We start from the raw sequence: 144,179 nt of genomic DNA on the forward strand, positions 1-144,179 counted from the left end.
CGCTTGGTATGCCACGGCCCTTCCGGGCTGTTGCGCCATGGAGTTTGGTTTTATTGATACCTTTTACATTTTGTTTGAGGGGACCCGGATTTAAATTTTTGCACGCTTGCCCGTATAACATTCGTTTCGCCCCTGATCACACGATTTATTTTAAGACATGTTCCAACAATAAACATTCGTTACTCAATAATGTATTAACTGCAATATTTGCTTTACGTCGCACCAACACAGTCTTATGGCGATGTCCTTTGGGTAGGAGAATACAGCCTCTCCTTCCGGTCAGCTCGCGGTGTACGCCTCGCTTGAGTGGCGGTTACTGAACAACACTGAGACCTCAGCAGTAGTGGCGACAATAGTGACGTCTAGGCTCTAATTTACGCATACATAGAGGTGTCTCGATACTTTTAATCAGAGAGTATATGTCGTCTAAGATATAATATTTTCCGCAAATACGCGAATAGGAACAAAAATACGACTGTTGTAGCAGTAATTAGCTCATTTCAGTCCAAAGAGATTTTTTTAAAAATTATTAAATCGAGTATGGTATAATGCATCTGTACCTTACCCATCGAATGCAAATGGCGTACAATGGTTGACTGATCACATGTAAAAACTTGCGCTGTTTCCCGCGTTGTTTGACGAGGATTCTCATGAAGCAACTCATACAAGCGATTTTCGTCAAAATCCGAAGGTCTTCCAGAACGTGGATCATCATGCTGCGTCTTAACGAAACAAAGTAAGTAAATAAAGAAATAATTACGCATCGATAGCTCGACTCTGTTACCGCCGAGCTGAGCAAAGCATCCAAATATTGATACTTGTCCAGAACTACTGGACCGGGCGAGTTGGCCGTGCGCGTAGAGGCGCGCGGCTGTGATCTTGCATCCGGAGATAGTAGGTTCGAATCCCACTATCAGCAGCCCTGAAAATGGTTTTCCGTGGTTTCCCATTTTCACACCAGGCAAATGCTGGGGCTGTACCTTAATTAAGGCCACGGCCGCTTCCTTCCAACTCCTAGGCCTTTCCTATCCCATCGTCGCCATAAGACCTCTCTGTGTCGGTGCGACGTAAAGCCCCTAGCAAAAAAAAAAAGAACTACTGGATGTTCTGCGGTCATAGAGAAACCACAAGAACAGACAGTGACACTACAATGAGGCGTACTAGGCAGATGATGATGATGATGATGATTATTATTATTATTATTATTATTATTATTATTATTATTATTATTATTATTATTATTATTATTATTATTATTATTATTATAATACGCCCTTGTTCCCCTTGCCGCAGAGTCGGTTGTTTTACACGCCTATCGCCACTTCTGTCGATCAAGGGCGTTGGTTTGATTGTATGTTTTCTTTTAGACGACCCACCGAACCACCGCTTCTTAGGTTTCCCATTGTGCTAGTGTCCATCTAGGTTGAGGTGCAGGGTCGTTCACTACGCAAGACGTGTCCGTACCAGCGCAAACGAGCCTCCCTTAATTTCTTAGTTATGGGGGCAACTCTCATTATCGTTCTGACATCACTGGTCTTGATGTTATCAAGTTCGTTCTAGAAAGAAAATAAAGCCTTGCTCACTTGACTAGCATTGGCACTGAGTTCGGACGAACCACTCAGGCTTGGCGGGAGCTCTGTCAGGCTATTTGTCCGCCTCCATAGCTGAATGGTCAGCGTAGTAACCTGCGGTTCAGATGGTTCTTGGTTCGATTCCCAGAGATTTTAGACACATATTGTTAATTTCTCTGACTCAAGAACTGGGGTGCTTTCTCAAGGGTGATCGCCAATGTCTGGGGGACTGGATATGGCACTTGAAAAAATGGCATGAAGAAGAACTGGGTACTTTAGTTGTCTTAATACCTATAGCTTCATATACTCACAACACACTGCTCTACTAAACACCATAGAAACACGCGATAGTGTGTACATCCCTCCACACATGATTGACATCGAGAAGGGCATTCTAGTCTTTGAACTAGACCAATTCCATGATATGTGCGACACAGACCGTACCGGCGAACCCCCAAGGGTTAGAAAGCGGCAAAGGAAGTAGTTTAAATCCAAAAACTGGGCACACTCAATGTGGCTTCAGCTGCAGAGAGAGGAATGGTCCTTCACAAAGGTGGTAGCGCCCCCTAGGTCAAACTGATGTCTTTCGATAATGATAATTAGAATGGGATAAGCTAGGATTCAGTGTCTGGCCAGGTTTCTTCGCCATGGTAACGGAGTAGACCATGAAGCCAGCAACGCCGCACCGAATGCCAGGTGATGATTCATTAACCTGGTATCCCTGGGGGCACCAACGGCTTCGGATGGAGAAGCAGCCCCCAAGGAGGGTGATGGCCCACACTTGAGGAAACGCCACTGAAACCCAGCTTGTTGGAGGGTTGCAGATTCAACAGAACTGGTTTGAGGCCAAAGAGGACTGCAGTTGCGAAAGGGTTCAGGACTAGATAGTCACGTGCGGAGCTGGACCAGTTGTCGTGTTGGAATACGGAGTACTGTGTTTGTACTACCGTAGACTGTAGACCGCCGTGGAGTCAAACAGCTGGCGTGAGTAGAATTGGAGCTGTGTTAATTGTAGTTTTGTCGTTGTGAGAAGATTGTAGTGCTGGCTGGCACTGTTGAGTTGCTGCTGTTGTGTGACCGCTGTTTAGTTGTCAGTGTTAAGTAGTTCACTGTGTGGAGCGACCACGTAAAGTGACTGTGTTGACTGTATGAGTGGCGGACTTTCTTTAGAATCGAGCCAAGGAACAGACGTGAGTTATCTACACTGACTGACAGTGACAATGCAACACCAAGAAGGAGTGGTTCGAAAGGGATGAAAGTTGGGGAAAAAACAGAGACGGCACGGATGAATAATTGATGTTTATTTCAAACCGATATGCAGGTTACACAATGCGCACGGCATCGACTCAGTAGGATGTAGGACCACCGCGAGCGGCGATGCACGCAGAAACACGTCGAGGTACAGAGTCAATAAGAGTGCGGATGGTGTCCTGAGGGATGGTTCTCCATTCTCTGTCAACCATTTGCCACAGTTGGTCGTCCGTACGAGGCTGGGGCAGAGTTTGCAAACGGCGTCCAATGAGATCCCACACGTGTTCGATTGGTGAGAGATCCGGAGAGTACGCTGGCCACGGAAGCATCTGTACACCTCGTAGAGCCTGTTGGGAGATGCGAGCAGTGTGTGGGCGGGCATTATCCTGCTGAAACAGAGCATTGGGCAGCCCCTGAAGGTACGGGAGTGCCACCGGCCGCAGCACATGCTGCACGTAGCGGTGGGCATTTAACGTGCCTTGAATACGCACTAGAGGTGACGTGGAATCATACGCAATAGCGCCCCAAACCATGATGCCGCGTTGTCTAGCGGTAGGGCGCTCCACAGTTACTGCCGGATTTGACCTTTCTCCACGCCGACGCCACACTCGTCTGCGGTGACTATCACTGACAGAACAGAAGCGTGACTCATCGGAGAACACGACGTTCCGCCATTCCCTCATCCAAGTCGCTCTAGCCCGGCACCATGCCAGGCGTGCACGTCTATGCTGTGGAGTCAATGGTAGTCTTCTGAGCGGACACCGGGAGTGCAGGCCTCCTTCAACCAATCGACGGGAAATTGTTCTGGTCGATATTGGAACAGCCAGGGTGTCTTTCACATGCTGAAGAATGGCGGTTGACGTGGCGTGCGGGGCTGCCACCGCTTGGCGGCGGATGCGCCGATCCTCGCGTGCTGACGTCACTCGGGCTGCGCCTGGACCCCTCGCACGTGCCACATGTCCCTGCGCCAACTATCTTCGCCACAGGCGCTGCACCGTGGGCACATCCCTATGGGTATCGGCTGCGATTTGACGAAGCGACCAAGCTGCCCTTCTCAGCCCGATCACCATACCCCTCGTAAAGTCGTCTGTCTGCTGGAAATGCCTCCGTTGACGGCGGCCTGGCATTCTTAGCTATACACGTGTCCTGTGGCACACGACAACACGTTCTACAATGACTGTCGGCTGAGAAATCACGGTACGAAGTGGGCCATTCGCCAACGCCGTGTCCCATTTATCGTTCGCTACGTGCGCAGCACAGCGGCGCATTTCACATCATGAGCATACCTCAGTGACGTCAGTCTACCCTACAATTGGCATAAAGTTCTGACCACTCCTTCTTGGTGTTGCATTTGCTCTGTCAGTCAGTGTATTTCCGTGCAGCTGTTGAGCGAGGCGACTGAGATTACCACCTTCCAGGTAATATCAGAGAGTCGGACTATCTACTATGAGGAGGACAGAGACTTTTTAAATAGACAGCATTTAGTGGAGTGTAGTCATTCATAGTTGAATATAAGCGTGCGTGCGTGCGTGCGCACCAACTGCATCATCCTAAATTAAAGTAGATCGATAAAAGTGTTTTATTCATAACAATACGTACCTCGAGGCGGCGGTGGTGACCACAAAACAATCTTGGCTGCATTTCTGGATGCTAATAGTTTAAAGTCAAAGAAATATTAATGTTTATTTATTCCACCTATTCAATACATAAAAAGTGATTTTAATTAAGAATTAAAATCTGTGAATAAAATTGTAGGGACATGTTTCGCCCTCTATTTAAGGGCATCTTCAGCCTTAATCTCAATCTGAAAGATAACAAATCAGGATCCTGATTGTTCTTAATTGTGGTTGATTAAAAAAAAAAATTACAAATGAATGTGAGGATGAAGTAGGAAATATGCTCCAAAAGGTGAATGAGATGGTTGGGGTTTATAATAACATATAAAGTGGTTAGATTGTTGTAAATCTCGTGTAAAGAGATAAATCTGTAGTCTTCTTAAAGCACGAGTGAAGAAGAGTGCTTAGAATATTGTTAGAATATTAGAATATTGTAAGAATATTTAACACAGCTGCGTACCATTGATAATAATAATTTATACGTCCAACCTTTGCCCGGTTTCTCTATGAGGTCGGATATGAAGAGAGATGACTCTTTTAGCAAGTTTTTACAACGTGATGCCCTTCCTGACGTTAACCTCATCAGAGGAGTTAATAAGATGAAATGCATGACGTGATATAATGATAGTGCCGGCACGTTGCCTACTTCTGCCGAATAGCACAAAGTTTAACGTATCCATCCGACGGACGAATCACCCTCAACAGTAGTAGGGCTAGGCTGATTCTAAGCCAATTTCAAGGTCATCCGGTCTCCCGAGCCAATGAGAGGCCCCGGAGTGGGTCACGTGACTGCTCTTAGCGAAAGGGAGAGCAGCGCAGCAGGGAATGCTGAGGATGGGGCGTGGTTTGGTGTTTCCCGCTATGCCGGAGAATGGGGGGGGGTAGGGCGTTGGCTCCCGCCAAGACGCCATCTTGAGTCAAAGCTATGGTTGGACGTTGGTTTCCCGCCAAGACGCTATCTTGAGCTAAAGCTATGGTTGGGTGTTGACTGTCCGTTCCCGCCAAAACGCCATCTTGAGCTAAAGCTATGGTTGGGCGTTGACTGTCCGTTCCCGCCAAAACGCCATCTTGAGCTAAAGCTATGGTTGGGCGTTGGTTTCCCGCCAAGAATCCCATCTTGAGTCGAAGCTATAGTTGGGCGTTGACTGTTGGTTTCCTGCTAAGGCACTATCTTACTCCGGAACTATGTATGGGCGTTGGCTCCTACTAAGACGCTATCTTAAACTGAAGGGCGTTGGCTGTTCGTTCCTTAACAGGCTACTATAGAATAAAAACTATTAAAGTACATCTTCTTTATTGATCCAGGAATTGAAAGTGTTATTGAAACCGAGCCATTTAACGTACAGTTTATTACCACGTCTCCGAAGAACACGTTCTACTAAATAATGATTAGGGTATTTGGTTTTCTGTAACTCTTCAGCATAGAATCCTCCCTCGATGGGTTGTCCAGTAAGATCATGGAGTAAATAGGTGACTGGGTTGGTGAGTTTGATCTTGTTGACTTGAAAAATTTCTGTGCTCCAGTTAGGGGTGTATCCTTTAGCGAAGACGGATTTGTGTTTGCTGATGCGGACAAAATCACCTTTATGAAAGCGATGACGCCGTGGGTCGGCTATTTTGATTACACGATGAATAGCATCTAAGCGGGGTGTATTCTTGATAACAAGGCGAGGCTTTATGCTGATGGTACGATGAGGTGTATCGTTGTACCTGGACATTAGCTTAGGTAGGAGTTCGATCCAACGATAGGTGCCCTGAGCAGTAAATTCTTGCCACATGAGTGTTTTGAGTGTGCGATTGAATCGTTCTACTACACTTGCTTTGAGGTTGCTGTTGGTTGAATAATGGTGAATGCTAAGTGTCTTGAGATAAGAAGAAAACGTCTTGTTGTAAAACTCCTTACCTTGATCCGTTTGAAGAAGACGTGGGCAACGCTTTGACCGTTGAATGATACGCTGGAAAGCCTCTGTAACTAGTGAACCTGTCTTTGCGCGAACGGGTTCTGCAAAGGCGAATTTAGAGTACACATCAATAACAGTGAGCAGATACTTGTAGCCGTTATTGTTGCGGGCGTAAGGAATCATTTCAACAAGATCGGCTTGCCATAGATCATCTTTTCCGCGTGTGATAACACGTCTACGACGATAGGTGCGACGAGCTAGTTTATGTAACTCGCGAGCGATGCTAACCTTTATAGGTGAGATCTTGCTTCGAGGAGCCATTACTCGATAATACCTGCGTGACGTAATTCCTCTTCTATTACTAGAATCTCTGCATCGTGTCCCGTATGACCAGCCTGTTGAGAGGCTTTTAATAGTTGTAAACGTTCTACAAGTCGGTTAGGATCGTTCCAGTACGTTACGTCTACGTATTGTGACAGGGGTTTGTAGGTATAACGGAGACCTCGTGCAGAAAGGTGTCGTGTAGGAAACAGTTTGGAAATAATTTCTCGATACTTGTAGCTTTTGTTAGCATTGACAGCTTCTGAACGCTCGTAATTACGTCGAAACGCTTCTGTAGCAAGAAGAATAGATTTATATTTCTGAAGATCGGCGTCAGAAATGATATCGGGGTCAGGTAGTCGTGAAAACAGAAGTTCGAGGAGACCTTTGGTAGGTTTGTAGGTTACATTCTTTACGACGAGACTGTTATCATCAATCTTGATTTCAGCATTACCGATACGAAAACGATCCTCCTCATAGCGAATACCATAGGTGGTGTCGGTTTTTTTTGTAAATAGTTTTTCTAAGTAGGGAGCGGTAAGTGGACCGTAGGTGCTTTGAAGAAATTGCTTTAACTGACTATGGTATTCTGGTGTAGACAAGACGTCAGACAAGGTTATCTCTTGTTGTTTGGTAGGTGTTTCTGCAATAACGTCTGTAGGTATAAACTCAACCTGCTTAACCTTTTTTGGCGGTGAAAAGACATCGTCTTCTTCTTTATCCTGCACCTCCTCGAATTGAGATGTTTGTGTAGTAACAGAACTTGTGGATGCTTTTGGTGAAGATGTAGATTTTAACAGTTCTTGCAACGGTGTACCGAGTTGTGTTTTGAAAAATAAATCAGTGTCTGCTTGAAGACGTTTAAGTTCTTTAAATTTATGCCGAATATTGTTCCGTGCACGGATAATACGTTGCTTAACCGCTTTGTTGGATGTTGACATGATGTCGGATGCAGGTCGAGTGCGGTCTGCAGAACATACACGCATCCTTAAATACGTATAAAATGGTCGAACCCCTTGCGATACCGACCATGATCAACTTCGCTTTCTTTGTCGATAACTAAAAACCCGTAACGCTGTGATGACCAACATGTAGCGCACAGGCGTTTAAAATCGTTAAAAGTCATATCTGTATTAACATGATCGTCATACACGTGACGCATATTAAGTTCATCTTGACGGAAAAGCACAATCATATTAGCGTTGTCACGTATCAACTGCTTGGGTATACGGGAATAGGTTTGGCATAAATAAAAACAGTCTACATTTTTGTGTCGTCCCATACTAAAGTACGCTCGAATGACGTCGTGCTGTTCAGTAGCTACATCGTCAAAAATCATAAGAGAATCGGGAAGTACATCATCTGGTGACACGACTTGCTCACGTGCATGGAACGGAAAATAGCTCATACCTGCAAGATCCTGCATAACAAGTTGTAAAAAGACATACAGTGGTTGATAGAGTGACTTTGCAAAAATGTAAATATTTTGAAATCGTACCCCGTTAAGGGAGGTAATGAGGGTGAGTAGGAGGTTGGTCTTTCCACAGCCTGATGGCCCAGCGATAATGCATCGGATGGTAGAAGGAAACAATTTTCCATGACGACGTAGCGAGGTTGTATCAGAGCTAGGTAGGAGATGAGACAGTACGTTGCTTACAGGCAATGTGTCTTGTTGCTTAATAATCTTCATGTTGACTGATTAAAGAGGTAAAGAGGTAAATAATATATAGCCACGGACGAGTCACTGGTTTAGCAGTAACAGCATGGATGCGTTTGGAAGAACACGGTCTGCGAAAAGAAAACGTGTGTTACAGGCCGTTGAGGATCTTAAGCAAGACACTGATCCGGTGAACAAACGCTATGTTGATGCAGTTGCATTACCACGCACTACAGACCTAGATTACGATTTTAAAGGAAAGCGTTTAACTAATATACAAGATCCTACACACCCTTCAGATGCGTGTTCAAAGAAATATGTAGACTATTACCGTTTAAGACGAATAAAAGGAGAGTATGAAGCCCAAAAGAAACGAATCACGAACGTGGCTGATCCTGTAAATCCTCAAGATGTATGCACGAAAGCCTACCTGGAAGCAAATGCTGTAGTAACAACAAAAGACAATAACTATGACATGAAAGAGCGTCGAGTAATACGATTGGCTCCCCCAACAAACGACACGGACGCAGCTAGAAAGGATTATGTAGATAATAGAGTGAATAATTTACATCGATTAGTGCTAACTCTAACTGAGCAAGGCTATTCAGCAAACAATAAACGGCTGATACAAGTTGCTGATCCTGTTAATGAACAAGACGTATGTACAAAACATTACCTAGCTTTTGAATTGAGTAAACTCGGAACAATTCAATATGGTATAATATATATGAACAAGCTGAGACTAACTGACGCAGCTGATCCTAAAAATCCTTTAGATGTCGTTACTAAACAATACTTGGATAAAAGGCTTGCACTGCACGTGGAAAAAAGGGATGTAAGCGATTCCGGCCGCATTGAATTCAAACCAAAAAAACCTTAGAGTATTCAGCAGTAACAGGATAGATAAACGAATGAATAAAGAGGTAAGTATCAGTTGGTTAATGAGTGTTGACGAGTAAAGGTGTGCAAGATGGTGAAACAAAGTTATCCTAACGTCATGAAGAGGAAAACAAAGGCAGTAGGGTGGAAAGCAGCAGTAAAAGCAGCGCGGCAAGCCTATCGAGGAGAAACCAATCCACGGTTAGCTATTACCAAGGCACTACGAGCGGCAAAAGCAAGAGTTAGCCCTAGGAGCAAAACAGTGTTTCACAAGCGTGCACGAGTTATTCCTATACCGAAACGTGGAGGATTTTTACCAGCACTGTTTGCTGGACTAGCTGCATTAGGTTCTCTCCTTGGTGGAGCTAGTGCTGTAGCTAGGACTGTTAAAGCCGTCGAAGAAGCAAAACAGCAGTTGAAGGAGAGCGAACGTCACAATAGGACTATGGAGGCGATTGCATTACGAGGTAAAGGAGTACACATGAAGCTGGCCCCATACAAGAAAGGGTTGGGTATCTACATGTCACCAAAAAACGCCTACTGAAAGCACTGCCACGTCGAGCTCTAACCCATGAGGAAGTTGCTACGTTTGCTAAACAATTAAAAATTCCCTATTTTCGTGGCGTGTTTATGCGAGACCAGTTACCGACACACCCACGTAACTGTGAGAGTGCCGTGATTAATTTGGATGACAGTGATGGTTTGGGAACGCATTACGTAGCTTACGTTAAACGCGGAACTAAAGTGTGGTATTTCGACAGCTATGGAAATTTACCTCCACCGGTGGAGCTCGTTGAATACTTCGGAAGCAGTGCTGTTATCGTTTACAATACAAACCGTACACAAAAATGGAATACGCGCATGTGTGGTCGACTATGCTTAAGGTTCCTATATGAATGGCAAACAGAAGAGGAGAGTTATCAGTGTTAGAGTGATGTCCGGTGTTGCAAGAACGTTTACTATACGTGGAGAAGGGCCTGAAACTACTGTGTACTTCAACCCGCCGATTGAACTTGGACATCGGCTACACGGACTTGGACTAGTTTCCTTTGAAGGCTACAATAAAATCTATAACGTGCGAGAGGGGTCGAACAAGTTTTATTACGACGATCACGTGCTAACCCTACCTCCAGGCACATACTCAGTAGATGATATTCGTGAACATATTGAAAATATTTTGATTCAACAGTTTGGTTTCGAGAGCTTTATTACTAAGAAGCGCAAGTTCTCTCTTACAGCAAGCAACGTTACACACAAGTGTGTTATCGAATCCTCGTTTAAGATCGACTTTAAATCACAACCCGACTCGATTGGGCCGTTGCTTGGATTTACCTCAAGAGAACTAGCACCGAACGTACGCTACGAGTCTGACCAACCGACGACACTGTTGGATGATCATCACGTGACTATTACCTGTAACATTATTACGGACGTGTACAGCAATCAACGACTTTCACACGCCCTGCATGACTTTGTTATTACAGAAGAAGGTGGCTACACTATACGGGAGAAGCCAGCTGTGGTGCTCTATCATCCCGTGACGGTAACACGCATCAGTGACATTACCCTTCGCCTTGTAAATAAACGCAATCAGCTTATTAATTTAGATCCACACACGCACGTCACCTATAAACTTCACCTCAAACCAGTATGAAGCAAATCTACAAAACACGGTGTGCATCGATGAAGCGCAGCACTTGTTTCCGTGGAGCCATCAAGTTAACACGTGTGCATAAAAAGATTCTCCTAGACTTAGGCTATACCCTACGAAAACAACATGGAAGATATGCTAGACATCATGAGCTCAGCAGTAACCCAGGAAGGCGTAGTGCGAAGTGAGCTTCATTCCTATCAGCCTTTTACGTTTGGACTTAATAACAATGATGAAATTCGCACGGTTATCAACCAGCAGGATGTATACACTTTACCGCATGAAAGTTACCTCTACATCGAAGGTCGCATAGAAAAGGCAGATGGAAGTGGTGCAAGCACTTCAAAACTAAATAACAACGCTCTTGCTTTTCTCTTTTCGGAGGCACGCTTTGAAGTGAATAATGTCGAAGTAGATAATACAAAGAATGTTGGCATTACAAGTGCAATGAAATCCTACCCTTCATTTGGCAGTGAAGAAATTAAACCGTTACGTACGGCAGGCTGGTGCCCTAATGCTACTAACGACTGGATGATTAATGCGGATGGTACGTTTGCAGGAATTTTACTATTAAAACACATTCTAGGCTTCGCCGAAGATTATAAACGTATCATCATCAATGCAAAACAGGAACTGATTTTAATCCGTGATCGGAGTGATTACAATGCTCTTAAAGCAGCAGCCGCACCTCTAGATTCAAAAATTACACTACATCGTATTCTGTGGAGGATTCCTCAAGTAACATTATCCGATCGAGAAAAACTTCGACTGCTTAAAATTGTAGAAAATGATACTCCAATACCTATACGCTTTCGAAGTTGGGAACTGCATGAGTATCCTGTGCTACCGACAACAGACAAACACAGTTGGGCTGTAAAAACATCACGCTTCACAGAAAAACCTCTCTACATTATTTTTGGATTTCAGACAGATCGTAAGTTTAAACATGCAAAGGATTCTTCTCAGTTTGATCACTGCAAACTAAGAAACTTTCGACTTTACCTTAACGGAGTTACCTATCCCTACGAAAACATAGACATTAATTTTGATAAAAATAACTTTGGTGTGCTATACGACATGTTTTGTAAATTCCAATCATCCTACTACCAAAAAGAAGACTGTCCTCTATTTCAGCCTGAGGATTTCAAAAATCAAGCACCACTTGTTGTGATGGATTGTTCATACCAGGAAGAGGCTATAAAAGAATCACCCGTTGATATTCGTCTAGAATTTGAAACGAGCGAAAATATTCCAGCTAACACAACAGCCTATTGTCTCATTATTCACGAGTCTGCTGTAACTTACCGCCCTCTATCAAATATCGTTACACGATTATAAATAAGAATGTAACTGATCTGTTGACATCAGTGTTTGTTTAAACATTGTAGAAGAGTACTGCTGAGAACATTAGATGCTATGGTAGATGAAAGTGCAAGATTAAGGTTAGAAGCGGAGCGTTTGAAGACATTTGAGAAGTGGCCTGTAAAATTCATTGCTCCTTCAAAATTAGCAGCAGCTGGTTTCTATTTTATTGGCACTAAAGACATTGTACGATGCTATTTTTGTGGAGTAGAATTAGGACATTGGGAAGAAGGTGATGATCCATTTCATGAGCACGAACGCTGGTCTCCGTCGTGTTCTTATGTTAAATCTGCAAACAAACAGGTAAAACAAAAGTGTAAATCCTGCTTACCTAACACCGAGTTCGATGCTATACTTGTTATTTACCTTTCGGTGGTGAGTGAAGCTATTGCAGCCTATTATAAACGTAAAAGCTTGCGTCATATGCCACAGCATCTAATTGCGTATTTACCTACTGGATTTTTGTCAACGTATGCCGCTTCTGATGTTAACGATGATTGGGATCTACTACCTACTCACAGTAAGATGACATCGGATGTAGCAGCATGCAGACGCTGTCAACGACACTTCAAGCACCGGGGTGAAAGTGGAGACGATTGGGATGGACCAAATCCAATGATAAAAGACTGTACACAATGTAAGAATGAATTTTTAAATGTATTTAAAAATTGTAAATAAATCAATTTGATGTATCTTATTTTAAGTTTTAAGATGAATTTTAGAAAAAACCCTGTTTTACCCCTCAAACCTTTTTCTTACCTTTTCATCTCAAAACATCCTAAAACATTATTTAAGATAAAAATCATAATTTTAATGTATATGCTTATGTTTTGACGTATTTTTTCGATTTAAGCAGTTTTTCTCACACTCCTTCTCCCGAGCACTCCCGGGACACTTCCGGGCACTCCCGGGACACTCCCAGGACATTTCCGGGCACTTCTAGGACATTCCTAGGCACCTTGAGTTTAACGAGCTGCTGCTTGTTTATACAACGTTTTGCTAAACGGGCATAACTGCATACTACAAGTGCACAAAACTGATGACTATCCTGTCCTAAACGTTTACTGTGTTAATACACAGCTTCATTTAAACCGAGAAGGGCAGTCAGGCGTAAAACCTTTATTCATCTACCTCAAAACCCTAGTACAAGAGAAGAGCAGAGGAATGAGTTTAAAAACATAAAGTGTGATCCGCGCTGTACCTCTATCTTGGTAGTCTAGCAGCTAGTGTAACGTTACCTGACACAAAAAAAGGCTTAACTTCATGGGTTTGCTTGATTAAACGATAAGCTATGCTAATCTCGGCTAGAGGTCTGTAGTCGCCGATGAATGAGATGATCAACAAGCTTTTTATCATAATATCTAATAGATGTGTTTAAAGCATACATTTTCGTACACTATGTAATAAAGGTAATAAATTTGCTTGTTAATGATAGCATGTATGTGTGATGATTATATAGAGGTTAGCTATCTATGACATTTTGTACAAGTGCACTCATGCAGTTGAAGATATCCGTCAGGTGCACTCGTGCGTACAAGTGCACTTATGCAGTTGAAGATGTACGTTAGATTTTGTACAGGTGCACTCGTGCGTACAAGTGCACTCATGCAGTTGAAGATATCCGTCAGGTGCACTCGTGCGTACAAGTGCACTCATGCAGTTGAAGATGTCCGTGAGATTTTGTACTCATGCAGTTGAAGATGTCCGTGAGATTTTGTACAGGTGCACTTGTGCGTACAAGTGCACTCATGCAGTTGCGTGTAGAGCTAACCGTGAATGTGTAATTATTAGAAAGTAGATGGTCTGCAGTATATATAAAGCGAAGCTATAGCTGATTTACTAGTGTCCACAATCACTCTAAACGGAAGCACTTCTTTGGTAAGTAAAATCTGTTGATTTCCTATTCTAAAATAAATTATTAATGACTAAAACGGTTACACAGAAAGAGATATTGCAAAAGTAACATTAATATAAAATGTTTACAAGTTTATTTGCATAACAAATTACATACTGTATAAGAAGTATAATATGATGATGTTCTCTCAAGATATCTTACAAACTGTCTAATTGATGGATTAATTCATCCAGTTCACATTTCTCTATGTCTATAAGTGATGGAGTTGCCTGTATACACATATAGTCGAAGCTAGGAAAGTCAGTTTTTTCATCATAACAAGCAGGAAATGTTACATTTTTATGTGCTCCCACTTACAATACCATAATGCCTTTAAGCACACTGTGCACCAGTATTCACTTTTATAATTATATACTCTCTCTATAACCATACAGAATGGTAACACTAATGTTTCTGTAATAGGAACATAGTCATTCAAATTAAAAAGTGTACTAGCACACGACAAACAATAATACATATCATCTAGAATACAATTTAAATAAAATTTCGTTACTAATTCTGTGTTTTGCTTTGCTGTATCAGGTAACTGTGGATAAATAACATCATGGTTGTCTGAATCAATCACCTGTTTAAATAAATTATATGTAATATTATCACACAAAATCACACGTTTCACACCGGGATTTCCACAATGTTTTTTCACCTGTAGTGAATTATGATAAAAAGCTTGTTGATCATCTCATTCATCGGCGACTACAGACCTCTAGCCGAGATTAGCATAGCTTATCGTTTAATCAAGCAAACCCATGAAGTTAAGCCTTTTTTTGTGTCAGGTAACGTTACACTAGCTGCTAGACTACCAAGATAGAGGTACAGCGCGGATCACACTTTATGTTTTTAAACTCATTCCTCTGCTCTTCTCTTGTACTAGGGTTTTGAGGTAGATGAATAAAGGTTTTACGCCTGACTGCCCTTCTCGGTTTAAATGAAGCTGTGTATTAACACAGTAAACGTTTAGGACAGGATAGTCATCAGTTTTGTGCACTTGTAGTATGCAGTTATGCCCGTTTAGCAAAACGTTGTATAAACAAGCAGCAGCTCGTTAAACTCAAGGTGCCTAGGAATGTCCTAGAAGTGCCCGTAAATGTCCTGGGAGTGTCCCGGGAGTGCCCGGAAGTGTCCCGGGAGTGCCCGGAAGTGTCCCGGGAGTGCTCGGAAGTGTCCCGGGAGTGCCCGGAAGTGTCCCGGGAGTGCTCGGGAGAAGGAGTGTGAGAAAAACTGCTTAAATCGAAAAAATACGTCAAAACATAAGCATATACATTAAAATTATGATTTTTATCTTAAATAATGTTTTAGGATGTTTTGAGATGAAAAGGTAAGAAAAAGGTTTGAGGGGTAAAACAGGGTTTTTTCTAAAATTCATCTTAAAACTTAAAATAAGATACATCAAATTGATTTATTTACAATTTTTAAATACATTTAAAAATTCATTCTTACATTGTGTACAGTCTTTTATCATTGGATTTGGTCCATCCCAATCGTCTCCACTTTCACCCCGGTGCTTGAAGTGTCGTTGACAGCGTCTGCATGCTGCTACATCCGATGTCATCTTACTGTGAGTAGGTAGTAGATCCCAATCATCGTTAACATCAGAAGCGGCATACGTTGACAAAAATCCAGTAGGTAAATACGCAATTAGATGCTGTGGCATATGACGCAAGCTTTTACGTTTATAATAGGCTGCAATAGCTTCACTCACCACCGAAAGGTAAATAACAAGTATAGCATCGAACTCGGTGTTAGGTAAGCAGGATTTACACTTTTGTTTTACCTGTTTGTTTGCAGATTTAACATAAGAACACGACGGAGACCAGCGTTCGTGCTCATGAAATGGATCATCACCTTCTTCCCAATGTCCTAATTCTACTCCACAAAAATAGCATCGTACAATGTCTTTAGTGCCAATAAAATAGAAACCAGCTGCTGCTAATTTTGAAGGAGCAATGAATTTTACAGGCCACTTCTCAAATGTCTTCAAACGCTCCGCTTCTAACCTTAATCTTGCACTTTCATCTACCATAGCATCTAATGTTCTCAGCAGTACTCTTCTACAATGTTTAAACAAACACTGATGTCAACAGATCAGTTACATTCTTATTTATAATCGTGTAACGATATTTGATAGAGGGCGGTAAGTTACAGCAGACTCGTGAATAATGAGACAATAGGCTGTTGTGTTAGCTGGAATATTTTCGCTCGTTTCAAATTCTAGACGAATATCAACGGGTGATTCTTTTATAGCCTCTTCCTGGTATGAACAATCCATCACAACAAGTGGTGCTTGATTTTTGAAATCCTCAGGCTGAAATAGAGGACAGTCTTCTTTTTGGTAGTAGGATGATTGGAATTTACAAAACATGTCGTATAGCACACCAAAGTTATTTTTATCAAAATTAATGTCTATGTTTTCGTAGGGATAGGTAACTCCGTTAAGGTAAAGTCGAAAGTTTCTTAGTTTGCAGTGATCAAACTGAGAAGAATCCTTTGCATGTTTAAACTTACGATCTGTCTGAAATCCAAAAATAATGTAGAGAGGTTTTTCTGTGAAGCGTGATGTTTTTACAGCCCAACTGTGTTTGTCTGTTGTCGGTAGCACAGGATACTCATGCAGTTCCCAACTTCGAAAGCGTATAGGTATTGGAGTATCATTTTCTACAATTTTAAGCAGTCGAAGTTTTTCTCGATCGGATAATGTTACTTGAGGAATCCTCCACAGAATACGATGTAGTGTAATTTTTGAATCTAGAGGTGCGGCTGCTGCTTTAAGAGCATTGTAATCACTCCGATCACGGATTAAAATCAGTTCCTGTTTTGCATTGATGATGATACGTTTATAATCTTCGGCGAAGCCTAGAATGTGTTTTAATAGTAAAATTCCTGCAAACGTACCATCCGCATTAATCATCCAGTCGTTAGTAGCATTAGGGCACCAGCCTGCCGTACGTAACGGTTTAATTTCTTCACTGCCAAATGAAGGGTAGGATTTCATTGCACTTGTAATGCCAACATTCTTTGTATTATCTACTTCGACATTATTCACTTCAAAGCGTGCCTCCGAAAAGAGAAAAGCAAGAGCGTTGTTATTTAGTTTTGAAGTGCTTGCACCACTTCCATCTGCCTTTTCTATGCGACTTTCGATGTAGAGGTAACTTTCATGCGGTAAAGTGTATACATCCTGCTGGTTGATAACCGTGCGAATTTCATCATTGTTATTAAGTCCAAACGTAAAAGGCTGATAGGAATGAAGCTCACTTCGCACTACGCCTTCCTGGGTTACTGCTGAGCTCATGATGTCTAGCATATCTTCCATGTTGTTTTCGTAGGGTATAGCCTAAGTCTAGGAGAATCTTTTTATGCACACGTGTTAACTTGATGGCTCCACGGAAACAAGTGCTGCGCTTCATCGATGCACACCGTGTTTTGTAGATTTGCTTCATACTGGTTTGAGGTGAAGTTTATAGGTGACGTGCGTGTGTGGATCTAAATTAATAAGCTGATTGCGTTTATTTACAAGGCGAAGGGTAATGTCACTGATGCGTGTTACCGTCACGGGATGATAGAGCACCACAGCTGGCTTCTCCCGTATAGTGTAGCCACCTTCTTCTGTAATAACAAAGTCATGCAGGGCGTGTGAAAGTCGTTGATTGCTGTACACGTCCGTAATAATGTTACAGGTAATAGTCACGTGATGATCATCCAACAGTGTCGTCGGTTGGTCAGACTCGTAGCGTACGTTCGGTGCTAGTTCTCTTGAGGTAAATCCAAGCAACGGCCCAATCGAGTCGGGTTGTGATTTAAAGTCGATCTTAAACGAGGATTCGATAACACACTTGTGTGTAACGTTGCTTGCTGTAAGAGAGAACTTGCGCTTCTTAGTAATAAAGCTCTCGAAACCAAACTGTTGAATCAAAATATTTTCAATATGTTCACGAATATCATCTACTGAGTATGTGCCTGGAGGTAGGGTTAGCACGTGATCGTCGTAATAAAACTTGTTCGACCCCTCTCGCACGTTATAGATTTTATTGTAGCCTTCAAAGGAAACTAGTCCAAGTCCGTGTAGCCGATGTCCAAGTTCAATCGGCGGGTTGAAGTACACAGTAGTTTCAGGCCCTTCTCCACGTATAGTAAACGTTCTTGCAACACCGGACATCACTCTAACACTGATAACTCTCCTCTTCTGTTTGCCATTCATATAGGAACCTTAAGCATAGTCGACCACACATGCGCGTATTCCATTTTTGTGTACGGTTTGTATTGTAAACGATAACAGCACTGCTTCCGAAGTATTCAACGAGCTCCACCGGTGGAGGTAAATTTCCATAGCTGTCGAAATACCACACTTTAGTTCCGCGTTTAACGTAAGCTACGTAATGCGTTCCCAAACCATCACTGTCATCCAAATTAATCACGGCACTCTCACAGTTACGTGGGTGTGTCGGTAACTGGTCTCGCATAAACACGCCACGAAAATAGGGAATTTTTAATTGTTTAGCAAACGTAGCAACTTCCTCATGGGTTAGAGCTCGACGTGGCAGTGCTTTCAGTAGGCGTTTTTTGGTGACATGTAGATACCCAACCCTTTCTTGTATGGGGCCAGCTTCATGTGTACTCCTTTACCTCGTAATGCAATCGCCTCCATAGTCCTATTGTGACGTTCGCTCTCCTTCAACTGCTGTTTTGCTTCTTCGACGGCTTTAACAGTCCTAGCTACAGCACTAGCTCCACCAAGGAGAGAACCTAATGCAGCTAGTCCAGCAAACAGTGCTGGTAAAAATCCTCCACGTTTCGGTATAGGAATAACTCGTGCACGCTTGTGAAACACTGTTTTGCTCCTAGGGCTAACTCTTGCTTTTGCCGCTCGTAGTGCCTTGGTAATAGCTAACCGTGGATTGGTTTCTCCTCGATAGGCTTGCCGCGCTGCTTTTACTGCTGCTTTCCACCCTACTGCCTTTGTTTTCCTCTTCATGACGTTAGGATAACTTTGTTTCACCATCTTGCACACCTTTACTCGTCAACACTCATTAACCAACTGATACTTACCTCTTTATTCATTCGTTTATCTATCCTGTTACTGCTGAATACTCTAAGGTTTTTTTGGTTTGAATTCAATGCGGCCGGAATCGCTTACATCCCTTTTTTCCACGTGCAGTGCAAGCCTTTTATCCAAGTATTGTTTAGTAACGACATCTAAAGGATTTTTAGGATCAGCTGCGTCAGTTAGTCTCAGCTTGTTCATATATATTATACCATATTGAATTGTTCCGAGTTTACTCAATTCAAAAGCTAGGTAATGTTTTGTACATACGTCTTGTTCATTAACAGGATCAGCAACTTGTATCAGCCGTTTATTGTTTGCTGAATAGCCTTGCTCAGTTAGAGTTAGCACTAATCGATGTAAATTATTCACTCTATTATCTACATAATCCTTTCTAGCTGCGTCCGTGTCGTTTGTTGGGGGAGCCAATCGTATTACTCGACGCTCTTTCATGTCATAGTTATTGTCTTTTGTTGTTACTACAGCATTTGCTTCCAGGTAGGCTTTCGTGCATACATCTTGAGGATTTACAGGATCAGCCACGTTCGTGATTCGTTTCTTTTGGGCTTCATACTCTCCTTTTATTCGTCTTAAACGGTAATAGTCTACATATTTCTTTGAACACGCATCTGAAGGGTGTGTAGGATCTTGTATATTAGTTAAACGCTTTCCTTTAAAATCGTAATCTAGGTCTGTAGTGCGTGGTAATGCAACTGCATCAACATAGCGTTTGTTCACCGGATCAGTGTCTTGCTTAGGATCCTCAACGGCCTGTAACACACGTTTTCTTTTCGCAGACCGTGTTCTTCCAAACGCATCCATGCTGTTACTGCTAAACCAGTGACTCGTCCGTGGCTATATATTATTTACCTCTTTACCTCTTTAATCAGTCAACATGAAGATTATTAAGCAACAAGACACATTGCCTGTAAGCAACGTACTGTCTCATCTCCTACCTAGCTCTGATACAACCTCGCTACGTCGTCATGGAAAATTGTTTCCTTCTACCATCCGATGCATTATCGCTGGGCCATCAGGCTGTGGAAAGACCAACCTCCTACTCACCCTCATTACCTCCCTTAACGGGGTACGATTTCAAAATATTTACATTTTTGCAAAGTCACTCTATCAACCACTGTATGTCTTTTTACAACTTGTTATGCAGGATCTTGCAGGTATGAGCTATTTTCCGTTCCATGCACGTGAGCAAGTCGTGTCACCAGATGATGTACTTCCCGATTCTCTTATGATTTTTGACGATGTAGCTACTGAACAGCACGACGTCATTCGAGCGTACTTTAGTATGGGACGACACAAAAATGTAGACTGTTTTTATTTATGCCAAACCTATTCCCGTATACCCAAGCAGTTGATACGTGACAACGCTAATATGATTGTGCTTTTCCGTCAAGATGAACTTAATATGCGTCACGTGTATGACGATCATGTTAATACAGATATGACTTTTAACGATTTTAAACGCCTGTGCGCTACATGTTGGTCATCACAGCGTTACGGGTTTTTAGTTATCGACAAAGAAAGCGAAGTTGATCATGGTCGGTATCGCAAGGGGTTCGACCATTTTATACGTATTTAAGGATGCGTGTATGTTCTGCAGACCGCACTCGACCTGCATCCGACATCATGTCAACATCCAACAAAGCGGTTAAGCAACGTATTATCCGTGCACGGAACAATATTCGGCATAAATTTAAAGAACTTAAACGTCTTCAAGCAGACACTGATTTATTTTTCAAAACACAACTCGGTACACCGTTGCAAGAACTGTTAAAATCTACATCTTCACCAAAAGCATCCACAAGTTCTGTTACTACACAAACATCTCAATTCGAGGAGGTGCAGGATAAAGAAGAAGACGATGTCTTTACACCGCCAAAAAAGGTTAAGCAGGTTGAGTTTATACCTACAGACGTTATTGCAGAAACACCTACCAAACAACAAGAGATAACCTTGTCTGACGTCTTGTCTACACCAGAATACCATAGTCAGTTAAAGCAATTTCTTCAAAGCACCTACGGTCCACTTACCGCTCCCTACTTAGAAAAACTATTTACAAAAAAAACCGACACCACCTATGGTATTCGCTATGAGGAGGATCGTTTTCGTATCGGTAATGCTGAAATCAAGATTGATGATAACAGTCTCGTCGTAAAGAATGTAACCTACAAACCTACCAAAGGTCTCCTCGAACTTCTGTTTTCACGACTACCTGACCCCGATATCATTTCTGACGCCGATCTTCAGAAATATAAATCTATTCTTCTTGCTACAGAAGCGTTTCGACGTAATTACGAGCGTTCAGAAGCTGTCAATGCTAACAAAAGCTACAAGTATCGAGAAATTATTTCCAAACTGTTTCCTACACGACACCTTTCTGCACGAGGTCTCCGTTATACCTACAAACCCCTGTCACAATACGTAGACGTAACGTACTGGAACGATCCTAACCGACTTGTAGAACGTTTACAACTATTAAAAGCCTCTCAACAGGCCGGTCATACGGGACAAGATGCAGAGATTCTAGAAATAGAAGAGGAATTACGTCACGCAGGTATTATCGAGTAATGGCTCCTCGAAGCAAGATCTCACCTATAAAGGTTAGCATCGCTCGCGAGTTACATAAACTAGCTCGTCGCACCTATCGTCGTAGACGTGTTATCACACGCGGAAAAGATGATCTATGGCAAGCCGATCTTGTTGAAATGATTCCTTACGCCCGCAACAATAACGGCTACAAGTATCTGCTCACTGTTATTGATGTGTACTCTAAATTCGCCTTTGCAGAACCCGTTCGCGCAAAGACAGGTTCACTAGTTACAGAGGCTTTCCAGCGTATCATTCAACGGTCAAAGCGTTGCCCACGTCTTCTTCAAACGGATCAAGGTAAGGAGTTTTACAACAAGACGTTTTCTTCTTATCTCAAGACACTTAGCATTCACCATTATTCAACCTACAGCAACCTCAAAGCAAGTGTAGTAGAACGATTCAATCGCACACTCAAAACACTCATGTGGCAAGAATTTACTGCTCAGGGCACCTATCGTTGGATCGAACTCCTACCTAAGCTAATGTCCAGGTACAACGATACACCTCATCGTACCATCAGCATAAAGCCTCGCCTTGTTATCAAGAATACACCCCGCTTAGATGCTATTCATCGTGTAATCAAAATAGCCGACCCACGGCGTCATCGCTTTCAAAAAGGTGATTTTGTCCGCATCAGCAAACACAAATCCGTCTTCGCTAAAGGATACACCCCTAACTGGAGCACAGAAATTTTTCAAGTCAACAAGATCAAACTCACCAACCCAGTCACCTATTTACTCCATGATCTTACTGGACAACCCATCGAGGGAGGATTCTATGCTGAAGAGTTACAGAAAACCAAATACCCTAATCATTATTTAGTAGAACGTGTTCTTCGGAGACGTGGTAATAAACTGTACGTTAAATGGCTCGGTTTCAATAACACTTTCAATTCCTGGATCAATAAAGAAGATGTACTTTAATAGTTTTTATTCTATAGTAGCCTGTTAAGGAACGAACAGCCAACGCCCTTCAGTTTAAGATAGCGTCTTAGTAGGAGCCAACGCCCATACATAGTTCCGGAGTAAGATAGTGCCTTAGCAGGAAACCAACAGTCAACGCCCAACTATAGCTTCGACTCAAGATGGGATTCTTGGCGGGAAACCAACGCCCAACCATAGCTTTAGCTCAAGATGGCGTTTTGGCAGGAACGGACAGTCAACGCCCAACCATAGCTTTAGCTCAAGATGGCGTTTTGGCGGGAACGGACAGTCAACACCCAACCATAGCTTTAGCTCAAGATAGCGTCTTGGCGGGAAACCAACGTCCAACCATAGCTTTGACTCAAGATGGCGTCTTGGCGGGAGCCAACGCCCTACCCCCCCACCCATTCTCCGGCATAGCGGGAAACACCAAACCACGCCCCATCCTCAGCATTCCCTGCTGCGCTGCTCTCCCATTCGCTAAGAGCAGTCACGTGACCCACTCCGGGGCCTCTCATTGGCTCAGGAGACCGGATGACCTTGAAATTGGCTTAGAATCAGCCTAGCCCTAGTTTTTACAACGTGATGCCCTTCCTGACGTTAACCTCATCAGAGGAGTTAATAAGATGAAATGCATGACGTGATATAATGATAGTGCCGGCACGTTGCCTACTTCTGCCGAATAGCACAAAGTTTAACGTATCCATCCGACGGACGAATCACCCTCAACAGAACCATATGCCCTCATTCTACATCTAGTCCGACTCGTTGGCTGAATGGTCAGCGTACTGGCCTTCGGTTCAGAGGGTCCCGGGTTAGATTCCCGGCCGGGTCGGGGATTTTAACCTTCATCGGTTAATTCCAGTGGCCCGGGAGCTGGATGTTTGTGTTGTCCCCAACATCCCTGCAACTCACACACCACACATAACACTATCCTCCACCACAATAACACGCAGTTACCTACATATGGCAGATGCCGCCCACCCTCATCGGAGGGTCTGCCTTACAAGGGCTGCACTCGGCTAGAAATAGCCACACGAAATTATTATTATCATTATTATTATTATTATTATTATTATTATTATTATTATTATTATTATTATTATTATTATTATTATTATTATACATCTATTCTACCGGTCTACATGCTGACGATGAAAAGTTTTTCGACCAACGGACTGGAACTGGCTAACTACGTTATCAGATCATACATGCTTGGCGCCTTAACGATCAGGACCACCGGGCGGAATAATAATAATAATAATAATAATAATAATAATAATAATAATAATAATAATAATAATAATAATAATAATAATAATTGTACCACGAGGGTACACCGACCCCATGCATTCAAATCAAGCGCCTTGCGAACTTACATCTTACTTCTAAAACTGGAAACAACTAGCGCAAGACGTTAGGACGTTGGTCAACAGATGTCTCTACTAAGGTGATAAAGTAATGTGTTACTTTAAGGTTTTCTAAACTGACTTGATTTGTTTTTGTGTTTTGTGTATCACAGTTGTCAACACTTCAATCTCTTTCCGCCAACTTTAAAAACTAAAAAAAAAAAAAAAACAGAAATTTTGGGTATTTAATTTTCAACCAATCGTGGTTTTCTTGTACATATTTAATTAGCCAGTAAAATCTGGACGGGTGTCGAGCATTATTCCAGATCCCTCTCGAATCTTCCTCTCGGGTATAAAAGCTGGCAATTTTTCGAGCTACCTTGTCTTGTTGATCGTCGAGTGTACTGCATTTTTTTGCCATTCATCGAGCAGTTCAGCGCAATAAGGTAATGGCAGCCATGTTCTAACTAAGCAATAGCCTCTGAAAGTTAACCCGAGGGGAAGTTTTCCTATTTTTAAGAATGTAACTTCAATAATGTAAACTTTTTCTTCAAATGTAAAACTCAAACTAGCCTAAAACTTAGCCGAAATTCGGGAATAGGGAGCGTGACACCCCCTCGAATTCCCTATCAACTCCTATTTGAGGTGGCTTTTTTGTAACCGTTTTCTATTTGTAGTCTTGTAACTTAAGTTTTATCCATCTAGTCACCTCAATTGAATGGGATTAGCCCCCGTAACTTCGGGCCAGGAGCCTAAATAGGGGTTTTATCTTGCGTGCAAATTTCAAGGAGTGCAAATGTCTTCCTCCGCATTGTTTTGATTTTTGGGCCAGTAACTTTAACCTGTGTTTTCTTCTTCCCTCCAAAGCCCGGTAGAATGAGTATTCGATACTCCTGTTATATCTGTTAAGTGAGAGTTTAAGACAGTGAATTCTGTTCGTATTGTAAAATGGATGTTGTACCTTGAGAGGCCTGAACGTATAAATTTTCGTGAGCGAAGATGCTCTGGTAGTTGAAGGTTGCCTTGATAAGGCAGTAATGGTATTAAGTTCGGAGCTCAGTCTCCTAGACAATTTATAGAGCATAGATGCAAGAGCATCCTTGTAAATATTCTATGTAAAGGAAATTGGGAGACCTGTCTCCTTAACTTTTGGGTGTATGGAGCAATAGTGCTCAAATAACACTTGTAAAATTGTATTCAACTACTGTACCTGAAATCTTGTACTGTCGCTGAGCGACTGGTTTTGTTAATATCTTTCATTTTTTTTAAAGAAAAAAGGAGAAAAGAAATATAACTTTGATCTTTAAAGCTTTTAATTACTCTTATGATTGTAGTAGATAGACCCATTCATGCCCACACCTTCTTTCACCTCTGACAACCACGGAAACTCCGTAACAATAATAATACCGAGCAGAGTGGCCGAGCGTGATTACGCGCTACGGCTGTGGAGCCAATCTCTGCATTCGGGAGATCCGTGGGTTGGAGCTCCAGGGCCAGCTGTCCTGAGAAGGGTTTTCTTTGGTTTCACATTTTAATTTCCAGGCAACTGCTGGGAGATTTCCTATTCTTGGCCACAGCAGTTTCCTTCCCCTTCCTTACCCCGTTTCATTCATCGTCATTCATTTCAACTTCATTAGCTCCTCAACTGAAATTGGCGTCAGGAAGGGCATCCGGCCATAAAAACATGCCATAAATTCATCTCACCTCATCCCCAACCCCTATCAAGGCATGGGACCAAGGGATAGATTTAAATGTAATAATACCGAGCTCGATAGCTGCAGTCGCTTAAGTGCGGCCAGTATCCAGTATTCGGGAGATAGTAGGTTCGAACCCCACTGTCGGCAGCCCTGAAGATGGTTTTTCGTGGTTTCCCATTTTCACACCAGGCAAATGCTGGGGCTGTACCTTAATTAAGGCCGCTTCCTTCCCACTCCCAGTTCTTCCCTGTTGCCTAGTTGTACTTCCTCTTAAAACAATAATCACCACCACCACCTGTCCCATCGTCGCCTTAAGACCTATCTGTGTCGGTGCGACGTACAGCAACTAGCAAAAAATGTAATAATAATAATAATAATAATAATAATAATAATAATAATAATAATAATAATAATATTAATAATAGTCCGGCTCTGTGGTGTAGTGGTTAGTGTGATTAGCTGCCAGCCCCGGAGGCCCGGGTTCGATTCCCGGCTCTGCCACGAAATTTGAAAAGTAGTACGAGGGCTGGAACGGGGTCCACTCAGCCTCGGGAGGTCTTCCCATCTCCCAGCAAGGCCCCTGTTTAGCATAGCAGGTGGGGCAGCCTGAGTGAGGTACTGGTCTTCCTCCCCAGTTGTATCCGCCGCCCCAAAGTCTCACGTTCCAGGAACTGCCGTTTAGGCGGTAGAGGTGGATCCCCCGCTGAGTCCGAGGGACAAACCAACCTTGGACGGTAAGCGGATTAAGAAAAGAAAGAAAGAAAGAAAGAAAGAAAGAAAGAAAGAAAATAATAATAATAATAATAATAATAATAATAATAATAATAATAATAATAATAATAATATAGCCTCAGCTATCGTTTTTCGGTACCATATGGCAAAGTAAAATGTATCTTTCCTGGCGATCTATGGTTGAATTTGCATCAGTTTTGTCGGGTAAACATTAAATGAGACACCAAAAATCTTTTACGTGCCGACATCATACGACATGGAGTGTCGAATGGATTTTGTTCTTTATTCCGCCTTTCAGAAATCTGACTACCTCTGGCGGGTTTGATCTCGTCAGCCATAGATCGCCCATCAGATATCCATTTTCTCTGTCATCTGTTAGAGTAAAATGGAACGTCGAAACTGATTCGCATGCAGCCTAATAGGCGTCGCATTAAACGATCGCATTCAGTAGCTGAGGCTATACGAGATTCTTCTTCTTCTTCTTCTTCTTCTTTATGCCCGTCTTATTTAGCTGATGTCGTTGCCTTTCTCTTCTCCCAACATCTCTTCTTCTCGCTGTGGCTTCTCCTTATGAGATGTGCATTGCGATCACGGGGCTCGACCTGAGTACAGTATTATTATTATTTTTTTTTTTCGTTGCGTGTATCATACTTTTATTTTCCATTGTTCCTGTCCGACAACCCTTCTTTGTGAGAACAATAGTATTAGGTCAGAGAGTGCCATGGCCTTTCCCTTTCTTTCGTTGATACTCTTCTCACCCGAAAAGTCAGACTTCTCCCTTTTTTCATCCAACGAATATTGTTGATTTTCTTTTCTTTCTTTTTTTCTTTCTTTTTTTTTTTTTGCTATGTGCTTTACGTTGCACCGACACAGATAGGTCTTATGGCGACAAGGTGATAGGAAAGGCCTAGGAATGTGAAGGAAGCGGCCGTGGCCTTAATTAAGGTACAGACCCAGCATTTGTCTGGTGTGAAAATGGGAAACCACGGAAAACCATCTTCAGAGCTGCCGACAGTGGGGTTCGAACCCAATAACTCCCGATTACTGGATACTGGCCGCACTTCAGTGACTGCAGCTATCGAGGTCGGTGAATATTGTTGAAAGGGACTGATGATCGCGCTACTTTGTTCCTGTAAGCAACATTAATCACTAAGCACTGTAAGTTCAGTTAGCGGAACAATGCGGCACACCGCTGACGTTACTAGCGCTCTCAAGACAAGTGATAATGAAGACCAGTTGCGTCATACAAGATAACAACACTGGCGGTCAAGTGTCTGTGATTCATTGTTCGAACCCGTTCAAGGTACGAACTACGAGGCTAGAGACAGACTCATTATACACCTGTAAGCCTGCACGTACCATACCTGGATTAAACCATTAACTCTTACTCTATCAAGATACTGAATTTCTTGTTTTCGCGACAGCTATATTGCTGTGGTACTAGGTTGCTTACGACCTATCAGGAAACATCTGATGATTATACACACTTTCTGTAGCGAACATGATTGCTTTAAAATATACACACAAATCTACCATAAAGACGATTTTTTTTTTTTTTTTTTTTGGCAAAGTGCAATCTGCGTCTTAGTATTGTGTTACTCCACCCCATTGTTGGCGCATGCTTTGATCATTCGTGGCATGCTACCCAACTGACGGTTGGGGCTGTCCTGCTCCACCCTGTCCCACTCTTCGACAGCAGCCCACCGAAGGTCATCCAGGATGAGAGATGGGTTCCTATGCACCTCTGTGCCTGCTTCAGTTGGTCCAGACATGTTTAATCGAATTCATGCCAGCAAACACCGCAGACCATTCTATCCGACTGATGTGGGCCTCCCTGACGCAGACTTCAACAAGACGAGAGCTCTGCACCCGTGCACTGCCGTCCTGCAGAACGACCTACTGTATCTCCGCTATGTTGTCGGTATGATCAAACAATAGGTTGGAGGATGCAATCCCGCTATTGTATACTTGTCATAGGGTTCATAACAATGAACGCCACCAACGTCCGTATATAACTCGGGCTCAAAACACGATGAATCCGTCTCCACGCTGGATCCGTCGTATGGTGCATGTCTATGATTCGTCTGGCTTTACTTGACTGTCACTAGTCGGTGCATGAGAATTTATTTACCTCTTGAAGATTTCAGTCAGTCGAGTAGTCGATGCATGCGTGGGGATCGACGTTGTTTCCAAATGGATTTGCAACGTTCCAAGTGGCTCCCGAATAGAACATGTGGTAAACAAATGACAAACCGTAGTTGTAATCGTGCAAGCGAAAAGGTGATGAAGATGATGTTTGTTGTTTAAAGGGGCCTAACAAAAAGCGAGCGGAAAGGAAGTTTGTGCATTGAGTGAGTGCTGACATGCGTATTTCGATTCAACAGTACCGGGCGGCGATAGGTCGTTGGCACGGTGGAGGAAGGCCCGCGAGGCGTACTACTATGGAATACAACGCCGGACAGCAAGGGGGGCTTACTTTAATTTTGATGGCAGTGTTATTAGTCATTGGAGGGGTGGAAATGAACACTGGATCAATCAATCAATCAATCAATCAATACTGATCTGCATTTAGGGCAGTCGCCCAGGTAGCAGATTCCCTATCTGTTGCTTTCCTAGCTTTTTCCGAAATGATTTCAAAGAAATTGGAAATTTATTGAACATCTCCCTTGGTAAGTTATTCCAATCCCTAACTCCCCTTCCTATAAATGAATATTTGCCCCAGTTTGTCCTCTTGAATTCCAACTTTATCTTCATATTGTGATCTTTCCTACTTTTATAGACGCCATTCAAACCTATTCGTCTATTAATGTCATTCCACGCCATCTCTCCGCTGACAGCTCGGAACATACCACTTAGTCGAGCAGCTCTTCTTCTTTCTCTCAATTCTTCCCAACCCAAACATTGCAACATTTTTGTAACGCTACTCTTTTGTCGGAAATCACCCAGAACAAATCGAGCTGCTTTTCTTTGGATTTTTTCCAGTTCTTGAATCAGGTAATCCTGGTGAGGGTCCCATACACTGGAACCATACTCTAGTTGGGGTCTTACCAGAGACTTATATGCACTCTCCTTTACATCCTGCTGGTACAGTTGGATAGGAAGAGATGGAGAAGATAAGAGGAATTGTTGAGGAGGCTTGCCAAGCAAAATAAAGAAGAGAGCTCCTACGGGAACAAGCCAGAGAATTGAGAGAAATAAAGGGTTGTATGAAAAAGGAGCGCAAAGAAATAAGAGATAGTGACCCAAAGCAATAAGCAAATAGCAAGTTTCAGGAATAAGGTGAAGAGAATGGAAGAGGAGATAAAATAATTGAGATGGCAAGAGAAAAAGCTACAGCAGGAAACTCGTAAGAAGAAAACCCTGAGAAATAACCGAAATGGTTCCCGAATCGAACATTTAAGAACTGTGCCAATTTTTCTAGTGGCTATCGTGCAAAGCATTATTAAGTAGGTTGGCAGGCCTAGTCTTTCTCTTTCTATTTTGATCTTCGAGCCTAACTCATCGTTATTCAGCTGGATTCCGTCCGATCCGTTGGCTAAATGGTCAGCGTACTGGCTTTCGGTTCAAAGGGTTCCGAGTTCGATTCCCGGCCGGCTCGAGGATTTTAACCTTCATTGATTAATTCAAATGGCTAGGGGGCTGGGTGTTTGTGCTGTCCTCAACATCCCTGCAACTTACAATCACACATAACACTACCCTCCACCACAATAACACGCAATTACTTACACATGGCAGATGCCGCCCACCCTCATGGGAGGGTCTGCCTTACAAGGGCTGCACCCGGCTAGAAATAGCCACACGAATTTAAAAAAGCTGGATTCCTGCCGGAGAGTTACTACTCTGAAACGTAATCTTTGTCACCACTGACCACTTATAATTATGTAGGCTACATTGTTGGATTGATTCTTTGCTGATCGGCACCAAATAGTATTGGCACAGACACCTTTTCGCATATAATACATTTGTATAAATACTAGGATCATTATATGTATACCATTAACCCTTACTCAATAAAAAGAAATAATTTGTATTTTAATCTATTTTCCCAACACAACAGATACACATGTAATCATTAAATTAGGGTTTTCTTCTGCTCAAAAAAATATTGGTAGACTGTACAACGTTTGTTATCGAGCTTTAGTGACCACCGTGCGTACCAGATTTGTGCAATCGGAGTTGACAAACAGTTCAGTCTACTATGTGACTGACTGGTTCAGAAAAGAAGTACCTACCGTAATGAAAGTCTACTTTTGTTACTATCAATAGTCTTCGGCGGAGAGGGCCTCAAGCACATGGCCATTAATACAGTTATTTCGTAGGACATTACTGAATGAAAGGCTTTTAGCGGTCAAAACATGTGCTACCCAGGAGAGCAAGGATGTGTTATGTGGAGATGAGAGACCTCCTGCTGTTCCCACCTCATCTCTTTCTTGACGTCCTTGACGATACCTTGACTTTGGTCGCGGAATATCTCGCGATTGTTATTATGAGTGCAGTAACTGTGTTAACGCAAAATCCTAAGGAAGGCTTGGGAAAAGTGGCGTAAGGTTTTAATGGACTTTCGCTCTTATATTATATATGGAGCAAAGAATTGTTAATGTTTCCCGTGGCTTAACTAAACCAGACACAATCCGATATATAATGCCGAATTTGTTGGTTTCCACTGTCGATTACAGAAGAGTTTTAACTAAATGTCGTTTACGATCATTTGAACAAATGTTAGGGATTTCATCACTTGGTTGGCAGTGCTTCACAACTTATGAATTATGTAAGATGGCGCTTGTAAATTGGTTAGTGAGGGGAGTGGTGAACGATTATGACATTAATCACGCTAAAAAGTATTGCATGTGTTTAGTGACAATGTCGTAAATGTAGAGTACGGCCTGTATGGAACTATCTGAAATATCTTATAATGGATTCCAATTTTTCTAAGCTCTGTTTATCATTAAACTTGGAGACTTGTTTAATTCCTTTTCGAGTATTATGATTCATTAACTGCGACGTAAATTTGCCTAATTTAAGTTTTGGAATTATAATGGATATTCATTTGTGATTTTTAAGTGTAAAACTTTAAATGACGTAGACGGTCTCCTCTGCAGACGCTGAGGAACTATTTTTGTATCTCTCCTTTGAAGTTGTCAAGTCGTTGCAGGTGTCATAGGTACTCATGGAGACTGAAGAAAAATCTCAATCTCCTGATGTGTCCGCAACAAAAGGAGAATCAAAGATCTGTGGTGTGTGCGGAGATAGAGCATTGGGCTACAACTTCAATGCAGTTACATGTGAATCTTGCAAGGCTTTCTTCAGGAGAAATGCACTTAAAAACAAAGTGAGTAGCAATAACTATCAGTATACAGTTTAATAGAATTTTACACCAGACACTTCTAAAGGTAAACAAAAAGGTATGTCTTAGAATTTACATACCATATATTTAACATACATTATATATTCCTACACCTGTCGGCAGTAAGTTCTTCAAGTGCCCATGTAGCCTATGTAGTAGAATTAAGCAGCTCGTGTCTTCCATTGGTAACTTAGCTGGTACTGAGGCTTCCGTTACTTTTTTGCTTCCTTATGAAAAATGGTTCATGTTTGTGGATTACTGTAGTCACGTCCTAGTTCGTGAACCATGGGCAACGGCTGAGTGGCCTAGTAAGTGGTCCTGAGAGTCAGGATACCAGTTGCTATGGGGCAGGGATGAAATGGCTTCATAGAGTAGTAAAATTAGCATGGAGTGTTGGTAAGGTACCTTCAGATTGGCCAAAAGCAGTAATCGCACCTATCTATAAGCAAGAGAACAGGAAGGATTGCAACAACTATCGGGGTATCTCACTGATTAGTATACCAGGCAAAGTATTCACTGGCATCCTGGAAGGGAGGGTGCGATCAGTCGTTGAGAGTAAGTTGGATGAAAACCAGTGTGGTTTCAGACCACAGAGAGGCTGTCAGGATCAGATTTTTAGTATGCGCCAGGTAATTGAAAAATGCTACGAGAGGAATAGGCAGTTGTGTTTATGTTTCGTAGATCTAGAGAAAGCATATGGCAGGGTACCGAAGGAAAAGATGTTCTCCATACTGGGGGACTATGGAATTAAAGGCAGATTATTAAAAGCAATCAAAGGCATTTATGTTGACAATTGGGCTTCAGTGAGAATTGATGGTAGAATGAGTTCTTGGTTCAGGGTACTTACAGGTGTTAGACAAGGCTGTAATCTTTCACCTTTGCTGTTTGTAGTTTACATGGATCATCTGCTGAAAGATATAAAATGGCAGGGAGAGATTCAGTTAGGTGGAAATGTAGTAAGCAGTCTGGCCTATGCTGACGACTTGGTCTTAATGGCAGATTGTGCCGAAAGCCTGCAGTCTAATATCGTGGAACTTGAAAATAGGTGCAATGAGTATGGTATGAAAATTAGCCTCTCGAAGACTAAATTGATGTCAGTAGGTAAGAAATTCAACAGAATTGAATGTCAGATTGGTGATACAAAGCTAGAACAGGTCAATAATTTCAAGTATTTAGGTTGTGTGTTCTCCCAGGATGGTAATATAGTAAGTGAGATTGAATCAAGGTGTAGTAAAGCTAATGCAGTGAACTCGCAGCTGCGATCAACAGTATTCTGTAAGAAGGAAGTCAGCTCCCAGACGAAACTATCTTTACATCGGTCTGTTTTCAGACCAACTTTGCTTTACGGGAGCGAAAGCTGGGTGGACTCAGGATATCTTATTCATAAGTTAGAAGTAACAGACATGAAAGTAGCAAGAATGATTGCTGGTACAAACATGTGGGAACAATGGCAGGAGGGTACTCGGAATGAGGAGATAAAGGCTAATTTAGGAATGAACTCGATGGATGAAGCTGTACGCATAAACCGGCTTCGGTGCTGGGGTCATGTGAGGCGAATGGAGGAGGATAGGTTACCTAGGAGAATAATGGACTCTGCTATGGAGGGTAAGAGAAGTAGAGGGAGACCAAGACGACGATGGCTAGACTTGGTTTCTAACGATTTAAAGATAAGAGGTATAGAACTAAATGAGGCCACAACACTAGTTGCAAATCGAGGATTGTGGCGACGTTTAGTAAATTCACAGAGGCTTGCAGACTGAATGCTGAAAGGCATAACAGTCTATAATGATAATGTATGTATGTAATGTTCCTTATGAATAAAAATAGCCATGTCTACTGAGCTTATGCTTCCATACACAAAAGTTCACCTAAAACCTGAGTGATTGAAGGATTAGGCCCCTTTAATAATCTTTGAAATAATTTTTTTTTTTTGATGGCCAGTCTTGAAACTGTGAACTTTCCATTCTAGCTTTAGGCTATGATTCCATCACTTTTTTTATAATAATGATAGGCCTAATAATAATAATAATAATAATAATAATAATAATAATAATAATAAAATAATAATGCATTGCAACAGTTATAAAACCAACAGTCCTTTACACAAGTGAAACACTGGACCTCAACAGGAAACAAGAACTTGAAGAAATCAAAAAACAAGAGAGGAAGATAGTTAGGAAAATGTTAGGAGCAAGATACACCCAAGATGGTTACAGGTTACAATCAATCAAAACAACAGAAAAGTTCTCAAACATCAAAATTGACGTTAGGAAAAGACGAATGAATTTCTTCAGTAATTTCATTAGATTACCAGAAGATCGATTGACAAAAAGGATAAGAACTTAACATCCTGGCTTAACAACCTTCGGAAGAACTTCAAAAATGCAAATATATGTTCAGCAGACATTCTAGAAAGAGACATCTGCAGACACAATGCAAACAATTGGGAAGCTACATCAGAGCAACCACAACAAAAACAGTACAGACCAGAGTGGTCGGAAGAACATAACAAGTCTTCTTGGAAGGAATGAAAGCCTATTGGAACAATAACAAGAACCCAGAAAACAATTGACAGTTATTTTCTTAATACCTTCCAGTATTGGGAGAATTTGCTAGACTACTACTACGGTACTACTACTACTACTACTACTACTACTACTACTACTAATATGGTTCGTGGTGTGGGTTACTGTAGTCATGTCCTAGTTTGTGAATCGTGGGCAACGGCTGAGTGGCCTAATAAGTGGTCCTGAGAGTCGGGATACCAGTTGCTACGGAATGGGAGTGGGCATCTCGGACATATTCCGATTCATGGCCCTCCTTGTGCTCAGGCGGCTAGGACTATAAAATCCACTGGTGGTCCCTAACCCATTAGAGAAGATATCCTCACTTGGACTATGTGTAAGTAGGGTAACATCCTGCTTCACAGAATTTATCGAGCTCAGAACATTTTAAGCAAGCTTTGGACCTGTGGGAGTAACTTGAGTCCCACTCCCATTTGATAGGCGAGGGACTCCTTGGAAACAACTTGGCGAATGAAATGGAATTCGCTGGGGAGCTATCAATATTAATGGGGCTTAAGGATGAAAGAAAGTAGGGCAAAAGTTCAGTAAGACTTACCATCTTCCAGCGCACGCATCTAGGCGCGATTGCACTGTCATTTGTTTCTCTCTCGCTCACCTCTCGCAATGGTCGTGATTGTACGGTGGACAGGGCTGCCAACTGTTCATCTAAAGAACTAGTCCTAATGCAGCGGCGCTACTTACGAATCTCGTACAATGACAAAGCTATTGGTCTGGATAGTTTAGGGTAGATTAGTGACAAAGCCATTGGTCTGGATTGGTTAGGGTAGGATAGTGACATAGCCATTGGTCTGGATCAAGCAAAGGAGGTCTGGGGGTGTAAGCCCCCAGGTTAGAAGCCGCGAAGCGGCCCTAGGCCTCTATTATCTCACGTGACACCTCCATTGGTCTGAGTATGTTATGGTAGGTAAGTGACAAAGTTTTGTATTTCTTTTGCGCAGGGTGGTAATGGAATCATTTTACTTCATTGCTGGGAGTGACGTCATATCCCATTGGGTCTCACCCAATGGAAATGCTGGTATGTAGTTAGGCGATGGACAGTGGCGCGTGATAAATTGCATTAGGTTATAAAAGCAAAATTACTTCTGGGGGACGGTGGGTGGGTTCTTGGCTGTTGCAGTGAACACATCTCTCCTCTACAAGTATTCAACTTAAGATTTCTAATATATTACATCCTTATCATGCTTTAAGAGTATGGTAAGTCATACTGAATTTTTACTGAAAGTAGAAATGGCTGAGTCAGCGAAGAGGATGTAGCTGGATGGGCTAGGAGTAAATGATGTACAGATAAGGGGAGATAACGAGGAAGAGGTAGGAGATTATAAACTGTACTGATGGGTGTTAAAAAGGGAAGGGTAAAGTGTGGGGTAGGGCTGTTCATCAGAATACTATTGCACGCTTACATAGTTTCTGTTAGGCACGTAAATGAGCGCATGATGTGGGTAGATTTGGCAGTTGTAGGAATTAGGACGAGAATTCTCTCAGTGTATTTACCATGTGAGGGTGCAGATGAGGATGAAGTTGACAAGTTTTATGAATCATTGAGTGACATCGTAGTCAGGGTCAGCAGCAGGATAAGATAGTGCTAATGGGCAATTTCAATGCAAGAGTTGGAAATAGAACTGAAGGATACGAAAGTCAATGGGAAGCATTTGCTGGACTTCTGTGTTTTGTTTTTTTTCATTTAATTTACCACTAATCTGCATTTAGGGCTGTAACCTAGGTGGCAGATTCTCTATCAATTTTACCTAGCCTTTTCTTAAATAATAAGCAAATTATAATCGGGGATGAATGATACCACAGTATGTGTAATGGCTAGGCCTAACCAGATTTTTGGATATCCATACCTTGTAAATCGGTACCTAGTTATACTCAATTACTCAAATCTTGACATCAGCCCAGATATCTACCATAAACACACCTATAGTAATTGCCACGTAAGGAAATACCCCAGAAAGTAAATATCGCCGCCCGATGCTCTTCTTTTCTCTTTTTTGTAATGGCTGATCACTGCTGCCAGCCTGCCTGGTTACATATTAAAATCATCAGACATAACCATAACAAACTAACCTCAATGTAAACACCGATAATGAATGTTTCCCTACCCTAGTAAATGATAAAAGATAAGATGAAATAAATCAAGATAATTATGAATATCTCCTCAATGAGGAATTAAGGAAATAAACACACTTTCTCACTTAAATTATCTATCTTTATTTTGATGTACAGTAGGCGTACTATAACCATATTCTTGAAAAGAGGGGCGTGTTAAACGATGCAATTTATTTAATAAGTCTTTGCAGTGTGATTTTCGAAAATTCCAGACATCCAATGACTTCCCTTTCTTTTGCGCGAATATTTCCTTCTCTCTTCAATACCGGTAACCAGTAAGGAGAGAGATTATTGGGCATATTTTCAGCCTGCAGGCGGGTTATATCTTCAAGCTTATCAGGAAACATATAGGAATACTAATGTGCCAAACTCCGTGAACGGAATTTAGGTCAGCTTTCAAGTTCACTGCGGATTTGAAAATAATAATGTTATAAGTTCTACTGCCAAAATTTCGTCCCGCAAGAGTTATTTCATGTACCGGTAGATCTAGACATGAGACTGACATATTTGAGCACTTTCATCATTTCACACAAACTATGTTATTAAATGCATTATCCGAACATGCCACAATCCTACTTACCTGGTATTAGCCAAATAGATTTACAATCCCACAGAAAAAGAAAATATGCTTCAAATATTCTCGCAAATGTATCACTAGTGACTTTAACGGCGATGCGGTGGCAACACGCACTTCACGCTAGAACAGTGACTGAACGTTGCCAACGTGCCAGATTAACGGTAAATGTAAGACGTCGTATCGGCAAGTGGGGTCCCTAAACTGTATGGTTACCGACACTGAAAAAGACCCAACAGCAAGAAAAGTAACCATAAATCAATATCTTAATATTACAGGGGAGAAAGGGTAAGGTTGCACCCTTAGGGTACGTCCTTACACGGAGAGGACTATAGAGTAAGTCCAGAAAGTGCAGAAGTGTTTCAATGCAAGGCACCCAAACCCAAGAGTCACCTCCCAGCTCAAGAGGAAGGCCATGAAGACTAAACCAGTATGAAAGCATCATCATTCTCCCAGTAGACAAAGGGAACGCCACTGCGGTCATGTACACAGACGACTATACTGCCAAGAATTTGGAGCTACTGGACCCTGCGATCTACTAGAAATTACCAAGAGACCCTACCACCCATATTCTTTCAGAATCCAACAACAGTATTAAGGTCTTCTTGCAGTCACATAATATGAAGAAGGTGACATGCCAGAGCAAAGCCCTCACACGTAAGTTATATGATCTACTAAAAATACACAAGGACAACGTTTCTTTGAGACATATTGTGAGCGCCATCAGATCACCCACCTACAGCATTACAAAGCATTTATCTACACTACTACTACCTCATATTGGTAGCACTATGTCATAGTCAGAGACATGTATCACTTCATAGAAAAACTGAGATATCCACATGGAAGCTGAAGACCATCTAGTCCGTTTTGCTGTAGTCTCTCCCTTCCACTTAATTTTGATTAATTTACCACTGATATGCATTCAGGGCTGTTGCCCAGGTGGCAAATTCTCCATCAGTTTTTTACATAATCCTTCCTTTAATAATTTCAATGAAGTTGGAAATTTATAGAACTTTTTCCTTGGTAAATTATTCCAAATCCTAATTCCTCTTCCTATGAGTGAATACTTGTCCTCCTGAATTCCAATTTTATGGATGATTTGTCCTCTGTCATTCCATGCTGTCTCTCCACTGAGAGCCCAGAACATACCACTTAGTCAGTCAGCTCCTCTCCTTACTCCCAAATCATCCCCACCCAAAGACTAACATTTTCATAACACTAACAATTTGTCTGAAATCACACAGAAAAAATTGTGCTGCTTTCCAGTTCTGGAATCAGGTAACCCTTTTGAGAGTCCCATACAATGAAACCATACTCAACTTTGGATCTTACTGATGACTTACATGTCCTCTTCTTTGCATCCTTATTACAACCTCAACCATATGAAATGATATACATATCATTAATTTTGATTAATTTACCACTGATATGCATTTAGGGCTGTCGCCCAGGTGGCAGATTCTCCATCCTCACATGCAACCTTATTAATATGATTACCTAGGTACTTACAGCAGTCCCCATGAGGTACATTCACTCCATCAACACAGTAATTAAAACTGAGGGGACTTTTCCTTGGGTGAAAAATAAAACCTGACATGTCACCTCATTGGAGGTCTTTCTGGTCTTGTTTACAATCCTGTAAGTCATTGAATATTCTATACAGTGTAACATCATCTGCAAAAACATGTCTAATATAATCAGAAAGAACTTTCCCAGAGCTTATATGCAACATATGATGGGCTTTATGTTTATCAATCTTTCCTATGTACATTGGAGCTACTGTAGCAACTCTCCATTCATTTGGTATAGCTCCTTCATGCAAACAATAATGAAGTACTTCAGATATGGTACTACGATGGCAAATCAAAAAGTAAGTTACACTAGCTTGCCGCGAGAGCACACTGTGTGATATAGATGTTGATTCCCGTAGGGAACCTGAAATATTTATCCTGAATGAGTAAATTTATAATACCAATATAAATGGTCCGTTATTGGACATTATAAATTTTCCAGCTAACTCATTCCTGGTTGCCAGCGTTTTGCCCCTGTGTGCTAAGTTGGGTTCATCAGTTGGTAAATAGCACACCCACCAAGATGCATGGCCAGTGCACACCATGGTGGCCACTGCATAGGCTACATGGAGCCACCGGCAGTGCCAGTGCACTATGAGAGACTTCGTCTCATTACAAAAATTGATGCCTGCCTGGCATCAGATGATATAGATGTTGATTCCCATAGGGAACCTGAAATATTTGTCCTGAATGAGTAAATTTATAATACCAATAAATGGTCCGTTATTGGCCCCCATTTGAAAAACGCTGGCAACCAGGAATGAGTTAGCTGGAAAATTTATAACGTCCAATAATGGACCATTTATATTGGTATTATAGCACACTGTGTGTCGTGACTGTTACCAATGCGGAGCAAGCTGCAATAACTGCTGACACGTCCGATAGGAAGGTAGGTTTGATATTCCGTCGTGTTGTGTGTACAGAGTGGGCTAGGCTCAACGACGTGTCAACTGGATGTTCACTCCAAATTGGAGACTAAATGGCTGAATTGCATGGACATTAATTTTACTTTACTTGTAATGGACATTCATCGTAAAATCAACTGCTGTATATGGTCAGCATGCTATTTCTTGTCCAGGTACTGTAAAGTGATGTAAGCAATTTGACGTGGACACACTGATCTCACAGACGAATATCGCGAAGGCAGGCCCGCAACGTTCAGTAACGTTGCAAATGTTGACCTTGTGGATGGGATCATTAGAGAGAATCGGCGCATAACACTGCAGGAAATTGCCAGCATGTTGTACATTTTGTATGGCAGTGTGTTCTCCATTGTTCACCAGCACCTTGGATTTCTTGAACTATGTCAAAGATGGGTGTCTGCTCACCGATGTTCACAAGGGACGTTTCCAATCGTCACTGTCATTTTTGCAACTGTATTATGTGGAGGGCGACGAGTTTCTGCGGCGAATCATCACAGGGGATGACACATGGGTCCACCATTTCACCCCCGAAACAAAGAGAATATCGATGGGATGGGTGCACACCACATCACCACCATGAAAGAGGACCATGGTCCAACCTTCAGCAGGAAAGGTAATGGCGACAGTGTTCTTCAACATGGGGGGGTGTGGTGTATGTGGAATTTATGCTGAAAGGCATGACAATCAACTCGGCTTCGTATTGTCAAACGTTGAACTGATAACTTAGGGCAATTAAAGAAAAGTAGCGGGGAAAATCGAGCGCCGGTGTGATTTTGTTACGCAACACCTCACATGGCCCGCCAAACGTCTGAACTGCTGCAGCGATTCTAGTGGGAGGTATGGCAACATCCTCCATACAGTCCAGACTTAGCGCCATGCGATTATCATGTGATCGGTAAGCTGAAAAAGGATCTCGTGGACGACGATTCTGAAACGGTGAGGAGGTGAAAGCAGCTGTCTAGAGGTGGTTATATAGCACTGGAGGTGATTTCTAAGCATCCAGAATCGAAAAGTTGGTTGACTATTCCAAGAAATGTTTATAGTCTCTTGGGGACTTTGTGAAAAAGTGAACTTACACTGGGTTTAGCAGTTACGAATACATTCTTCAAGCATAAGGCTATTCACCGCTATACATGGGAGAGTAGGGGTACTAGTTCCATAATAGACTACAGTATATCTTAACCCACTTTGAATTCGGGAAATCTGTTAAGAATGCTTGGGTTTTCCGGGGATAATTGTCAATGCCCTGCAAGCATCCCCTGTTGCCAACCAGTGTGTGGTTGTTAATTTGTTAAGGAGCAACTTCATATCGCAGTCGTTATGTTTTATGTTATTTTGAAGTTTCAGCTAATGTGACGGAGACCGACTAAGAAATACGTATACTTTTCAAAGAAAAATGAAAAAGTTTGTTGCCTGAAGACAACAACTGGCTACTCCTTTCTATACCTATAAGGTTTTAGTGTGTGCTGAACATGTTACGAACTAGGCTAGTGGATTGCGAGATTTTTCGATGATTACAGACCACTATTTGATCTGTAGTGAACTGAGTATCTCTAGGCGTAGGATGGAGAAAGTGAAATCTGTCTGCAAACGAATAAGGATAGAAAATCTCCAGGATGAGGAAATTAGACAGAAGTACGTGGATATGATGAGTGAGAAGTTCCGAACAGTGGACAGTAAGCAGGTTCAGGATATGGAATGGGTGGCATACAGGGATGCTGTAGTAGAAACAGCAAGGGAATGTCTAGGAACGACTGTGTGTAAAGATGGCAAAAAGCAAACAATGCGGTCGTGAAAATTCAATATTCATCATGGTGGAATAATGAAGTGAGAGCAGATTGTAAACGTAAAAGAAGGCTTATCAGAAATGGCTCCAAATAAGGGCTGATGGAGACAGGCAATTGTGTACATAGATGATAGAAACAGAGAAAAATCCAAAAAGAAGTCGTGGGAAGATTTTGGTAATAACCTAGAAAGGCTAGGTCAAGTAGCAGGGAAACCTTTCTGGACAGTAATAAAGAAACTTAGGAAGGGAGAGAAAAAGGAAATGAACAGTGTTTTGAGTAATTCAGGTGAACTCATAATAGATCCCAGGAAATTACTCGACAGGTGGAGCGAATATTTTGAAAATCTTGTTAGCGTAAAAGGAAATCTTCCTGGTGGTGTTGCGAACAACCAAGTTCATTGGGAGGAGGAAAATAATGTTGGTGAAGTTACGCTTGAGGAAGTAGAAAAGATGGTAAATAAACTCCATTGTCATAAAGCAGCAGGAACAGATTAAATTAGACCTGAAATGGTGAAGTGTAGTGGGAAGGCAGGGATGAAATGGCTTCATAGAGTAGTAAGATTAGCATGGAGTGTTGGTAAGATACCTTCAGATTGGACAAAAGCAGTAAATGCACCTATCTATAAAGAAGGGAACAGGAAGGATTGCAACAGCTATCGAGGTATCTCATTGATTAGTATACCAGACAAAGTATTAATTGGCATCTTGGAAGGGAGGGTGCGATCAGTGGTTGAGAGGGAGTTGGATGAAAACCAATGTGGTTTCAGACCTCAGAGAGGCTGTCAGGATCAGATTTTCACTATGCGTCAGGTAACTGAAAACCTCTATGAGAGGAATAGATATAGATCTAGAGAAAGCATATGTCAGGGTAACTTACCGTGGGAAAAGATGTTCACCATACTGGGGGACTATGGGATTAAGGGTAGATGTTTAAAATGAACCAAAGGCATTTATGTTGACAGTTGTGCTGCAGTGAGAATTGATGGTAGAATGAGTTCTTGGTTCAGGGTACTAACAGGTGTTAGGCAAGGCTGTAATCTTTCACCTTTGTTGTTCGTAGTTTACATGGGTCATCTACTGAAAGGTATAAAGTGGCAGGGAGGGATTCAGTTAGGTGGAAATGTAGTAAGCAGTCTGGCCTATGCTGACGACTTGGTCTTAATGGCAGATTGTGCCGGAAGCCTGCAGTCTAATATCTTTTGGAACTTGAAAATAGGCGCAATGAGTATGGTATGAAAATTAGCCTTTCAAAGACTAAATTGATGTCTGTAGGTAAGAAATTCAAGAGAATTGAATGGGAGATTGGCGATGCAAAGCTAGAACAGGTAGATAATTTCAAGTAGGCCTATTTAGGATGTATGTTAGCCCAGGATGGTAGTATAGTAAGTGAGATTGAATCAAGCTGCAGTAAAGCTAATGCAGTGGGCTTGCAGTTGTGATCAACAGTATTCTGTAAGAAGGAAGTCAGCTCCCGAACAAAACTGTCTTTACATCAGTGTGTTTTCAGACCAACTTTTCTTTATGGGAGTGAAAGCTGGGTGGACTCAGGATATCTTATTGATAAGTTAGAAGTAACAGACATGAAAGTAGATTGCTGGTACAAACAGGGAACATTGGAAGGAGGGTACTTGGAATGAGGAGATAGAGGCTAAGTTAGGAATATGAACTCGATGGATGAAGCTGTACGCATAAACCAGCTTCGGTGGTGAGGTCATGTGAGGCGATTGGAGGAGGATGGGTTACGTAGAAGAATAATGGACTCTGTTATAGAGGGTAAGAGAATTAGAGGGAGGCTAAGACGACGATGGTTAGACTGAGTTTCTAAAGATTTAAAGATAAGAGGTATAGAACTAAATGAGGCCACAGCGCTAGTTACAAATAGAGGATTGTGGCAATTTTTAGTAAATTCACGGAGCCTTGCAGACTGAACGCTGAAAGATGTAATGTTCTATAATGATGTATGTAATAATAATCATAATAATAATGACCATTATCATCATAGTCACCATCATCAACATTGTTAAGATCCTTCTCCATATGCATCCAGATAAATGTTTATAAAAGCAGTTTTTTCTGATTTCATTAACCATTTCCATATTTCTCTCCAGTTTTGAAATGCGTGTGTAGGATGTTTCTCAAGTAACAAGAACTTCTCTTTCAAAGATATCAACTTTGAGACTTCAGTATATCAGAGTTAGGCTACTAAGTTAGGTACATTTGAAAATACACTGCCAAATAATCCCACTACCATTTATTGTGACTTTGTATTTAAAATATCCTGAGGAATATCAACAGTTTTCAAGGGCATATCAATAGAATCCAAAATGATTTGATGAAAAATTGGAAACCTGTTACTGGAAGAAATAAAACCTAGCATGAAATGCGATAATCTTATGTTCCATTTTAAAAGAGCACACTAAAAATGTATCCAGTGCGGCTCAACTTTCCATTGCCATGTGGTACTTAGGAGTTAAAAGCTAAGCTAGGAATGAACTCGATTGATGAAGTTGTACACTCAAACTGGTTTTGGTGGTGGGGTTTAGTGAGGCATACGGAGAGTGATGCAGGGTAGGAGAAGTAGAGAAAGACCAAAACGATGATGGTTAGACTCAATTTCTAATTATTTAATGATATGAGGTGTGGAACTAAATGAGACCACAGAGGTAGTTACAAATATAGGATTTTGGAGGCATTTAGTCAATATGCAGAGGCTTACAGACTGAACGCTGAAAGGCATAACAGTCTATAATGAAGATGTATGTAGTAAAAAAAAGTATGATTCACTGGAATGAAATAGTTCCTGGTGAGGAATATTTTACTGCAAAATATTTGACAGTGTTGGCAGGACTGTTTTCAAGAATGTTCATATAGGATTTGTGTCCATGGTGAAAGTAAAAGAACACTTGTATCAACATTTTCTCAGACTTAATTATCTGGCCTTCAGAATTTCTGTAGTCCCTAATTTGGATTAAGAAATGAGCTCGTGTTCTATAGTCTTGAAAAGTAATTGCAAACTGTTATATTAGAGTTTACAATGTCAGTGGAAAGAAATAATCTCAGTTATGGAGTCTGTCATTATCCTTCTGTTCCTAAGATTATGGGTTCAATCCTAGACAAGATCAGTGGCATTTGGGGAAGACTGTCATTGGCTACTGATACATTCAAGAACTGTGGAACAAAATTTTAACATTCTGAAGCAGTTGAAGAAACGTCACATATTATCTGTATATATAAAACTCTAATGTGTATGTTTCACAAAACTCAAGCTCTTAAACCAGTGGGAGTCAAAAGATGCGGTAGTACCAAAATCTTCCAAATCGTCTCAATAGTACAGGAAAAATCTTGCATTCCTTGAAAAGTCAATGGAAATATATTTATTTTTAAGATCAAATCATTAAATGATCACTCCAATAATTGCAGGTGAAGCAATACATTCTGTACTCAAGAGGTTGGTAAGCGACTAACACTTTTATTAATATTCTGATACGATTTTCTTCCTTAGTAATGTCATTGCATGCAGCCATGTTTGAGTACTACCTGTCAAGCCACAGAGTATACACTTCCTCTGATGATGGAAGAATACTATTCTCTGCTAGATACTATTTGATTCTCAGGCTTTTCCCAGCTTCTGAATATACTCAACACAGAATGTTCCTAATAAGTTACATGCTCCTAAGAGAAAACAGTCGATGTCTTCTGTAGCCTTCTGTATGACCGTTAATAAAACGCAGCGACAAACTCTTGAAAAAGTGGGTGTCTACTTACCCGAACCAGTATTCAGTCACGGCTAATTGCATGTTGCACTATCTTGGATAAGATCGTTTGAAAATGTTAAGATCCAGATGTGGCCAAGTGGTCGAAGCACAGATAATATTGCATAGAAAGAAGTGTTATAAAATAAATTACGAATGAATCAGTTATTATGTATCGGTATTAAATGTTCATAAAACTATTGAAAAGGGCAGGCAAAACAATATGACTATGACAGTCATATCTAGAAGAGTTATCTGACCTATTTATAAAGAATGCTGCGAGGCAGCACATTTCACTAGTTATTATATAATTGGTCAGTCATTCACCACTGATGTGCATTTAGGGCTGTTGCTCAGGTGATAGATTCCCTATGATTTGTTTACCTAGTTTTTTTCTTTTTTGTTGAATGATTTAAAAGAATTTGTGTCCATCGTGTTGGACATTTCCCCAACATCTCCTTTGGTAAATTATTCCAAACCCAAATTCCTCTTCCTATAAATGAATATTTGAAATATTTGTCTCAATTTGTCCTCTTAAATTCCAACTTATCACAATATTATGATCTTTCCTGCTTTTTTTAAAACTCAGATAAAATGTGTTAGTCTTGTAATGTCATTCCACACCATCTCTCCCCTGACAGCATGGGACATACTGTTTAGTCAAGCAGCTTGTCTCCTTAATCTCAAGTCCACAATTTGCAACACTTTTGAAACACTACTATTTTGTTGGAAATCACCCAGAATAAATTGTGCTGCTTTCCATTATATCTTTTCTAGTTCTCAAATCAAGTAATCCTTGTGACGGTCCCATACACTGGAACAATACTGTAATTGGGGTTTTATCAGTGACTTTTATGGCCTCTCCTGTACATTCTTACCAAACCCAAACCCCATGGCGCAACAGCGTCGAAGGGCTATGGCCGACCAAGCGACCGCTGCTTAGCTCAAAGGCCTTGCAGATTACGGCGTGTCGTGTGGTAGGCACAACGAATCCTTTCGGCTATTATTCTTGGCTTTCTAGACCGGGGCCACCACCTCATCGTCAGATGGCTCCTCAATTGTAATCGTTTAGGTTAAGTGGACCTCGAACCAGCACTCAGTATTCCGCTAATAACAATCTCTGCTTTCTTAAACTTCACCCGTGCTGCATTTACCAGATCCCACACATCTCCAACTATGTTGGTACTTATGAGTAAAGGAGTGGAATCGGAGGTAAGGCTTTTTTGCGGATGATGTTATTCTGTATAGAGTAATAAATAATTTACAAGATTCTGAGCAACTGCAACGTGACCTCGATAATGTTGTGAGATGGACAGCAGGCAATGGTATGTTGATAAACGGGGTTAAAAGTCAGGTTGTGAGTTTCACAAATAGATAAAGTCCTCTCAGTTTTAATTACTGCATTGATGGGGTGAAAGTTCCTGTTGGGGATCATTGTAAGTAACTGGGTGTTAATATAAGGAAAGACCTTCATTGGGGTAATCACATAAATGGGATTGTAAATAAAGAGTACAGATCTCTGCACATGGTTATGAGGGTGTTTAGGGGTTGTAGTAAGGATGTAAAGGAGAGGCCATATAAGTTTCTGGTAAGACCCCAACTAGAGTATGGTTCCAGTGTATGGGACCCTCACCAGGATTACCTGATTCAAGAATTGGAAAAAATCCAAAGAAAAGCAGCTCGATTTGTTCTGGGTGATTTCCGACAAAAGAGTAGCGTTACAAAAATGTTGCAAAGTTTGGGTTGGGAAGAATTGAGAGAAAGAAGAAGAGCTGCTCGATTAAGTGGGATGTTATATTAACATGTTACATGTAAGTGGGATGCTCCGAGCTGTCAGCGGAGAGATGGCGTGGAATGACATTAGTAGACGAATAAGTTTGAGTGGCGTTTATAAAAGTAGGAAAGATCACAATATGAAGATAAAGTTGGAATTCAAGAGGACAAACTGGGGCAAATATTCATTTATAGGAAGGGGAGTTAGGGATTGGAATAACTTACCAAGGGAAACGTTCAATCAGTTTCCAATTTCTTTGAAATCATTTAGGAAAAGGCTAGGAAAACAACAGATAGGGAATTTGCCTCTGGGCGACTGCCCTAAATGCAGATCAGTATTGATTGATTGATTGATTGATTGATTGAAGGAGCCTCCGGGTAAGAGGCAGGCACGCTACCCATACACCTTGGGGCCAGCTGTTCATCCTTACTTAAACCCCTAAATACCCTCGTAACCACGTGAAGAGATCCGTTACCTTTTATTTACAACCTTATTATTGAGATTACCCCAATGAATATTATAATAATTTTGCGTGGCTATCGCTAGCCTGGTGCTGCCCCTGTAAGGCAGACCCTCCAATGGGGGTAGTTGGCATCTGCAATGTGTAGCAAACTATGTGTTGTTATGGTACAGGTTAGTGTTGTCTTTGGTTTACAAGTTACAAGAATGTTGGACAGTTCAAACATCCAGTTTTTGAGAAAAGGGAATTAATTATTTAAGATTAAAATTCCAGAACTGGCCATGGAATTTGACCTGGGGACTCTGATACGAAGGCTGACCATTCAGCCAAGGTGCTGGACTTACCTTATATTAACACCTTGGTACTTAGTGATCACCATGAGGTACTTTCACTCCATCAACACAATAATTAAAGGACTTTTTGTCTTGTAGCAACTTACAGTCTGACTTTTCATCCCCCCAGTTATCATCATACCATTATCTTCTGTCCAGCTCGCTACTTTGTCGGGTTCTTTATCCAGTCACTCGTAATCATGGGCGCCCACAAGGGGGGGCAAGGGGGGGGCACTTGCCCCCCCTGGAATTCTAAAGATGTTGATGTTCAATTGTTTAATATCATACCAGATTATTTCATAAACTGAAATTACTGACAGTCATCTAGCATATGTTATAACTGGAAGTTTCTGTAAACAATTTAATGTTGCTGACGTTATATTGGCTTTTATATTCAAGAAAATTGTTAATGTGCCCCCCCCCCCCCCTGGAAAAGATCCTGCGGGCGCCCATGCTCGTAATCTTATAACTGAGGACTGAACCTACACACATACACATAGTGTAATATCATCTATTTCTTTACTCATGTCATATATATAAATAAATAAATAAATAAATAAATAAATAAGAAAACATAATTGGTCCAATAATACTGTCTTACGGAACCTAATCATTACAGGATCAGATAATATCAAATCAAATCAAAATCTCTTTATTTGCAAATGAGGTGTCTACCTCGGTGGCAAATGGTACACTAAAATACATTATTGTCAAGCACTAAATTTTAAATTAACAGGAGACGAAGAAAATTTTCCTGGAATACAATATTATACAATTTACGCTAATAATTTTTTCTATTAAACACACACATCATCCTTAATAAATTTATATTGTTTACAAAATTCTACTTATAATATCTTACAAACATAGTCAACTCATATACAGTACGGTATGTGAAATTACTTCTAATAATACTATACAACTGGTATAAGATTAAAATTAACACTGAATTTATTTACATATTTATATTTTACCCATTTTGGAACCTAAGTAGCATAACGACCTGCTGCGTCTTAACCAGAGCCCCTTTTGCCACCACTTTTCAGAGTTCCTGAAGGGCCTTCACAGCTACCGTAGCGGTCCCAGGGCCCTCGAAGTCCCCACTGTACTTCACCCCTACAGGCAGTCCCCTACTTGGGCTGTCCAAACTCCTTAGACCAGGGGATGGAATTAATTTAATCACACACATTTATTATTTACAATATCCTGCACTGGTCGAATGCCCTCTAACATTTCATTTATTATCTCTGTTGTTTATTCTCTTCTTGAATATCTGTACAGATTTTGGAAAAGGATCAAACACTACCCCTGGTAAACTGTTCCACTCCTTCACACCCTTCCCAATGAAAGAAAATTTACCCCAATCGCTTCTGCTAAAATTCCTTCTAATTTTGTACTTGTGGTCAGTTCTACCAATATAATTATTTTCCAACCGAAGCCTCTCACGGATATCTCCCCATGCTTCTTCTCCTGTATAGGCTCTATATAATCCTATAAGTCTAGTTTTCTCCCTTCTCTTACTTAAAGTTTCCCACCCAAGTTCCTTTAACATTTCTGATACACTACTCTTTCTCCTGAAATCCCCTGTTACAAACCTTGCTGCTTTCCTCTGCACACCATCTAGTTCTTTTATTAGGTATTCTTGGTGAGGATCCCAAACACTGTTTGCATATTCCAATAATGGATAATATTTCGCCTACTCTAATTCTGTGAGTTCTTTTTTCTAGAAATGTAGCCACCCCTTCAATCACTTTGTCTAGTCCAGTAGCCCATAATTATGTCTGTAGTCCTCCATGATCTACCCTATTAAAAGCCTTGGATAAATCATTAGTGACCTGAATTTAAAATATTTGCTATATCTTGCTAGAATCCTGCAAGTTGAACCTCACTGGAATAACCTTTCCTAAAACAGAACTGCCTTCTATCATACCAACTAGTAATTTTGCAAACTTTTCTAATGTAATCTTGCAAACTTTTCTAACGTAATCAAAGAATGCGTAATATTTATTATTATTATTATTATTATTATTATTATTATTATTATTATTATTATTATTATTATTATTATTATTATTACAGTCAAAAGGTCTTTACTGGCATTCAAAAACGAAGGTTTGTCGTGAAATATATGAGAAGACTGAGTGTAAAGCTTGTGTTACTCTACTGAAGCAGCATTGCTTAATGTCATTTGGCATAAAGGTACATTCTTCAAAAGAATTGCAACCTACTTTACTACACAAGTGAAGAGGAATAAATTCACTTGCTGTTTAACTTTAGGCATACTACTCTTTAGCATTTCCTAAAGAACCACAGTTGTATAGTGCAATGATATGAGTAGGCATTATTAAAGTATTTTTGTTGTTTATTTCAATTTGAAGCAGAGTGTGTTGACTGTACAGTTATGTCTGTGTAGCAGTAAATTTGCATCAAGGAATGGTGAGTTAACACTCCATCATTGGCAGCCCTAAAGATAGTTTTCCATGGTTTCCCCATTTTCACACTATTCAAATAGTAGGACTGTGCCTTAATTAAATCTATGGCTGCTTCCTTGCTAGTCCCTGCCCTTTCATATCCCATCATTGCCAAAAATCAATTTTAGCCAGTCCAGTGTGAAACTGATAGCAAAATGAAATCAATTTACTGTATATGTGGTAAGCCTACTTAGTTTATTAATTTTGCTTCATTATCTATTACAGTTGCAAACTGTTAAATGTATTTTTTGTGAAATTAGGTTTTTATGGTAGACGAGAATTTTAGAATGCTTTTCTGTTGCTGAGTTTACTGTAAAGAAAAGAACACTCCCCAATTGTATATATCATAAACACCTCCCTTCTAAGTATCACTTACAGTATTTGTTCTTTTCCATTACTAATTTTCCATTTTAGTTTAATTGCTGTAGAATGAAAACACAAGGATTCCAAAAGAGGAGTGCATAGAAAAGGTCCAAGGTATAGAATATGAACAGTTAGCCATCTTTATCACCACTTATATTCTTCGAATGAGCACCGTAACTGCACTGACCTTAGTGATGAAATCGGTTGACGTGTTGTTGATAAGGATAGGTTCATTATCAGTTGAAGTTGGTGAAATTTACAGGTATTAAAATGCGATGGACTCCTTGTGATTAGCTTTCAGTGCATTAAAGAACTTTCTGTTGGCAAAAGTTCTAACATTCTGGCATCTACTTTTAATTTCTCAATTTCTTGGTGCAGACTGAATATCTTATGACAATTCCTTTATGACATAAAACAGCAGTGGTTTGCATGTATTTTATTTTCTGACAATGAGTATATTTTCTTTTGCACATATTGCCTAGTAATTTGGAAAATGATGAAGTAATAAGTTGATAGTTATGATACTTTGTTCCCTTGCTTGTGAAAGTGGTGTGATTACTGCTTTTTTTCTAATCGGAAAAAATAAGATTGATAATTTTTGATATTTCATTTCAGGACTTCAGATGCCCATTCAGTGGAAACTGTGATATCACAGTAGTCACACGGCGATTTTGCCAGCATTGCCGATTAATTAAGTGTTTGACTATTGGAATGCGCAAAGATTTTATTATGTCAGAAGAGGACAAGGTAATGAAGCGTCAAAAGATTGAACAAAATCGTGCAAAGAAGAGACCGTCTGATTCACGTGGGATTAGTTCAAAAGTGAAACGAGAACCTAGTGAAATTGTTTCGGACCAAGCATCTTCAAGCCCTAGTGCTACAGTAAGTGAGGATGAAGTACCTTTGAGACGTCCTCGATTGTGGCCAGATAACGTGAGTGAAGAACCTGATGCAATCAGAACTGTTAGTCCTCGAGCATCAAGTACTGTGGACCCTAGCCATTTACAAATGGCGGAAGCATACCCATCTCCTACCTCTGCAGCTAGCATGCCAAGTCCGTCACCACCCCCTGATAGTGCTACTGTTGCAGGTTCAAAGACTTTAGAGATGCTGTCTGAGCCAAACAACAACCAAGTAGGTATTGTAAGTGTTATAACTACCCCCAGTGCATCTTCCCCCGGCCCCAGTCTGAGATCAGAACAAGAGCCACCTGGGAGTAGGGACTTACCCCTCTTGTCATCACTTATCATAAACAATCAGAAGCCTGAGGAGAGATACAGACCACAGCAGAAGGAAATACATGCACCTCCAGATCTTAGTGATTGGATGGGGAGACGACAAGAGGAGCATTGTTGGAGTGGTAGTGGACCATCAAGAGAGTTTTATTCACGTCATGATGCAGCACGAGAAATATTGCAAGATGTGCAAAGGTTAGTTTACCATTTTTTGGTTTATGTGTAGGTTAGCCTATTTTATTCATGAAAAATGTTAAAAACGCGTTTCTAACAACAGGTCTTAATGTCATCCTATCCTGTTACACAAGCAAGTGATGGAAAAGATCACAAACATGCACTTAGCTTAAAGATACATTCCTGTTTGTTTAACTTTGCATTGACTTCTATAGGTTTTCACCTACAATTGATTAGGAAATGATTAGGACATGGAAGGTAGTGAGTAACCTTTGGCTTAATTAAGGTATAGTCCTAATGTTTACGTGATGTGAAAATCGGAAATCATGGAAGACAACTTTAAAGGCCACCAACAGTAGGAATCAAACCCTCTATCTTCTGTCTGTAACGTGGGAGCTACACATTTTGTACTGCACAGCCAACTGACTGGCCAAACTTGTATTGATTATAAACATGGGATCTCACGCATATAACATGCTGTACTTACTTGCATTCGGTGTGGTGCACAAAAGGTCCTAAATCAACAAGTGGGCTTGTGCAGAGTTCGAAATGTCTGTCACTTCAAAGGATTGTGCAGAGGGACTTTGAGTCAATGGCACATGATACCCTTAGATGTTTTCAGGCTACAGACCTTAACGGGTTGCAGTCGCTTTTCCTTCTCCAACACACAATCATTAGTTTCAAACTGACCGGGCAAGTTGGCCGTGCGGTATGAAAAAACCTCTGTTTTTTTTTTTTTTTGCTAGGGGTTTTACGTCGCACCGACACAGATAGGTCTTATGGCGACGTTGGGATAGGAAAGGCCTAGGAGTTGGAAGGAAGCGGCCGTGGCCTTAATTAAGGTACAGCCCCAGCATTTGCCTGGTGTGAAAATGGAAAACCACGGAAAACCATTTTCAGGGCTGCCGATAGTGGGATTCGAACCTACTATCTCCCGGATGCAAGCTCGCCTCTGGGTTTTAACATCACTCTTTGTTTCATCAAAAAAAGCAATACACTTTTCACCTTGTATTGAACAGTCAATCATGTGTTGTCTGCCATTCATAAACTGATGTTTGTGCTTGTAGCTATGGTTACATCTGAATTCTGATGCTACCTATCAGATTTTTCATGGCCTTCAGCAAGCACTAGCACAGTTAGAAACATCAATAATTATTACAATATTCATACCCATGAAATAGTATGATATTTTGTGCACCATGCTGTACATTATGTCAACATTAAAGCTCTTGTAGTTATTTTCCAATTATTTCACCACCAACAAATCTGTTGTGTATTCACAAGTAACAAGGTATAGGTATTATTTGTAATTCCTGTACGTAATAATTTGTAGGCATGATTACATTTTGCAAATAATATTTTGGGTGACTTGCTCTGTGACTAATTTTGAAGTATTTGTGATATAGTTTGATGAAGTATGTCGAGTAGCCTGGTGGTTGTTTTTTTTTTTTCCACTTTCTGAACTGTAATCTCGGAAAATGTTGTTTCAGAATTCCAATTGCTCCAAACTCTATTGAATCTATTTTAAGTGAAGCCATCAAATTGGAGTTTGAAGCCTACAGTTCTTTGGCCAAGTCCCACCAGAACTCTCGTGAGTTGAACGATGCAGAGCGAGCCAAGCTAAATGAATTGATTGTTGCTAACAAAGCTCTGTATGAGCCTCTGGATGATGACATATCAGCTCTAGTGGGTGTGGACAGCAGTTTTAAGGTAAGTGCTAAATCATTTCTTTCTCCCTCCCATATTTCAATTTGGAAATATACTAGTGTATGGGAGTAAATATTGGATTCTCAATATTTTCTTCCTTACTGCCAGTAACAGACTTATAAATAGGAAGAGTAATTGTTCAAACAGGGTGCATCATATATATATATTTTACACTTTCTGCCCAGCTGTGTGTCTGTCCAAGGACATTTACTGATTTCCCGATGACCTGAGCTAGGAAGTTCAAACTTTGCACATGTATTCTCTCTACATTGTAGTTTTGCTCCAAAGTCTCAAACCTTCTGAATGTTTGAAAGGAATTCTTTAAATAATGAAGAAAGGTTTGCATATATCACTGTCTCTCATTTAACTCTAATTCGATCTGGATTGCACGCAATTGTATTCCCTGACACTAAAACTAATGCAGGCACTTTTCCTGTCAGATGGCCCTGTGTCTAGCTGATGTACGCAGCGAGTTAGCCCATAACACTGAAGTTCAGTGATCTTTCATAACTCGGAAAGGTTATTTTGCACCATCTCGGATAACAGTTCAAGGAAGTCTCATCGTGTATATTCTGTGGCTCGCTTGATAAGCCTCCTCCATTCCCTTGAGGACCAGTTGCTGATGAATAATATTGTTGGTGTTGTTTAAGTGTAGTTTTAAAAGCTAGCTTGTTCCATTCCACTTTGCAAATCTGGCCATATGAAAGGAAATAACAACTTGCTTATCTACATTTAAAGAAATTAAAAATGAATGTAACAAATAGAAAATCACAAGTCAATCTTAAGTGATAGTGTGAGCACTTGTACAGTTGGGAAATAGGTGAATTCAAATCCTATCATATCCTTCTGACGATTTTGTTTCAAAACTTCATAACATAACTTATTCTAGAAGATGCTCAGATAGTCTGCAAAATTGCATTTAAGTAAAAAAACAAAGCAGGCCAACTGCAAACATGTGAAGTGAAGTTTCTTAGGTGTGCTGTCCAACAGGATGTATCTAAACATTTGTAACAAACATTCAGAGGGGGAGGGGAGTAATTCCTGGAATTTAAAAAAAAATTAAAGAACAAATGTCCCTGTGAACATAATGTCCTACAGTGTGTTTGTATGGAGGTTCAGGTGTTGCTTATAGCCACTATCATATTGTCGTTTTTGTCATCCGCTATCAGTTTTGTTCACTGAGCCCACATTTGGAAGAGATGGCAGTATAAACTTGCATTAAAACACACACACACTGACGGTTAAAAATCCCCATGGTACAGTTGTCGCTAATCATCAACAGGTCTTTGGACACAATGTGTTGTGGTATTGTTCGTGATCAACTGATTGGCCCATACATAGTTGGACCAGCATGTCTGATCTTGAGGGACACGCTGTCTGTACCACTGTAATATGTGCCCCTAGCAGTTCACCGCACCATGTGGTTCATGCTTGATGCGGCTCCAGCACAATTCACTTTCCAAGTACGTGAGTTTTTAACACGTTGAAGACCGAGCCTGAGTGTGTATCGAGGTGGGGTAACAGCGCAGACTGACCGCGCCCGAGGCTAATTCGGGCCCGTGTATTTATTACATTGTCAACACAGCCAGAACGAGAATCAAGCGGAAACTATATGTACGACTTTGTAGAACTTTTATAACAGCTATACCGTGCACTTGTGTCCTCTGTCATAGTTTTCTCAAACTTATCACGGTTTATTTTTGCATGTGTTCACTTCTACACTCCATGCTTCCAGCTGCTCAAGGCGTGCGCTTTCAGAGTTTTGTTTACATTGTGCAAAGTGTTTAGACTGTGATTTTTTTCTGCTATCATGAGTGGATCATTGAATGAAAGTGGAATTGTAGAGATGTTAGAAGAGATTTTTGATGACAGTGGTTCAGAAGAAGAGGTAGATGATTCATATTGAGACCCTGATTTCGAATTTCATGTTAGTGATTAAGGTATTTACAACCTATTCTATCATATTCTACCCAGGTTTGATTTTACACTTTGTAGTTTATTTAGCTAATGTTTCATGATCTTCATATGGCTAGAGATTTGTTCAGAAATAAATTAGTAATGCAGTTTTCTTTATTTTAGAAGAAAGTGACTCAAGCGATGATAATTGAAAGGCTAGGAATGATTCACATTCACTGGGTACTTCTGGTGATTTGGATGCAGTTCTTGACATTGTGCCAGCTCCAAAAAGGTGTAAACTTTGTGCTTATGGTACCAACACTTGTAGGAAGCCTACAGATATGGGATTAGGTTGGACTTCCACTGATTCTTTGCCTCAAGAGCCTATTTTTCAAGAACAATAGGGTGTGTCCACTCCACTGGATGCAACATCGACTGCGCTAGATTGCTTTTCAATTTTTGTTCCTGAAACAATGGTGAAAATCTTCAAATCTGAGACTAACAGGTATGCTGCCTCTGTCACTGAAAAACTAAGACGAACATTGAAATTGAAACTGAAAAGTTTGTGGAGCTTATGGCGGCCAGTCAATTTATGTGAGATCTACACATTTCTCGCAGTTGTCATTCATATGTGCCTAGTAAAGAAACCAAAACTGAGTGACAATTGGTCAAAAAGTGCATTTCTTTTAACTCCATTTCCGTCATCTATTATGAGCAGAAACCGTTTCAAGACGATTCTTTCAAACTTTAATTTGAATGATAATGCAACATACGTTCCTCGTGGGCAGCCAAACCATGATCCATTACATAAAATCTTACCTTTCTTTGACAGTCTCGTTCATATATTTTGCTCTTCTTACATTCCCAACTCGAAACTAACAATTGATGAAGGAATGTGTGGTTTTCGTGGTCGAATTCAGTTCAAAGTATACATGAAAAACAAGCCGGAAAAATATGGTATAAAGTTATTTGTTGTTTGCGATGTTTTTTCAGAGTATGTTTTGAAAATGGAAGTCAATTCTGGGAAAGGTGCTGCAGATACTAGTATTATTCCACTTACTAGACTGCTAGCAAATTACCTTTTATGGGAAGGGAAGACAAGCTGTAGGAACTTGTATGCCCAACAGAAAAGAGTTGCCTCAGAATAACATTGTTCAGATGAAGATACAGAGAGGCGAATTAGTATTTATACGCAGAAATCATCTTTTTTGTTTGAAGTGGAAGGAGACGAGGGAGGTCTTGCTTTTGTCAGTTTGTCACAAGGTGACCTTGTCTGATGTTGTTCGCACAAGAGAGGGTCTCAAAATTAAATCTAAACTAGATGCTATCGTTGATTCCAGTGTGAATAAAACGGGTAAACAGGAGTGATCAGATGATAGCATATTATCCTTTTGGAAGAAAGCAACTGAAATGGTGGAAAAAGTTGTTCTTCCATATGTTTGTTATGGCAATCACAAATGCATTTGTGTTATACCGGGAAACCTGGGATGTGGTAACGGAAAAAATTGCCACCTACAACAATTCATGGTTGAGTTAGGTGAAGCTCTTTTAGCAAAATCTGGAACATATGTCCACCAGCAACCAGGATCAATTACACCTTCAAACAGATTGCTAGGACGGCATTTTGTTGAGAGGATTCCTCCAATAGAAAAGAAAGCACAACCGTTGCGCACTTGTAAAGTCTGTGCAGATAAAGGAAAAGCAGAAAATGGGAAAGTAACTAGAAGAGAGACATGCTGGTGTGTCCATTGTGTTCCGTAGCACTTTGTGTCCCTGAATGCTTCAAACTATTCCACACTCAAGCTCATTATGTGTAAGACTTTGTTGTCAGATTTTTTGTTGTTGTTGTAAAAGGCATACTGTTGGAAAATATGTCATGTGAAAAGTATTCAATAGATCTTAATTCAACTTTTTAATCTGTACAATAGACACTTTCAATTTTTTGATGATATGAATATGTTACAATTGCAACCTTCTTCTTCTTCTTCTTCTTCTTCTTCTTCTTCTTAAGACGCCGTCTCCGAGCGGAGGTAAGCGATCCACGTAACTAGCTCTGATCTTGACAGCACAGAATGGAATGCCACTTCTGAAGTACAGCAGTGCCATCTTCGAAGGTCTTTCAGCCATGAATTTCTTCTTCTCCCAACAGATCTCTTCCCCTGTATCTTTCCTTCGATAATAAGCTGTAATAACTGATACCTCTCACTTCTCATGATATGTCCTAGGTATTGTGTTTTCCTCTGTTTTATGGTGAGCAGTAGTTCTTTTTGCTTTTTCATCCGACGAAGGACCTCAGCATTGGGGATTTTCATTACCCAGGATATCCGCAAGAGACGGCGATACAGGAATATTTCGAAGGCATCAATACATTTTTCTATGATTGGATCCAGAGTCCAGCTTTCGCATCCATATAGGAGAACAGAAAATATATAGCAGCGGATCATACGAATTCGAAGTTGGAGACTGAGATTTGACCTCACAAAGAATTTCTTCATGGTAATGTATTGTTTCCTGGCCTGCTCAATTCTAGATATTATCTCCTGTTTGGAGTTACATTGGTCATCCAAGATGGTACCCAGATATTTCAGAGAAGACACTTGCTCAACTATTTTATCTTTAATTCTGAGATTTGTCCGAATTGTCTTCTTTGAGAACACCATCAGTTTCGTCTTTGGGAGGTTAACATATAATCCAAACTCTTCACTGTGCTGAACTAAGGAGTTTATCATGCACTGAAGGGCAGGCATGTCATCAGCTATGACAACAGTATCATCTGCATATCTGATGTTGTTGATGATTTTCCTGTTAATTTTGATCCCAGCATAGTCTGCCAATATTTCTTTAAAGATTGCCTCTGAGTAAATGTTAAACAACAGAGGTGACAGTACACAACCCTGGCGGACACCCTTGCTGATCGAAGCAGTTTGTGATGTTCCTTGATCAGTTTTGACATTTGCAAACTGATTCCAGTACAGGTTACTGATTATACGTAAGTCACCGGAGTCAATACCTGTTGATCTCAGAATCTCTATCAGCTTATTGCAACCTACATACTGTTTTCTACAATTTCTTAAAAACCTTCAAAATATGGCAGTCTGCCTGCCCATATGCCACCTTAAGACATGGTCTCCAATGTGTTAAACACTATCCTTCCACGCCGGTCTTCTGTACTTTTATTGGTGGTAACACGTGAAAAGTGTGGTGTACACTACTCCAGTTAATGACCCTGGGATGAATAATGCCTGTGCAGCAGTTCGACATCTTTGCCAGTCCATGTTGAGCGGCTGTATGGCAGATGTACGTTCTGTAACTCTGTCGCATGCAACTCGGTAACAACGCCTTGTAGGACATATGTTAATAGGGACTTTTATTATCCCAGGAATCATCCCCCTGATATTTGTTACAAGTCTTTTGATACAGTCTGTATAAGGAGAGGTCTGCAGGTGAAAATGACCATTGAAGAAAGGCCTAGTTTCACAAAGCTAGATCTAGCCATATAAATCAGATGTATGTATGTATTGTACGATATGTATGTCAAGTTATAAGCTATAAATTTCATTTTTATTCTGTATTGAAGCCACTTAGTCCCAAGACTGATGTAATGTTATTTACTTGATATATTGTATTGAAATGGTGGACCCTCTTGTCAATTTATTTCCTATGTATGTCAAGTCCGCAGCCCTAAGGCTGATTGGATCTCCAATAGCTCCGCCATCAGCCGTTATAAATAGTCTAGATGTCACTGAAGAGGTGTACTACGGAAATAACAAGAGAGAGAGTTTCTGATTGTTTTCCTCTGTGAGCTGGAAGATAGCCTAATCAAATTCCACAGTAATGCATGGACCTGGAACTTACCAGAGCAGAGACCAGTTGGACATCCTAGAAGAAGGTGGCTAGACCAGATTAAAGCTGAAAGAAGATAGACAAGAATTGGGATGCTGTAGTAAGAGAAGAAACATACCAAGTAAACGAAGGGATACCGTAGTATTAACTGTAATTTCTTTACTATCCAAAATTTCTCTACAGTCATTGTCCATAAAAGTACATGCATTGACATAGACAACAAAAATGTCGTCTCTTTTATTAAACATATAAAATTAATCATCATCATCGTCATCTGTTTTCCTTGTCCAGCTCCCGCTGGGAGTGTTGAGTCATCATATTGGTAGTTTGTCCATTACTATCACATGCAATGTGCTTAGCCAGCGTATCATACTCCCACAGATGTCTTTGGCGTTGTGAGTAGTCAGCATAAAGATGGTTGCTACGTACAGAGCTCATTTTTTGAAATAGAGGGCTGGTATTTTAACATTCTCTGTCTGCTGACCTCTACCTTATGAAAAATAGTCTTATGAGAAACGTAGCTTCTTCATTTTCTGTTTCTTGAAATCTGCTTTACTCAGATCACATTTCTCACCGTGATGTGAGTACTGATCAATAGTGTTGTATACCTCGTTCTTATCGTGTTGGTAATGGGCCTTGTACACTTCTGCATTTTCTTTTTATAAACTGTAAGTTCAAAAGTAGCAACTGGTAATCTTTAGTTATTTATTTTTCTGCTTTATGTTCCATTCTTCCTTAATATCATGTAATGTATTTTTGTTGTTAGGGTCTCTTGTCTAGTGTTTAACATTTTCTTGCATCTTGTAATATATAAAATTTAGAATATAATGGGAGTGAAAAGAATGAAAGAATGTGGAACACTGCTTTGTACTGACAAATAGTCCAAGATGAGAAATATTAGATCAGAAACCTTTTGCTCTACAATTTCTTCAGTCACTTAGATGTTTGATGTAACCTGAATTGAAAATTTTAAAAAGTCTTCCTATTTTAGTTTTACGATGGTGGTCATTATTGTTTTAAGAGGAAGTACAACTAAGCAGCCATCCTTTTACAACTCTTCATGAGAAAAGAATTACGATATTAGTAAGTGAAGGGCCGTGAAGGGTGTGAAATTGAAAGAATCCCTGGGGCCTCTCAAACCTTAATATCATTGGAGTCAGAAAAGAAAAAAATGTTGTCCAAGGGATGTTGGATAGAAAAGATGAATGTTAAGGTTTCTGGAACAATGCCAAACTGAGCTAGGGGCACCTTGGTCGTTAAGCCATGATCCCCAGATTGAGAGCTCCGGGGTTGTCTCTCCTGTTTAGTCACCTCTTACGACAGGCAGGACATACCATGGATGTATTCTGTATTCATGTATTCATTTGGCTTACAGAATTTAATAGAAAAAAAAAAGGTTTGTATGTTGGTTCTGTAGCGTACGTGAGCCACAGGTAAGGCTTTTTGCGGATGATGTTATTCTCTATAGAGTGATAAATAAGTTACAAGATTGTGAGCAACTGCAACGTGACCTCGAAAATGTTGTGAGATGGACAGCAGGCAATGGTATGTTGATAAACGGGGTTAAAAGTCAGGTTGTGAGGTTCACAAATAGGAAAAGTCCTCTCAGTTTTAATTACTGCGTTGATGGGGTGAAAGTTCCTTTTGGGGATCATTGTAAGTATCTAGGTGTTAATATAAGAAAAGATCTTCATTGGGGTAATCACATAAATGGGATTGTAAATAAAGGGTACAGATCTCTGCACATGGTTATGAGGGTGTTTAGGGGTTGTAGTAAGGATGTAAAGGAGAGTGCATATAAGTCTCTGGTAAGACCCCAACTAGAGTATGGTTTCAGTGTATGGGACCCTCACCAGGATTACCTGATTCAAGAACTGGAAAAAATCCAAAGAAAAGCAGCTCGATTTGTTCTGGGTGATTTCCGACAATAGAGTAGCGTTACAAAAATTGTTGCAATGTTTGGGTTGGGAAGAATTGAGAGAAAGAAGAAGAGCTGCTCGACTAAGTGGTATGTTACATGTAACTAATCTCATTATTAGACCCGTATAGAACTATGCTATGATATACTAACAATTTGTTGGTTATTTTGATCCACATTTTCAATACAAATTACAGTTTGTGTTGCTAAGTTGTAATGTTACAACACTAATTTACTGGGACATGTTTCGCTTTTATTCACAAGCATCATCAGCCTATACAATTGCCTCAAGGTTTGTCATATTTAGATTGTTGTTACAAATTTCATTACATTGAATGTAAATCTAATTTCAGTGATAACAATATTTAAAACACAAGAATAATATACACATTAAAAATTATGACAATATGATTTGCAATGTTAAAATGGAGTAACTCTTAATTCTAAAACACATTGACGTCCAAAACACAGGTTTTACAATTTGAAAATTTGGCTAAAAATTGTTTGCAATGTTAAAATTGATTCAACTATAATTTGGCATTAAAATTTGAGTCATAAATATAAATATTGGATGTTAATATATAGGAGCCATAGTTTCTGAAGTGCATTGGTTTCTAGAATACAGTAACATTTCAGTATTGAGAATTTTAGTCAAGAATTGTGCTCTCTAAATAATGTTATTTAAAAAGACTGTAATTTTGCATTATGCGTGATTAGTCATGATGATAATCTAGAATTGAAGTCTTGGGTTCGTTGGAAAATGGCTTCTAGATTTAATGAGGCTTGCTGCTGCAGTTTGGCAATTTGATCAGAGGAAGTATTGACATATTTAATTCTTGTTTGTAGCGACCAGACTCTCCGTTGGAAGTTGATTGTTTTGATGTAAGTTATGGTTAAAAGGGGCTTCAATCCAAATTTTGAGTATCTGATTATGTTTCTTTCGATTTATAGAATGGAAGAAGCATCCCTTTGTCTGCTGCTACAGAATCTTGTGGACCTTACTGCGTTACTGTGACTATTGTCTGTTGTGGCTCTACTCTACTCTACTGTTGTGTTAATATAAGGAAAGATCTTCATTGGGGTAATCACATAAATGGGATTGTAAATAAAGGGTATAGATCTCTGCACATGGTTATGAGGGTGTTTAGGGGTTGTAGTAAGGATGTAAAGGAGAGTGCATATAAGTCTCTGGTAAGACCCCAAGTAGAGTATGGTTTCAGTGTATGGGACCCTCACCAGGATTACCTGATTCAAGAACTGGAAAAAATCCAAAGAAAAGCAGCTCGATTTGTTCTGGGTGATTTCCGACAAAAGAGTAGCGTTACAAAAATGTTGCAATGTTTGGGTTTTGAAGAATTGAGAGAAAGAAGAAGAGCTGCTCGACTAAGTGGTATGTTACATGTAACTAATCTCATTATCTCTACTCTACTCTACTGTTGAGGAGTAGAGCCACAACAGACAATAGTCACAGTAACGCAATAAGGTCCACAAGATTCTGTAGCAGCAGACAAAGGGATGCTTCTTCCATTCTATAAATCGAAAGAAACATAATCAGATACTCAAAATTTGGATTGAAGCCCCTTTTAACCATAACTTACATCAAAACAATCAACTTCCAACGGAGAGTCTGGTCGCTACAAACAAGAATTAAATATGTCAATACTTCCTCTGATCAAATTGCCAAACTGCAGCAGCAAGCCTCATTAAATCTAGAAGCCATTTTCCAACGAACCCAAGACTTCAATTCTAGATTATCATCATGACTAATCACGCATAATGCAAAATTACAGTCTTTTTAAATAACATTATTTAGAGAGCACAATTCTTAACTAAAATTCTCAATACTGAAATGTTACTGTATTCTAGAAACCAATGCACTTCAGAAACTATGGCTCCTATATATTAACATCCAATATTTATATTTATGACTCAAATTTTAATGCCAAATTATAGTTGAATCAATTTTATTTTAACATTGCAAACAATTTTTAGCCAAATTTTCAAATTGTAAAAACTGTGTTTTGGACGTCAATGTGTTTTAGAATTAAGAGTTACTCCATTTTAACATTGCAAATCATATTGTCATAATTTTTAATGTGTATATTATTCTTGTGTTTTAAATATTGTTATCACTGAAATTAGATTTACATTCAATGTAATGAAATTTGTAACAACAATCTAAATATGACAAACCTTGAGGCAATTGTATAGGCTGATGATGCTTGTGAATAAAAGCGAAACATGTCCCGGTAAATTATTGTTGTAACATTACAACTTAGCAACACAAACTGTAATTTGTATTGAAAATGTGGATGAAAATAACCAACAAATTGTTAGTATATCATAAGTGGTATGTTCCGAGCTCTCAGCGGAGAGATGGCGTGGAATGACATTAGTAGACGAATAAGTTTGAATGGCGTTTATAAAAGTAGGAAAGATCACAATATGAAGATAAAGTTGGAATTCAAGAGGACAAACTGGGGCAAATATTATTTTATAGGAAGGGGAGTTAGGGATTGGAATAACTTACTAAGGGAGATATTCAATAAATTTCCAATTTCTTTGAAATCATTTAGGAAAAGGCTAGGAAAGCAACAGATAGGGAATCTGCCACCTGGGCGACTACCCTAAATGCAGATCAGTATTGATTGTTTGATTGATTTCAGTCCTGGTTCTCTGTTGTGCTGATCCAGCAGCATTCAATCCAAGATGACCATTTACAAATTAGCAATGTATTATGGTGTATTGTAATAAATCTGCTTTAGGTCTAAGTAGTTATATTTCTTTTTCAGAACAACACTGGTCAGTCCCCGGTGCTGCTAGATGTAATCAATCTGACAGCTATTGCTATTCGCCGACTCATCAAGACATCAAAAAAGATCAATGCCTTCAAGAATATGTGCCAAGAAGATCAGGTGGCTTTACTAAAAGGAGGGTGTACTGAGATGCTCATCCTGCGTAGTGCGATGTCCTATGACCCTGATAACCAATCATGGAAGGTATTAGCTTGTTTAGTGAAAGCTGATCTCTAAAAGTGAGATCACATTTAGACCATTTCAACTTGTATACCGAGGGAAAGAACCAACTTCACAGTTAGTTACAAATCCACGAACCTTGATGTATCCACAAAGACGCACACAAAATGCTGTCAGTTGATACACTTATTTATTTCACCTTAACTTCACATAAACATACACATAACCTAATCAACTGCTGTCACAAACAAGATACACACATCAACAAACCGGCATCTTTAACAAATGCCTATCACTAAGCCACATGGAGATCACAACCTTAAAACAATTGACTGCTTACCAGCATGTCATAACACGTGGTCACAACTATAACTCGTGTTAAACCATGACTCTTACTAAACAATAACTCGTCTCTACCATCAAGACCACCTCTTTATATATGTGCCGGGCCAGGCTTCTAGAAAGATAGGGTCCGGTACACAATCCAGCTATCTCCAATTCACATCTCAGAATTTTTTAAACCTAAAGGGCTTCTACCATGTCCAAAAAAGGAACTTAGATGCGAAAATTAAGAGTTTTTGCAATTTGTACGTAATTATTAAAGGCCAATATTTGCCAAGTGCTACGACTCTCTTGCCAGGGTAGCCATTTTTATGACGTCATAGTTCATCCCGTCAACCTGTGGAAGGTCACCATGATGAAACTATGACGTCACGAGGCAACATCTGACATTTAAATGTGCATACAAACACAAACTACGCATCCCATGGGTAACAGAAGAAAATGAGCACAGCACATCACATAATGCATACTTATGACATAAATTCGCCATAGAAAGCACAATGAACCATTCAAATACTGGAAATTATAAACACAGGTAGAAAACATCAGAGATCACTTCGATACCGCCTGAGCGCAGGATCCTATGGAGCAGTTTACGGTTCCCAAGTTACGAACGCGCGTGCATGTTTAGGTATCAGAAAAGCATGTACGAACGATATGAAACGAAACGTGAAGCAGCAATGAGGAGCGATACTACCTTTATGCTTGCCAGTGACCTACCGACCCACCCAAAAAACATGTTATTACTCCCACATCAAACGTAAAACGGAGGCTATATTACATTGCAAGTGCACATAGTGACAAGAATAAGAAGTAGTGTCTTCAAATGGTACTCACTGAGTAATACAGAAGGTAAAGTAAAGTAAAGTAAAGTAATATAGAAGGTTATTTAGGTATCCATTGCACGCACTGCCGGCATACTTAAAGTTGAAAGCAGTCCCAAGTTTAGTTTCATCGCATTTTGAACAACGCACATAAATACACACGGAATGTATGAATCATTCGTTACGGAGTTAATCACATAATACGGCACAATGTTTATATAGAACCATTAATTAAATCAATATTCGAAACGTGAATTGACAGTAATGGCACATGTATCACGACCACGTGGTAATGGCGACTGGAGCTCCATCTAATCACCGCCCCTCCTTCTTCGATCAACACATGCGCACTTGACATACCACCCTAACGAACGTAACCACTTGGCGATAGAGGACATCTCACGGATGATGGAACGGCGGCGTTTCAATAGCATGGGCGCAGAATGCAATAAATTCACACACTATAATAAGCAGCTTACTCACCTTATTGAGAGTACTGCTCTGCGATGAGGCGCAAAACCCCTAACAGCACTACTTACCTGTTTAATGGCGAAGAGTGACCCCTTTCATTCCGCGAGGAAGGGTTGGCGGGCCTGGCTGACGTCATATTCAGCGGTGTACCATGTCTTGTTTATGGAGGTATAGAGGGTGGTGTGACGTCATACTTATGACGTCACGATCATTTTTTGTCCACGGTGAAATGTTAAATAATTAAATTGGTGGCGCATGCGCAGTAGCAAAAATTCTGACTTAGTTTTCGGATATTAATTCCCTGTCTCTCTCTGACGTCATCACCCCTCCGTCACCAAGTAAACATGGTTGCCATGTGCTCTGTCAGTCCTACATAGTGTCCTCTTCAGTGCTCTATATGGCAGGTAATAATACAAAAACCTAGTATTTTCGCATCTCTACTCCTTCCTTGTACCCAAAAGGAATATATTTAATAGAATATGACGGCGCCTACGAGTAAACTGGGGATAGCCGACTTGTGTACCGTAACCGAAAAATACATTTCTCGTAAATTCTAGAGTGCTTAAGACCCAGATATAATGTACAGAATATTCTGCAGAGTTCTCGTCTACCCAGTACTGTTCTAGATGTTACAGTGTGTTTCACAATTCTGTAGTGGATTACAAATCTATACTATATATATATAAAGGAACATGTCCTGACTGACTGGCTGACTGAATCATTCATCATTGCCGAGCCAAAACTACTGGACATAAAGAAATGAAATTTTGAGGATACATTTATTTTACAATGTAGGTGCTCATTAAGGGAGGATTTTTGGATATTCTGTCACTAAGGGGGTGAAAAGGGGGGTGAATTTTTAAAATGAGTGTATCTATATCTCAAAACTCTAAAAGTTTACAGATGTAAAAGTTGGTATTTAGAACCTCCTTTAAAAATAAAGAAAAACATATTTTTTTGTTTTTGGAAAATCCCACTAGGAGGGGTGAAAAAAGAGTTGAATGCCTTTAATGAGGATACTTATATCTCAGAAACTGAAGATATTACAGCCCTACAAATTGGTATTTGGAATCTCCTTTAAAAATAAAGGAACATGTATTTTTTTGTTTTTGGAAAATCCATTTAATGGGGGTTGGAGAAAACGAGGAATAGCCAGAGAGGGTTTCCAAGTTTTTTGGGAAATGAGAAATTGAGGGATCAGCAGTCATAACATTTATTAGAATTTCGAGAAATAACAATAAATAATTTGCATGATTTTGAACATTAACATTAACTAAGCTTTAAGATCAAACAGTGTCCACATATCCATGAGCCGAAAGCGGCCACCGGCTGTGCACAGGATAATAAATATGAATAAGACTGTTGTCTTATGAAAGCGGACAAAACTTCAGAATATCTGAAATAGTTATGTCTATTAAGTTTGAAGGCTAGTCCAAGCAAGTCCGATATTAACTTAAATAGTCATGACTAGATATTAAAGCTATCAAAAATTGTGAAAAAGTGGTCTCCAAGACCAATAAATTTACAAGGATTCTAAATTTAAACAAGACTTTACAGCACCAAGTTATCCACCAGGAAATAATAATTAAAATAAATTGTTTCCAAATATGAGACCAGCAATTAAAGAGTCCCGCACTGCAGTGCTATTGGAAATCTTGAAAGGCAAACTAGCTGCGTAAAATAGACGTCTTTCAGAATTAGATATGGATGGCCAAAACGTAGTATAATTCATGAGTTTGGATCACAGCTTTGTGCAAAATACAAGTCCAAGCTATGATAAATATAATTCCATAGAAAACTAAAAACGCCGGCCATGCCAGCTTCAGGAGTGCAGAAATAGCGCTCGTCTTAACATGCCGCAGATCGAATAAGCAAGCAAGGCCCGGGGTCAATGGACTCTAGCAAGGTGAAGTGAGACACATGTCAACAAGCTGCTGGCTTCAGTGTGTGTGGCAAAGTTCAGCCTGGACGAAAAGGGAACATTCAAACTGCCACGGAGCAGCGCTTACGGTGAAATCTTGTTGAGAGTGAGGGCTGCATCCTTGTAGAACTGGATTGAGGTAGCCCTTAAATAGCACTGTAGAAGGTTCCAGATAGGACATAATATAGTGCTGTAAGACTAACAGAAATAATTACACAACAGTACATGAAAATCTTAACAAAAATTACAAAATAGTGAGGGAAATGGAGTCCAGAAAGAATATGAAAAATTTCCAATTCATTAATTAATTAATATAACAAAGGCTAAAGACAAATAACAGAAATGACCAACGAAAAAATAGAAAAGCGCGGAAGAATATATTCTCGGTACCAATTAGAAATGAAGTTGCCGGTGACGCAAACAGTCATGTCAAGGTGATGCAACCAATCAACAAGCAAGAATATGTAAGGCAGCGAAGAAGAGAATCTCCTGTAAAAGTAAAGAAACATAGGTGATTTTTTTTGGAAACTCCACTTAAGGGGAACTAGAAAGGGGATGAAATTTTAAAATGAGCATGTCTACAGTATATCTCAAAAACTTAACATGTTACAGAAGTGAAAAATGGTATTTTTAATCTCTATTAAAAATAAAGAAACATGTATTTTTTTGTTTTCGGGGTTGAATTCTTTTTACTAGGATACTGATATCTGAAAAACTGAAGATGTTGAGACGTGAAAATTGGTATTTGGAATCTGCTTTAAAAGTAAAGAAACACATATTTCTTTAATTTAGGAAAATCCAATTGGGGGGGGGGGTGAAAGATTTGAAAAATAAATTGAATTAATTGTATGAGGATACTTCAATCTAATAAAATCTAAAGTTGTTACAGACGTGAAAATTAGTGTTTGAATCTCCTTTAAAAACAAAGAAAAACACATTTTTGGGGGGAAAATCATCTTGGGGGACAGGGGTGAAAAGGAGTTGAATTCCTTTTATGAGGACACATATCTCAAAAACTGAAGATGTTACAGTCGTGATAATTGGTATTTAGAAGAAGATCCTTTACTAATAAAGAAACAAGTGTTTTTTTTTTCTTTTCAGAAAATTCACTTAATGGGAGAGAGAGAGAGAGAGAGAGAGAGAGTGAGTGTGTGTGTGCGTGTGCGTGTGCGTGTGCGTGTTAAAGGAAGTGAAAAGTGAATTCGTTTTATGGGGATACTTATACCTCAAAACTGAGGGTAACAGACGTAAACATTGGTGTTTGGAATGTCCTTTAAACATAAAGAAACACTCCTTTAATTTTTTTTGGGGGGTGGGGTGAAAAGGAGTTGGGACCAATTGATTTTACTGTTCATAATGTACTTGATTCTGATCATAAATTGATCTTTCCTGGGTTCGTTTCCAAGAGCCATCTTTTCCTTTGGCCAGTAATCGGGAGATAGTGGGTTCGAGCCTCACTGTCGGCAGCCCTGAAGATGGTCTTCCATGGTTTCCCCTTTTCACAGCTGGGGCTATACCTTAATTAAGGCCACGGCCATTTCCTTCCAATTCCTAGGCCTTTCCTATCCCATCGTTGCCATAAGACCTATCTGTGTCGGTGTGACGTAAAGCAAATAGCTTTTCCTTTGGAGAACTTACAGTTAGATTACAGTAGATTCTCCTGGCATATAAATAAAAATTTAAACACATTTGAAATAAACGATAGGAATGATATTGACTGTGGAATTGTTCACCTCTAAAATACGGTCAGTAATGCACGGAAGTATATCATTCGTACTACCAGAAATCCTGCGTACTTGCCTACGCGCGACAACGGTGCTAGTCACATTGTTAGCATTGACAATGGCGGCAGATGTACGTAGGTGGATCAGAAGGTTAGTTGCACTAACGCGCCGCAGCAGCGCGCTGTGTGTCACAAACGTGGGCACGTCGGAGAAAGGGACAGACACTGCCCACACGTCTGTTAGGCAGGTTGCTGTGGTGTCTCGTCTAGTATTATGTGAATAGCGGCCAAATGCAATGGCGCGTCAACTGGACATTCACTCCAGATGTGAAGTGCGTGCGACATTCCGATTCCTATGGGCCAAAAGGAAGAATTGCACGGACATTCATCATGAAATTAGTGCTGTGTATGGGGAGCAGGCCATTTCCCGGCAAGGTATCGTAAAGTGGTGTCAGCAATTCGAAGCCGGACACACTGATATCACGGACAACCATCGCGAAGGCAGGCCGCAACGTCCAGGACCCGTGCAGAGGTCAACAGTGTGAATGCGATCATTAGACAGAACTGAGAGAAATCGCGCCGCAGCTGAACATGTCGTATGGCAGTGTATTCACCATTGTTCAAAAGGACCTTGGATATCATAAGCTGTGTCAAAGATGGGTCCCACGTCTTCCCACTGATGAGCACAAGGGACAACGTTTTCAATCCTCCCTGGCATCTTTGCAATGCTATGCCGCAACGGGTTTCTGCGGCGAATCGTCACAGGCGAAGAAACGTGGGCCCACCACTTCGCCCCCGAAACGAAGCAAACATTAATGAAATGGGTGCACCCCTCATCACAACGAAAGAAGGCCAAGGTTCAACCTTCAGCCGGTAAGGTTATGGCGACAGTGTTTGCTGCACGTGGAATTCATGCCGAAAGGAACGACGATCAACGCGGCGTTGTATTGTCAAATGTTGCACCAGTGTGATTTTGTTGCACGATAACGCAACACCTCACAAGGCCTGCCAAATGAGAGAACTGCTGGAGTGTTTCAAGTGGGAGGTCTGGCAACATCCACCCCACAGTCCCGATCTAGCGCCATGTGACTTTCATCTGTTCAGTAAGCTCAAAACGGAGCTCGATGGTAGACGTTTCCAGACCGATGAGGAGTTGAAGGCCGCTGTCTCCGAGTGGTTGCAGAACGCTGGAGGAAATTTCTATGCATCCGGCATCGACAAGTTGGTTGTGCGTTCGCAGAAATGTTTGGAGTCTCTTGGAAACTATGTGCAAAAGTGACGTTACAGTGTATGTCGTTATAGTCGTGTTGCTGTTGTATAGGTGGTGTAATAAATGGCCATAACTGGGAAGTGCAACTTATTTTCTGATCTGCCCTCGTAATTTACCGCCAAGTAGCGGTCTTGTATCTTGCTGCGGGGTCCAAAACATCAATAATAATAATAATAATAATAATAATAATAATAATAATGATAATAATAATAATAATAACAACCCAAGTTCACCCAGTATCACCCACCCTAATATTATTATTATTAATAATAATAATGATGTTCTGGACCGTTGACAAAATGTGCTGGGAACTGGTCCTGGCTAGGTAATGACTACGAATGCAGTCCAGCCCGGGGTTCAGTATCGCCAAGGCACCCAAGACGACACCACGCCGGATCTCCTCAAGGATTTGATCCATATTAAAAATGCTTATAGGAAGAGATTACAAAGATTTAGGGCCCAGCTAACTGGGCGGAATACTTTGACCTAGCCTGGGAAGTATGAAATCGATTGCTGGAAAGAAAGATTGAAAAATGGGAGGAACTTTGCCGTAATCTCTCAGAAAACGAGTCAGATCACAGATTTTGGCGGATTCCCTCAGAAAATTAGTCAGATCGTGAATTTTGGCAGATTATATTTAAGACATTAAGCATTCAATTATAAATTTCTGTATAATATAGTAATCGCCACGTAACGAAATACCCCAGAAAGTAAATATCGCCGCCCGATGCTCTTCTTTTCTCTTTTTTGTAATGGCTGATCACTGCTGCCAACCTGCCTGGTTACATATTAAAATCACCAGACATAACCAAACAAACTAACCTCAATGTAAACACCGATAATAAATGTTTCCCTACCCTAGTAAATGATAAAAGTTAAGATGAAATAAATCAAGATATTCATAATTAAGTCGGTTTCCACGCTCAATGAGAAATTTAGGAAATAAACACCCTTTCTCACTCAAATTAATGTTACATATATCTGTCTTTATTTTGATATGCAGTAGGCGTACTATAACCATATTCTTGAAAATAGGGGCGTGTTAAACGATGCAATTTGTTTAATAAGTCTTTGCAGTGTGATTTTCGAAAGTCCAATGACTTCCCTTTCTTTTGTGCGAACATTTCCTTCTCTCTTCAATACCGGTAACCCGTAGCCTAAGGAGAGAGATTGGGCATATTTTCAGCCTGCAGGCTGGTTATATCTTCACGGTTATCAGGAAACATATAGGAATACTAATGTGCCAAGCTACGTGAACGGAAATTAGGTCAGCTTCAAGCTCACTGCAGAATTGAATATTAGTTCTACTATCTACTTCTATCGTTTTCACATACACCGAGGTGCCAGTATTTCGTCCCGCAAGAGTTCTTTATGTACCAGTAGATCTAGACATGAGGCTGGAGTATTTGAGCACTTTCAAATACCGCCGAACTCGAATCCGCCAACCTGAGCTAGTCATACATTCTCTCCTTCACTCGCTTAAAATAATGTTAAACATTTCCTGCCTTTATTCTGATTCTGATGTATGCATTACTATAACTGCATTCTTAAAGAAAGGGGGGAGGGAATATAGATTGAATAATTCATTGCGATTTCTGCAAGTTCAAGGACTTACCACATAAGACATATGTCCTTCCTTTTAATAATAATGCTAACAGCTTTACATCCCACTAAGAACTTTTACGGTTTTCGGCATTTGGCATTTTAAACATATTTTCAGCTTACAAGTTGGTGTATCTCAAGCTTTCAACATTACGGAAACCAATGTACAGGAGCACTATGAGTCAAACAACATTACCAGATTTTTACATATATATTGGCTTAAATCACATGAAGACAGGTTGTGATGCAAGAATTGGATAGGAAAGAGGGCTAGGATTTAAGATGTAAATAAGCGTACAGACACAGCACTAGCCTGAAATGAAAATGACGGGCAAAAAAAAACTTCAGACCTGCCAACTGTGGGGTTCGAATACATCACCATCTCCTGAAACCAAGCTAACAGCAATGTGATCAAACTGCACAGCCAGTTCACTCAGTTTCCTATGACGCGTAATAGGCCTACCACATGGGCGACCCACTTACCTGTATATGGATCTTCAATTCTTCAATTATACATGTATGCAAAAACATTATGCACCTTAGTAAGAGGTAGTTCCCTAGTTGGTTCTCTGATTGGTGCACGTATAACAAATATGTTTGGGAAGAAATACTTTTATTTTATATTTATTTATATCATAAAGAAGTCATGTTGTCATAGCAAAACGAATATGCAACGAAGAAATGAATCCGAAGAGATAAGCATTATTTACTGCATTAAATATTAGTTTATTTACATGTTAAGCGATATGTAGTAGTAATAACAATAACAACAACAAACGTGTGCAATAAGGAAAAAGGAAATAAATACAAGTAAATATAAATATAATTTACAACATTTAGAGCCATTCCATGGTCACTGAATTACAAAGCAGGGGTATGAATAAACAAACATAATAAACATGAATACTAATATTTAAAAAGCAAAAAGCACAGTCATCTCCGTACAAACCATGAAAGCCATTGGAAAGGGGGAAGGTGAAGGCTTCCACTATCCATGACGTTGGCACTTGGTGGGGTGGGGTGAAGTGGTTAGCTCAACGCATGACCGCCTTTGCCCCCAATAGTTAACTGGTACTCATTTATCATACGCAAAACATTCCTTCCAAATTACGTTAAACCTCTGTCACTCATTATTATTATTATTATTATTATTATTATTATTATTATTATTATTATTATTATTATTATTATTATTATTATTATTATTATTAATAAATTGCAAATGGGAAATACCCCGGTGGCAACGGTCACTTACAGTAATGTGATAATAAAGTTAACATAATTACCCAACTACAACAAACAAACAAACAAACAAACAAACAAACAAACAAACAAACAAACAAACAACAAGAGTACAAGAAGCAGATATATGGAAGGAAAATATAACAAGAATTACTGCTAGTTTAATATTCTAAATCGAGCAACATCATATACAAATTCACACACAACTTAAGTATTTACAGTGCTTAACAATTTGGCTTACAATATTATAGGTTGACCTTACTACTAGCTTAACATTATAAGTGATAATAAAGTGAAGTTAAACCGTAATTACCCTACAACAACAACAACAACATTACAACAACCAAGAAATACTACTAATTAAACTTTCTAAATCCAGTGTCATTATATACATATTCACACACAACTTAAGTATTTCCAGTACTTAACACTACAAATTACAATACTATAGATTGAACTTACTACTATAACACTACAAGTGATAATAAAGTTAAATCATACTACCCAACAACTACAACGACTCAAGTACAAAAAGGAATTCCATGGAAAAAAATATTACAAGAAATACTACTAGTCATTCTAAATCCAGCATCATGTACAGTTTCATACACAATTTAATTATTTCCAATACTTGCTACTATGGCTTACAAAACTATAGATTGAGCTTACTACTAGCTTAACGTTACAAGTGATGATAAAATAAAGTTAAAAACATCGTTAATTAACCAAGAACAACAACAATTACAAAAACATGAGTACAGCAAGCACTTCCCTGGAAAGAGAAAACCACAAGAAAAAGCCTCCCAGTTTCACAATCGAAACCAAGCAGAAAATCACAAATTCAGTGCCCGTAATTTACAACTTTTACTTTTCATTTTACACAAATGGTCTTCTTAAATGACTTGATACCAGAAGGGAATCTATCAAAGACTGCCGCAGGTAATTTATTCCAATCCCTTATGGTCCTGTTGACGAAGGAAAACTTGCCCACATCCGTATGCTGGTTTCTGGCCCTAATTTTATGCTTATGATAATTTCTCGATAAGTACGAGGGAGGTTAGATAGATAGATAGATAAAGAATGGGTGAACCCTGCCGTCGCAGGGCTCCACACGTAGGTCTGTGAAGACCCTTTGTGTCCCTTAAACGGGTTTGCCTAGTCCAGACCTAGTGCTCCTATAAAGGATACCAGTGCCCGGATGTTGGCATTCCTGATGTCTTCCAGGCTCACGAAATGTGAGCCAAGGTATCGATGTCTAGTGCTTGCAAGAGCCTCACACTGACATAACACATGCGCGGAGGTCTCCTCCTCCCTACCGCATCTTCTACACATCGGATCCTGACTGATTTTCATGATGTGTAGGTGTCTCTGTAAGGTATTGTGGCCTGTCAACAGTCCAACTACCATTCGCATTCTGGTCCTATTCAAATTTATCAGGACCTTTTTATAACTTTGGCTAGGCCCTTTGATAAGTTCACGTGCCTGCCTTGCTATAGTTAACCTCTTCCAAATGTCTAAGTGAGACTGGTTTGTCCACTGGGATATTACCAGTTTCACGCTTCGGAGTGACACTCCCAGGAAGGGCTCTGGTCCTATAAAAGGACCTTTTGAGCCTTTTTTCGCTAGTTTGTCAGCTTCTTCATTTCCACTGATACCTGTGTGCCCTGGGACCCGTAATAGGGTAACTGAGCTAAATTCACACAGCTGATCTAACATCCTTTGGCATTCCCATACCATTTTTGATGTTGTTTTAACTGCACATAGTGCTTTTAACGCTTCCTGGCTATCGCTGCAAATAGTGATACAATGAGGGAGGTTATAACCTATTCCTAATACAACTCCAAGCAGCCCTTCCCGTATAGCTCTTATAAAGACCACACAGGCGAGCTCTAGTTCTTCTAGATTCAAGACTTTCCCAATTAATGGTATTCCTTCTATTCCCAGTTACGAAACGCATCGCTCTTCTTTGAACTTTCTCTAGGGAATTTATTAAACCAACATGCAGATCCATATTCGAGAATGGGTCTTACAACGTATTTATAAGGTTTATTTAAACCTACTAGGGTGGTGAGCACATAAATAAGAATTCAATGAAAGTATTTTCCTTCTGGACCTTCATGCCAGACAGATTTAAAAAAAAAAAAAATTTTTTTCACTATAATATGATTTATCTATAGAGCAAAACCGCTATGCAGTGTGCGTATCATAGCAATCGAGATGGAATTGGTAATGTACTATGTATCTGTAGAGCCTATATACGACTTTTTACAATTACTTCTAAAGTGAATTTCAGCTGTGTGACAACGCTGAAAAGACTATGGACTTAGAGATTGGCATTCCTGAAGAGGGTTTTCTACACTTTCCCATTTTCACACATTGATTCAAGAGTCTGTATTGACTTGTGACAAAACCACTGTATTCTTCCAAAAACCACTGATAGGGACAGGTTTGGTTGTGATCCACCGAAAACAAATTATAATGACCGGTTAGGTAGTGATCCATCGAAAACCACTGATTATCGCAGGGTTAGGTTAGGTTTGACAGGATTTGTAATTGAGCGACTGTTGTCATTGAAAAAACTGTCGTGACGACTGAAGGCAATAAACATAAAACTGAATCCATTGGTCTACAAAGTTTTCATTCAGTAGATACGCTAGGAACTGGCGAACCAAAACCGTACATACAAAGTTTACAGGAATCAACAAAACAGGATATTAATTCGTGGTACTCATTGTTCTTTAAAGAGAAGAAATATCCTGTCAACAATAGCTGCAGTGAACATGCTTTTTCACTATTATTGTCTGGCCCCATGGCTAAATGGTTAGCGTGCTGGCCTTTGGTCACAGGGTGTGGGTTTGATTCTCGACAGGGTGGGGAATTTGAACCACCGTTGGTTAATTTCTCTGGCACGGGGGCTGGGTGTATGTCGTCTTCATCAACATTTCACTATTATTGTGTAAAATAGAAACTTACTAGTTTTGACAAGTACAGTATGTTCAACAGCGACTCCTGAATGATGATGGGCAAGATGTCCAACCTCACTAATCTATGTTCCAGACTATTTCTACTTAAAAAATTGTATTTGTCCTTTAATGTGATTTTGCAATTTTTGCTGAATATTTATGTGGCTGAAATGAAGGTGGATAAGCTACATGGTCTCCTTTATATAGGAAGAATGTATCGTGGAAATTAACTCAATTTCGGTTTCATGTACATTACAGTTTCTCTAAGATATATTGATAGTAATTCAGTCATGTACGACGACGATGTATTTCATGGTAAAGACAGCTGCCTCTGTGGATCAGTGGTAGAGTGACGGCCTCCGAATCCCAATATAGCGGGTTCAAACCCGGCAGAGGTAGTCGGATTTTTGAAGGGCAGAAAAAAGTCCATTCGACACTTCATGTCGTACGATGTCGGCATGTAAAAGATCTCTGGTGACACATTTGGTGTTTACCCGACAAAATTCATTAAATCTCAGCCACAGACGCCCAAGAGAGTTTCGGTTTACTCGGTCTGCCATCTAGTGGGCCTAGAGTATAACAGAACGTCAAAATTGACGAGCAGACAGCCAGATGGCGTCAACTTGAAATGTCTGCACATGGTAGCTGAGGCCATACGATTATTATTATTATTATTATTATTATTATTATTATTATTATTATTATTATTGTTATTATGGTAAAGACGAATTACTTTGCAATGCTATCTATCTTAATGGTAATGTACTATGTACCTCTACTAGTGTAGGCTACTGAGTGCTTGATTCAAAGCAGTGTATCGATTCATTCAGTGTCCGAGTGAATCGATTCACAGGAACGGCAAGCTCACGGCACACAAATCATGCACAATCACGGCTCAGTGAGCCACACCACACACACGGCTCCTTATAGGCACACTGGACACTGGCGGGGAGTCGAGCTTTCGCTGCAGCGAGCCACAGTGAATCATGGCACACTGAAAGAATCGTACGCAGTCATGGATCAGTGAGACACAACACACACATGGTTCATTATCGGTACACTGGACATTGGCGGGGAGCCGAACTTCCTCTGAAGCAATACATACAGAGTCATGATACACTGAAAAAATCGTATGCTATAATGGACTCTCGAGCTCAGCTCATTTGAAAATAATACCTATTCGCATCCACTGTCCTCTTCTTACAGGGAGTTTTAAACAATACATGGATTTATTTGCAGTGTTAAAAAGATAGAACACAATTCCAAAGTACCTAGGTTGTAAGTAGGTTATTCTAATTACTGTATTAGTTTAATCAATCAGTATCTTTATAACTAGTTGACGTTCGACAATTACTTAAACTCAGCTCTCTAGCCTCCACACCTGGCTGAGTGGCTCAAACGGTCGAGGCGCTGGCCTTCTGAACCCAACTTGGCAGGGCCGAGCTCAGTGCGGTGGTATTTGAAGGTGCTCAGCCTCATGTCAGTAGATTTACTGACACATAAAAGAGCTCCTGCAGGACTAAATTCCAGCACCTCGACGTCTCAAAAAAAACCTAAAAGTTGATAGTGGGACATAAAGCCAATAACATTACTATTTAGCCTACCCTATGACTATGAGTCATGCTCATGACCACTCGAAATTGTCTGTTTTATATTTGGAAGAACCACTCGGTATTCTCTTAGTTTGTATGTCGCATCATTGCACAATACTTCAATAATCGAATCACGAGGTTACCGATGTACGTGGACAGTGAGTATGTAAGTAGACTGATGCAATAGATTAAATAAATGATGTTTAATCAGAAAACCAGTGGGCTACTGTACATCTCCTGTAGCCTATACAAAATATGACGATTTTAAAAAAGCCTCTGCTGATAGAAAAAGACATTTTCAAAGATGACCGAGTTAGCTGGCCGTGCGTTTAGGGTCGCGTAGCTATGAGCTTGCATTCGGGGAATGGTGGGTTCAAATCCTACCGTCGGCAGCCGTTAAAATGGTTTTCGGTGGTTTCCCATTTTCACACCAGACACATGCTTGTGCTGTACCTTAATTAAGACCACGGCCGCTTCCTTCCCACTTCTAGCCCTTTCCTATCTCTTCTATCCTCTTTGTCGCCATAAGACCTATCTGTGTTGGTGCGACGTAAAGCAAATTGATTTATATTTAATATGTGGGCTACTTATTGTGGACACAGGTATTTTTATATGTAATTCTCTCTATATATATATATACAGTATACGTGAGTTATGACTTTCAGAGAACTGTGGAAAACCATTAGATAGTGTATAAAATTTAAGTTATGTCAGTATTTTAACAGGCGTACAATGTTTACATCGTGTATTGGTGACAGAGTGCTGTCTCCCTCTCTCTCTCCCCCCCTTGCCCGCTCCTCATCACATTGCGCCACAGCAGTTCTAGATAATTCCACTCCGATTGGACACTGATCCCCACCTGCACATCTATACCGCCCTGTAACTTGTAGATACACAATTCCCACAATTTTGAAATGTAACTTCGTTATATCAGAAAGGACGGGGCAATCAGAAATGTATTATTTCCCAGCAAAGTTATAACATTCTTAATCTCATGGAATGGCTCTTACAATGGTACAGCTAACTCCTCGGCTTCTCTTCTTTCTTCTTCTTCTTCATCTTCTTCATCTTCCTCCTCCGATTCACTGCTTCCATGATGAATGACTAGTTCCTCCACTTCAGGAAGACCTCTCACCTCATTATTGTAGAACTCGACAATCTTCTTCTCAGTGTGTTTTACTTCATTTCTCCACATCTCTGCTGTCACCTATAAGATATATTGAAGTATCACAACCTGACAAGTATATTATAAACTCCACTTGCATATATCCAATAAATAACATTTCCACTTGGCCTACCTGATCAAGAGATTCTTTCCACACAGCTGTAGCTCTGTCCAATCCGTGACCAGGTCTTGAAGCCACTGTTTTGTTATAATACTGTTTTGCCACAGACCATACAAATTCGATGGCATTGAAAAATGAGTGGTATGGAGGAAATCGTAAGACAGTATGGCCTTCACTGTGCAGCATCTTGTCAACAATGTACCTGGTTTTAAAGAAACAGAGAAATATTGTTATGCATACATGAAAGTCAAATACACGAGTGTAAACAACATTATCTAAACTTATGTTTACGTGCTTCTGTACCTCTTTAAGTGACTTCGATTCATATTACACAACCTTTGCAGCTCATCTTTTGTGGCATTTTCTGGTGGAGAAACTCCATTCTGCCTTAACCATGACTGTAAATTAAAGGAAAAATAAAAATTAATTTCTGTAACATCATTAAACATCATTCAGTAGAAGGAAATATTCAATTAAGTATAATTACCACTAATTGATCCTTCCTTCATTTCGTTGTTGGTTGATGCTCAACAAGCTTACAGTGATATGGTGCATTATCCATTACAATAACACAGGGTCCTATATTTCTTAATCCTACGATTAATTGCGTCTTCACCCACATCTGAAATTTCTCGCTGTTCATAGCACCATGGTAATCCTGATTTCTCTTCAAGTTTGTAGCAAATATCAAATCAGCACCTGTAAGAATTTTAAGTTTTAGTATGAAGTTATTTGTTCTAAAAAAAGTATAGGCCTATTAATAAAAAATGTGATTTCTGTTGAATGATACAAAAAGCTGTCTGATTTTAAGTAAAACCAACTACTGTGTAGCAAAGTCACCTGATGATGAAGTCAATTAATTACTACTTACACTACTTTATCGTAACATCTCTCATGAATGTATCTCCATTAGTAGGCCTATATCTGGATTAGAAGTCCACGATCACTTGCATAAAAGATATAAGTATAAACACCCATTTCAATACCTTAGAACAAATGTAATTGCTGCGAACACTGAACCTATATCAGGCAGTAAGAAATAAGAAGCTTGGAAGGTGTTCAACAGTCAGGTATCAAGCACTGATTCAGGTGGAGATTGTCGAATGCAGAATAAACATAATAAATAGGCCTACAATACAAGTAATTTACTGATACAAATATCCAGTAATATTATATGAAAATACACTGAGTAAGTTTTGATTGAAATACCTCTCTAAGGTTAATCATTGGCCTAAAGTGAATACCTGCAAGTCTTTTTAATAACAGTGGAGAAGTCAAAATCAAAAACCACGTACAGAGCTCAATGAGCGGTAAGTTATAATGCCACTTCCGACCTAGTGCCAGTCAATTTCAATCAATCAGTCACCACTGATCTGCACTTAGGACAGAAGATGTAGTTTCAGGGATAGGCCTAGTATTTTCTTCAATAATTGCAAAGAATTTGGAAATTTATTGAACATCTCCCTTGGTAAATTATTCCAATCCCTAACTCCCTTCTTAAAAAAAAACAAATATTTGCCCCACTTTTCATCAACTTTATCACTGTACTGTGATCTTACCTACTTTTAAAATACCACTGAAACGTATTCGTCTACCAATGTCATTCCACACCACCTATCCACCGACAGCTCGGAATATACCACTTAGTCCAGCAACTTGTCTCCTTTCACCCAAGTGTCATAATTTGCTTTCATGTGGTCGAAAACCTTTCTTACAGTTACGACTTCTCCTGTGGGAAGAAAAAAGAGAGTTACAAGGGACTCAAAAGAGCTGTATGACAATACATGCACAAAACATTTCTGGGAGCTTATCTCACCTGCGTGCCAATTTCTATAAATAATGTTGCAATAGATTCCTTATGAAGTCACCTTACCTTTATGTAATTTATCATAAATAAACCTTGCTATCGCTTCCTTAGAAAAACTGTCTATGCCGGTCACTGGATGTTCACGCTTTCGGCGTTTACCTGGTGTAGAAAATTCAACTCCCTTCTTGAAATTTCCTATTACTTTTCGGACTAAACCGAAACTACACTGTAAGAATACACACACAGAAATATATTACATACACATATACCGTAAGTCAACATGAATACACAAAGGTTAAGTCTACGAACCGTATCGAAGTCGACACAAGACATGGTACCGGTATAGGCCTAGGCCTACATGATCAGGTTAGGTTAGGTTAGGTTCAGAATGAAATACTGCTCCTTTTCAACTGATTGTCATTATGCCAGAAACTTATCATAGAAACAAGATAAAAACGAACACTTACCCCAGTTAATAATGAAACTCTTGCCATTAGCTTCGTATCACTACGACTGATACCTTCTTCGTCGTCTTCCTGTTTCAATTGCTCGTAGCAATGTACAAGCATTTCTTGACCTGAAGCTTGTAAAGGACGTAACCTTGGTTTCCTTTTCGGAGGAGTTTTTGCAGATTTTTCTTCCTTCTTAGACATCCCAATCGAATTCTGTTCGTATAAGTATGGGACGAAATAGGAACGTAATTAATAAAATGATGTGCTCATCATTTCACACAAACTATGTTATTAAATGCATTATCTGAACATGCCACAATTCTACTTACCTGGTATTAGCCAAATAGATTTACAATCCCACAGAAAAAGAAAATATGCTTTAAATATTCTCGCAAATGTATCGCTAGTGACTTTAGAGGCAATGCGGTGGCAACACACAATTCACGCTAGAACAGTGACTGAACGTTGCCAACGTGCCAGATTAACGGTAACAGTAAGATGTCGTATCGGCAAGTAGGGTCCCTAAACTGTATGGTTACCGACACTGAAAAAGACCCAACAGCAAGAAAAGTCACTATAAATCAATACCTTAATATTACAGGGGAGAAAGGGTAAGGTTGCACCCTTAGTGTACGTCCTTACACGGAGAGGACTATACCTGGCGAAGCACGGGTATCTTGCTAGTCATATATACAGGTAATAATATATTACATACAGGTTCATACATTAACTGAACTCATATAAATATCTATTTATAACAACCGTCTTACTAATAAAAAGTCCTTATACAGTTGTTTAACTCTTGTTTAGTTATACAGTGAATAAACCCTGTATAAGCGTTTTACATTTTTCTTACTAATAAACGAGGTATACGCATTGTATTACTATACAGCACGTATACACTCATTCCAAGGCGTAGGAATCTCTTCCTGCAGTTCACTGACGTATTTCGCATGTTCACCGCCTTTATGATCGTTTCTGCTGGTTATCTACGAGCAAAACTTTCCGGAAAGTCGCACAGTAGCACAGCATATTGAAAAGGCAGTGGCAACACTGGAAATTGGCTTATACTGATATCAACATTTCTTCAGCTTGCTTGTGTAATGAACGCCAAAAAAACATTTATATTGTGTATTTCTGCTCAGTTTTAAGATACACAATTACAATGTGTTTTTTCTATTGCAGGATGCTGGATGCTGTTGCTAAAATCGTAGTATAATATTATGTTTGATTTTTTTTTTTTTTGTATGGGAATCCTGCACTTCGCTAACTTATGTACTATTTATAATTTGTATCTGCTACCGTCATGTATGTACTGTTTATATCTTTTATTTAAGCCTTAGTAAATCGTGGAATGATATAAAATGATTGTTTATGCCTATGTTACTCCTTCGATGCAAGGAATTTTAATTCATTTCATTGTTTTAAAATGATCCTTCCTAAAATTAAGGTGCGGCCATTATTCGGTGGCTGGTATTATTCGCATAATTACGGTAGTTTTGCTTGGAAAGATTTTTTTTTTGCTAGGGGCTTTACGTCGCACCGACACAGATAGGTCTTATGGCGACGATGGGATAGGAAAGGCCTAGGAGTTGGAAGGAAGCGGCCGTGGCCTTAATTAAGGTACAGCCCCAGCATTTGCCTGGTGTGAAAATGGGAAACCACGGAAAACCATCTTCAGGGCTGCCGATAGTGGGATTCGAACCTACTATCTCCCGAATGCAAGCTCACAGCCGCGCGCCTCTACGCGCACGGCCAACTCGCCCGGTTGGAAAGATTTAGCTTGACCTTCAGACAGTAGGCCAATTTCTTAGGGTTTCATCAGAGATGTTATAGGAGGCTAAAATGAATATAGACTGATGTATTTAATGAGCTGAAAACAGTAATCATGATTTATTAGAGGTCGGTTTACAGTTGATTCTGGCTAACACCATCTACAAATGGCTTTGTGTGTTTCCCTGATTTCCTTTTTAACTGATGTAGTCTACTTCAGTCTATAAAGGAACATTTAACTGCCTATATGACTATTTTTGCTTGTTTCATTTTTGTTGTATAAAATATCTTTTTTTTTATTCTGTATAACATCTGTGCAGTTCCTTTGTTCCTATTTTTATACAGTGTGTGCATTGTTCTAGTAGTTTTATGGCATGTAAAATATCCTGCAGTTTTTGCAACTTATGCATGTTTCATTGGCCTTCATGTAGATTCCTCATACTCAAGACCATCTGAATGTCAAAGTAGATGTTCTTAAAGAAGCACGTGGTAATATCTATGAGGAACATCAGCGGTTTCTGCGTACTTTCGATCCAAGGTGGCGTACTGACGAGAACATTATGTTGATACTGGGTGCAATCACTCTGTTTACTCCTGACCGACCACGAGTGGTTCATCATGATGTGATCAAATTGGAACAGGTGAGCTATTCAATTCCATCTTAAAGGTCTGTGTACTCAAACAGGTATGATGTTGGATCTTTGGTGAAGAGAGAATGATTTTTATGCTCTAAAAGCTTGTGGAGAATTTCCATATTGTAGATTGTCTTGAGATCAATAGTGAAATGGACAGAAAGTGAAGGAAACAAATAAGTGTAAGTCAAGCCATATACAGTATAGAAAAGTAGGAACAACCTGTTATCTGTTTCTTTCAATGTTCTTATCTTTTTGGTTTGTGAGGTTTTCAAGGAATTTTTCATCTGATGAGTATTAAGAAGGAATGGTTGCATAGATAGGAACATTCTATTATGTGTTTCTTTCGATGTTCCTATATTTCTGTGTATGGCTTTTACAGAAGGTGACAGTAAAATGAGCCATTTTTCTCCCCAATATGTGGCAACTTACTTGTGCCAGCCTCCCCAATTTTGTCTTTCCTATATGAGCTCCTTTTGTTGATTCTTGTTCTCTCCTGACCCTGACATACAAAGTTTGCAAGGCATTGGCAGCTCTCCATTTTGATGCCCTTTGTTGCCCTTCCCTTTCTGTAGTTGTACTTTCCCTTCAAACTACCACCATCATCATGTGTCGCCTAGGAAACTTATTTTTTGGTTATGAGGGTGCTAATATGAAACTTTGCAAGAGTTCATTGTCTTAGTCTCTTTGGTTTACTCAAGGCATTGTTCATGACCGCTTGAATTATTCCATCTGAAAGTATACGATTGATAAGATAAAAATCTTTTTGATTTGTGAGGTTTTCAGGAGTTAGTACATTAGCCCATGTCTCCGTACAATATGAAAAGCAGCGATGTGGTCTATGAACACTGCCTTGGTTTTTATTATCTTTGAAGTGGCTTCAATAAATCTTGTAAGGGTGGGTACTTGGTCTTCATAACTCATCCGAGTCTAAAGCCTGCTTGTTCTGCAGGGTGGATCTTGAAAATGGCTGGACTGATTTTGTAGACATTGGTCTTCAATTATTTTTTCCTGGGGGATTGATGGTAATATTTCAATAAAGGGTGCTCTGGGGTACAAATATTTGGCTGAGTAAGACAGGTGCTGGTCTTGCTTATGGTGATTGCTTACTCCATATAATAATTACAGAAAAGAAGTAAATATAGTTATAATAGTATAAATTAGCACTGTAAAGTGGAACCTCGATTCTCCGTTTTCGGAGGAACCATGAAAAAAAAAAGTACAACACGGGAAAACGGAAAATCTTGGAATGAATGAAAAAATCAATTTGGCTAAACATCACAAAATGAATATGTATAATTATAATCTTACAAACCATCCTAAACCAAACCAAACCAAATTACAGCCCCAATGAGCCTTTAACTTGAATTTAACTACCAAGCGACCGCTGTTCAGCCCGAAGGCGTGCAGATTATGAGGTTATGCATGGTCAGTGTGACGAATCCTCTTGGTCGTTATTCCTGGTTCTCTAGACCCAGGTTGCCATCTCACCATTAGATAGCTCCTCAATTAAAGGTAGTTACATCGGCTGAGTGTACCTAAAACCACCCCTCATATCCAGGTAAAAATGCCTGACCTGGCCGGGAATTGAACCCCGGTCCTCCGGATGAAGAGGCAGGCAAGTTAGACCACGGGGCCGGCTTCAAACATTAACTACCAGTGTGTGAGTTAAAAATATCGATACTTCATGTGCAGTTTTACCAGGGAAACTTCTTTCACTTCAGCAACTTTGATCAGCCAAACTTCGAAAAATCTAATATTGCCAAGCCAAACAACAATCGACCGCAAGTAGTTTTTAATTCTCTAATCTAATAAAATAAAGCACATTAGATACAAAAGTGCCCATTGTGATGGCAAAATCCCTTCTTTTCTTAATCTTCTGTTGTTATTTGGTCTCCAGTATACTGTTCGTAATCAGTTTCTGGAAATCTTGAACTGCGTAAATAAGGCCTACATCAACTTTTAAAGGTTATGTTGAACTCGAGAATATGGTTTTGAATTAAGTATCGATTCTCAAAAGTTATTGAATGCATTATATTCAGTTCTGCCCGTCACTAATCACAATCAGATATTGGAAAGAGAAAAAATATCATCAAAACTTCAGAAATTATGGTTATTTGTGATCTTGAGCTCAGCTGCACAAGTCAGTACGAATTGGAAATGATACAAACTATTTAAATGTAATGTGCGCAAATTAAACAACTGTGGTTTTTATGACTTTTAACACAAAACGTAAAATTCCCAGTCATGTATCGGGACCAGAACAGTAATAGGCAATCCCAACACCTCCCATGACTTTTTGTATGTAAGGTGCAACATCTGTTCTGGTCTCAATAACATAATCATATACGATAATATTAAAATACTAGATTTGTGTTAAGAAGGAGCAGTTTCGTTCCTGCCTGAAAGCCCAGTAACTATACAGTGCCCTGAGGGAAGTGCCGAAAACCTGTTTGACGTTACAATCGAAAACATTAAAAATATAAACATCTAAACCTGGACATAGTGTGGACGTTTTACAAATATGAACATTTGACGAAACTCGTTCCGTCTTCAAGTAGAGCTGTCAAAATGCGCTCTGTCTTCTTCCAATTGTTGTGGCAACTCTCTACTTTATGATTTCCGAGGATTCTCTAAACAATACCACTCGAATGCGATGCTAAGATGGTCCCTTAAACAAGTTCACCACCGATTGCTTTTCCAGTACAGGACTTGCTCTAATTATCACAATGACGGGGTGTTAACGCCAAAATCCGGAAGTGTGCCGTAGCCATCCTTTCATGAGATACAATTTCTTGCAAAATGCTTGATTGAGGATTTAACGTTGATGGGACTGAAATTTCTGGACGATTGATCTGGGAAATCGTTTCTTTGAGGAACGATAATGGAGGATTTTTACAACGTGATTTAATTAAGATGCTTGCGGGACCACATCATTTGAATGCATAATCTGGGAAAACGTAGTTTCGGGGAACGGATAATCGAGGTTCCACTGTACATTCATTCATTTTTTAAATTACAGCTTATGGAGTGTTTACTTACAATACATTCACATAGAAACGGAATTTTAGATCAATGACATTTTAAATTCAGTGACAATATGAACATTTGAGATATGCAGTTCACCATCCAGCCTCATCAGTGAGAGAAATTGCACATCTCATTTTGTGAAATTTTCAATATGTGGAGTATATGAAGTTCTAGCAGTGGTTAAGCAGCCCCTCAAGTATTCATGAGTTGAAAATGTTTATCACAAAGTTCATGTTGGAAACCATACTTTCACACACATGTCGACCCCAACATTGTCATCACATATTTTGAAAACTTGTGCAAGTTAGGGTATGCATAATGCATCTCTATCAAGAGGGAGTCAGAATGACACCCTTTCTTCTGTCATCTACATTTCCACCTGTTATTCTTCTTTGTCATAGTTCCACAATTCAGGTACCTATTGGTACACCAGTCTCATTAAGGATCGATGGACAGCCTGAAAAATGTCTTCCAGTTTGTTGAACTGCACGAATCGTTCATCAGATTCTAATTAGTACAAAAAGAATGACAATTTTCATTACGAACTTTTGTTACAAGATACCGAACGAAATATGAGAATAATTCTTTCCTCCTTCAAGTCTTGAATACAGAGATCTAAGTTAGCTCGAAAGAGTCGTACATATTCATGTAGTTCATGTACAAATTTTCCTGGTCCCCATAAAGATTATTTATTTGGTAAAATATGCCTCTCACAAAATTGACCTGCTGGATTGTTTCTTTATTGACGAAGTTGATGAATTGATGTTTCTGGTTAAACGTTTAACCCATTGAAAGAACTTCTGATTTCGTCTTTCACTCCAAAGAATCTGGAAGGCATGTTTCCTTTGCTAAGCCAGCGAACATTGTTTGAAGCAAAAGATTTGTGTCCATGACACTAAGTTCAAGTCACGTTCTGAAAAGATTGTGTGTTGATCTCTCACATAAAAAATTAACCATATGAGTGACTGTACTCATAACGCCAGACAACTCAGGAGACAACTTGCTGTACAGTGCAGTTTTGTGAGTTATGCTGTGGCAAAACACAACATTACTATTTTGATCTCTAATATTATGCAGCGGGCTACTCTTACTGCCTTCACACTACGACCATCATCGTTTATCACTAGAGCCCGGTTTATATGTAATTATGTAATCTGTTCCCGTATATGTTCGCTCAAGTGCGGCCAGTATCCAGTATTCGGTAGATAGTGGGTTCGAACCCCGCTGTCGGCAGCCCTGAAGGTGGTTCTCCATGGTTTCCCATTTTCACACCAGGCAAATGCTGGGGCTGTACCTTAATTAAGGCCACGGCCGCTTCCTTCCCACTCCTAGCCCTTTCCTGTCCCATCGTCGCCATAAGACCTATCTTGTGTCGGTGCAGCATAAAGCCAATAGAAAAAAAAAGTATATGTAGCTACAAGAAAAGCTAAAATGTCAGCGAATAACACTAAAAAGACCATTATTGCAGGAGTTTAAAGTTACATATTTTTACATATTTTGATGCATAATAAATATTTTGATAAATATTACATATTTTAGATATTTTGAAGGATATAGTGCATTTGAAAGAAAACACAAATTCCTTTTTTCACTGTCTGGCTCCATGGCTAAATGGTTAGTGTGCTTGCCTTTGGGCACAGGGGTCCCGGGTTTGATTCCTGGCAGGGTCGGGAATTTTAACCACCATTGGTTAATTTCTCTTGCATGGAGACTGGGTGTATGCGTTGTCTTCATCATCATTTCATCCTCACCACGACGCGCAGGTCGCCTACGGGAGTCAAATCAGAAGACCTGCACCTGGTGAGCCAAATATTTCCTTGGACACTCTTGGCACTAAAAGCCATATGGCATTTCATTTCTTTTTTCACTAATTTTACATCAATTTTAGTTTTTTAATTAAACACTTGAAAATAATTTAAAAACCTGTACGTCTCTAACATCCAAAAATAATTTAATAATTTAAAGTGAGGTATTCTGTCAAAGAATCTCATCTGTTAGCTATGTTGACGATGCAAGTCTTGGGTGTCTCGAGCTGTCTTTATCAGTGTTCCCTTCCACAAACTTTGTCACATTGTTCTCCTCTCAGATTTATAGTATTGATAGGTGGAATATCTTTCTTGACCATATACGTGTATCCAATCAATACAGAAATGAAACTTATAAATAACGATACAAAAGCCAACCAGGCAAAACACAATGCATTTAAATACCAAAATCTGAAAATAAAATTAATGAACGCAACCAAAAGCATTGCCTTTATGTAGGAATGCCTTTCAAATAACTTAACACCTAAATTCCTCCAGAAATACAACAACAAACATAGACCAACTGCTCAGACACGCAAAACACAAAACGAACCAACAAAATCTGGTTAAAAGAAGAAATTAAATTCTTATATCGCAAGAAACAACACCTCAATAATGAACTATATCTAACACATCGTAAGGCATCCCATGAGCTCCCGCATAGCTACTGGAACTATTTTCAACAAATTTCAAAAGAAAAAAATAGAAGATTTAGCCATCAAGAAACAGAACACATTGAACAAGAAATTTGAAACAACAAAGTAAACCAAAACCACCAACTGAAATCCCACACAAAAAAACCTTTCGCCCCACCCCAATAAAGACTCCCAACACAGATTCCATTCACCTGTGAAAAATCTCACACAAACCGTATTTGACGAATCAGAAATGGCTATGTTAAGCAAGGGACCCGAACACAACTGGGGTAATACATCATCCTTTCAAAATACCATAACTACCATCACCAAAACAGAACACGCCATACAGAAAATCCCATATGATTTACGAGAAGAAGTCAGATATGAAATCAGCAAAAGGATCCCGCAATACATCAATAACATTCACAACAACAACCTAAACAACAATACCACCAATAAATCACACTTAAACAAACTCAGAAACAAAATAAAACAGGACAATTTACTAATAACGAAAGCCGACAAAGGCAGTACCACTGTCATTGTGGACATGAACGAATACATAACAAAGACCAAAGAATGTTTTCAAGACAACACCTTTTTAATCAAACATAAAGATCCAACCAACAACATACAAAGAAACCTCAAAAGTCTACTTAAGATCACACACTTTCTTCTTACCGAAACAGAATCTGCAAAACTCGTAACAATGAACCCTTAACTACCAACTGCAAAAGCCTACACTAAAGTACATAAAGAAAACATAGCCATGAGACCAATCATAAATTACAGAGCTAGCCCAACTTATAAACTTTTGCAGTTCATTCATAAATTCCTTAAAAAGTATTACTCATTTTTAGCAAACGAGACGGTACAAAACTCAATAGAATTTTGCAGTAGAACTAAAGAATTAGAGATTGAACAACACCACACCCTTGCTTCATTTGATATAACAAACATGTATCCAAACATTCCCACTAAACACACAATTGAAATAATCGAATCCAACCTAAAAAATCTATAGCAATTTGAGCACCCTAGAAATAGAAGAATTGATGAATTTACTTGAATTTGCCATAAATAATAATTACTTTAAATTCCACGATACCATATACCAACAACAAGGCCTACCTATGGGATCCCATGCTTCCGGGTTACTAGCAGAAATTTATATATATCACCTAAAATATACATCAATCAATAAAAATAGAAAACATATACTTCTGGTGCAGATTTGTTGACGGTATTTTTGTAATTATAGACAATAGATCCACCGGCGCAAACACCATATTAGACAAACTCAACACATTAGACCCCCAGATAAAATTCACCAAAGAGACTGAAAACAACTGCACCTTAAATTACTTGGACCTAACAATAACCAGACATGACAACCATTTATCTTACAAAATCTACAGGAAACCCACACATACTTCAAATACAATAAAAATCAATTCCATTCACCCCAACACTCATAAAAGAGCAGCTTGCTATAGCATGGTATACAGAGCCTTCAACATATCACTGACAACTGATGATGTAAATAATGAACTACAATTAATCTACGATATAGCCAAATACAATCGATATAGTAAAGAAATGGTCAACAAAATCATTCATAAGATTAAATTCCAACTCAAAACCAAATTAACAAAAATAGACAAACCCAAGAAAGATTACGCCTTATTTACCTTTAACAACACACACTTATACACCATAACTAATGTTTTTAAGAAGTACAACCTGAAAATAGCATTTAAAACCACGCATAACAGCACCAACATTATGCATAACGCCAGGACAGTTAACAACAACAATAAATACAACCAATCAGGAGTTTACCGTATTAAATGCAACAATTGCGAGACAAGTTATATTGGATGTACAGGCAGAAACTTCATAATCCGCTACAACGAACATTTAAACGTAGTAAAACATAACCACTTTCCATCAGTAGGTCAGCATATCGAAGAATTCAAACACAAGTTCACGGACATCGAAAACGATATGAAAATATTAAACATAAATTCTAAGGGCCCCCTGCTTAACATAACTGAAGATTTCTACATTTCCCTGGATCAACACGCCAATCCTAATTACAATATTAATGACATTACGGAGAAAACCAGTATCATTTTCAATAAAGCTACTCCTGCCCTAAAAAAAAAAGATTACCTCAATATAGTAAATAAATGGAACACAGCACACCCCAGAAGACCAACGAATGACAAACCCAGCTCCACCCCTACCCCCACAATAGCCACTCCCCCTACCCCTCCATCCATACTCCTCACTACAGGTCCCAGACGTACACGCAGTAGTGCGCAACAAGCTCCTAAACAGAACGTCGCTTAACCACAACAACAACAGCAGCAGTAAGTACCTATTTACTTCCACACACAACTTCAGGCATTCCTTCAAACTCACACTGTACTCATACAAGTTTATCTTTCACAGATAACTACAGCTCGTATACACGGATACAGACAAGAGGGAGGTCACCACCAAAAACTTATATTCACCAAATTTAAAAATCAAGACTGCTTCAAAATTCATTAAAACACATCAACTGCTGAGTTATATATCATCTCTACCCATAATACTTGACCATCCAATGACTTGGGTTTCGTTACAAGCATATATGAATACATTACTTAGTCAAATAGAACATCCTCAAGAAATGTTTACGAGCTCAAAATCAATCAACATAAACATAGGCGCACAAGACCCCAACGAGGAAGCCTGAAGAAAGAACATTGCAAGACATGAACTTTTAAATTCAACAAGTGTTTTTTACTTGCATGTTTCCAATGTTTTAATGTGTTTAAATTCACCAAGTGTTTTATATATATGTTTCATGTGTTTTTAATGTGTTTAATGTATATGTACAATTTATTTTAAGTCTAGTTAAGCTTTTTACTACCATATTTAATCTCAGATACAATTTTAACCCCACGTAATCACAAATCATATGACAAAAACATCTAAACCCCATTAGACATCCAGATGCGCTAAAACACATACCAATGCCTAATGGATGTAATATTGTGATCTATCAGCTGATGATGACTGTATACAATTGAAACCGGTACTGATGTAAGTCTGCTTCATAATAAATAGTATTAATAGGTGGAATATCTTTATTGTCCATATATGTGTATCCAATCAATACGAAATGAAACTTATAAATAATGATCAATTCGAAATTCGACGGTGTGAGTTTCAATATATGCGTCACCACTGAAAGATGCAGATGCATGTCTACTTCCTGGATTTGTGTATGTTGGGTATTCAGCCCGAAGGCTGGTTTGATCCTCGACAGTTCTGCCAACAGCTGTCATAGAAAGCCTAAGCGTCACTAAAGAGTCATACTGGGGAAATGAGGAGTAGTGTAGTTTCCGTTGCTTTCCTCACTGAGCCAGAAGTTGCTATTACATATCATTCTCCCAAGCCCACTGAAATGCATCCATCAACCGACCCTATGAGCAATATTTTCACACCATTCATAACAGGGACTGGCTGCATTGGTATTACTAGCATTGCTCATACCTCAGTCACCTTCATATTGTCAAAGGCAATGATGAGACTGAGACAGGTCAATGAAAGTAACAAATTTATTCTACCCCATACCAGAAAACGTAGTGCACTGTAAACACTACATCTCGCCAGATTTGTTATCATTAATAAACAATTTCACAACTTTTTCACTATCTATAACAGGGCTACCATAAGACAGATATGCACCACGCTAGTCAACTTCACACGATTATGTTCCTAGTCTTTACGTAGTCTATCATGCGACAAATATTTACTACCCTTCACTGCATCACTCAACACAGAATACATTTCTAACTTCTGAATGGAATGCGAAATACAAGCACAAACAGGCTTGCTGGGTTATTCAGCAATATCAATGAAAACTGAAGAGTAAAACTAAACTTTTATGAGGCTAATGGCTTGCTTCCCGAATCTATAATTTACTCTCTAAAGTTCCTGAATTCAAGGTCATGTCCCATTTTCACGTCATTTTCCCCGACCTGCCTCCTGTGGCGAGGGCTCTAATCTGTGTTGGAAATCCCGTTCCTTTCACAAGAATTTCACGGCTGGAGAAAATGTGATGATACTGAGCGGTAATATTGAAATTTTGTGATGCGATAAATTAGGTATTTTAAAATAGATTTAATACGACGTGAATCGGGACTTCGAATTGACGTCATGCTAAGCAAGAAATCATCTTAATAAGGAGTGCGCACTACGAGGTTACACTATTTTCTCACGTCTGGTTAAATTTCGGAAAGACTACTCCCAAGTAATTTATGGCGAAAAGGTTATCAATACTCTACTGGTGCTTGAAATATGTTTTCATGATACATATGAGGTTAAGTTAGATTAGGTGACTCTGTTTGAATTAGAAAACTGAAAAGTTTGCCACAGAAGCCACTGGAGTGATACTACTTCAGTTCTTCAGAATGAAATTGAACATCCACGTTTACATTGTCTCTGAATTTAAAAAATAACTTACGAGTAAACCGTAGTATGGAAATCTGCGAAAATGCAAGTTTTGAACAAATGGATTGCCGTTACATACCGGTTGTAATGTATGTGGGTTTTTCTCGACTTTTACGAAAAATTGGATATTACAACAAGCCGCTATAGCGAATAAATTTTTCACTGTTATGAATTCTTGCTTCAAGAAGGGGTCCAGCAACGTTTTGTGAGAGGGGGCTGTAACCAGACTGAAATATTTGTGTGAACTTGATGTATGCATAGAAATGAAGCGTTTGTTTCATAGCAAAATTTAGCTACTATTTGTCCAGTGTATTGTTCTGTTGAGCAGTTATTTTGATAAAAAGAAGAAAGGAGCCAAGTTTACTTTGAGTAATGAATTACATTACTTGACTCCATTTCTTCTGCAGCTGAAAATCTTCTCAGCATCGTAACTGATGGTGTTTTGCACATTTCATTACAGGTACTTGCCGGTAAACTTGACTTAGTTGGATCACCTATAAGAAAATGACCTTCTTAAATTTCCAATAGGCTATACACTATGTACATACCTACAAGATAGAAGGTTTTAATAATTGAGTGACTCCACCTTTACAGTACTGTACCATGTTATTCCTTTCTATTTTATTTTAAAAAGGGACATGTAAAGCTTTCAAGACCGTCAACAATAATTCCACTTTGTTTTTTAATAATCATAAAATCAACACTAGATCTAAAGTCTCAAATTCAGGAGTCTACAAATTGACTTGTATCCACTGTTCTGCTAATTACATCGGGTGAACAGGATGCAGTTTCTCTATTCATTATCTAGAGCATGTTAACGCAATAAAATATGGTAGATTCTCAGCCATGAGTAAACCATTCATTTTCCTACATTGAACAATATCTTTCCATCTTAAAAATAATTAACAAAGGCACTCTCCGTAACATATATGAAAATATTATTTATTAACATTGATCAAAGAATTAACCCCAACAGTAACCATAATGAAATCTCTGAAACTTATAACATTCTCTTCGAAGAAATCATAAAAACTTTTTTTCAGAATACAAACAATTCTAACGCTTCTAATTCTCCTGTTTCCCTCCACTCGACTCCCCCCATTATCCTCACCTCCGCTCTGGAACATGCTAACAATCAACAGTAAGCAGCAGTCCCACACAGGACCGCACACAAGCCGGCTGGACAAGAGAGAAAGATAAACAGGGCTCAGATGCCATAAGTACCTCATCTACCTTAGAATTTTGCAAGAGTCTCCTACCTTTTTTCTTTTTAGAACTTTTCACATACCAATAATATATGGATAGCACGATTTGTCTGGCTATTTAACCAGCATGTTGAGAAATTCCACCTAGAAAAACAAGCCCTGTTTAACCAGACACATACGTACTCAAGCTTCCATAAACTAATAATAATGTTATTTGCTTTATGTCCCAGTACCCACTTTTATGATTTTCAGAGATGCAGAGGTGCCGACATTTAGTCCTGCGGGAGTTCTTTTACGTGCCAGTAAATCTACTGACATGAGGCTGGCGTATTTGAGCACCTTCAAATACCACCGGATTGAGCCAGGATCAAACTTGCCTTTTGGGGTCAGAAGGCCAGCGCCTCAACCGTCGTGAGCCATTCAGTCCAGCATATCCATAAACTTGAGATGACATCAACCTAATTCAAGATTTATTTCCGCTTTTAGAACACTGTGATCATCGCATTCATTTTTTATTTTGAGTATCAAAACTCAATGGAACTTTTATTATTTAGTAATTTGTTCATATGATAATTTGTCACAACATGAACTGTTTTTATAACTGTGTTTACATGACAGATTGAGTCATCGTGATTCTTGACACATTTTAACACCAGGCGAGTTGGCCATGAGGTCAGGGGCACGCGGCAGTGAGCTTGCATCCGGGAGATAGTGGGTTTGAATCCCACTGTCGGCGGCCCTGAAGATGGTTTTCTGTGGTTTCCCATTTTCACACCAGGCAAATCCTGGGGCTGTACCTTAATTACTGCTTCTTTCCAACTCCTAGGCCTTTCTTATCCCATCATCGCCATAAGACCTATCTGTGTCGGTGCGACGTAAAGCAACTAGCAATTTAAAAAAAGCATTTTAAGGATAAGTCATTGTTTCAGTGTTATCAAGAATATCATGTGTTTATTATTATAATATTTTTAGGCTGAAGATATCTCACAAGGAAGAGACGAAATGTCCCTTTTAAAAGTAAATTAGAAAGGAATAACATTGTGCAGTATTGTAAAGATGGAGTTACTCGATTATTAAGCCCTTCTATCTTGTTGATGCTGACAATACAGATTAATTATGAAATTTATTTCTTGTGATATACATACCTACTTTAACTTTATTGCTTTTAAAGTGTAATAAAGCAGATAAGAACACACTACTGAAAAAAAAAAATCCAATATTCTAATCTAATATTAAATTTTTAAAAGTAATTCCATACTTACTAATGAAGAAGGGAGCAAGTATCTATTGCAGTTAACTGACATGCCCCAACAATGGTCTCTACTATATTTTAAAAGTGTAAAAACTCCAGTGGCATAACATTGACCTTACAAAATAAATGTTTATACTTAAAATACAAAACTAAAAAAGGATTTACCGGTAATCAGTTGACTGAGATCACTTTGATTTAAATCAGTCCATCCTGCCTTTAACCCTAAGTAGGGGGACCCTTACTGGAATTGAGCCTTAGAGATTGCCCCAAAAATAATTTTCTGGTTGTATCTGTTTTTGGTCTGAGAGAGTTATTTTATTTCCATCAGACCCTCTGGACAAGTCAGGTGAGCCACCCCGATCCCGACCTGGGACACACACGTTCGGGAAACAAGCAAAAATCCCAATGGGTATCATCAATCACCGCTGATCTGTATTTAGGACTATTGCCCCAGTGGTAGACTCCCTATCAAAATTTTTCTTAAATGATTTCAAGGAAATTGGATATTTATCAGATATCCTCCTTGGTAAATTATTGCAATCTGTAATTACTCTTCCTATAAATTAATATTTGCCCCATAATGTCCACTTGAATATTAACTTTCAAGCTTATTTGTCCACTGTCATGCCACACCAACCCTCCACCAATAGTTCAGTCGCTTTTGAGCAGTTTGTTTCCTTCATTCCAAGTCTTCCCAACTCAAGTTTGCAACATTTTTGTAACACTATCTTTGGTCAGAAATCGTCCAGAACAAATCGTGCTGCTTCCCTTTGTTTGTCAACTTTTGAGTAATCCTGGTAAGGGCTCCATACACTGCAACCATTTTCTAATTAGGGTCTTTACATTCTTACCACAACCCCTAAATACCCTCATAACCATATGAAGAGATCTGTAACCTTTATTTACTACCTCGTTAATATGATTACCCCAATGATGTTTCCCTATATTATAACCTAGGTAATTACAGTTATCAACCTGAGATACTTTCATTCCATGAACACAGCAATTAGAACTGAGAGGACTTTTCATCTTGGTGAAACTTACAACCTTACTTTTCACTTTCACAACTTTGTCGAGGTCTTTTTTGCAGTTGCTCACACCTGTAACTTACTTCTCTATACAGTATATTGTAATCCGCAAAAGGCCTTATCTGCAATTCCAGCTCTTTACTCATGTCATTTATGTATATAAGAAATCATATTATTGTTGCTTGTGTTATTATTATTATTATTATTATTATTATTATTATTATTATTATTATTATTATTATTATTATTATTATTATTATTATTATTATTATTATTACATGTTTCCTTAATAAAACATTTATTGACAAATTGTTGTTCCTCTGACTTTTTATAGAACACTTACTACTACCTATTGCGGCGCTACTTGGAAAGTGTTTACCCTGGCTGTGAAGCACGTTCCACCTTCCTCAAGCTCATTCAGAAGATTGCTGAACTTCACCGGCTCAATGATGAACATGTGCGTGTTTATCTAGATGTGAATCCTCGTGATGTGGAACCTTTGCTCATTGAGATTTTTGACCTGAAACCACACTGAAGTGATTTCTCCATATCCTATTCACCACTATCCTGATGCTAGACTGCAACTAGATGGGACATGCCACGTGCCATCTACACATCTCACCAGTTGATGCAGGTGTTGTTAGGTCTTCTGATTTTGTGTATTTGTTGAATGAAAGTTGGAAAGCACTAATATAGATATATGTATAGCTTTTATTTCCTATTACGGACAAAATTTTCACAAGATCAGTTGGCAAATACGATTCCAGCAAAACACAATATCCTCTCATTGAATAATGAATCTTAGCACCAAATTATGTACTCTGTAGGGATTATAGATAATCCATCACATTCCAGAAACCATATTTATTCGCATATTAGACCCCTCTTTTTTTTTTTCCTCTCTTCAATTTTACAGCAAAGAAAAAGTGGGGAGGTCCAATATGCAGTGACTTCTAGGCAATAAGAAACTATGGATTGTACATGTAACATTCTATGCTATTCTTTAACTGAGTTTTACTGGCTATTTTTGTTGGAAAGCAGTATTTCTAAATTTAAAAAGACAATAAAGGGTGAACACATGACTTTTAGGCTTACATAGTTTTAGTTACTCTTATATAATGTCATTCGTTTCAACTCATTAACTCCTCTGATGACACTCACGTCAGGAAGGGTATTCGGTCATAAAAGCTTGCTATGAAGATTCGTCTCACTTCAAACTCGACCCCGTAGAGAAAAGGGATGAGGGTATCGTATTATGCAGTATTAATACAAAAGACCCTAATGGCCAGTCATTTGTCTCTGTCAGTTGAGCAGTAGGCCTACCACACAGTAAACCTGATCACTGCTTTCATTTGAATTATCATCTTCTTGGGCTGCCATCTCGTCAGCCATGCACGGCCATCAAGAGCATTTGAGATCCCATCTTTTTGAAACTTTTAAAAATAGTTTAATTCCCAACTATAGAGTTCAAACAATGAGAATCTATTTGCAAATGGCTTCTGGAGATGGTCTCTTTGTTCCCAGTTGGTTTACGTGTACCAGAACTCACTCCTTCTGAATAAAGCAGTGTTGTAGAAAGTGTGCCAATCCACCAGTTGATAACTAGCTTATGTTATGAGTTGTACTTCTGGATAATTGCAGCTATTGAAACCCAGCTCATCACATGACGCGAATGGGTTAAGCGACTGCAGCTGTCGAGCGGAGGAATCGACTGGACATGGCAAAAATGGTTTCATCTTGTCTCTGAACTAGTTAGGAGCAAGAGAGAGGATCAGTAGGCAGTCATTTTCCTATATTCTTTATTTCATTTCTGCTATTTCAAAGAACCGACACAATGTGACTGTGGGGAAGAACTGACAGTGGGTCATGTATGCCAATGCCACTCTGTCCCAAGTCATGCAATGATAGAGAGTTATTGAAGTTATTGAAGACATAAGGACATGATACTGTCACGGCATAATCCCAAAAGCCTATACAGTATCATGTCTTTAAGTACGGGCCGTGAAAGCATTAATGACAACATCAAAATCACATAATTTGAGGTCCGATTTTTACGACCCAACAACTTTGAATGAATGAGGTTTTACTGTAGTCATTTCCTCCTCAGAGCACTCCTCTGTTGAAGGAAATACACTGACTGACAGAGTAAATGCAACACCAAGAAGGAGTGGTTCGAAAGGGATGAAAGTTGGGGAAAAAACAGAGACGGCAGGGACGAATAATTGATGTTTATTTCAAACCGATATGCAGGTTACACAATGCGCACGGCATCGACTCAGTAGGATGTAGGACCACCGCGAGCGGCGATGCACGCAGAAACACGTCGAGGTACAGAGTCAATAAGAGTGCGGATGGTGTCCTGAGGGATGGTTCTCCATTCTCTGTCAACCATTTGCCACAGTTGGTCGTCCGTACGAGGCTGGGGCAGAGTTTGCAAACGGCGTCCAATGAGATCCCACACGTGTTCGATTGGTGAGAGATCCGGAGAGTACGCTGGCCACGGAAGCATCTGTACACCTCGTAGAGCCTGTTGGGAGATGCGAGCAGTGTGTGGGCGGGCATTATCCTGCTGAAACAGAGCATTGGGCAGCCCCTGAAGGTACGGGAGTGCCACCGGCCGCAGCACATGCTGCACGTAGCGGTGGGCATTTAACGTGCCTTGAATACGCACTAGAGGTGACGTGGAATCATACGCAATAGCGCCCCAAACCATGATGCCGCGTTGTCTAGCGGTAGGGCGCTCCACAGTTACTGCCGGATTTGACCTTTCTCCACGCCGACGCCACACTCGTCTGCGGTGACTATCACTGACAGAACAGAAGCGTGACTCATCGGAGAACACGACGTTCCGCCATTCCCTCATCCAAGTCGCTCTAGCCCGGCACCATGCCAGGCGTGCACGTCTATGCTGTGGAGTCAATGGTAGTCTTCTGAGCGGACACCGGGAGTGCAGGCCTCCTTCAACCAATCGACGGGAAATTGTTCTGGTCGATATTGGAACAGCCAGGGTGTCTTTCACATGCTGAAGAATGGCGGTTGACGTGGCGTGCGGGGCTGCCACCGCTTGGCGGCGGATGCGCCGATCCTCGCGTGCTGACGTCACTCGGGCTGCGCCTGGACCCCTCGCACGTGCCACATGTCCCTGCGCCAACCATCTTCGCCACAGGCGCTGCACCGTGGACACATCCCTATGGGTATCGGCTGCGATTTGACGAAGCGACCAACCTGCCCTTCTCAGCCCGATCACCATACCCCTCGTAAGGTCGTCTGTCTGCTGGAAATGCCTCCGTTGACGGTGGCCTGGCATTCTTAGCTATACACGTGTCCTGTGGCACACGACAACACGTTCTACAATGACTGTCGGCTGAGAAATCACGGTACGAAGTGGGCCATTCGCCAACGCCGTGTCCCATTTATCGTTCGCTACGTGCGCAGCACAGCGGCGCATTTCACATCATGAGCATACCTCAGTGACGTCAGTCTACCCTGCAATTGGCATAAAGTTCTGACCACTCCTTCTTGGTGTTGCATTTGCTCTGTCAGTCAGTGTATTTTGAGGATGCTTTGGCTTCAAACTTATGGTGATCAGACCACTAAGTGATGAATGTGTTAAGGACAGATAATTTTATTGGTTTTATGTTCCACTAAAACATTTACGGTGTTTGGAGACTCCAAGCATGCCGGGAAGTTTGTCCTGCAGAAGTTCTTTTACATGCCGTTAAATCTACTGACACAAAGCTGGTATATTTGAGCATCTTCAAATGCCACTGAACTGAGCTTTAATCAAACTTGCTACCTTGGACTCGAAAAGCCAGCGCTCTACCATCTTAACAACTCGGCTCAACTGTCGAGAAGAGGGAGAGATCAGATAAATATCTGTAGAGTGGGTCTCATTTGATCTGTGATCACCTTCTTGCTTAGTGTTTGGAATTAATGTTAGTGAATCAGGCATGATATCCCATCATCTGGAACCTTTTGAAATAAACACACAATCTGAACAAAAGATTACAGTAAAGTTTCACTTTCACCTCCTATAAGTGTGAAGAGCATGTAACTGAAAGTATGCCAACAGTATGGGGGAGAAAAAAAAAAAAACCCACACGGGTGTATTTCATTGAAAGTTGTATATTTGCTGGAATAGTATAAACTCGCATTATACATCATACGAAATTCTGTATCAAACTACACAGAAAAAAAATTAGTTGGACTGTTTGTTATTGTTTGCTGCTACAGTGTAAACTTTGCCGTCAAATCACAGTAACTCTTTGATTACGTCATCAGACATATTGTGATGCAGCACACAACATTTGATAGTTTCTAGGGTACTAACAACCTCATTAAAACACATGGGAATGTTCGGCGGTTGACGGTCATAGTCGCCATCAACTTCCTCGCCCAACTCCTGCTGAATGCCTTCAGCAATTTTGCTGATGGTCATGGGTTCTGTAGTAATAATGCTCTTGTCAACATCTGTGTATTCATAAAACAGTGCCCATTCTCCCAAATTGTCTCATTCATTGTCACCACCAAGACCGTCATCATCTTCATCCCTCACATCTTCACAGTCGCCGAATCCTGCTTTACAAAAACCATTGTGTATACTTAATTGCAGCACTGCCATGAAGCTGTGATGTAATTAATGCATTCCCTATTGAAAAAATTCAAGGGTTATACGAGGCCTGTAAATAAGATTAGTGGCAGCGTAGTCCAGACACTCGCAGGAGATCGGGAATGCGCAAATAGGATATGGGAGCGGTCAGGTGGTGCTGGTGTTGATGTGTAGTGTGCATTTGACGGACATCCAGTTGGGAGTGTTGTTGCTTTGCGACATTGAAGTAAAGAGTGTCTATTTCAACGCTCTAAAGCATGTTTTCAAAAGGTGATCAGCATTTGTGGATTAAAATCGAGGTTGCCTGTGGCAAAAATGCATGCAAATGTTATTGAGAATTATGTGAAGCCTGTGGTGAGAATGTATTACTGTGTAGGATGGTTGCACAATGGGTCAAGGCGTTTCGTGCGGTTCAGAATGAGACTGTAGATTTGCACCGCACAGGTCAGCCGTCCATTCCTCAAGATCAGATTGACATTGTGAGTGGTCTCATTTCCATAGATCATCGATGGACTGTCCGGGAATTATCTGTAGAGGTCAGTCTCAGTCATGAAGCGGTGTGAGACATACTGACGAAATGTCTTAACATGAGGAAAATTGCATCCTGTTGGGTTCCACATCAACACACCAACATACAGAATGGCACCGGTATGCACTGGCTGGCATCCACCTGGACAGATACCGCAAGTAAGGAGACACATTTCTGCAGTGCATTATCGCTATTGATGAGACATGGTCACGAACCTGAATTAAAGCGTCAGTCGAATTAATGGCGTCATCCAGGTTCGCCACATCCATGGAAATTTTGACAGGAACCCAGTCGGATGAAGCTTATGCTGATTGTGGCATACGAGTGCGAGGGTGTTATTCGTACCCATGCTGTGCCTGAGGGACAAACCCAGTTTCTAGAGCGACATCCGTGTCGGGCTTTGTGGCACAAACATCCACGTTTATTGCAAGACAATCACCCTATAATCTTGCATGACAACGCAGATTGTCATGTCGCAAACAATGTCAGGCTCTTATTCCAACGGAGGCATTGGGAAGTTTTGGAACACCCTCTGTACTCGCCAGACGTGAGTCCTTGTGACTTCGACATGTTTCCAAAGTTGAAAGAACCCCTCCGAGGCTGCCGATTTCCTGACATGGCATCTTTACTCCATGCAGTAGGGCGCTCCATCACTGTCACCAACAGAGAACGCCTTGTCACGGTCCCCAACGGCTTCCCGACTTTGCGGGTGACTACATTGAAGGAATGTAATGAATGTAATGCAAATTGTACCTGTTAGTTAATTAAATATTGTGTTCTGTCAATATTGCCACTACTTTATTTACAGCCCTTGTATATTTGTATCATTTTCGACTACGAGTTACTGAAATAAGACAAAAATATATCTTGTGAAAGCATTTGATAGTGTGACTGTCACATCATTGGTCACTAGGGAGAGAGAAAAAGAAAATCTTGCCTATAAAGAAGAATCTCCTTTGCGTCCTTCTTTCCTATATCCTTGCAGCGGATGGAGTGTGCAGTTGCAGTTCATTCATGTAATTTGCAGGAAAAAATTCTACAGTCACACATCTCAGGTATGTTGTTTCGGAAGGTTGCACTGTACATCTGTTCACAAGCAGAAGGATCGTTCTGCCTTTCACATCCATTTTTGCATCAGTTCCTCTCAGTTAATCTCCAAACACTTTTGTAGTGATTCACGAGTTCTTGTTATTAGTGTTATTTCGTAGGAAGCTTCACATTATTTTTTAAAACTTGCAGTTTTGCTCATTTTCCTACAGTTGAAGGAGGCTGCTTTTCTCTTTCGCCCTCCTTTGCACATAACGCGTCACATGTTCCTTACTGCACCTCCTGTCTTGACAGCTCTCACCTTTGAATGCCCTTGTTCAGTCAGGCATTACATTAAAAAAAAGACCTGTCTCATTGGCATTAAATATCTTTAGGGCTATACTGGGATGTCAGTTCCCTCAAACAACTTCCTTTTCACTCGTGAATGGTATTTGTGTCAACACTCTTACTTTCACCACACAACCTTGCTGCCAATTCCACGCCTAATCCTAAATGTATGTAACTAGCTCGATGAACCATGAAAATCTTCTATACTGAGCTTGGTCACTAGTTCAGTTGCTTTTATCACTAAGTATATGCCCATGAATAGGAATATTTTCTGCTCTGTGCTGCAGGAATCACTGTAAATAGTCTTCAAGGTGTACATGTTTCCACCTCGAATCCATGTATGTTTGTTGGTGGACATTTTCTTTGATCTCGGTTGCTTTCACCACAATAGAATTTAGGGTGGACGGAGGACCCATGTGTGGCTTTGAACAAATGCAGAAAACCATTGGCTCTCTCAAATACAGACGATCTTAAATCTCTGGTATGAAATATAAAGAGCAACATAATTCAAGAACTAGTGGAAAGTAATGTCATACCAGTTAAGAACATGGCCAAGATAAAGAATCTACAAATGTTTTCCCTCCAAGTCTCTTTGGAAATGTGCTTAGACATGTGCTTTCAGCTACTGTATCATTATTTGTTAGTATTAAGGTTACGTGAATGATGTTGAGCCACGAAATATCACTGTAATATTTGTCACAAATGGAAGATAGTAATTGCTTTTACTCAAAGTCTCAAATCCCAAGTTGATTAAGAAATAATGCAAAATATTTTATTTTAGAGAATGCATACTTTACTGCCTTACAACAGCTATTTCTGCTACATCGCAGCGCTTTCGTAAGTGTTTTGTTTGTCCAACATTGTCGTCTGTGATGTTTTTGCTCACTGAAGTTCTTTGGTGTCGTTTTATTGATTTTTCTCATTTGATGTAATTTGATGGGCTGTCACTTCATGTGAATTAACCGATTCATTAAACGATTTATTGGTCCAGGGATCATGCTATTTTTCAACAAAATACCCACATTCCCATTCGCTAGAAAGAGAGCTCGTTGGTGCTAGCCCTGGACCTCAAGAAAAAAACAAACGACGGCGCGAGCAGCGGAATGCAAGGCATATGGCCAAAGATAACAAAAATCGCAGACATAGCACTCCCATTCATCGGTGTCAGCCCTGGACCACAAAAAAGAAACAAAAGGCGGCGCAAGCAGCAGAATGCAACACCATGGACTCCTATTTACAGCCAGTAAATACGTTTACATATTTCTTGCTAGTAACGATGGTATTTCTTAATCAACCTGGGATTTGAGACTTTATATGAGTAAATCAATGATTACCTTTTGTTTGTGACAAATATTACAGTGACATTTCGTGGATCAACATCGTTCACATAACCACCATTAATTATTCAAATGCTAATACACATAATTACTTCTACAATTTTCAGAGTTCGTGAGGTTCTGGAATTTTGGCCCACAGGAGTATTTTTACATTCTGATAAATCTACAGACACTTGACTAATGTATTTGAGAACCTTCAAATACCACAGGATGAGATCAAACCAACCAACATACTGTCCATTCACTTTTATATTAAAATGCGAATAGATTAGTTTTTATAAATGTTGGTCCAAAAGTCACATTTTTTAAATGAACCTGCAAAACTGCACTTTAGAGCAATATTCTTGAATTAAAAACTTAAAAAGAAACATTTAAAGATTATTGTTTTTCTTCCTTTCTTCATGGGGTCTCTAAATATTAGTTCCTAATTAGTGTCAACCTCTAAGATCTTTTGCTACCATGTTTTTCCTTCGTTCCCACCTAGATATACCTGCTTCCTTCACAAAGCTGCAGGTTGTTCTTATTGGGTCTTCTTGGATTTTTCCTCTCTCTTCACCCGGTAGTCTTAGAGTGGAGAGTCTGATTCTACCCAGTGCCTCACATTCGAAAAGTATGTGTTCAGCTGATTCCTCTGCTTCATTGCATTTCCTACACATGTTATCTCTTACTACTCCAATTCTGTGTAGGTGTTTTTTCAGATGGCAGTGTCCTGTCAACAGTCCTACTACCCATCTTATATTTTCTCTGCTGAGTTTCAACAGTTCTTTAGTATGCTTCTTGTTTGGTCCTTTTATCAGTTCCAATGCAAGCCTGCATCCTGGAGTATTTTTTCAGTTTTAAGATTATTGTTAAATTGTAGAATATTTTATGATACGGTATTTAGAAGTTAATGAATTGATGTCATAAAAATGAAAAGAATTGAAAAATCATTAAGGGTATTCAACACAGTTTATTAGTTTTGCTATGAACAACTACTGTATATTTAAAAAAATAAACACGAAGTTTGGGTGTGAAATAAATTTATGAAGAGTGTGTTTAAAGACAATACTCTACTGCAGTAAGTTACTACATTACTACAGTAGTGAGTAGAGTAATATTACAGTATTGTACAATACTGTATGAAAATACTGTGTGTACAATTTATTAGTTTGCACCTACACTTCATACTAATGAAGGTACTTTTAATAATCATATTCATAATTTAGTTGTCTTCAAGTATCACCTACCAGTGCCAAAAAAAAAACAAAAAAAAAACAACAACATTAAGACTGTCTTCTAACAACATGAAGGTTAAAATCCTGTTTTTGATCAACTTCAATTTTAAAAATGACCTTTTTCCATTATTTTAGTGACTGTGACAGATACATCATTAGAATGACCTTTTTATTAGGAAAACAGTCTTTGACCTTTCTAGGAGGAGTTTATACATCCACTTCTCCTGACTAATGTTTTTATTTTACATCTTTTTCAAACTTGCAGTAAAAAGCCTTGAACTGAATGAATCATTGTTTGTGTTTCTACTAAGTTTTGAATTGCTGCTGTTCATTAGTAAGTGTATCCAACTTGTTGAGAAACCCAAAACTAGTATCAACTAGTTCGTATACGTCAAGCCTCTGCCGCAGTAAAGATCAAATTGATCTATAATAGGAAGGAAACTCTGGGTTCATAGTTTTTCTGATGGGGTCAACTTATCTTCTGGCGGTGCTTGGACACAGTGCCAAACACATGTTTGGTTACAGTTGCACTGTTTCACTCATGCTCAGTGCACTCAGGTAATTCAGCAGCTTTCACCTCATATTCTTCAAATCTATCCTGTTTTGTTCCTGGTGTTAGCAATGTCAGTGCTGAGATGGTTGTGTTCATGTCCATTCTAGGGTTCTACAGATTTTCACTAGTTGTTCACTTGTCCCAAGATATGTTCCCAAAATACTGTGTAGAGCCCCATTTCCATCTTTGTTTGGTTTTGCAAACTTAGAGCAGGAACGCGTGATTTTCCTGAATCTTCTGTGTCCTCTGGAATTTCAGAAAGTGCCTTTTTTATTTCTTTATAGCCTCGCAAGAGGGCTTCCATAACATCTGTTCGGCATTAACAGGTTGTTGTTGTTGTCCTTTTTGACACAAGGATGGGTTTGTCAGTTTTTTTTTTTTTTTTTTACAGTAATCAGCTGTGAAATGAGAACTCTTATTTGAACTACTGGTACTCTGTTGCTAGATCGTCTGAAGTTTTCTGAGTGGAGGTAATTTTCTTCTGATAATAACTAAAGGTCTATTGTTTAACTATATAAAACATTTTTTAACTGTTTTGTTCTTAAATGGAAATATTATCATAATTTGTCTTTTTTTTTCAGTAACTATAAAAATATGAAGAAAAAGCAGAAGTCACAGATTAGTACCCAGATCAGGTTCTGTTGTGTTTCTGCATGCGTATCTTCCAGTTTCTTCCTTTCTCTCAGAATGTGGTTTCTGATATGTGAACTTACTAATTTGGCCCAGTCATAATTATGTTTTGTTGTTTAAATAGTTTATTTTACCTGTTCATCATTTTCATTATATTTATATTATTGTTATATGTTCTACAAATGCATGCATTTAAATGAAAATATTATTAATGATATGAGAGGAACATTGTGTTTTCATTATTTGATAAAGAGTGCAGTTTTTTAATTTAAAGAATAGAAAGTTTTTTGCTTATTTCTCAAAATGTGCAATTGTGTTTCGTGCGACACAAAAAACAACAAATGTTATCCAGTGCCTCTTGGTGGCTACAAAGCAACCTGACGTATGCAGTAGATTACATACAATAGTACAATCACTGTATTGACTGAAAATATAATTACCTCATTCTAATTCTACTTATATGCAAAATATTACTTATAGTGCCAATTATCTTTATCAAGTCACTTTTATACCACTTGAAAATGTTGTTAAGAATTTTTATTGTATTTTAATCCTTATGACAGAAGAGTAAAATGTGTTAGCATTATATCCTTCATTTTAATTTTTTTAACCTTTTCGTGTCTGTCTTATATCAATACTATAGTTCTTTTTTGAAGTAATACATTTTTGCCTGCTGCTGATTTAAAACTGGAGCACAAAATGGACAGAGAAAAGCTTCCTGGTACCTAAGAACTCGAGCAGTGTTATAGCAATGCTCTATATGGATTTTAGTACTACTGCTTTTCAGTTATAAAAATAATGTAAAGTTTTAAATATAGATCATCATCATCATTTTCCATTTTCCTGCTGACACCGGGCGGGGGGCAAATGTGTTTCCTCTCCACTTCGTCCTGTCTCTCCACCATTCCTCATCCAACACTATGTTCCAGTCCAGGTTCTGTTGTCCTATGCTGTTCTTCAGAGAGTCCATCCATCTTTGTAGATATGTAGATATGAATATAATACCGATAAGGTAGAAAGACTATTTTTTTGTTATAGCATTTTCATAGCTCTATAATTTATTACTTGCTGGAACTTTCCATTGTTTCTTCAATGTGAGAAGGAAAAGAATTGTGTAGGAAGAAAGCCTATTATAGTTAAAGCTAAAAAAAAGTTTCTTTTAACTAAAAAGACAATGTTATTCTAAATGCATTGGAATCCTGTTAGTACATTCCTCAGTAACATGTTTTTCCTAAATCACGTCAAATTATAAAAGTCCCAGTCCTTAAGCATTAGATTTTATATAAAATATTGCTTTAGCACGTTTTCGCGCTCCTGCTTACTATGTTCTAATTTTTACGTTCTTCGTTCAATATTTTGACCAGTCCTTGCACATTTGTCAGTCCAATTGGACATGCAGCCATTGACATGCGCGCATGTTAGTGATGTGATGTGTGTTAGGGTGAGAGAGAGTGCTTAATTACCCTTAAGATAACTGGTGCGTTTTATATTGTAAACATTGGAACATGCCCTGGAGCATTGACAAACTTGTTTCATGATGTCACACACGTTTGGTTTTCTCCGCTAGCATTCAGAAACGAGTCAAGAGAACGGCACGGACTACTTTCACATCGCTTTGTATTGTACAGTATTAGAGCGATTGGCATTCAATTGCTGTTTAAAGCATCATCTCATTGAATTCTGTTGTAGTAGTCTTCACTTCTAATATCATACAGACATCAGTATTGCTCATTACTATGAGTTTGATTTCTGTTCCACTCCAACAGTATGAATTTTCCTGCAACCGCCAACAACCTCATTCAAGTGGCGTCGGTTCAGATCATGTCACTTCAGCCAAGGTTAAATTATTGCCTAAGCTTGGTTTGGTAGCAGTCGAGAGCTCAATTCGGTTTAGCAGTGAGTGTACTCCTTGTAGTGTCATCTATTTATTCAGTGACGATAGCTTGCCATATAGCGATATAGTGTTCTTGGATATTTTGATCTGGGCATTATTTACATGTTTCCAATGGAGAGGAAGAAAATGAGGCAAATAACAAACAGTGAAAAACTACAAAATCCTTCAAGAAGTGGATTGCAATCCAAATATGAAGCGTGTGGATGAAGCATGGAAGTTAAACATTCCTCCGTCAACTTTAAATACAGTTGTTAGCAAATGTAAACTGATTGAAACAGCTTTTGAAGAACAGAAAAGTGCTCAAAGAAAACGTAATCACCAGGGTCAGATTTCCAGAATTAGAAGAAGCTGTTCTAAAGTGGTTTGTGCAAGCGCAAGCTTTAAATGTGCTGGTAGACAGTACTGTGGTTCGAGCTCAGGCAACACTTTATTGCACAGAAGATGGGAATTGATGATTTTAAAGTGTCTAATGGCTGGATTGACAGATTCAAGAATCAACACGGCCTAGTTTATAAATGTGTGCGAGGCGAAGCTGCTGCCCTGGATAATGAAACTACACTATGTGAAACTATTGAAACATGGAAAGCTACAATGCTTCCTGCAATTTGGATAGACTATATTCCTGACGATATTATCAATGCAGATGAAGCAGCTGTTTTTTCTTCTTCTTCTTCCAGATAAAACCTTGGCTTTTAAGGGCCCAAATTGTCATGATGACAAACTTAACAAGAAAAGGCTTACAGTTTTCCTATGCTGTAATGAAAGTGGAACCAAGAAGTTTGTACCACTTGTTACTGGAAAAGCATGCAATCCGCAATGTTTCAAGCATGTGTGATCTTTTCCATGCAAGTACACTCCTAACACGAAAGCATGGATAACTTCTGCAGTATTTGAACATTTCCTATGTGCATGGGATGCAAGGCTTGGCGTAAGAAACAGAAAAATTGCACTCTTCATTGATCAGTGCCCCACTCATCCCCCAATTGTTTCTAATTTGAGAAACATAAAGATTATTTCCTCCCAGCAAACTGCATGAGTAAGCTACAGCCATTAGACAAAATCACATTCTTAAATACCATACATTTCATGAAGGTTGCCTGAGATTCTGTGGAGCAAAACACTAATCGGAACTGCTTCAATGAAGCTGGCTCTTGTTGTGTTCTCGCTGATGTCACACTAGATGATTTTTGTGAGAGTGAAGAATGGCGCCGAATAGCAGGAGAGATCACTTTTGAAACATACGTCAACATTGATGACAATGTTCCAGTGTTTGAAACTATGACAATAGATGCAATTCTTGAAGAAAAGAAGATAGAAAAAGTTTCAGTACAGGATGAAAGTGATGACGAGCCAGATCCTAGCCAGTTCCCATGGTGTCAAAAGTTATGGAGGCAGTGGACGATACTTGAAGCTATATGTGTGTAGTTTCGAAGTTGATGATGAAGTAATGACTTATTAAAAAGGATGATCAGTACAATGTTAAAATTAAAACCAAGAAAGCAATCAACCATACAAATCTATTTCAAACCAGTGTAAATGTTCATGTTCGACTGTGAGGTAAGATGTATTATTATAATTAAAGTTTATATACTGTAATTCATTATTACGTTGATATTTATTCCTTATGTAAGTTACTGACAAACCTATGTTTATGTTGTGACTGTAGTAGTGCATGTAACTAATTCTTAAGGTCGGCAATTTCATTCACGTGTCTATGACGCTTTTTAAAACGATTTTTACACGTTGTAAATACAGTATAGCATTTTCGATTGTACGTTTCCTCGCTTCTGACGTCCAATTTTTTCAGTCCCTTTGAAAACATGCTAACGAAGGTCCACTGTATTATGTGACCTGTGATGAAGTCATTGTCGTCATCATCATCGTATCCTCTTGGCGAGCTAGAGTTGAGCATCATGGACAATGGAAAACACCTCATGAAGAATTACTGTACCAGCTGGACATATGGAGTATTGGGCGACTTGGAGATCTCTAAATAGGCTGCGCTGAGGTGGTACTAGGTGCAAGACCAATCTGCCCAAGTGGGAATATTCGGTGGATTCTGTTTTGTGTGGCTGTGGTGAAGTGCAGACTACGGCCCATCTGCTAGAATGTCATCTTTGTCCTGCCACATGTACTGAGAAAGAGCTACTTGAGGCAAAAAGGAACGTACTCGACGTTGCTAATTTCTGGTGCACCACATTATGAACCTTTGGTGCACAGTTTCATTTTCTATAAACATTTTTTTTGCATCTTTATATATATGTAACTAGGCTTCTGACATGATATAAATAAATTAAACAAATAAATCATATCTTCCAATCCAAATTATGTCAGATTGGAGAAGATAAGGTTCCTCTCCACTTCTTCTTCTTCTTCTTTTTCTTGACCTTTATGTAATTTTCTTGGGGATCCACTTAATTGCGGATTTGGCCCAGTTTTATGCCAGATGCCCTTCCTGGTGCCAACTCTGTTACTATTTCTGTGGTGGTAGGTAGTGTAGTTTGTTGTATGAACAGTAGATGAAGAGAAGTGTATTAAGACTAACACGGATACCCAGTCCCCAAGCCAGAGAAATTAATCAAACGCAGTTAAAATCCCAGGGCTGGTTGGGAGTCGAACCCAGGGCCCTCTGAGCCAAAGATCAGTTCATTGAGCCTTCAGTCACAGAGCTGAACTTCTCTCCACTTTGCTCATAAAGGTATTTCCACCAGTACATATCCTTCTCCATGTTTCATTCCAAGTTCTGCTTTCTTGTGCATTCTAAATTTGTATCTCCATAATTGATGTGCTTAATATTGTATTCCCAAATCATCACAGTCTAAAATCAATTAATCAAGTCTAAAATCAATTAATCATCCCTATCAATTATTTACTTAGCTTTTTCTTAAATGTTTTCAAGGAACTTGGAAATTTATCGAATATTTCACACTCCTTATCCTACAAATGGATATTTGCCCCAATTTGTCCTCTTAAATTCCAAATTTATCTTCATACTATGATCTTTCCTACTTTTAAAAACTCCACTCAAGCTTATTCATCTACTAATGTCATCCCACGCCATCTCTCCACTGACAGATTGAAACATATCACACAGTACAAGCATCTTGTCTCCTTACTCCCAAGTCTTCCCAGCCCAAAGATTGCAACATTTTTGTAACACTACTCCTTTGTCAGAAATCATCCAGAACAAATTGTGCTGCTTTCCTTTGTATCTTTTCCAGTTCTGTATCAAGTAGTCCTGGTGTGGGTCCCATACACTGGAACCATACTCTAATTGTGGTCTTACTAGAAACTTATATAACCCCTCTCCTTTACATCCTTACTACAACACCTAAATACTCTCATAACCATGTGAAGAGATCTGTAACCTTTCTTAACCTGGTTAATATGACTACCCCAATGAAGAGCATTCCTTATAATAACATCTAGGTATTCATGAGGTATATTTTTGGGCTTATGCCGTGTAATTAATTATAAAAACACACTCAACGCGTTTCGAAAGGAACCTTGCCTTTCTTCATCAGGAGACACAGAGAAAATGAAACGACGCATAACAGGTTGCTAGGAGAAAGCAACAAGGAACTTGAAATGGTGCCCTAAGATGTAAACGGGATGCCATTTTAGCCCCAGATAGAGACAACGAATGGCAACAGTAAAGCATTACTCTCTAATGGTTCTGTTAATAGGTAGCCATGATTCACTAAGGTTGTAGCCTGTATCGCGGGTGAAATTATCTGGGTGTTTTACGTATTTCAACCGCCTCCCTGATAATTCTTGGACGATATTGCTTTATACGGGCAAGAACATCCACTTCTTGGAACAAAACATCATGACCAGGTGTTAAGGCATGATCAGCAACAGCTGATTTATCAGGTTGGTTGAGTCTGATACATCTGGTATGTTCTTTGATGCAAGTACATACCGTTCTTGAAGTCTGCCCAATATAAACCTTGCCACAAGTACAGGGAACTCTGTAGATACCAGGTTGTTGCAATTTGGGCAAACTGTCCTTAGTTGGTCGCAGGAGTTGCCTAATCTTAATTGATGTTCCAAAAACAGTTTGTACATGGTACCTACGTAAGATTTTAGCAATACGATCCGTCGTGTTTTGTATGTAAGGTAGGTAAGCAGTTCCTTTTACATCTTTTTTCTTAACAGACGTCCGATTATGTGTCGATTTAAGAGCCGTTGAGATCAAAGCTCTGCTGTAACCGTTGCTCTCAAAGGTGGTTCTCAAGGTGTTAATTTCCTCTTGTAGAGCTGACACTTCACAAACCCAGATAATTTCAACCGTGATACAGGCTACAACCTTGGTGAATCATGGCTACCTATTATCAGAACCATTAGAGAGTAATGGTTTACTGTTGCCATTCGTTGTCTCTATCTGGGGCTAAAATGGCGTCCCGTTTACATCTTAGGGCACCATTTCAAGTTCCTTGTTGTTTTCTCCTAGCAACCTGTTATGCGTTGTTTCATTTTCTCTGTGTCTCCTGATGAAGAAAGGCAAAGTTCCTTTCGAAACACGTTGAGTGTGTTTTTATAATTAATTGCACGGCATAAGCCCAATAATATACCTCATGAATAGTTACACGGGCCATGAAAGTCTAAATGATAACATCTAGGTACTTAGTGTTCCTTATGAGGTACCATCACCTCATCAACACAGTAATTAAAACTGAGAGGACTTTTCCTCTTGGTGAAACTTACAACCTGACTTTTCCTCTTGGTGAAACTTACACCCTGACTTTTCCTCTTGGTGAAACTTACTACCTGACTTTTCCTCTTGGTGAAACTTACAACCTGACTTTTCCTCTTGGTGAAACTTGCACCCTGACTTTTCATCCTGTTTTCCATCATACCATTGTCTGCTGTCCATCTCATAATATTGTCTAGGGTCCACTGCAGTCGTTCACAATCCTGTAACCTATTTACTAATCTCTACAGTATAACATCATCATCAAATAGCCTTCCAGGCTCTTACTCATATTATTTATACATAAGAAAATGGCGGCTAGGACTATACAATCCACCGGTGGTCCTTAATCCGTTAGAGGAGAGATGTTCACTTAGACTATGTGTAAGTAGGGTAGCAATCCTGCTTCATGAATTTACCAAGCTCAGAACATTTTAAGCAGACCTATGGGAATAACGGAATCCCACTCCCATTTGACAGGCAAGGGACTCCTTGGAAACAACTTGGCAAAAGAATGGAATTTGATGGGGAGCTATCAATATTAATGGGGCTTATGGAAGAAAGAAAGTAGAACTGGCTTAGTCAGCAAAGAGGATGTATCTGGATGTCCTAGGAGTAAGTGATATTCGGGTAAGGGGAGATAACGAGGAAGAGATAGGAGATTATAAAATGTACTTTATGGGTGTAAAAAAGGGAAGGACAGAGTGTGGGGTAGGACTGATTATCAGGAATACTATTGCACACAACATATTTCCTGTTAGGCATGTAAATGAGCAAATGATGTGGGTAGTTTTGGCAGTTTGAAGAACTAGGATGAAAATTGTGTCCGTGTATTCACCATGTGAGGGTGCAGATGAGGATGAAGTTGACAAGTTTTATGAAACATTGAGTGACATCGTAGTCAGGGTCAACAACAAGGACTGGTAGTGCTAATGGGCGATTTCAATGCGAGAGTTGGAAATAGAATTGAAGGGTACAAAAGGGTGATTGGTAAATATGGGGAAGATATGGAAGCTAATGGCAATGGTAAGCATTTGCTGGACTTCTGTGCTAGTATGGGTTCACTGCCCGTACTTACAGACATGATATAGGCTTTTGGGCTTATGCCGTGTTAAGAAAATAAGGTGAAATTCTTTAAGTTTTGCAGAGAACTTTACTCTGCGTCTTTTGAAGAAAATCGACTGTTCATGAGAAAGGCTTCTCTAACAATGAGGTTTGAATTTAGACGTTATAATAGAAGTGGAAGTGGGATGTTCATTGATCACCAGATGGCTCACCGAATGTGGTACAGCGCTAGCGTTTGAACGGAAGCCGATGGAGCCATCAGAATCGGTCTGAGGGGGAGTTACATAACATAACAGGTGTACACACATATGGAATTATGACACTGACACAAGTCTGGAATGAGAAACATCTGGCGATGAACGTACGAATTTGGAAAGCACCGAAACGAAATAACAATGGTGAAGGGACAGGGAAAGGAACTACCTACGTAAATCTTTAATGACTGGCAACCCCGTATTACTTAATTGATAGCCAGTGTCCTTGTTGAAATTGTTAGGATTTCTATGTATGTCCATAGCTTCCTGGATTATCCTGAACCTGTAGTGTCTAGTTTGGGTAAGAGCTCGAGCATCTTGAAACACGACATCATGACCCGACGATAGTGTGTGCTCAGCTATTGCTGATTTGTCAGGCTGGTTGAGACGAATATTTAGTTCATGTTCCTTGATACGAGTACCAATGGACTGGCATGTGTGGCCAATGTATACCTTTCTGCAACTACAAGGAATTTCGTATAACCCCGGATGCAAAAGTGGGGACAATTTGTCCTTTGTTTTACCCAGACTGTGAGCAATTTTAGTGACGGTGCCAAACGCGGTTTTTATATTGTGTCTGCGGAGGACCTCGGCAATTCGATCTGCGGTATTGTGAATGTAAGGCAGGTAGGCAGTTCTCTTCACTTCTTCCTTTTGTGAGCTTTGCTTGGTCGTTTCTCTGGGATGGAGGGCTCTATGAATCTGCAAATCGCTATAACCATTACGCTTGAACGTGACTTTGAGGGTGTCCATTTCCATCTGGATATGTGATGGCTCACGAATTTGTCTCGCCCTCTTGGTGAATGTCGTGAGAAAGCCTTGTTTTTGTGCTGGATGGTGGTGAGAATCTGCATGAAGGTGGCGATTTGTGGGGGTAGGCTTACGATAGACGGTATGTCGTAAGGAGCCGTCTGGTTTATTTCTTCCTAGAACATCCAAGAAAGGAAGGCATTCGTCCGACTCCATCTCCATTGTTATATTTAATAATATTGTACACCTACACGTAATTATGTATCTTCTCCTTCCTGTTTTCTGTTTTTTCATCCTGTTTTAATTTCTTTTCCCACATTCCTCTTATGATATTACAACGGTTCGCTGTTTTTCCTGGTACATTCCATTCTCTGTCTACTAATTTAGCAATGGTATAAAATTCATACTCATTATTGATTTTATTTATATCCTCTCCATCTATATATTTCTCTCTTACCTTTTTTGTTTCTTTACCGTCTTTTAACAAGTGAGCAACTTCCATGTCCTTATTGCATAAATTACAGAAATTTTCCTCATTTTTTGTCTTAGAGCTTTATTCTTATATACTCCCATCAGCCACCAAATTATCCCTCTCATTTCCCTTGTTAACATTTCAGTCCTTACTGTCATATTTTCACTTCTTTTACAAAATTCATCCAGTGTCTGGCCATATTGTTTGTCTTTCAATGTCTTTCACTCTTTGAAACACCGTTTTACACAATTCCTTGTCATTTCTTGATAAATTTATTTTCCATTAGTATCCCATTCCTATGTCATCCAGTAGCTTCTTCACTCCATCCACCCAGTAACCCTCATTTTGGTGTTTCATTTAGTGCTGGTATGCTATCCTTAGAATTTCACCCCCTGTCCCCGACTTTAGCCTCCACCAATATTTAATTATCTGTTTAACAATATCTGCCCGTATACTCATCCCTTACAATAATTGAAATTGTTAGCGGTCCACCTATTCAATACAGTGACATTTAATAGTGTGAATTAATCATATAAGGTACTAGTTTTGGCACTTATATCATGCCATCATCATCCAAACTAAAACAATTTAAAACACATTATAACACTTGCAAAGATGAATGTTAAATAAAATTATGGTACAGATAATATAAAATCCTAATATAAAAACTCTAATATAAAATCCTTTTAAAAATGATTGACTCCGTTTTATACACATAGTGTATAGTCCAGCTTGTATATGTTTTAGTCTTTAATCTTGTTGAATATATGCTGCAGAATTCTGTTGTCATGTGATGTTGACACTTGTTTAATCCGTGGTTTGGCGGTTCCAAAAGAATAAACAATCATATGATGGACTTAGTTAGATCTGAAAAAAAAATTGTTCCCACTTCAATTTGGGGTTTGGAACCTGAAGAAGAAATTAAAAACTAAATTAGGCAAAAGGAAAGAAAGCAAAGAAATGACTAGAAACAAACTTGAGCAGCCTGTTAGAGCGGCAGACGGAGCTGGACGGGATCGCAAGGTTAAGGGCTGTGGAGAATGGGAGGGGAGGGCTAGAGGAGGGGCTACTGTTGGGGAACTAGGGAGCAACAGAAGGATGTGGTAGTGGGGGTAACTGGTGGGGATGTATATTGCGTATAGTGTGAAAGATCAAGTTGTTTTTTTGGGAGTCTAGTATTTTTAAGCCATTTAAGAGATCAAAAAGAATATTAGTTCTCTCGGAAATTTCATTCAAATTATGGTTAGGATTGAAATATTTATCACAACGAATAAAACAATTTCATGATTGGCCCTTTAGTTGTTATTTGAAGTATCTCAAAGTCATGTTCATTGTCTGAGAACTTATGATTACAGTCGTGAATATGTTGGCCTATATCCGAAAACTTGTTATACTTACTACCTTGACATGCTCCGAATATCTGGTTTTGAAGCTGCGTCCTGTTTGATCCACGTAAGAGGCGCTGCAGTTGTTGCACTTGGATCTATAGATTCCGGATTTAGAAAATCTATTGGAGGTATTGACAAATGATGAATTGTGTAAAATTTCTGAAGTCCTGTTATTAGTTCTGAAGAAGATTTTTACGTTATGTTTTCGAAAGGGATTGGTGATTTTATAAACACTGCTATTGAATATTAAAGTAGATAAAATGGTACTTTTTGAATGGAACCATCGAAAAGCATTATTCCGCAACACATTCCATCAAAACCCAACAAAAAATGAATCAAATTTGGTTAAAAACGAAGTCTGCTTTTTACATAAGAAAAGCGTCGTTTTTAAATAATAAACTTTACGAGACTCTCCTTGAAGCAGCCAATCTGCTTCCTAGCATCCAATGGAATTTATTTCTAAACCAGATTAATAGTAAACTTTTTGACATACTCTCACAAAAACAGCTTTCTTTAGAGAAGAAATTAAATACATTAAAAATGAACACAGCTATACCAAAAAATTCAGCCCGAAGTGACTAGTTTGCCAAGAAACTTAATTGAGAATTTTCACCCTCCTGTAGTCAATCTGTCTAACGTAACTTTCAACAAAAAGAAACCACCATCTTACGAAAGGCCCAAAGCAAAACTGGCCTAATATGAACAAAATAAACACAGCCACCAACTTGATTATTGAGTCGGAAGCTACAATAAGTAAAATGCCGCTGGAACATCAGGACGTACTTAAATTTGAAGTAAAACGAAAATTGGATAAGATGTTCAATTCTGATAACATAACCCCCCCCCCTTTCCCTCTCAATTCTACTGCTAATAGATTCACTTCTGAACAGTAACAAATAGCCCAACTCAAAAATAAAATAAAAAATAACGTTCTAATAATCACAAATGCGGATAAAGGCAATACTATAGTACGCGAACCTTTTCTTGAGCCCTAGTTCCCATTCTGCACTATGGAGCTCAGGGCTCAAGAAAAGTTTCGCGTACTATACAATTATCATGGAAGTACTAATTAAGTATCTAAAACCAAAGAATTATTTAACAACAGCACGTTTACAATAATCAATAAAGATCCTACACAGAAAATTCAGCGACAATTAAAACAAGCATTAAAGAATATATAATTTCTTTTTACAGATCAAGAAAAGTCTAAACTCTTAAACATGAACCCAGATCTTCCTACAGTTAAAGATCTCCCAAAAATTCATAAAGCTAATATTCGTATCCGGCTCATTATTAACTACAAACCTAGCCTTCTATATAAAGTCTCTCAAACGTGTTCTAACCAAGAGTTATCAATTCCTCTCCAAAAAAACCATCGAAAACACCACTGAACTGATCGAAAAAATTAGGTCATTTAACTTACAATCTAACCACACTCTTCATTCTTTCGGCATAATAAATATGTATCCAAGCATACTTACAACAAAGCTCCTTTCTATCATTGAAAATAACCTATACAAACAGAATTATCTCAGCAAATTTCATTTCTCTTCTGAAACTGGTCATTAATAATAATTTCTTTACGTTTGATAAAACCATCTATCAAAAAATGGACTGGCTATGGGATCACCCGCTTCGGGAATTCTAGCGGACATTTACTTACACTTTTTGGAATATACAAAAATAAATAACAACACTTTTCCAAATATTCTTATATGGGCCAAGTACGTTGAGGATACATTTGTTATTATGGATGAAGAAATCAAGAATGCGACTTCTACCCTGCAGGAACTAAACATCGACCCCCAACATTAAATTTACGCTTGAGTCCGAAAATAATAAAGTACTCTATTTCCTATATTTAACTATTCCTAGAAACCCTTTTGCTCTGCCACATAGAATCTTCAGGAGACATACACAAACTGCCAATACTATTCGTCAAGACTCAATACACCCCCAAACACACAAACGCGCAGCGCATAATAGCATGGTTTACCGACCATTCACGATACCTATGACAAAGAAAGATCTCATCAATTAACTCAATGTTTTAAGGGCAATCGCCAAATTTAATGTCTACAACAGATCATTTACAGAACAGATCATCAATAAATTCAGACACCGACTTAAGACCACTCTAACAAAAGTAAAACCTAAAACTACCATTTTATCTAGATTTACATTTAATAGCGATGTTTATAAAATCACCAATCTCTTTCGAAAACATAACGTAAAAATTTTCTTCAGAAATAGTAACAGGACTTTTACACAATTCATCATCTGTCAATGCCTCCAATAGATTTTCTAAATCCGGAATCTATAGATTCAAGTGTAACGACTGCAGCGCCTCTTACGTGGGTCACACAGGACGCAGCTTCACGACCAGATATTCGGAGCTCGTCAACGCAGTAAGATATAACAAGTTTTCGGCTATAGGCTAATATATTCACGACTGTAAACATAAGTTCTCTGACATTGAACATGACTTTGAGATATTTCAAATAACAACCAAAGGGCCAATCATGAACATTATTAAATATTGTTTTATTCATTGCGACAAATATTTCAATCCTAACCGTAATTTGAATGAAATTTCCAAGAGAACTAATATTATTTTTGATCTCTTAATTTAATTGGCTAAAAAATATTAGACTCCCCAAAAAAACTCGATCTTTCAATCTCTGCTACTAATACCCCCATCTTTCACTTTGATAGAACATTTAAATTTCTCATATGTATTTTCGATGGGCCTTATCATCATTCTTGATATTCCGAGATAGCTCAACTTATAGACGACAGCCCGTCTATTCACCGAGTCAAAAGCTTTCTCTAAATCGATTGCCGTGATGTACAATTTGCCTCTTTTCCTCTTCATGTGTTTATCCATTAATGTTTTAACAACCACTATATTGTCACTAGTCCTCATACCCTTCCTAAATCCTGATTGGAGTCCCGACAGGACTGAGCACCCCTTCGCCCAATTCATTAGTCTTTTGCCAATATCCCTGTATGAATCTTACTCTGAGAATCTGGTAACGTTATCCCTCTATAGTTACCTGGATTTGATTTTTCACCCCGTTTCTTGTATATAGGGCAAATAATCCCCTCATGCCATGAATTTGGTACTCTTGCTACTTCAAATATCGTGTTAAATATATTTTTGATACATTATCGAGGATAAAGTTGTGTTTACTTACTTCTTCCCAGAAATCATTATTAATACCGGTACTTGAAATTGCTTCAGCTTTACCTTTTCGCCCGTTCTCTATTAAATATTTTACTTCATTAATTGAAATCTTCTGGTCTAAGGTAGGCAGAAAGTACTCTAATCCTCTCGAGATCCCAGTCCTGTCTGTATTGGGTTTCCAATTATCCTTCCCATCTAACAGCCGTCACCGGTGCTTGATCCATTCCCCAAAACTTATATTCGCTTGAGTTGTACTTTTTCTAGCTCCGCAGACTTGATTTATTCTATTCCACACTTTCTTACTGTCCATTCTTTTGGAATCTCTGTTTAGATTTTCAGCTTGTTTCTTCTGCCATGAATACTTTGTGTTTAGTAATAGTTCTCCATACTACTTTCGTTTGCTACAGATTGCAATTCTTGTTTCAAAACCTTCATGTAGGATTTTAAAGCTTACGTTACTTCCGCCCTTTTCTTTCTGTGTTCTTCGTTGTACCAACCAGTATTTATTGGCAGCCCTGTTACCTTCACTCACATGTTCAGACCTGCTGTCAATATAGTTTTTTTTCTATAAGCTGAATTGACACATCTAACTGGTTATTTTCGACCGTAAGTCATATCCCTATCTTCATCATTTCGAAACTTTACCCTTTAAAATAATCCTCAAAATCTTTCCTCAGGTCATCCCTCCATCCATATTTTGGCACTAATATCTTTTTAATATTTCTTTGATAACAAGCCACTATGCTCTTCCCTACTTATCAATTTGATGATTATTTTCGAGTTGTTGGATTCTGCGCAGTATTTAACAGTTATCCTTTCGAGGAGTGGTAGCGCCTCATTTGAACATAAACTAGGTCTATAACATTTCCTCCCGTTTCTGATTTATATGTCAAGTTACCCACTTCATCTCCTGGCCACCACCCACTCGGGATATACAGGTCTTCCGTACCACATACTTATAGCAATTTATCACCGTACCTATTATACACTTCATCTTGACTTTTTCTCGTATTAACTACTTTTGCCTCTACCTCTTTACCATACACTGGTTTTCGATCTGCAATCCTCGCATTGAAGTCCGCCATAAACACATATTCCTTAATTTGTTTTTTTTCGTTCACAGCTCAACGAAAACACCTTTGTTTGCAAATGGGGAACCTTCCGGAGGGCTGTAGACAAAACCAAGGCATAAGCTTATTTCACCCTTCCCATTCGTTTTTTTTATCAAAAGAACTTCTTCCATTTCTTTTTCTACAAGCTCAATTTTTACCTGAATATCATCCCTTATCAGGGTTAGTATTCCACCAGGATACCTGTCCATTCGAACTCTCCTATCTCTTACCCTGTTATATATTTTAAAACCGTCCACATGGACTTCGTATCCTGGTGTAATAAAAGTCTCAACAAATGAAATAATGCCCATTTCGGTCATTATTTGTTTCACCTCTTCGTTTCCTGCCTTATTAAAAATTCCCCTATATTCACACATCGTATTCTCCATTCTAGTTATTTCTTATTTTACACCCGCTGTGGGCGAGGGACCCAGACGAAAAATACACCCACGGTATCTCCTGCCTGTTGTAAGAAGCGACTAAAAGGGGCGACCAAGGTATGATCAAATTAGAACCATGAGACTACTTATACTTAGTACCATCACGCAGGGAACGCCATGGGTCGCTTTAGCTTGCGCGTTGTACCACTATGTTAGGTACAAAATAGGTTTGTGATTAGTAGCGACAGTGTGTGGCTCAGGATGCATTTTACAGTACTTGTGACTCGTACCCCTATATGAGCGACGCCATGGGATGAGCGACACCGTGGTTCTGCCTTGCCTATGCTTAGTGCCCACTATGAGAGGAGCACCACGGGATAGTGCGGGACCCTGTGGTTAGTCCACTTATGTGAGGAACGCTTTAGGTTTGTGTTGCCAGTAAATAGCGCCGCAATGTGCGAAACACCATAGGTCTGTGTTAGATGTGTGCATTACATTACCTGTGAATAGTACCATAATGTGTCGAATAACGCGAGTCTACGCTACTTTTGATTAGTACCGCAACATGACAAATAGCATGGTTCTACTTTCCTAGCGATATGTACCATTATGAGCGGCCGTTGACCTGGATTTTGGGCCCATTTCGACTACAAGCATCATCGCTGCAATACTGTGTTTTAGAAGCAGTCCCTTGGTCAGTAATACTATTGTTTAACGCTAGTTTTGGGGAATATGGGGCATTGCGAGTCGAACCCACTGATTGTTTTAAATTTTTATATTCATCCATTCATTCTTCGTCCTCACGTTTTTGAATTCTGGCCAGTGGAGGGTGATGGATTTTTAAATTGTCATAACATTCGTCTCATTTCTTACCATTATGGGTCGATGACCTAGATGTTAGGCCCCTTTAAACAACGAGTATGATCATCTTATTTTTACCCACTGTTAGGTTAGGTTGCCTTGCTTCTTGCTACCCTCGATTTCTCCACTTCTAAACTACTGCCTTCTAATGAACTAATAATTTCCTTATTGATAGTGTCCCAATGTTGCTTGCTCATTTTGGACCATAAATCATTTAGACTTAAACTTTTTCCTTTAGCCATTGTTTCTCTCCTATCTTCCGTCCCTCTGTTGAATCCTGCACGTGACTCAAACTGGTAGTCCGCTAGACCAACGTCCACGACTTCTGCTTAGGGATGGGCACTACGTCTCTGTTTCGGCACACTGTGCCGGTGCAGTTATGTTCCGCTGTTCCAGAACACCGAGTGTCAATTGTTCCGAAACATTCTCAAGCGAGACGGAGACACTGACTCGCTGTCCCATCAGAAGCGTCACTATGCACTGTCCTTCGCCTACTAGCTGAACTGTGCATTGGGCGCAAGGGATACGGGACTGTAACTGCTCAGTAGAGAGAACTTCGAGAGGCAAATACATGCTTCCCGCCAGCGGGAATGTGCCTGTATGGAACGTGCTGTGTGGTGTGTGCCTGTGTGTAGTTAATGGCCACGTCCAGCACAAAGCTGCACGGAACGTGAACGAACGGTCGGAACACTGAAATTCGCGCCCAATAATCACGTTTAAAGGCTGCTTTTAGGTTAAGATTTTTCCGGTCAAAATGAAATACACATAACACGGTTACAATGGCAGTGCAGGTGTTTAACAGTAACTAATTCAAGAATATTTTCACCAGTTGAATGTATTGGCCTGTATTGTGAGTAATTGGGGCCATGATAAATCTTCACGGCACGCGAGAAAGCAGTCGGAACTCTGAAATACTCACCCAAAAATCATGTCTAAATTTTCTTTTTAGGATAATGATTTCATTCATTCTGAAATACACCTGTCACGATTACACTGGCAGTACAGGTGTTTACAAATGTCACAATGTTATTTTCACCAATTAAAGTTTACTCGCACAGTTGAAGAAACATTCGTCAGTGCTCTATTCACGTACAAAATATACAAGCGGAACACGAAAATAAAAACTGTGGGATGTTTAAGTTTGGAATGTCTTGTCAGTGTGCCGGTTGAAGGTCCCTTTGCAGACAAAATAGAACATAAATAGCATTTCACTCTGTCCGGTTTTCTTCTAGTAAAAAAGTCCTGAACAGGACTCCGATGCGACATTATGCAAAGTTTACCGTCTTTCGTCGGTTTAATTACTTTCGTGCTGTTGTGCTCTTTGCACTTCGAATTCCTTCCCTCTCAGCTTCCATTTACCTTCTCTAATATCTCGAAAATTTCCCTCAACACTTTCTCGGGAATTGACGTTAAAATGCATTTGGACTTTAAGGAAACTTTTAAGCCCAAGAAAAATATAGGTCATCGCTTTGGAATTAGAAATATTCATCATCATCATCTGTTTACCCTCCAGGTTCGGTTTTTCCCTCGGACTTAGCGAGGAATCCCACCTCTACCGCCTCAATGGCAGTGTCCTGGAGCTTCGGACTCTTGGTAGGGGGATACAACTGGGGAGTATGACCAGTACCTCGCCCAGGCGGCCTCACCTGCTATGCTGAACAGGGGCCTTGTGGAGGGATGGGAAGATTGGAAGGGATAGGCAAGGAAGAGGGAAGGAAGCGGCCGTGGCCTTAAGTTAGGTACCATCCCGGCATCCGCCTGGAGGAGAAGTGGGAAACCACGGAAAACCACTTCCAGGATGGCTGAGGTGGGAATCGAACCCACCTCTACTCATTTGACCTCCCGAGGCTGAGCGGACCCCGTTCCAGCCCTCGTACCACTTTTCAAATTTCGTGGCAGAGCCGGGAATCGAACCCGGGCCTCCGGGGGTGGCAGCTAATCATGCTAACCACTACACCACAGAGGCGGACATTAGAAATATTACTGGATGAAAACATTGTTGTACTTTCGTGCTGTTATGCTCTCTGCACTTCGAATTCCTTCCCTCTCAACTTCCCTTTACTTTAATATCTCGAAAATTTCCCTCAACACCTTCTCGGGGATTGACGTTAAAAATTAATTTGGACTTTAAGGAAACTTTTAAGCCAAAGAAAAATATAGGTTATCGCTTTGGAATTAAAGATATAACTGGATGAAAAAAGTTTACACTCCAGCACAGAGCGGCACACAGCCGGTATCGACAGTCAGACACAGCCAAGGCCAACTAATCTATCTGGTGCGGCCTTGACACAGCACGTTCGGTACAGGCACATTCCAGCTGACGCGGAGCATGTCATGTTGCCTCTCAAAGTTCTCTCTACGACGCAGTACAGTCCTGTGCCCCGTGGCCCGGCACTCTGTACCGAAACACTCCACCTCAAGCTCCTAATGTTGCGGAACGAGTGAATGTTCCGGTCTGCCCAACCCTACTTCTGCTGGTACAGCTGTTTGTTCACTTCACGGATAACACTTCTCCTTCCGCTACAACTGCTGCTTCAGCGTTCTCGCGTGCGTCAGCCGTGACACTGATGTTCCCCATTGCTGGCGTATCTGGTCGTTGCACCGTCTCCTGCAATTGCTCGGCATACCATTTCCTCGACCAAGAATCGCCTACTACCACAGGCCTGTTCCCGGTGATAAATGCTTTTAGACCTGACTTCCGTGCTTGAAAGAAATGGAAGCATAGTACTTTCATATTTTTAATTTCTTTCGCAGCCAGTTCTTTCCTAATCCAAATTTTTTATCCCTTCAGGTGTTTCGCGTTCTCCAAGATTGTTCGAGTTTTTAGGATTGACTTGATACATACTTAATTGGCCTTCTTTCCGCATTATTTCCCATTCTAAAAGCATTACAAATGTCACTCTCACTAAACTCCACTTTGACTTTTTTGCTTATTAAGGCAATTATTTTGTCCAACATCTCCTTAAAAGTTTCCTTCTCAGAATCATCCAGTCTACATATAATTATATTTCTCTTCCTATCTTCCCTTTCTTGCGTTAATTCCTCCATCTCAAGCTTCCTTATCCTCTAATTCTGGATCTTTATTCTTCATTTCCTCCTATTCAAAATTATTTTTTACCAGACACTCCCTGATGTCACTTAGTTCCGTTTTTAAATCGGCCTTCATGTCTTTCAATTCCTTGTTTCGGTCCATCAATAGATCTTTCATAACTTCCTTCAGCTTCTCAATATCCTCCCAAGACAGGCCAGGGCTCAGATTGTTAGGATTTCTACGTATTTCCACAGCTTCCCGTATAATCCTGGACCTGTAGTGTCTAGTGTGGGTAAGAGCTCGAGCACCTTGGAACGTAGAAATTCTAACAGTTTCAACAGGGACACCGGCTATCAATTAAGTAATAACTGGTTGCCAGCCATTAAGAATTTACGTAGGTAGTTCCCTTCCCTGCCCCTTCACTATTGTTATTTCGTCTCGTGTTTTTTTCCAAATTCGTACGGTCCTCGTCGCCAGATGTTTCATTCCAGGCTTATGTCTACATCTTACACCTGTCACATGTTATGCAACCACGTTATGTGAACCGCTTAGTCTGGTAGTGATAGTTCGGTCAGCTTCCGCTTCGAATGCTAGCGTTGTGCCACGTCCTGGGGGCCATCTGGTAGTGAATGAACGTACCATTTCCATTTCTACTTCTATTATAACGTTCCAAATTCAAAAATGTCATTGTTTAAGAAGCCTTTCTCGTGGACAGTCGAGAATTCTTCTGAGGACGCAGAGCACAGTTTTCTGCGATACGTTAAGAATTTCACCATATTTTCTTGACACAGCACAAGCCCAAAAGCCTATACAATATCATGTCTATAAATACGGGCCGTGAAAGCATTAATGGCAATAATAATAATAATAATAATAATAATAATAATAATAATAATAATAATAATAAAAATATACCGGGCGAGTTGGCCGTGCGGTTAGGAGTGCGGAGCTGTAAGCTTGCACCCGGGAGACAGTGGGTTCGAACCCCACTGTGGCAGCCCTAAAGATGGTTTTCTGTGGTTTCCCATTTTCACACCAGGCAAATGCTGGGGCTGTATGTTAATTAAGGCCACGACCGCTTCCTTCCCATTCCTAGGCCTTCCCTATTCCATCGTCGCTATAAGACCTATCTGTGTCAGTGCGACGTAAAGCAAATAGCGCATAATAATAATAATAATAATAATAATAATAATAATAATAATAATAATAATAATAATAATAATAATAATAATAATAATAATAATATACCGTACTATACTATAGATCAAAGTGTAAAATTTTATAGTATTCCGTTATAACCTAACGAAATAGATTTAGAAAAGCAGTAGATAAATATAATTAAACAAACAGGCCTCCACTACGCAATATCAATAGCTCACAGAAATACCGTATTTTACATCCGTATCTTCATGTCCTTGTCTGGAGGTGGTGCAATTATTTTCAAGCACACCCCTAATGGAAATGTGCTGCATGAACCGTTTTAACCACATACCAACCCTCATGCCAATCTTAAGTTTCTGGCAGTGTCAGGATTCAAGCTCGGGCCCCCGAGGAAGTCAGATAGTAGCACCAACCGTTATGTTACAGAAGTAGACTTTATCATATTGTAAATACAGACTCACAATATAAATAATCACTTTAAGTGATTCTGAAATTTTCTTCTCATTGTAATTTTTGATAGTGTACATGCGGTTTCAATATCAGGAATTTCAACACGTCCAACATCAAGCCTGAACCTTTTTATCAGAAAACGTTCCTCTACTCTCTTCCCCCTGTTGTAGTTCTCTTCCCCTACATTTGAGATGCAAGGTCGAGATCATTCACACGGTCGAGCAGTACGCGAGGTGACATCTTCTGACAAAAATGCATAAACGCCACCTGAAATATACTTACATTTCTTGGAAACAATTATTCGCCTTCATGAAATAATAACTATTGTTACCAAGGCCTTCCCTATAATACATGGTTATGTTTAAAATTAATTAAAATTTAAATTTAAAAGTAATCGTCCCCCTAATAGCATTAACCTACCCTAACTATTACAAATAGACCAATGATATTTTTCTGAAGACAGCATTGTTGAGTGTGTATATGAACATCAGTCTCGTTATCACTACTACTAATACATAAATTACGGTACTGCGTTACCTCTATAGTGAAATTGTAGGATATCTAGTGTAAAATATTTGTGTAGTACAGATGTAGTAGAGGTATCCGTAGAAACTCTTGCTAAAATTCTGTTGTAATTAGGATAGGCTTAATTGCAGTTTGCAATTGTGTAGTTCTTGTGAATTCCTTTAAATATTCAGTAATTAACAGCAGTTGTTATCCCGTTAGGGGTTGTAGGATAAAAATAGAGTAGTATTGAAGTGTACTTGTATATTAATTACCTTAATGTTGTGTGATCTTTGAGTACTATCCCAGACAATATATCCCTCCGTTCATTTATTATTTTGCAAATAAGTTATTTTATCTTTATTTTCATTTTTCCGTAAAGAATGGCTAAGGAGGCGAGTGAATGAACTGTGGGTGTGGCGAGGCATTGAGGGGTATGAGGGAGGAGTTGGAGAGTTTGAGGGAGATAATTAGGATTCTCACAGAAGACAGGAAGGAAGATAGGACTCCCTCAAAAACTGTACAGGTTACAGTAGGTGTACAAGAGGGAGGGGAAGGAATGGGGGGAGTTTTAGAAGACAGCTGGTCTAATGTTCTAAGGGGAAGGAGATTGCAGGCTAAGGGCTCTATTCAGGATCAGAATTCAGGACAGGTGTCTGTGAGAAATCGGTACGAGTCACTCCAGGTAGAACAACAGAGGGAAGATCAGGGACAGGGAACTGTTGCTGAGATGTGTGGAAGTAGGAGAAAGGGAAAAGGTAGGAAGGGGAAATGTAGAGTAGAGGATACGAAAAGACAGGTGGAACAGGGTCATAGGAAGGCGAAAAGGGAGGAGGAAGTAGCTTGTACAGTTATCAGGAAAGATAGGGCTGACCAGGAGGGGAGGGGATCAAATGAGGTGGGTAGGGTTGAGGCTCTGGTAATGGGGAATTCTATTGTTAGACACGTGGGGAAAGTGTGTGGAGGAAAGGGAACCAGGGTAGAATGTTATCCAGGAATTAGGTTGAGGCAGATGTTGAGGAAAGTAGAACAGAGGGAGGAGGGGAAGAAGAAGGTGGTAGTGTTTCACGTTGGTACCAACAACGTAAGGCAAGCTGATATAAGTACCAACATAGTTGGAGATGTGTGGGATCTGGTAAATGCAGCACGGGTGAAGTTTAAGAAAGCGGAAATTGTTATTATGGGAATACTGTGTAGGAGGGATACTGACTGGAGGGTGATTGGGGATGTAAATGGGACTATGGAGTGAATATGTGGGAAACTAGGAGTGAAATTTCTAGATCCTAATGGGTGGGTAGGAGATAGGGATCTGCGCTCAGATGGCCTTCACTTAAACCGCAGTGGTACAAGTAAGTTAGGAAATTTGTTTGGAAGGGTAATAGGGAGGTATATTCAGGGAAACGGGGTGGCCTAGGGAGCGGTGATAAGGGAACAGGGAACTGGATATCAAGTAGGGATGACATAAAATTGTTAGTGTTGAACTGTAGAAGTATTGTAAAGAAAGGAATAGAACTGAGTAATTTAATAGATATATATTTACCAGATATTATAATAGAAGTTGAATCATCGCTGAGAAATGATATAATGGATGCAGAAATTTTCTCACGGAACCGGAGTATGTAACGTAGAGATAGGAAGGAATGGTGGGAGGGGGAGTATTCATTCTTGTGAAAGGAGAATTTGTAAGCTACGAAAAAGTTATAGATGAGACACATGAAATTCTAGGTGTAAGGCTCATTTCTAAAGATAGTAGGCAACTTGATATAATTGGAGTGCACAGGCCGGGAAAATGTAGCACTGACACGGATTCAGAATTATTTGATAAGGTAATCAGCTGTGTAGGAAACGACAAGGAAAGAAATGTGATTGTAGCGGGAGATCTGAATTTACCAGATGTAAATTGGAAATGAAATGCGAACGACAGGAAGCATGACCAACAAATGGCAAATAAGTTAATATGGGAAGGACAGCTGATTCAGAAAGTGATGGAACCAACCAGAGGGAAAAATATCCTGGATGTGGTGCTGATAAGACCAGATGAGCTCTATAGAGAAACTGAAATAATAGATGGTATTAGTGATCATGAAGCTGTTTTTGTCGTAGGTAAAAATAAATGTGATAGAAAGGAAGGTATTAAAGGTAGGACTATTAGGCAGTACCATATGGTTGATAAAGCAAGCATGAGGCAGTTTCTAAAAAGTAACTATGATCGGTGGAAAACGGTAAATAAAAATGTAAACAGACTCTGGGATGAGTTTAAAGAAATTGTTGAGGAATGCGAAAACAGGTTTGTACCTTTAATGGAGGTAAGGAATGGTAAAGACCCACCTTATTATAATAGAGAAATAAAGAGACTAAGAAGGTGGTGCAGACTGGAAAGAAATAGAGTTAGAAATAGCTGTGGAAGTAAGGAGAAATTGAAGGAACTTACTAGGAAATTGAATCTAGCAAAGAAGACAGCTAAGGATAACATGATGGCAAGCGTAATTGGCAGTCATACACATTTTAGTGAAAAATGGAAGGGTATGTATGGGTATTTTAAAGCAGAAACAGGTTCCAAGAAGGACATTCCAGGAATAACTAATGAACAAGGGGAGTGTGTATGTGAGGATCTTCAAAAGGCAGAAGTATTCAGTCAGCAGTATGTAAAGATTGTTGGTTATAAGGATAATGTCCAAATAGAGGAGGAGACTAAGGCTAAAGAAGTATTAAAATTTACATATGATAACAATGACATTTACAATAAGATAGAAAAGTTGAAAACTAGAAAAGCGGCTGGAATTGTTAAGATTTCCGGGGATATATTAAAGACAACGGGTTGGTATATAGTACAATATCTGAAGTACTTATTTTATTATTCTTTGGTCGTAGGAGCTATACCAGATGAATGGAGAGTTGCTATAGTAGCCCCTGTGTATAAAGGAAAAGGAAGTCAGGTTGTGAGTTTCACAAATAGGAAAAGTCCTCTCAGTTTTAATTACTGCGTTGATGGGGTGAAGTTCCTTTTGGGGATCATTGTCAGTGTCTAGGTGTTAATATAAGGAAAGATCTTCATGGGGGTAATCACATAAATGGGATTGTAAATGAAGGGTACCGATCTCTGCACATGGTTATGAGGGTGTTTAGGGGTTGTAGTAAGGATGTAAAGGAGAGGGCATATAAGTCTCTGGTAAGACCCCAACTAGAGTATGGTTCCAGTGTATGGGACCCTCACCAGGATTACCTGATTCAAGAACTGGAAAAAATCCAAAGAAAAGCAGCTCGATTTGTTCTGAGTGATTTCCGACAAAAGAGTAGCGTTACAAAAATGTTGCAATGTTTGGGTTGGGAAGAATTGAGAGAAAGAAGAAGAGCTGCTCGACTAAGTGGTATGTTCCGAGCTGTCAGCGGAGAGATGGCTTGGAATGACATTAGTAGACGAATAAGTTTGAATGGCGTTTATAAAAGTAGGAAAGATCACAATATGAAGATAAAGTTGGAATTCAAGGGGACAAACTGGGGCAAATATTCATTTATAGGAAGGGGAGTTAGGGATTGGAATAACTTACCAAAGGAGATGTTCAATAAATTTCCAATTTCTTTGAAATCATTTCGGAAAAGGCTAGGAAAGCAACAGATAGGGAATCTGCCACCTGGGCGACTGCCATAAATGCAGATCAGTATTGATTGATTGATTGATTGATTGATTGATTGATTGATTGATTGATTGATTGATTGATTGATAAAACTGAAAATTACAGGCCAGTTTGACATGCATTGTATGTAAGTTTTGGGAAGGCATTCTTTCTTATTATATTAGACATGTTTGTGAAATTAATAACTGGTTCGATAGAAGGCAGCTCAACTTGTAGGATTCCAGCAAGATATAGCAGATATCTTGGATTCAGGAGGTCAAATGGTCTGTATCGCGATTGACCTGTCTAAAGCATTTGATAAGGTGGATCATCGGAGACTACTGGCAAAATTGTGCGCAATTGGAGTAGACAAAAGAGTGACTGAATGGGTTGCTGTATTTCTAGAAAATAGATCTCAGAGAATTAGAGTAGGTGAAGCTTTATCTGGCCCTGTAATAATTAAGAGGGGAATTCCCCAAGGCAGTATTATCGGACCTTTATGTTTTCTTATATATAATGCACCCGCCCCTACCCAAAGGCTCCGGAAAAATATCTACAGGGCGTCGACGTCTCGAAAGAATAATAAAATAGGCGCTTAACTAAAGAAAACTTAAAGGCATACAGGGTAGGAGAAACGGGTCATACTTTACTAAAATGAGAACACATTCGAATTAAAATTTTAACAAACAAAACCGGTTTATTCAACCTTAATGATGATGGGGATGTCTCATTTATATTCACCGATGAGTTACATTAATTGTTGATGATTATCGTTGTGGAATATTAATGGATTTTTGTCCTTCGTGATAGAAATGAGTAAGTTTATCGCAAGGCGATGTATCGTGGCATGAAGCGAACGGAAATATTTACCATAAACTCTGAGGCTATATCACGTTATTAACAAATAAAACTAACATGCATGCAAGAAGTCTGAGCGATCCCTATTCTAATGCACACACACAAAAATTCCCAATGAAAGAAAGAAATGAAAGAAATTATTTAAATGCCGAACGAACACCCGGGTTCGCACTGACCCTCACTACGATACTAGTTGCCGAACTGATGGAAGAGAACCATCGCTTACGCTAATTGTACACAACATGTCACATAAACCAACTCAAAGAACTACACATTATATACACTGAATACGTGAGGCACCCCATCCTTCAGGTTAGCATTCTGAGAAAGCAATGCCTGCGTGTAGAATCGAACTGACGTCCTCTGAGATCGGAAAAGGGTACTGAAATCCCTAGCTACATTATACTCGAACAAGTACAGTAATAATCTCCAAATACCAGTATCAGGCACCTTGTAGATCATACCGGTCTTTCGTGCGGAATCTGCTTCGCAATTACAATATAATTACGTACTCAAACGGTAATTAACACCTAATTAATAACTTCTAATCAATTGATGGTTAGCACTTGGTTACTGTATCGTCCCACGGCAATACAATAATCAATTCAATATTCACATGATATTTATCGCTCACACGAATTGTAATTAAATCCTGATAAATTTAATCAAATAATCCACCGTAAATTATAACACTCCCTATCTAAATATTTCAGGGGAGGCCTTGGGGTATCAGTTCTGTCGACAATTCTCGTAGCTCTGTGCCTTCACGTAACATATTACTTATTCCTTTACCAGTTATGCACTTATCAATATTAGACTAACTACAATCTGGCTGGAATTACACTAGACACATTACTACTGGACTTATGACGCAATAATCGACCAAAGTTTCCCCAAGATAAAATAAATGAATAAATCTCTACCACATGCATGGCTAACATATTATAGTTATTAAATTATTTACAATTAATAACTCAGACCTGTTGTTGACTACATGAAATAGGTATTAACAACTACGTGCCCATTATGGCACTTCATATTCAAATGAAATTACATCCCTAACCTTTATAGCGTCAGTATCTTCATAAAAAGTATTCAACCCTTTTTTCGCTTCTTCCCCCCTCCACCAGTTAGTTGCTTTTCTAGGAACAAAAAGCACATGTTCCTTTATTTTTAAAGGAGATTCCAAATACCAGTTTTCACATCTGTAACATCCTCTGTTTTTGAAGTATAAGTATCCTCATAATAATGATTCAGCCACTTTTTTACTTATTTTAACCTCCCATAAATGGATATATTTCTTTATTTTTAAAGGAATTTCCAAACACCAATTTTCACGTCTGTAACGTGTTTAGCTTTTGAGATGTACTCATTTAAAAAATGCACCCCTCTTCACTTATTTTAACCTCCTTTGAGTGGATTTTCCGAAAACAAAAAATGCGCCTTTATTTTTAAAAGTCAATAGTACACCCTAAGTCACTGACGAGTGCAGACGTGTTGAGTGGAGGGCCCCCGGAATGGAAGAAGGGAGTGCAGGTGCTGAGTGGAGGAAGATCCTGAGGAGTTTACTGACAATGATTGGTGTGGAGCAATACAGGGTGATCATAGGAGGATGGCAGAGAAGAAAAAAAAAGAAGAAGTGAAACCAGGAAGGTGTAAAATGGAAATGGAAATTAAAGGAGAATTAATGCTATCAGCGGTGGTGATTATAATATTGCTATGGATTGGGGGGTCGAGCTCAACCCAGGTCCGACCTCCAGTGGAAATATGAGCTGGGAATTCATGGAAAACATTAGAAGAATAATAAAAGAGGTGGTTGTTGAAGTCTGCCCCTTTGAGCAACTCAAAAATATGATTCAAGGACAAACGAGGGAGTTTGAAAAATGTAGGTATGGTTCCGAGAAAGGGCAGACGAAGCCACATCGCAAGTGAGGAAAAATGCCAAAGAAGTTGCAGCATTAAGGGAGAAAATAGGACGATTAGAAGAAGGGACGCTGAAACTGAAAGCAAAAATGGAAGCCAACACTTTAAGTCGCAGGAAGAAATGCCTATTTGTATATGGTGTGGCTGAGGAGAAGAGAGAGGACACAGTGCTTACAATTTATAAAGCAGTGGACCTAATTCAGGGGAAAATGAAAATTAATTTTAGTGAAGTGGACATAGACGATGTGCAGAGAGTGGGAAGAATTAGAGGCAACGGGCCTATCAAAGTACAACTCTTTCTACGTTGATGGCTGATATTGTGGTTGGCAATGCGAGTAACATGCAGAGGGAAAAGTATGGATCAAAAGGGTCGTGGGAACAGAAGAGATCAGGAACGAAAATATTCTTAGAAAACATACGATACGAGCTAGGCATCAAGGGCTGAGAGCAATTATCAGAGGACAAGAACTAGTGGTGTCAAGCAGCAGCTGGAGTAGAATCTGGTCTGTGAATAGATTGATGGACCTAGAAATGAAGATAAAACAAGACGAAGGAGCAGAGAGGAGTGTAGCGATTAGTGGGGAAGATAGGCAAGTGAAATATAGTGATATGGGAGAAGAGGGGGAAGGTAGTAATGTTAATACCAAAAGTAACAATGTGCTGTGCGAAGAGAGACAGGGAGAGGTGCAGAGTGAAAATGCGATCATAAACACCAATAAGGAAGGAGCAGTGGATAATGGGGCGAGAACAGGTAGGCCTAGGGATACAGTGACAGTCACAGCTTGAGTCAGTGGAAGTCAGCAGAGTGGAAACAGTGAAGAAATAGCGGCTCAGAGGGGAATGGAATGTTGGATCACACTGTATTTTAATTATCCTTTCACTAACAAACTTGACTACAAGCATTTATGTCTTTATGTGTTAAAAATCAAACTCCATTCTAAGACTACTTCATTTCCAGACCAGTAGAGACTATAGTCCAATCTTATATTTTTCAAGTTTTCTTCCACTTTGCTTCATTCAACCCTATGATTAGAGGTTTCTTGTTTTCCATGAGGTCTACTAGCTCTTCAGTTTTGTTTGTCAATGTCAATGTCGGCTGGTGTAACATCAGGTTGTAAGCCGTCATTCGCAAAAAACTGATGTCGCTCTCGTGAGTTTCTACATCCGAGGTTCGTATTATTCTTGAAAGCAACTTCCTCAATAAGCCCTCTGTTGACCCACTGGGACACCCTGAGGGAGATTTTCTTTCAGGTTTTTCTCCCTTAGCTTTTGATGTCCAGTCACCTCAACATACAAGGCAGCACACTGTACTCAAATTAATCTCTGAATACAGGGCTGCCTCTTCCACCATCTTCACCGTACCAAAGTCCACCTTCTTCGCTGTAGATGTCGTTTAGGTCTTAAATCATAACCCTGAGCTGGGACCCTTACCAGATGCAACACACCTCGTCAGTGTGTTCTGGGACTCACATAGTAAGGGGTGCCACTCCCTGCGTAGGACTGCCTCCAAAACGGGTCCTTACTTGCTAATTTAAAGAATATATTCGTAATAAGTTACTCCGTGGCTTAGGCGTCAGCCCACTGGCTTCTCACCGCTGGGTTCCGTGGTTCAAATCCCGGTCACTCCATGTGAGATTTTTTGCTGTACAAAGTGGAGGCGGGACAGGTTTTTGTCCGGTTTTCCCTGTCATGGTACATTCCAATAACATTCCCCAATAGCGTTTCATTTCGTCTGTCATTCATTCATCATTGCCCGGAGCAGTGCGACAGGCCTCCGCAGCTGGCACAATTCCTATCCTCGCTGCAAGATAGGGGCTTCATTCATTCCATCCCTGACCCGGTCATTGACTGGAAAACAGGTTGTAGGTTTTCATTAAGTAATAAATAATTATATACCAGTTTAAAATCATTACACACTTGATTAATTAATGTACACTTACATTTCCTAAGGCATGTTTGAATGCCATGTGTAATAGTCTCTTGTCCAACAAAACATTTTTGGGAATTTCCTTACAATTCTCAGCATAGTTGAGGTATATTTGATATCTGAAGCCATCTCTTTTCAGTTTCGACTCAGTTAATTTATAACTGTTAGGTTCTTTAGCCTGCGAAACCTAATTTTTATTAACTAACTGAAGAAAAAACATATGGTAACAGAATTATACCTGAAAGAGAAACAGCTTAAGGAATGAGATGTTTCATTCTCAAAGGAACATCATTTGATTCAATCAAATCACACACAAAAATATTTAGAAATGTATAAAAAATTGTATTTTTTATGTTTAAAAACTTGAAATGAAATGACCGCTTCATTAAGACAAGCACGAGATTTCAAGTTTTTAAGGATTTAAACAGAAATAAACATAAACGTTTATGCATTTCAAAATATTTTTGAGTGTGATTTGATAGAATCTGATGATGTACTTTCAAGAATGAAACATATCATTATATTTTAATTAAGTTGTTTATTTTTGAGGTATAAGTCTGTTACCATATGTTTTCTTTTTTTAGGTAGTTTATACATTTATATATATATTCAAAATTATTTTCGACAGACTGAAGAACCTAACAGTTATTAAACATTTTTAAGAATTTGAGGTGCACAAACAATTGTTTCTTAATGAATACTGGACACTCCTCTTCACTTGATAAAACCTTCGATAACTTCACCGTAAGTCCGGCCTTCTTTAGCCGTTGCAAGACTTCCCTAACGTGTTCCATATGTTCCTCAAAAGTATTGGAGTATATTACCAAATCGTCCAAATAATTAAATACTAATTTGAATTTTATGTCCGAGGGGATGGAATTTAGCAGTCTACTCAACATTGCGGCGCCACACGAGATGCCAAAGGGCAGCTCAAAATTTCATATAGGTTCCAATCCGTTATGAACGCAGTAAGGGGAATGGATTCCTTGGATAAGGGTACTTGGTAGTACGCTTGGTTCAAGTCTAACACAGTGAAACATTTTGCTCCAGAACACCATCCAAAACAAGTATGAAGGTCGGGCAACGGGATAGATTGAAGCACAATCTTGCTGTTCAAAGCTCGATCATCTACAACAGCTCGAAAGCCATCAGAGGGCTTAGGCACCAAGAAAACTGGGGACGCGTAAGGTGAAGTAGAAGGTCAGATTACGCTATCTTTCTCCATTTGCTCAATAATCTTTTTCAATTCCGTCATGCGAGGTGGGGAAAGACGGTAAGGAGGAGATCGAACAGGGTGGTGGTCTGACAACTCAATATCTTACTCAAGAACATCGGTCAAGCCTAATTTGTTAGAGAAGACTTCCGGGAACTCCTTACACAGAGCGCGGACCTGATTAGCTTCAACATCCTCTAAATGGTTTAGGTCAAGGTGATGAATGCCGCTAGAATAATCAGACTGAGAATAACTCACACAAGAAGTAGTAGGGACCTTCCAAGGAACATTAATTAAGTCGAATTTTAGACCAGGAGAAAATTTGAAAAAGAAATTTCGACTTTGTAAATCTAAAACGAGTCCAACCCTGGACAGAAAATTGGCACCTAAAATCCAATTACAAAAATGGTTAGTTGTCACCAAGCACTTAATTTTCCAAGTAAAATTACCTATTCTTAACTTGACCTTCACCGAACCAAGACTTCCAGAAATTGAGAATTAGCAGTGAAGCATTTAACATTAGTAAGTTCCAGTCCTGGAAATCTACACGAAGATTTCATCTTATAGTACCATACTGAATTAATCAAACACACCACACTTCCAGTATCAAGCAGGTCGGTTACAGGCTCGTTATTGATTTCAACGGGAGTATAAGTACCTTGGAAAGGGGCATGAGTTGAAATCTTATTACATTGGTGCGGGCAGATGGTTTCTTCGCAAGTTATAGATTTCTCGAGAGTAGGATGCCTACACTCCACTTCCTTGTCCTGTAGTCATTGAGTACCCTTTCGACCTACTAAGTCGCAATTTTTCTTAACGTGCTGTCTAGAGCCACAGGAATAACATCCACTAGAATATCGTCTGACATCAGAACATGAATTCCTTAAATGATTTCGGGACCCACAGTTATAATATTTACGAGCTTTCAGCTCTTTAGATGTTGATAAAACGACAGGATAATTTGGTGTAGCAGGAGGGGGAAAATTCACAGGCCTAGAGATATCCCCGTGTTTGACATCTTCGGCAAAAGAACAGGCCTCTTCTAATTCTTGAAAATTAGTTGGGCATCGAGTCAACGAAAGGTAGGAACGATATGCAGGAGATATTCCTTTTAAAATTCTAGCTACCATCTCTCCTTCTGGAACCGAAATTTTAAATACTTAACAATAGAATCGTAAATCTAGAACATAAGTCAGTAGGTTCTCATGCAGAAACTGTGTACGGAAACAGTACTGTGGAATTAAGCTCTGGAGAGCAAGAGAAGGGACGAATTTCCCTAACACTAGTTCATGAAATGCATTGATCGACAATTTTCTTTATATTGAACCGTTGAACTTACCATTCCATCGTTGGTCGGCCACGGCTGCTACAGTAGAACAATCTAGAACTCTTAAATCATGGGTCGTTGCGGGAATAAATTCGGTCACGATCTTAACCAAACGATGGGGTTCAGAAGAGAGCCTAACTACTTGAAATGAGGAGCAAAAATGTGCTTACTAACTTTTATTAAATTGAAATAGCACGATAACATCATTAATTTAATATGCATTCTTGAAATTAAAAAATGATAAATTATTGATTTTTGAATGTTTCAAACACAGTCACATTACATAACGTTGATTTGTTTCTTACAATATCGAAGAGTTGCTTCTGAGAAGTTACTATATTAGTGGACAGCGAAACTGAAAAATTGAAAAGGGGAAGACCTGAAAACCGGACACCTATTATTCCAAACGAGAACTGAGAGTTAATCCACACGATCCGTGGAAAATCTGACTTTCAACAAGTAGAACGCCTGATTTTCTCTCAATTAAGGTTATCCACCAGTCGAATACCCTTCACGGATACGGAACACCCACCGAATGGACCCTTAATCGAACCAAACTGACTATCAGTTGTTTTGGGTAGGTTGCGAAATATTATGGGAAAGCATGGTGTTCACTACGAATTAACAGCATCATTCACAATTGAAATAAAATTCCACCATGTATTTGTCATTCATGACACCCTTAAGTGATAAGGAAATCCCGATGCTAAATGTGCATCACCCAAAACAGCTGTTCAGAAGGAACCAACAACAACAGGATCCGTGAGGACCTTACGTTATGTCGTTCTAAAGGAACAAAACTGCGAAATGCAGGAAACACTTACTAATCATGCATTTTGAAGAAATGCCAAACACTGAAGTTAATTAAAAAGTGGAAAGTCACTTGAAAAGTATTATTATCGAACCGATTTTCAGGTTAGAAAGGGGTTTGTTATGCTTAATAAAATTACCAGTCCACGCTAAAATTTACTACAACTTCAAGGAATTCTTTCCCTTGAAAAACAATGCTACCCGTACAGATCTATCTATTTACTGTCTGTCCCAACACACTACTTATAAAATGATTACTTACTTACTTCAACTATGAATAAAAATGAAAGTACGACAAGATTGAAAATAAAATATTGTCACTGGCTGACGAATCGAAACCGCATTCGCAACTCAAGTCTCACACTAATACACTCAGTGTCAATCTGCATACTATCAAACGAAACGGACGTCAATACGAGAAAACAATAAAGTCCGTAAAAATAAATTAACATATCGAAGTCATTAAAGCTTAACACGCACGGAGAATCACAGTAAAAATATTTAATCTATATCGGGCCGATATCCAACATTTGGACAACCCTCATTCGCTGATAGCGGTCCCGTTATCTCAATGGAGACCTACGCATTGACCCTCTTCATAATTATATCATACTGTAGATGCTACCTTCGTCCAGGCCACTTCAACAAAAAAACAAAAGAAACATCTAATCTGAGACTTGAGTGTGTACAGCTGCCATCCCAGACCTATCGTCGGGCTCACTTGAAATCTGTACATCCTAACACTAATCACTATGTACATGATACCTTCCAAATTCTATCGTCGGGCGTGAACTAGGACGTCTCATCATCAGTGACACCAAGGATAACATGTGACGTCCTAAATCTATCGTCGGGCGTCAAAGTGGGTCGTACTACGCCTCCCTTAACATATCAGGCGAACTAGCAATTTAAAACAACTCCGACATTTAATACTAAATCTGGTCAGACAAATAACGCACGACGGAACCAACGTCTCTTACTATCAAATGAATGCAAGTCGAAAAATACAGTAAGTCTCTACCTCATTACAATACGTGAACTCAAAAATAAATATACGTGACGAACGATTCTCCACCTCGAACGCAATCACAGCCATTGCACTAAAGTTTAGAGAAGCAAATGAAAATTCCCAACACACGTCTACCATTTAGTGGATGCCTACAAAATAATAATCATCACTACCGCATTCGAAACTCTCCAATCGCCTATCATCAATTCCAACTATTTTTATCAATGACCTATCCAGTGAACAAATTCAGTACAACACCAACCGTGTGTCCAAAGTGCTCTTTTATCCTTGAGGTCGCATCATTTTAATATTCATACAGGCTTTACGTAACAAAATCACTGGACGTTTACTACCAAGATTTTAACCTTTTACTAGAATCGTTTTCACTTGGGATCTTTCTATAAATTTACGGTGCTTCACACAGTAGTCGTTTCAAATTCGGATTGATTGCGGAAAACAATACAGCCTGCCTCAGCACAGCCTGTTTCCTAAATAATTCCTCTGCAAAAATATAGCTTGTCTCAAACTCCTTCTCCTCGCTTTATTCCAGCGGTATCACTTATAATCCAAGCTTCATTTCATCCATCTCTCTCATCTCCACATACATATAAATTCGTCGCTCTCAATCCCTTTCTCTTATATTTCCAAGACCCTTTTTCATAATTCAATCCGCTGGTGAAAACGACAACCATTATTAAACACATCTCTTACTTTACTATTATTACGACTTTCAGACCTCGAGAATCCAAGAGCACACAGCGACTTTTCGTATCATTGATATACACGATGTCTCAAAATTTCCTTCCCATTAATAACTGTAACTCTATCAAATTTTACTGAAATTATCTAAATATGCCTGCGATCCTTGTAAAAAAAAATATACTGGTAAAATGCACTTTAACATAGAAAAATTTCCTTATCCCGCGGTAGACATTATTATTATTATTATTATTATTATTATTATTATTATTATTATTATTATTATTATTATTATTATTATCGACCAACATTTCTGAATTCAACTGACATTTGAAATTAAGATATTCGCCACGATTAATTTACACTTATAACTTTCCAAAAAATCCACGCTTTGGACACTATCTCATCGAACATTTAACACCAAAATTTAAACGTCGCATTTTACCGTTCTTGACATGAAATTTACACACTGAAATTTTCACACGCTGACCCAAAATTACAACACCTTTCGCCTGATAATTACGAATATCAACCCGACAATCATCTTGAAAATTTTGTAGGGACAGAACAATTTAAACTAACTACAACATAATATAAATATAGACAGACCTGCACATGGTACCATTCCCAGCATTCTGGTCACATCGTCACCAGCAGACCTCGTGCTTAGCCGTACATTTTCACAGATAACATTTTCATTTCCAAAATCTCACTCTTACAAACACTACCCTTCTCACACACGATATTAAAATTACCACATAAATCAGGCACTTTCTCTGTAATTTGCACCACGACTTCCCTCGTTCTGCAGTCGACTGCAACTGTCTGACTCGCTCCCAGAGTTGTCTCTCTCCGTTACTCCAATAAAACAGGTGTTCAACAGATAAAGGGAGCAGAACTACTCTGAATAGCTTCCCCAAACCCTCTTCACTTTCAAGCGTACATGAGACGATATAAATAAAACCTGCTGTGTATATTTCAACCAGCCTACACTTTCCTAGTTCGTCGGCTAACGTTCAGAACTTTTCCAATCACTTTCTCTTCTTACCCGAGTATGTGGACCTTAGCCACGGACATGTATTTAATTATTTGTCGATCAATCTGGCGCGAATTTCCAATGACGACGGGCACAAGCTCCCGCGGCTTCAAGTTCCAGATCGACACTGAAAAATCTACGGTGGGGGGTTTCTTTTATAATCTCAGAAGGGACGCTATCCCCACTATGAGGCTTGATTGTGTAATCTGCTATTTTTGCGTCTAATAGACCGATTTTGATGAGACTTGTCCCAGAACTCCGGACAGACTTGCACTTATTTTAGATGTTAATCTTATAATTTTACTACACTCACAACAGGGGAAATAAATTATTTCTGCCCGTGCGTTTCGCGCGTTTTCTTCATCCCCTGACCTTGGCACGTGTAGCTAGTTCACTGATCTGATACTGACATGTACTTAGGCTTAACTGCATTTATGTTTTTCCCTGGGGGCTCTGTCTTCACGTAGGGTGTACGAATAATTTTGCTTATTTATTCCTTTATTTACTGTGTTGCCAAAATCCCTCGTTGTATTGAATTCCATGAATTTAAAGAATTGTCGGGCACTCGAGTTCCACCGAGATGTCCCGGTATTTCACGAGCTTGCCGTGAGATCTTTCCGACGCGACATCGGGGCTCTTAGGAGCGCAACATGGCTGCCCTCAAACATAAAAGTAGTTTCTTG

At 39.5% G+C, this 144,179-nt stretch overlaps 1 protein-coding gene across 1 annotated transcript; it reads left to right on the top strand.

The window, feature by feature from the left end:
- Positions 1–31,250: 31,250 nt before the first annotated feature.
- On the top strand, positions 31,251–109,021 carry Hr96 (Nuclear hormone receptor HR96). Its single transcript, XM_067142731.2, has 7 exons — positions 31,251–31,799; positions 51,133–51,947; positions 53,417–53,636; positions 64,083–64,289; positions 83,965–84,174; positions 97,967–98,266; positions 107,640–109,021. The coding sequence occupies exons 1-6, from the start codon at positions 31,638–31,640 to the stop codon at positions 98,165–98,167; spliced, it is 1,815 nt and encodes a 604-aa protein (XP_066998832.2). The 5' UTR covers positions 31,251–31,637; the 3' UTR covers positions 98,168–98,266; positions 107,640–109,021.
- Positions 109,022–144,179: the final 35,158 nt, after the last annotated feature.

Source organism: Anabrus simplex, chromosome 3, assembly GCF_040414725.1.
Source record: "Anabrus simplex isolate iqAnaSimp1 chromosome 3, ASM4041472v1, whole genome shotgun sequence".
NCBI classification, from domain to species: Eukaryota; Metazoa; Arthropoda; class Insecta; order Orthoptera; family Tettigoniidae; genus Anabrus; species Anabrus simplex.

Bases quoted from the DNA above. Each gene is read 5' to 3' on its own strand.
- Hr96 (XM_067142731.2), top strand. From the start codon at position 31,638: ATGGAGACTGAAGAAAAATCTCAATCTCCTGATGTGTCCGCAACAAAA. The intron at 31,800-51,132 runs GTGAGTAGCAAT...ATTTCATTTCAG, and splicing joins GAAATGCACTTAAAAACAAA to GACTTCAGATGCCCATTCAG. The intron at 51,948-53,416 runs GTTAGTTTACCA...ATGTTGTTTCAG, and splicing joins ATATTGCAAGATGTGCAAAG to AATTCCAATTGCTCCAAACT.